General features: G+C 37.3%; 1 protein-coding gene across 4 annotated transcripts; it reads right to left on the bottom strand.

The window, feature by feature from the left end:
* Positions 1 to 40,197: 40,197 nt before the first annotated feature.
* On the bottom strand, positions 40,198 to 110,414 carry GKAP1 (G kinase anchoring protein 1). 4 transcript variants are annotated; one of them, XM_087444394.1, is made up of 13 exons: positions 110,239 to 110,414; positions 109,699 to 109,800; positions 102,189 to 102,441; positions 99,389 to 99,532; positions 88,395 to 88,472; positions 85,380 to 85,503; positions 81,993 to 82,015; positions 62,358 to 62,514; positions 50,999 to 51,096; positions 47,393 to 47,456; positions 43,804 to 43,874; positions 42,937 to 43,014; positions 40,199 to 40,541 (listed from the first exon to the last, which is right to left on the bottom strand). In XM_087444394.1, exons 3-13 carry the CDS (start codon positions 102,396 to 102,398, stop codon positions 40,494 to 40,496), a joined length of 1,095 nt encoding a protein of 364 aa, XP_087300520.1. In that variant the 5' UTR covers positions 102,399 to 102,441; positions 109,699 to 109,800; positions 110,239 to 110,414; the 3' UTR covers positions 40,199 to 40,493. The 4 variants fall into 4 exon arrangements, with proteins under 4 accessions (XP_087300521.1, XP_087300520.1, XP_087300519.1 ...); XM_087444393.1 differs by having other exon boundaries at positions 109,666 to 109,800; positions 110,239 to 110,413; XM_087444395.1 differs by lacking the exon at positions 42,937 to 43,014 and having other exon boundaries at positions 40,198 to 40,541; positions 109,666 to 109,800.
* Positions 110,415 to 129,381: the final 18,967 nt, after the last annotated feature.

Below are 129,381 nucleotides of genomic sequence, written 5' to 3'. Positions count from 1 at the left end.
ATCTATAGAAGAACTTGTACATTATACTTTTCTCACCTCTGATCATTCCTTCAAGTCATTACACTCCCCACGTTGTGCCTGTTACTGCTACCTCCTCTCTAAAACCTTTCTTGAGCACCCAAGCCTACAGAATCATTTTTTTTCTCTGACCTTTGGCATAATTATTTGTATGCTTCACTTGACTATTTGTCACTTGTAATATTGCTTCCATTACCTAAAACTATTTCTCCTGCTACCAGTCTAGTTCATACCCTCATTAACTCTGGCCTTCATTCCAGCAATAACCTGCAGATTCCTCTGTCTCAGTCTAACGTCTCATCCTCAAAACTATTTTCTGTTGATGCCATATGTTATCCTAGAACTAAGCTTTGATCATGACACCTAGAAAATTTTCAGTAGCTCTCACCAAAGTTTTAGAATAATGTCTAAACATTTTGGCATGGCATCCAGGGCCCTCTGTGACAACAAAACCTTGCTCATCACTCATATCTTACCCTCAAGCAAACAAGTCCACTAAGTTCTCCAGGCTTGTGTTGTGCTTTCCCGCCTCAAGCCTTCAACACAACATTCTCACTGCAAGTAGAAATTCTTCCCCCTCATTCTGACTCCATTGTTGTTTTTCCCCATCCTTCAAACATCACCTGAAATGTGACTTTCCCTAAAAATTTTTCCCTGATAAGCTTTTTTTTGATCAGAAATATTCTCTAAATACTCTACATTCCCATATAGCTTTATTACCTTTTTGGTGTCACTTATCACATTCTGCCTTGTATTACACTTAATTGTATGCATATTTTAGACATTTTTTAGACAAGGTGCTTGAAAACAAGTCTTAAGCATCATATATACCACACAGTGCCCAAACTAATTTCTTGGCATGAGAGCATTTACTGTTGAACTGAATCGTTGAACTGTCATGTTTTCCACTAGAGAGGAAATTCATTTAGAGCAGTAGATCATACTTTACACCCCTGTCTCACCCAAGGTTTATAGTATAGTGACATATAGATAGATTATAGACAGATACAAACACACATACTTTGAAACTTACTTGCTTTGCAATAGGTTCAGAGGAAGGAAACATTATTCGCTCCCTGCTTGGGGTGGGGGAAAGCAGGAGAGTCAGAAAAGGATTTCGAGGGAAATGATTTGAGCCAGGCCTTGAGGAATGGATATGATTTGTTAAGTGTGTTGAGAGGGGCAGCGTCGTGAGAAAGATGCAGTAGTGGGAAACAGAAACTCTGCTAGGGCACTGGTCTTAGTGTGGTCCACAGCCTAGGAACAGTCCACAAATATCTCTAGGACTACAAAACAAAGGGAATAGGGTAAGATGTTCAAGTTTCTAAGCCTTAGGGCTAGGGAAGAGATGGTGGTGAGGAGGGGTGTTTACTTTATTAATTTGCCAACTAAAATTTCAGACCACTGGGTAGAGTGTGCAAATACATCTCCAGTCACCACAACCTTTGAATAAAAGCTCCTGAGAAGGAACCTGCAGCTGTGCCAGGAACTGCATAACATACAGAAGCAACAAGAGGGCCAGCAGTGGCACAAGTGAAGGAGATATCGCAAGCTTCTCTGAAGAATACACCTGTGGTTCTTATTTTGCTCCAGTCTCACTCTTTGTTTTTTAAATTTTCATTCTGAAATAATTATAGATTCATAGGAAATTGCTAAAATAGTACAAAGAGACCCATGTACCCTTCACCCAGCTTCCCCCGATGGTGACACCTTAAGTTGTTGTATAATATCAAACTAGGAAACTGACATGATAACTAAACTACTGACTTTATTCAGTTTTCACCATATTTTTTAACCTGCATTCATTTGTATACGTGCTTGTGTGTGGTTCTTGCAATTTTATGCCATGTATAGGTTTGTGTGACCATACCACAGTCAAGATACAGAACTATTCCATCTCTAGTCTCGCTATTTTTTATCCTTATACAGCAGACTTTCTCGACTTGGACACTACTGACATTTGGGGCCAGAATTCTTTGTTGGGGGGTGCTTTTCTGTGCATTGTAGGATGTTTAGCAGCATCCCTGACCTCTGTCGCTAGATGCCAATAGCATCCCCCCAACCCCTATTATGACAATCAAATGTCTCTAGACATTAGCAGATGTCCCCTGGGAGGCAAAATTGCCCCTGGTTGAGAATCATTACTGTACAAAGTGCTGGGGAGATCATCCCTACCACCTACATTTTTCTTCTTATTTCCTCTCACAAAGTGGAGTAGCAAATGTTATCAAATATCAAAGAATCATATTTCACTATGAAGTCTCTTTAATTCTGAGTCGATTTAATACTCATAATAAACCTTACAGTGGATTTTTCCCATTATTGGTAAGTATTGCCAGGATTCTATTATCAACTTGCATTTAACCTCAGTTACTGCATTTCACCTACTCAGCTCTTATCAGGAGTCTGGAATTTACTCAGGCCTTCTGAAAATGCCTAAAAATATTCTAAGACTATTCTCTTTTGATCTCTCTTATAAACAAGGTACTACTGATAACCTGAGACACAGTCCCTAGGGCAAGCATTGAATATCTTACAGAAGTGGTAAGACTGGTTCTCCTGGAAACATATGAATACAAAGATCAATATTTTTATAATTAGACTCAAGCTTGATTTTATTTTGTGTAAAACTCCATGCCTAATGATTTCAGAGGACAAATTTACTCAATACACCTGTATTTAAAGTGTGCAAAATCTATTGTATGAAGCAAATTATCTAGGAATTCCAGAGGCTAATAATGCTTTTGGGGAAAAACATGTTTCTGGATGTTGGGGAATTTTATGGCACTCAAGAAGGCAACCTGTTGAGCTGTTTTACATAGGAAGTTGAGAGGTGTTAAAAAAAAAAAATGTATAGTCTTTCCATCATTCCATTTCATCCAAATAATTTGTACCACCTTAGTTCCCAAATGAGTTGAAAAGTGAAGAAAGAACAACACTGTGGCTTATCTGAGTTGTTGTATAATCTATCAAGAATTGTGAAGGGTCTGAGATTTTTCCCTACTTACAAGCTAACGGTTTCGTGAATACTGGCAGAAGACACACCTGGGTCAGAAACAAAGTACTTTGTTACTCACTGCTGTAGCAGTAGCCAGTGTATCAACATTTTCTTGCACCAGTTCCCCAACCCCTAACTTCTGCAGAATGATGCAAACATGGTCAGGTGACACCTGCATATGCAAGGGGTTGCATTATAAGAGAGGAACCCCAAGCATGGGAAACCGGGATCTTTTAAATGGGCAGTAAGCCTGCAGCCCTTTGCTCTGGAGGGAGATACTATATCTTGGGACTGTTCACCATACAAACATGCTTGAAAAACTAGTCCAGAACAAAGCAGTGGATTAGTTGCCTATTGCTGCTGTAACAAATAACCACAAATTTAGTAACTTAAAACAACACAGATTTATTACCTTACAATTCTGGAGCTCAGAAGTCCAAAATGCATCATAAAGGGCTAAAATCAAAGGCTGTGTTCCTTCTGGAGGCTCTAGAGGAGAATCTGTTCCTTGCCTTTTCCAGATTTTAGAGACTGCCCACATTCCTTGCCTTGTGGACAAATCAACCTCTGCTTCCATTGTCAATCTTCTCTGACTCTCCTGCCTCCCTCTTTCCCTTATAAGGATCCTTGTGATACATTGTGATGAGCCTTGTGGACATCTTTGGGGAGCCATTATTCTGCCCACCACAGGCAGTCAGTGCCTGTGTTCACAAGATGTGCAAAATTATGAAAGACCTATGAAGAATTTTCTCCCACTAATATCCACCCCTTGTTTCTACACTGTCTTGGCTTCTGCCAAACTTTCCCATGAGTATGCCTCTCTGTTGGTCATTCTGATTAATCTGACCACCAGAGGCTGGGACCAAGTCCATTCAATCTGTTTCGTATAGCATTTAATAAGGCTACTATCAACAGGATTTCGAGTAGCAGGAGAGGCCAACCTACAGTATTAATAATTGTGCTCCTCAGGGGTCCAGACCTAATCAGCTGAACAAATCTCAGAAACCATCAGGGTCTACTTTGGCTGCTTCATAGGTATTGTTTCTGTATTGACTTTTCTCCTTGGCCCAAGGCATTAATCTAGGTACAGCAGCATGTCTTAGCAATTGCACATACTTTGCCATGGCCTGCAAGGAAGAAAACTAGGACAATTATATCAATCATAACAACCCTGAGCAGTGAGTTGAGGCTGACTTGAATGCCTTCCAGGGCCAGTGTGATGTCATTGATCTCTTCAGCTAAAGTCAGGACAAATTTTGTTCTACCTCTTCTAATTGGATGGTTCTCATTGTAGGAATAATGCCCACAGGTTGCATACAAATAGCAAGTAGGTTATCCCTCTGAGAAACTCCTCTAAGTAATCAAGGGCAGCCTCATTTTGGATAAGTCTCCCTGTTATCTGAGGGCTCTGTGATCTAGTGATGGTGTTTCCTTAAACACTTGAAGGTCTCTTATGACCACCCCTAAGGTGCAAGCCACTGTGTTTTCAAGAGAAGGCAAGTTAATAATGCCTGACTTCCACATAAGAAGTACAGTCCTAGGGGTGTACATGGTGCATCTGGAAAGAAATTGTTGTTTATAATATTGGAGCCCCCAAATTTGATCCACATCAGTTGGGCGGCATAGGTTGACACTGTGTCTTTCACAGAACACAGTGTCGCCATTGTGGCCTCCCAGCTATTTGGTAGGCCTTAGGGTTCCTAGTTCAGTTTGAATTGAGTCTAGTCCTTATTTATGGAGGGAGAGCCTGTGGGCAGTCAGTCCAAACTGTCCTGTTTGTCCATGCCACCAGCCAGTGGCATTCATCCACTCCACAGAATGACTAGTGAAAGCTACAGGAATGGGAGTGGGAAAGATATCCAGAGGTGTTGACAGATGTTTTGCACGGGAGGTACAGGAGCTGGACAATTCCCTGCTGTTTCAGTTGACTTCTTATTAAACTTAAGGAGAATGGCAATCAATTGTAGTCAGAGCTATCTGGTGGGGTATGGCAGACCCTGCAGTCAGTTAAATTTAGTGTTTCCTAGTTCAGGAGAACCTCACCTGAATATTTTCCTTCATGAGGAAAGATCCAGGGATAGCTCTGAAAGACAGAAGATCATTAATGTCTCTCCCTCTCCCATGCCTCCCGAGGTCCAGGATGTTCCTTGCCCTAGTGCCAGAATTGTTTACCTCCACCACCAAAAAATCAGTGTGTCCCGTTCCAGTAGCTATAAGTTCACCTTTTTTCCCAATCATCCCCTACTTACACCCAGACCTTTTGTCCAGAGGGGTAAGGCACAAAAGGGATAAGGACATTTTTCTAAAACTTATAGAAACCCATTAGGTCCCCCATTTGGGCCCTCATGGGCCACTATAGAGGGACTTGGGGAGCAATGTACTCAATCATGTAGCCATTATCCTTATGTGCTAGGATCATGTTAGTCCAACAAGAGAATCTAAGTAGCTGACCCAGAATTAGATTTAAATCCTTTAGGCCCCCTTTTGGCAGGGCTGCCACCAAGAGGGTATACCAACCAGGCCAGTCTCTGATGGTCATTAGGAGAAAGAAAGAAGCATCATGTCCAGGAATGCCCCTGGTAGGATTCTGGATTTTCAAAGTAGGCTTATAAACTCCCCACACCACCCATCTGTCCTTATAATTACTTAGGAAGTGGCCAAGAGGAGATGATCCCTTCCTGGGGACAGCCACATCCAGTAACCAAAATACCTAGTACTAAGGTGTATGAATTAGGAGGAGGTGAGGGATACAGAGTAAGAGATCTCTTTGAGTTGATTTTTGAGGTAACTGTTCCAATGCTCAACACTACCAGATGCCTGTGGATAGTAGTGAGCATAGAAAATCCATTAAGTACCTTGGCCATTAGCCCATTGTTGAATGGCTTTTGCAATAGAAGGTTTAACATTGTCAGACTGCAAATGGTCCAGAAAGCCAAACACATAACACAGATTAGTTTCAAGGGCCAAATGGTATAGTTAGAGTCAGTTGATGGGACTAGACCAGTAACACCAAAGCTGAAAAAATGTCAATAGCAGTGAGGCACCACGAATAGCCCTGAGAGAGGGTCAAAAGTCCAATGTAGTCAATATGCCAGGAGTGGAGAAGGGTCACACTCACGCAGTGTGGCCTCATTCGCTGTGAGACAAATGCGTCATCTTTTGTCAGGAGTCCAAGTCTGGCATGCAGTGGTAGCCTTTGCATCAGAAGCATAGATTCCTCTACTCTGTGCCCAGTCTATGAGGATGGGTGTGGGCTATGTCCAGTACAATGATGGACACAGGCAGCAACGATTGCAATCGGGGCAGCACAAAGTTCCATCAGCAGCTTGACTCTAGTCAGTCTCCTCAGAATGGCCCCTACCATGGACATCTACATGAGAGACCCAAGTGGTTGGGTCAGCAGCTGCGATTTGTTTCCAGTTCACATCCCCAAAGAAAAGGAATGTTTTCAATCTGCCAGTCTGTAGTTTTCCAAGTGCAGACCAAAGAGCTAGGCCGCTGGCAACAGCCCAAGAGTCAGTACAAATATAACAAGGTTCATCAAGGGGACTGTTGGTCAGAGATAAGAGAGTGGCCTTGAATTCTGCCCACCGAATGTAGACCATGTCCACTTTTGGTTCTACATGTTAACACTGAGATAGAACAGCTGCAACAGCTCCAAGAACCCCTTTCACGTTTCAGTGTAGCCAAACCATCAGTGAATCAGTCCCAGGAATTTAGGGGAAACTGAACTGAGGGCCCCATTGAGCCAGTGGCTTAGCTTCAGGCGGAAAAGCAAGAAGAAGGAGAAGGCAAAGGATAAAGTTTCTCCCAGGGGGAAAGCTGCCACTTTTTCATATAATGCCACGATGCCACTGGGGCCAGAACAGGGGCATTCTTGAATATGCCATTTCCATTGGACAAGCAAGGCTTATTGAACCCTTCTCACTTCGGTATTTATTCAGTCCTAGTTGACCCACCCCAAAATGGGAGTATTAGGCAGAGAGTTGCAAGGCCTTTATCAGCCAGGCATTCAGTTTCAACAAGAGCTCTGTAGCAAGCTAATAGCTGCTTTCCAAAGAGGTGTATGTGGTAGCTATGTTAGAGAGGCTATGAGTCCAAAACCCTAACGGCCACCTTTGACAAGGGGAAGCTCCAGTCGGCAAAATCATCAGTCCTATAGAGTTGTAGCTCAAATTGTGGAGGCTCAAAGGTACTAGAACTTCTCAACATGCAGCTCTTCCCAATCAGGAGAAGCTCCTCTGGCACTTATGGGATGAGGAAACACAAGTATATAACACATCAATTCCTACTATACATTCAGATGTAAAAGTAACAACAATACATTGAATTGGCCTGCAGGGCCCCAACCACAAGGTCATATCAGCTCTCCTTCCCCAGGTGAACTCTGCCTGAACCACAGTAGCTGATTCCAGGTGCTAGTTCCCCCATGGGACGTGTAGAATGGTGACTTGGGTGCCTGTGTCCAGCAGAGCCATACAAGTTTGAGTTCCTCTCCTCCTCAAAGTTACCCAGCATACTTGTGACGTGCATAAACCTTTGGTCCCCCTTGGTGATGGAAACCTCAGCCCCTCCCCTAATCATTTTTCCCTTAAAGGAGTGAGGTTGGCATATAGGAAGAGAGAGAGATCAAGAGGCAAAGAAGGAGAGAGTGACTACATGCTGGAAGCAAGCTGCATTGACTTTGTTTTAGGTAGTGCAGTGGCTGACCACAGCCTAACCCAACAAACTTCCAATGTTTTCAGTCCACCCAAAGCCCTATATTAGTTTAGCATAGTTATCATTTGCTCACACTCTTTTAGCCTTAGGAACTGTGGCAGCCACAGCCATGTTTTCCAGCTGTGGCTGGGGTTTGTGCCCTTTGGCTGACAACCTTCTTTGAGGAGTCCACCTTAATCTGGGATATCTGCTGCCCCATTATCAAAATAACATCTCTTAAATTCTAGGGAGTTTTCCATGATGGCAGGGCTGATTGCAAGTTATCTAGATCTTTGGGTCTGTTTCTCAATCAGCAGTGGGTTACCTCATCAGCATTGAAAACCTAATGTGGGGCAGTAAGAGCCTTAATACTAATGTAAACACCTGTTTATGGTTTCCCACAGGAATTAGTCTGCCTCAGGAAAATTTCTCAACAGGACCAAAGCTCCTTTTGGCAGCTTAGACACACTGTAAAAAAAAAAACTTTGAGACCTTTTACTGTCATCTCTGGATGGATCTAAGATTAGCATGACAGATTTAAGGGAAGGGATGAGCCGAAGGATAGTTTAGCTGTTGCCATTCTTAACAGGCATTATACTTCCACTCCCTCATCTCCCAAGCCAACTAGCCAAAGTTCTAAAAATTTGCCTGGTTTCTGTTTATAGCAGTTGCAAATTTCCCTTTCATGTTCAACATAGTGCATGTCTCTGTCACTGTTGTCTGAAAGAGGGCAAAACTTGGTACTAGTTGTTACAATGGGGTGAACCTGAGGCTGATCTCATATCAGCCTCTACTGGCCCTACTTGCAAGCTAACAAGTAAGTCTGCCACAGTTTCATGGATACAGAAGACACAAGACTCCCTAAGTCAGAGACAAAGGATTTTATTTTATTTTTTGTTGTTGTTGTTTTTGTTTTTTTGTTTGTTTGTTTTTTTGTGTGTGAGGAAGATTGGCCCTGAGCTAACACCTGCCAATCCTCCTCTTTTTTTGCTGAGGAAGACTGGCCCTGGGCTAACATCCATGCCCATCTTCCTCCGCTTTATATGGGACGCCGCCCCAGCATGGCTCGACAAGCAGTGTGTCAGTTCGCGCCTGGGATCTGAACCAGCAAACCCCGGGCCGCCACAGCAGAGCATGTGCACTTAACTGCTTGCACCACCAGGCGGGTCCCAGAGACAAAGGATTTTATTATAGCAATATCAGTAGGCGGGATATCAGCATTGTCATGCACTATTTCCCCAAGGCCCAGTTCCCACAGGGCAATGCAAAGAGGACTATTGTTACCTGTACTTGCAGTGGGTTACAAGAGAGGAACTCTGAGCTTAAGCCTTTTATAATAGGCAGTAAACCTAATGCAAGGCCTTTATCAGTCAGGCATTCAGTTTTGGCCTGCCCTTTGCTCTGGAGAACACTATCGTCCAAGGCTGTAAGCACACCTGCCCTTTGCTCCAGAAGGAGACAGACACTATCTCTATCTTCCAAGGCTGTTCACTGTACAAACGTCATTGAAAAGATAGTCCTGAACAAAAGCAGTCAGTGCGTCTTCTCTCAAGATGTGCAGAAATGCAACAGACCGATGGAGAATTGTCTTCCAACATAGTCTCATAACAATTTATATTAGTCTGAAATTCCAGGCAATAGAAAGTTCTTGAGAATATATTTATTCTATCCCTCCCCATCCTTTTTTTTTTTTAATTTTATTTATTTATTTTTTTCCCCCAAAGCCCCAGTAGATGGTTGTATGTCATAGCTGCACATCCTTCTAGTTGCTGTATGTGGGACGCCGCATCAGCATGGCCGGAGAAGCGGTGCATCGGTACGCGCCCGGGATCTGAACCCGGGCTGCCAGTAGTGGAGCGTGCGCACTTAACTGCTATGCCACAGGGCCAGCCCCGATCCCTCTCCCTCCTTAAGGACATATCTCAGAAGAGACTATAAGACAGAGGTCAAAAAACTTTTTCTATAAAGGGCCAGGTAGTAAAGATTTTAAGCTTTGCATGCCATGAAATCTCTATTGCAACTACTCTGCTCTTGCAGCACTAAGAAGCCAAAGACAATATGTAAATGAGTCAGTGTGAAAATAAATAGGTGTTACAATAAAACTTCATTTATGGACATTGAAATTTGAACTTTATATAATTTTAATGTCATGAAATATCCCTCTTTTGATTTTTTTTAACCATTAAAAAATGTAAAAACCATTATTAACTGGCAGGCTGTAGAAAAACAAGCAGCAGGCCAGATTTGGCCCATGCAGTTCTAAAAAATAAGATTCTCATAAATTGGCATGGATTCAAGATGGCAACTTTTTTTTTTTTTTTTTTTTTTTTGAGATCAGCCCTGTGCTAACATCTGCCAATCCTCCTCTTTTTGCTGAGGAAGACTGGCCCTGGGCTAACATCCGTGCCCATCTTCCTCCACTTTATGTGGGACGCCGCCACAGCCTGGCTTGCCAAGCGGTGCGTCGGTGCACGCCAGGGCCGCCACAGCGGAGCACGCACACTTAACCGCTTGGCCACGGGGCCGGCCTCCTAAGATGGCAACATTTTTTATCTATTTCTTAGCAAGTCCCTGTCCCCTCAAGTTGTGAGAATTTACAGTTACAGAAAAATAAAATCACTTAAGTACTAAGGCTTACAAAAATGCCAGTTATAGGATGTGATGGTTAAATTTATGCATCACCTTGACTGGGACCCATGGTGCCCAGATTAAACATTATTTCTGGATGTGTCTGTGAGGATGTTTCCGGATGAGATTAGCATTTGAATCAGTGGACTCAGTAAAGCAGATGGTCCTCCCCAATGTGGGTGGGCATCATCCAACCCTTTGAGAGAGTGGAGTTGAATTCTCTCTCTGCCTGACTGTTTGAGCCGAGACGTCAATCTTCTCCTGCCCTCAACTGGGACTTATACCATGAGCCTTCCAGTTCTCAGAACTGCACCACCGGGTGTCATGGGTTTCTGGTTGGCAGACAGCAGATCCTGGGGCTTCTCAGCCTCCATAACTGCATGGGCCAATTCCTTATTTTATATATATATATATATATCTCCTATTGATTCTGTTTATCTGGAGAACAGACTTGACTATGTATTAGTACAATTATCTTGACTATGTATTAGTCAATACATAGGACCTTCCTAATATTCTTCAACTAAATTTAGGAGGAAATGCTCAATTGTTTATAAGATAAAATCCTAGCTTTTTTTGAAGATTAAACATCCAATTTCAATTGTGGATAACCAAGGCATAATCCCTAAAGAGTAAGACTGTATTAATATACATATCAGCAAATGGTGTCATAGTCTGAGTGGGGTAAGGAGAGAGTTCATGTGTGGAATTGGTAACCTAAATGTGAAAAGCAAAATTTAATAGCTTTTAGAAGCTAGGAAAGGACTTTTTAAAGATTTTATTTATTTATTTATTTATTTTCCCCCCAAAGCCCCAGTAGATAGTTGTATGTCACAGCTGCACATCCTTCTAGTTGCTATATGTGGGACGCAGCCCCAGCATGGCCAGAGAAGCAGTGCGTCGGTGCGCGCCCGGGATCCGAACCCGGGCCGCCAGCAGCGGAGCGCGTGCACTTAACCGCTAAGCCACGGGGCCGGCGCTGGAAAGGACTTTTTAAATAAAACACAAAAAGCACAAATCATAAAAAAATATTGACATAGTAAATTAAGATAAAAAAATTCTGTACATCAAAAACAAAATGAAAAGACAAGCTATATGCTGAAAAATAAATGTAGGAACCTTATAAACAACAAAGAGTTAGTATCCAAAATATATAAAAATGCCTGTATGTAAATAAGAAAAAGATAAAATACCTAAAAGACAAATGGGCATTTCACTCAAATGAAAACCCCTAAGAAATGCTCAACCTCATTAGTTTATATGGAAAATACAAATTTAAACAAGGTGTCAATTCATACACATTATACTGGCAAAAATAAATCTGACAATAGCAAGTGTTGTTGAGGATATAAAGAAAAGGCAACTTTCATATTACTGCCATTGGGAGTATAAATTGGTACAGCCACTTTGGAAAATTGGCAGTATCTAGTAAAGTTGATGATGTACATATCCTACAATCCAGCAATTCCACTGGATAGTATAAGTATAGACCTTAGAAAACTCCCCTATAAATTCACAGAGAGATATGTACAAGAATATTGATTCCAATACTGCTTGTAATAGTTAAAATGGGAAATAACCTAAATATTCACCTATAACATTGATACAGTAGAATACTATAGAGCAGGTAAAATGAGTAAATGAGAGATATATGTATCAATTTAATAAAATCTCAAAAACACTGAGCAATAAATGCAAGTTGCATATCACTACAGTATATCATTTATATCGTTTTAAAACATGCAAATCAATATTATGTTAAAGTGTAAAAACATGCAGGGGAATGACAAAAACATCAAGATAGTAATTATCTCTGGGAGAGAGGGAAGGGAATGAGATTGGGGAAGGATACACAGGGGATGTGCTTCCATTTTACCTGTATTGTTTTATTCCTTAAGCACATTGATTGATACACAAATGTTTGTTGTATCTTTTTCTAATCTTTTGTACCTCTGAAATATCTCATTAATTTAGAGAGATTCTTTTCAAACCCTTCAAAATGAAGTAGTCCCTTCCCTTCCTCTTTCTCTCCCTGAAAGAGTCCTCGAGTCATTAGGTGGGTTCAAGAGTGGGGAGAAGATAGAGGGGTGTGGTGGTAGGCATGATATATAGCCCAGAGCTGGGTCTCAGAGCCTGAGCAGGGTGAGGAGGGCATTCCCAGGTGGAGGAGGTGGCAGCACCAGTATGAGAGATTGGTTAAAAACAGGGAAATTGATCAAATAAGTACAGTCGATCCTCATTATTTGTGGATTCCATATTTGTGAACTTGCCTACTTGTTACAATTCATTTGTAACCTCAAAATCAATACTTGTGACGCTTTCACAATCATTGTAGACATGAGCAGAGTGGCAAAATCATTCCCAACTGAGGTCAGACAAGGTGATACCCTGCCTTCTTGTTTCAGCTTTCAGACTGGAATGAAATTAGTTCTTCTGGAGTATCAGGTTGGCAACTTATTCTCAAGTAATGCAGAGGAAAAGAAAGTTTGTTGTATTGTTATGTATAGATTTTCTCTAAGTTTATGATGGTGTCAAAAAAATTTTTTAATCATTAAAACTAAACAAAATGAAGTAGTGGCCACTAGAATATAGAATGGGTTTGGTGAGAATATTGTGCCAGAGTAACTTTATTTATACGTTTTGCCAGAATTACTGGACTGATAATCAGGCATGTAGAGTAAGCACACTAACACTGATTTCAGCAAGATATTTGTCAAAAACCTCATACAATATCATTGTAAACAGAAGGGAAATGTGTGTGCTGGAAAATAGAAAAGTTAGGCAGATTCAAAACTGGTTGAATAGTTGTACCAAAATAATGCCTTTTTTTTTTAAGTGTCAGCCTGAAAGTTTTCAGCTACATGCCACAGGACCTTGTACTTGGTCCTAGTCTGTTCAATATTTTTGTCAACATGGAAGATAGGAATTATCATTCTCAAATACACAGAAGATAATACTTAGGAGACTAGCTAATACTGTGGATGACTGAATCATTAAAAATTTCTGCAATGACAGGCAAAAGTGAATTAAGGAATATTCAATAGCTATCTGTGTAAAAACCCTTTGCTTAGGGATATAAAACTAACTAAACAAATACAATCTAAGGAAGACCTGGCTTAATAGTAGTTCAAATGAAAAAAGACCTATAAGTTTCAGTCAACCACAAACTTAAGTGGCCCCACTGCCAAAAAATAATTTAAGTTTAGGTTGCATTAAAAGAAGTTTATTGTCTATAACAAAAGAGTTTTTTGTAACTATTCAGACCACATTAAAAGGACTATGTTAAGTTCTGAGAGCTACTTATTAAGATGGACAATGACACACCAGAGTGTACCCAGAGGACAGTGATTTCAGTGAAAGATCTATAAATCACATGAAAGATAGCTGAGTATAAATAGCTATTTTTCAGTGCTTACTATGTACTAAGCCCTATGCTAAATGCTTTGCATTCATTATCTGATTTTATCTCCCTCACAAGGGCTTTGTTATGCCTATTTTACAGACAAGAAAATTGAGGCTTAGAGAAGTTAGGCATCTTTTGTAAAATCACATGGCTAGTAAATGGTGGACCTAGGATATGAGCCAGATCTGTTCTGATTTTAAAGCCCATGTTCTTTTATTATTATTATTTTAATTTAATTGTGGTAACATTGGTTTATAATATTATATAAATTTCAGGTGTACTTCATTATATTTCAATTTCTGTGTGGATTACATCATATTTACCACCCAAAGACTAATTACAATCCATCACCATACACATGTGTCTAATTACTCCTTCCACCCTCCTCCCTCCCCCATTCCCTTCTGGTAACCACCAATCCAGTCTCTGTCTCTATGTGATTCTTTGTTGTTGTTTTTATCTTCTATTTATGAGTGAGATCATACGGTAATTGACTTTCTCCCTCTGACTTATTTCCTTTAGCATAATACCCTCAAGGTCCATCCACATTGTCACAAATGTCTAGATTTCATCATTTTTTATGGCAGAGTAGTATTCCATTATATATATATAACACATCTTTATCCATTCATCCCTTGATGGGCACCTAGGTTGCTTCCAAGTCTTGGCCATTGTGAATAATGCTGCAATGAACATAGGGGTGCATGTATCTTTATGCATTGATGTTTTCATGATCTTTGGATAAAAACCCAACAGTGGAATAGCTGGATCGTATGGTAGTTTGATTTTGTGTGGGTGTGAGTGTGAGGAAGATTAGCCCTGAGCTAACATCCAAAGCCAATCCTCCTCTTTTTGCTGAGGAAGATTGCCCATGGGCTAACATCCGTGCCCATCTTCCTCTACTTTATATGGCATGCGACCACAGCATGGCTTGACAAGCAGTGCATTGGTCCGTGCCCAGGATCCGAACCTGCAAACTCTGGGCCACCAAAGTGGAGCATGCAAACTTAACCACTATGCCACCAGGCCAGCCCCAGTAGTTCTATTCTTAATTTTTTGAGGAATCTCCATATTGTGTTCCGTAGTGGCTGCATGAGTTTGCACTCCCACCAGCAGTGTATGAGAGTTCCCTTTGCTCCACATCCTCTCCAACACTTGTTATTTCTTGTCTTGTTAATTATAGGCATTCTGAAAGGTGTGAGGTGATATCTCATTGTAGTTTTGATTTGCATTTCCCTGATAGTTAGTGATGTTGAACATCTTTTCATGGGCCTGTTGGCCATCTGTATACCTTCTTTGGAAAAGTTTCTGTTCTTATCCTCTGCCCCTTTTTAAATTGGGTTCTTTGTTGTTTTGTTGCTGAGATGTATGAGTTCTTTATATATTTTGGATATTAACCTCTTCTCAGATATATGGTTTGCAGATATCTTCTCCCAAATGTTAGGTTGTTGATGGTTTCCTTTGCTGTGCAGAAGCTTTTTAGTTTGATGTAGTCCCATTTGTTTATTTTTTCTATTATTTCCCTTCCCCAGTCAGACATGGTAGTTGAAAATATGCTGCTAAGACCAATGTTGAAGAGCGTACTGCCTATGTTTTCTTCTAGAAGTTTCATGGTTTCAGGTCTTAACATGCAAGTCTTTAATCCATCTTGAGTTAATTTTTGTGTATGGTGTAAGGTAATGGTCTACTTTCATTCTTTTGCATGTGGCTGCCCAGTTTTCCCAGCACCATTTATTTTTGTGTGTGTGAGGAAGTTCAGCCCTGAGCTAACATCCATGCCAATCCTCCTCTTTTTGCTGAGCAAGACCGGCCCTGAGCTAACATCTATTGCCAATCCTCCTCTTTTTTTTTCCTCTTTTTCTCCCCAAAGCCCCAGTAGATACTTGTATGTCATAGGTGCACATCCTTCTAGTTGCTGTATGTGGGACGCCACCTCAGCATGGCAGGACAAGCAGTGCATCAGTGCATGCCTGGAATCCGAACCCAGGCCGCCAGTAGCGGAGCACGCGCACTTAACTGCTAAGCCTTGGGACTGGCCCCACAGCACCATTTATTGAAGAGACTTTTTCTTTCTCCCTTGTATGTTCTTGGCTCCCTTGTCAAAAATTAGCTGTCCATAGATGTGTGGGTTTATTTCTGGGCTCTAGATTCTGTTCCATTGATCTGTGTGTCCGTTTTTGTGCCAGTACCATGCTGTTCTGATTACTATAGCTTTGTAGTATATTTTGAAATCAGGGATTGTGATACCTCCAGCTTTGTTCTTTTTTCTCAGGTTTCCTTTGGATATTCAGGGTCTTTTGTTGTTCCATATAAATTTTAGGATTCTTTGTTCTATTTCTGTGAAAAATATTGTTGGAACTTTGATAGGGATTGCATTGAATCTGTAGATTGCTTTAGGAAGTATGGACATTTTAACTATGTTAATTCTTCCAATCCAAGAGCATGGAATATCTTTCTATTTCTTTGTATCTTCTTAAATTCCTTTCAACAATGTTTTATAGTTTTCAGTGTACAGATCTTTCAGCTCTTTGATTAAGTTTATTCCTAGGTATTTTATTCTTTTTGTTGCAATCGTAAATGGGAGTGTATTCTTAATTTCTCTCTCTGCTACTTCATTATTAGTGTATAGAAACGCAACTATTTTTGTATGTTGATTTTGTATCCTGCAACTTCACTGTATTCACTTACTATTTCTAAAAGTTTTTGGTGGATTCTTTAGGGTTTTCTATATAGAAAATCATGTCATCTGCAAATAGTGACAGTTTCACTTCTTCCTTTCCAATTTGGACCCCTTTTATTTCTTTTTCTTGCCTTATTTCTCTGGGTAGGACTTCCAATACTATGTTAAATAAGAGTGGTGAAAGTGACCATCCTTGTTTGGTTCCTTGTCAGTTTTTCTCCATGGAGAATGATATTAGCTGTGGGTTTGTCACATATGGCCTTTATTATGATGAGGTACTTTCTTTCTACACCCATTTTATTCACAGTTTTTATCATAAATGGATGCTATATCTTGTCAAATGCTTTCTCTGCATCTATTGAGATTATAATGTGATTTTTATTCTTCACTTTGTTAATGTGGTGTATCACATTGATTGATTTGTGGATGTTGAACCATCCCTAAATCCCTAGAATAAACCCCATTTGATCATGGTCTATGATCTTTTTAATGTATTGTCATATTCGATTTGCTAGTATTTTGTTGAGGATTTTTGCATTGATGTTCATCATTGATATTGACCTGTAATTCTCTTTTTTTGTGTTGTCCTTGTCTGGTTTTGGTATCAGGGTAATATTGGCTTCGTAGAATGAATTAGGAAGCTTCCGCGTCTCTTCAATTTTTTGGAAGAGTTTGAGAAACGTAGGCATTAAGTTTTCTTTGAATGTCTGGTAGAATTCACCAGGGAAGCTGTCTGGTCCTGGACTTTCATTTTTGGGGAGATTTTTGATTCCCGTTTTGATCTCTTCACTGGTGATTGGTCTATTCAAATTCTCTATTTATTCTTGATTCAGTTTTGGAAGGTTGTATGATTCTAAGAATTTATCCATTTCTTCTACATTACGCAATTTGTTGTCATATAGCTTTTCATAGTATTCTCGTGTAATCTTTTGTATTTCTGAGGTGTCTGTTGTAATGTTTCCTCTTTCACTTCTGATTTTATTTATTTGAGCCTTCTCTCTTTTCTTCTCGGTGAGTCTAGCTAATGGTTTGTCAATTTTGTTTATCTTTTCAAAGAACCAGCTCTTAGTTTCATTGATTTTTTCTATTATTTTTTTAGTCTTTATTTCATTTATTTTTGCTCTGATTTTTATTATTTCCTTCCTTCTACTGATTTTGGGCTTTCTTTGTTCTTCTTTTTCCAGTTCCTTTAGGTGCACTGTTAGATTGTTTATTTGAGATTTTTCTTGTTTGTTGAGATAGGCCTGCATTGCTATAAACTTCCCTCTTAGAACCACTTTTGCTGTATCCCATAAATTTTGGCGTGTCGTGTTTTCATTTTCATTTGTCTCCAGGTATTTTTTGATTTCTCCTTTCATTTCTTCATTGACCCAATCGTTGTTCAGTAGCATTTTGTTTAATCTCCACATATTTTTGGCTTTTCTGATTTTCTTCCTGTAGCTGATTTCTAGTTTCATACTGTTGTGGTCAGAAAAGATCCTTGGTATTATTTCAGTCTTCTTAAATTTATTGAGACTTGTTTTGTGGCCTAATATGTGATCTATCCTGGAGAATGTTCCATGTGCATTTGAAAAGAATGCATATTATGCAGTTTTTGGATGGAATGTTCTGTATATATCTACCAAGTCCATCTAGTCTAATGTGTCATTTAAGGCCAATATTTCCTTATTGATCTTCTGTTTGGATGATCTATCTGTTGGTGTAAGTGGAGTGTTAAAGTCTCCTAATATTATTGTGTTACTGTCTATTTCTCCTTTTATGTCTGCTAATAATTGCTTTATATATTTAGGCACTTCTATGTTGGGTGCATAGATATTTACAAGTGTTATATCCTCTTGTTGGATGGCTTATCATTATGTATATATGTATATATATCACACATCCCTTTATCATTATGTAGTGCCCTTCTTTGTCTCTTGTTACAGTTTTTGTTTTAAAGTCTATTTTGTCTGACATAAGTATTGCTAACCCAGCTTTAATTTCATTGCCATTTGCATGGAGTATCTTTTTCCATCCCTTCACTTTCAGCTTATGAGTGTCTTTAGGTCTGAAGTCTGTCTCTTGTATGCAGCATATATATGGGTCTTGTTTTTTTATCCAATCAACCACCCTATGCCTTTTGATTGGAGCATTTAGTCCATTGACATTTAAAGTAGCTATTGATAAGTATATATTTATCACTATTTTGTTACTTATTTTCTGGGTGTTTTAGTAGTTCTTCTCTGTGCCTTTCTTCTCTTGCTCTCTTCCCTTGTGGTTTGATGGTTTTCTTTAATCTTATGTTTGGGTTCCTTTCTTTCAGTTTTTTTGTGTATTTATTATAGGCTTCTGGTTTGTGATTACCATGTTCATATATATGGATGTATATAGCAATCTATATTAAGTTGATGATCTCTTTAGTTTGACCTCTTGCTAAAAGCTCTACTCTTTTACTCCCCTCCTCCCACATTTTTTGTGTTTGATATCATATCTAACCTCTTTGTGTGTGTGTGTATCCATTACCCTCTTACCATGGAAATAGATGATTTTATTACTTCTGTGTTTTGACCTTCATATTATCCTCATAGGTGGTTGATCTGCTATCTTTACTGTATTTTTGCCTTTACCAGTGATTTTAATTTTTTTTTTGAAAATTTTCTCATTCCTATTTGTAGTTTTCTCTTTTCCCCTTAAATAAGTCCCTTTAGCATTTCTTGTAAGACTAGTTTCTTGGTGATAAACTCCTTACTTTTTGCTTGTCTGGGAAACTTGTTATCTCTCCTTCCATTCTGAATGATAACCTTGTGTGGTAGCGTATTCTTGGCTGTAGGAGTTTTCCTTTCAGCACTTTAAATATATCATGCCACTCCCTTCTAATCCGTAAGGTTTCTGCTGAGAAGTCAGCTGATAGACTTATGGGGTTTCCTTCGTATGTAACTTATTGCCTTTCTCTTGTGACTTTTAAGATTCTCTCTTTATCTTTAATTCTTGACATTTTAATTATAATGTGTCGTGGTGTGGGTCTCTCTGGGTTTATCTTTTTTAATGCTCTCTGTGCTTCCTGTACCTGGATGTCTGTTTCCTTCCTTAGGTTAGGAAAGTTTTCAGCTATTATTTCTTCAGATAAGTTCTCTGCCCCTTTGTCTCTCTTTTCTCCTGATACACCTATAATATGGATGTTAGCATGCTTGATGTTGTCCCAGAGGTCCCTTAGACTGTCCTCATTCTTTTAAATTCTTTTTTCTTTTATCTGTTCAGCTTGCGTGATTTCTTCTAGTCTTTCATCCAGCTCACTGATGCATTCTTCTGTATCATCTACTCTGTTATTGAGTCCCTCTAGTGAATTTTTCATTTCCAGTACTGTATTCTTCATTTCTGATTTGTGCTTTTTTATATTTTCCAATTCTTTGTTGAAGCTCTGAGATTATCCATTCTTCTCCTAAGATCAGTGAGCATCCTTATGACCTTTTGTTTGAACTCTTTGTCAGGTAGATTGTTTATTTCTGTTTTGTTTAGTTCTTTTTCTAGGGTTTTGCCCTGTTCCCTTACTTGGAATGTATTCCTTTGTCTCCTCATTTTACCTCTTTCTCTGTGCTTATATCTATGTTATTAGGTGTGTCAGCTATGTCTCCCAATCTTGAAGGGTGGCCTTATGAAAGAGATGCTTTATGAGGCCCAGCAGTGTGCTTCCCTCTTTTCACAAGCTCCAAATGTTATAGGAGTGTCCCGTGTGTGAGCTACGTGTGTCCTTCTGTTGTGGCAGGGTTGCTCTTGCTGCAGGTACCCAGGGAGGCTAGACTGTCCCCCTAGTTGGCTGGTTGTAATGCTCAGCTGCGTGTGGAGCTGCATGTGGCTGCTATGGACCCTTAAGTCACTTTATCGGGTGTGTGGATCCCCAGTACAGTTGGCTGCAAGGTTTAATAGCACATTCCTTTTGCAGTTCTTCTGTTAAGTGAGTAGGCCCCCAGCATGGCTGGTTGCTAGACTCAGGGGCTTAAAATTGCTGTAGGCCTCCAGCCTGCAAGGCTCTTCTTAGCTGTCTCAGGATTGCAGCTGAGTGGGGCTGGCCCCAGGCATAGGGGCACCCATTTGTTTCAGGCTTTGGAAGGTGGGGCTGATCCCCTATGTGGCTGTTTGAAAAGCACAAGTCTGCTGCAGCTGACAAGCCCCACTGCCTACAGGGTGACACACACACTGTCAACACAGTCCTGCCCCATGTGTGCACCCCAACCCACTGAAGCAGACCCAGTCACCCCACTGCAGAGGCCCCACACACTCCACTAATGCCCCACACACTCCACCCACTCCTCGTGCACACCCAGCCCCAAAGAGGCAGACCCACTTGCCTAGGTGTAGAGGTTCCAGGAACCCCACCTATGGGGGCCCACAAGTTGCCCGAGGGCTTGCTGTTGGGTGGGGCCCGTCCCTAGGGCAAGCTGTCTGCTCTGGCTGAGCTGGATTAAATAGGTGCTCTAGTGGGTGGGGCAGACCCTGTGCTAACAGGCCAGGGAAGAACTCCAATGGGATCTGCCAGTGTCTGTGTTAGCATGCCTGTACTAGGTCACAATAATGGTTGCTGCCAATGTCTCAGTCCCTGGAGAGGTCTCACTTCTCAGTGAGATGCATCAGGTGAATCTCTTCACCACAGGACTGTGCACTTTTTTTTTCTGGTGATTTTAGGTTGCTTTCTTAAATGAGTGAATTTGTGCATGGGCCCTTTAAGAGCTGGCTTTTTTCCCCTTATGTCCAATAGCTTTTCTGGAGGTATTCCCCATTGTTGTTAGTAGCCCGCAAAGCCAGATATTATGACAACTGTCTCAGTTGTGCTGAGTCCAAAAGCTGCTTATATCGATAACACTCCCTTGCTCAGATCCCCCACTCCTCCAGGGAAAGCTTTGTACCTTAAAGTTGCTCCTGGCTGGCCTTGAAGCCCTGCAGCTCACACAGGTGGCTTTTTTTTCTCTCCAGCAAGGAATTTCTGCCTCTTCCACCTCTGTCAGCACTGTCCCTTGTTGTGGGGGTTCTTTTTATCCAGTTTTCAGTTCTCTCTCAGGGGTAATTGTTCTAAGAGTAGTTGCAAATTTCTTGTGTCCATGGGAGGAGGTGTGTTCAGATTCTGCCTACACCGCCATCTTGACACCGTCTCCAAGCCTGTGTTCTTAACTACTCTACTACACTACCTTGAGAAAGCTGGGGAAGTTCAACTTGGATGAGAAAAATGTCTCAGTGTGAATATGGTAGTTGTTTTCAAATACGTGATGAGCGGTCATGTGGTTCCTCAGCACAGAATTAAGATCAATGAGTGGAAACAAAAAGGAGGCGGATTCAGTATATCCTAAAAGGAAGAGTCTTTAATAATTAGAGGTGTTTGGGGCTGGCCCGGTGGCGCAAGCAGTTAAGTGCGCATGCTCCGCTGCAGGGGCCCGGGGATTGCCGGTTTGGATCCTGGGCGCACACTAACATACGACTTGTCAAGCCATGCTGTGGCGGCGTCCCATATAAAGTGGAGGAAGATGGGCATGGATGTTAGCCCAGGGCTAGTCTTCCTCAGCAAAAAGAGAAGGATTGGCAGTTGTTAGCTCAGGGCTGATCTTCCTCACACACACACACAAAAAAATTACAGGTGCTTAGTTGACCAAATTGATTTGCGAATGTTCATGTAAAAGCCAAATGAAAACCTTATTACAGATGTTACAAAAGGATTCTTGCATTGGCTGGGCCAGGTAACCGCCAATATACTTCTCACTTTAAAATTCAGTGGAGGAAAAAACAGCTGAAAATTTTCAGCACAAATATTGTTTTTTTTCAACTTCCAAAGAGTCTGATTTGTGCCCTAGTACCTGTGTAGTATCTATTCCTAGTATCTGGAAGTATCTCTGAATTAAAAAAAAAAATCAGTATAAAAAATGCATCTGAGGGAACAGATTACAGTAATTAGATCTCTATTGTAAATACAGGCTGAGTTTGATAATTAAATGAAAACTTTAATATAGGTATATTGGGTCTAGACCTTTTTTGTGTGTGTGAGGAAGATTGGCCCTGAGCTAACATCTGTGCCCGTCTTCCTCTACTTTGCATGTGGGGCGCCACCACAGCATGGCTCGATGTGTGGTGTTTGTCCATGCCTGGGATCAATGAGTGGTGTAGGTCCGTGCCTGGGATCCGAACCTGCGAACCCTGGGCCACTGAAGCAGAGCGCGCCAAACTTAACCACGGTGCCACCAGGCTGGTCCAGGTCTAGACCTATTTTTGTAGGAGTTTAGATTCTATAAAATATCTTACATAACAACTAGCTGGGTTTCTTTTAGAATGCTGTACCTTTAAATTCACTGCTATACAAGCTAGTACAAGAAGGGGGAGGCAGGAAAAGGGGAAGAGAGAGAGAGGAAGAAGAAGAAGGGGAGGGGGAGTATGCTTTGGGGGCTGCTGGTCATTGAGGGGACAAACAAGTGTTTCAAAAGGAGTAGCTTCTCTTCAAAGTAGAAACTAGATCTATTGGGTTCAGTGCACTAACCACACATAAGAAAATAAACAGGTCACCTCACAGTAAAAGTAAAAGGGAAGAGAACATGGGCTTCACTGAGATGCAAAAGGTATTTTTGTTGTTTGGAGTTGGACTATTAAATCTATTTTACCACTTTATTCTTCAATATTGTCTTTATTCCAAAGTGCTCCAACGGATAAATGCAAACCCTTATGAATCATATAATCAAGATTGAAAACCTAAAACTTAGAGAGACTAAGGCAATGAACATCTAAATGACTAGCATCAGGTAAATGGTCAACACAGCTGTAAAGCACAGTCTGGGTTTTCTGAATTATCATCAAATGTGCCTTCTTATTAGACACTCACTCACTAAAGGATGCTGCATCTCACAACTGTCTAGATCTCACTTCGGGAAAATTATATAGAGTTTTCCATCTAGTGGAAAGACTGTATAAATAATACTTCTCAATCTCTCATTAATACAAGAGCAATAAAACTGTAGAGGCCTTTATCAAATAGCCAAGACAAAGAGAAAAGACTTTACATTAAATACTGAAGAAATTAGCCCCAAATATCATGATATTCCAAATAGGGAAACTGCCTCCATGTTTTTACGTCCAAGGATCAGAGGATGGTTTTTTTTTTTTATTGATGTCATAATAGTTTATAACATTGTGAGATTCCAGTTGTACATTATTGTTTGTCAGTCACCACATAAACGCACCCCTTCACCCCTTGTGCCCACCCCCCAACTCTCTTCCCCCTGGTAACCACCAAACTGTTCTCTCTGTCCGTGTGTTAGTTTCTATTCCACATATGAGTGAAGTCATACAGTGTTTGTCTTTCTCTGTCTGGCTTATCTCACTTAACATAATACTCTCCAGGTCCATCCATGTTGTTGCAAATGGGACAATTTGGTCTTTTTTATGGCTGAGTAGTATTCCATGGTGTATATATATACTACATCTTCTTTATCCAATCATCTGTCGATGGACACTTGGGTTGCTTCCACTTCTTGGCTATAGCAAATAATGCTGCAGTGAACACAGGGGTGCATAAGCCTCTTTGGATTGTTAATTTCAAGTTCTTTGGATAAATACCCAGAAGTGGGATAGCTGGATCATCAGGTATTTCTATTTTTAATATTTTGAGGAATCTCCATACTGTTTTCCATAGAGGCTGCACCTGTTTGCATTCCCACAAGCAGTGAATGAGAGTTCCCTTTTCTCCACATCCTTTCCAACATTTGTTATTTTTTGTCTTAGTGATTATAGCCATTCTCACGGGTGTAAGGTGATATCTTAGTGTAGTTTTGATGTGCATTTCCCTGATGACTAGTGATGTTGAACATCTTTTCATACGCCTATTTGCCATCTGTATATCTTCCTTGGAAAAATGTCTGTTCATATCCTCTGACCATTTTTTGATCAGGTTATTTGTTTTTTTGTTGTTCAGTTGTGTGAGTTCTTTATATATTAGGGAGATTAACCCCTTGTCAGATATATGATTTGCAAATATCTTCTCCCAGCTGGTGGGTTGTCTTTTCATTTTGATTCTGGTTTCCTTTGCCTTGCAGAAGCAGAGGACAGTTTTATTCTCTCCTGAATGGAGCAGTTGGGAGTAGAAATCAACTGCTGAGCAAATACCTAAAGAGGAGGGAACTATTTCAATGATTTTTCTTTTTCCTATTAACAACACTATCAGAAAATGGCAGGGGCCTGGTCTAACGCATGCCACATTTTGCTTATTCTTCCTTTTTTATTTTCTACTCTTCAATTTCTTATTTTCTAAGTTTTACTTCAGTTAAGTTCTCTTGTTTGAGCAGCTTTCTTTTCTGAGGCTTAGGAAGTACCTGACTGTCTTGATAGAGTTGTTTGTCAAATATATTAAGGTTCTCTAAAGATAAGAAAGTTAATGAAGAAAAGTTTAAATTTATATTCAGAACTCTTAGTCTTTAAGCAGTGGTGTGCTGATAAACTGGCTGGGATGGAGGTGGGGATGCTGATTTGTAGCATTTATCCATTGCCAATTTCCATGGTGTAAATATTCTCACCACGGCCAAATTCAAGCTATCAACATGATGTGATGTCATTGATTGTGGGGTTGGTAACAGATGCACACAATCAACTCTCAGGAGCCAATAAAAGTCATGACCCACATATCACTGTGATCTTAAATCACAGGTTACTACCCAATATATAGTATTCCCATTTTTAGTCATTTATCTTTTTTAAACTGCAATTTCAAAACTTATATGGTGTTCAAAAATTCCCTGATAATATTTTTTAAATCACAAAAATGCATAATGGACATTTAGAATCTTCCAGGGTCCCAGACATAGCCATAAGTCATTAAGAAGGGGAAAAAAATCCTAGTTTCTTCCTAGATTTAAGGGGCTAGGATCTAGGATCCTTTTCAGTCTCTAACACAGCATGGAACTGCCTTGTGGAAAGTATAAAATGAGAGATACTTGCAAACAGCTCCCCTTTTTTACTAATTAATTTTGTGATATATAATACACAGTACATACAGAAAATGCATTATACATATATAAATTAAACATTTTTATATAGAGATATAATTATATCCAATGTCAAGAAATAGAACATTCCCAGCACCCCATAAGACTCCCTAAATGTGTCTTTTCCTATCATAATCCTCTCTCATCTGCTAGAGATAAACAATAAAATGACTTTCATGATAATCATTTAGTTGATTTTGCATGTTTTTATCACCTATATCAACATGCAATTAAGTGAATTTTGTCTATTTTCAAATTTCATATGTATAAAATCATACTATTTGTATTCTTTTCTGTCTCCTTTCTTTCAGTTAGTATTACATTTGTGGGATCCATTTATCATGTTGTTCTGTAAAGGTGGGGCTTGTTAATCTATTTCAGATGGACTTCCCCCCCCCCACTTTTTCCCTATTACAAACAACACTTCTATGAATATCCTTATACACATAAAACATAAAGTTCTTCAGGGTATATATACTTATGAGTGGGATTGCTGGGTTATGAGGTCTGTGGGTCTTCATCTTTGCAAGATGCCAAAATATTTTCCAAAACGGTTGTAACAGTTTACACTCCTATCAGCTCTGTATGAGAAATTTTAATTGACCCAAAATTTCATCAACCCTTGGTATTATCAGATCTTTAAATTTTTGCAATTCATGTGGTTTGAATTTAAATGAGGCTGGACATGTTTTCCTATTTTTATTGGCCATTTAGATTTCTCTTTATGTGAAGAGCCTGATATTGTTTTGTCTGTTTTTTTCTATTTGGTTTTAACAATCTGCTGGGTGTGTAATGGTATTTTATTTTGATTTCAATTTTTATTTCCCTTATTAATAAAGCTGCTCACCTTTTTATATGTTCACTGGCCATTTGGATTTCCTCTTTTGTGAAGTGCCTGTTCAAGTCTTTTGCCCATTTTGCAATTCTGGTCTTTTGTCACTTACCAAAACAGTATTGCAAATAGCTTTCCCCACTCTGTTACTTGCCTTTTTATTCTTCATAGCATCTGTTCATGAAGAGAGACTCTCTTGATTTTAATTTAAGGTAGTTAATCTTTTCCTTTATGGTTAGTGATTTTTTTGTACCTCATCATGCCCTGAGCTGATGAAGATATTCTCCTATGTTATTATACTAGTTCCTAGAGCAGCCATAACAAATTACCACAAACCAGGTGGCTTAAAACAAGAAAAGTTTTTTCTCTCACAGTTCTGGGGGCCAGAAGTCTGAAATCAAGGTGTCAGTAGTGTTGGTTCCTCCTGGAGGCTCTGAAAGGAGAATCTATTGCATGCCTCTCTCCTGGTGGGAGTTCTGGTGGCTGTCAGCAACTCTTGGCCTTCTTTGGCTTGTAGCTGCATAACTCCAATCTATGTCTCCAATCTATTCACATGGCCGTCTCCCTTGTGTTTCTTGTGTGTGTCTTTTTTTCTTTCTCTTATAAAGATACTCATCATTGGATTTAGGGCTCAGTCTAATTCAGGAAAACCACATCTTGAGATCCATATCTTTAATTACATCTTCAGAGATTCTAATTCCAAATATGGTCACATCGTGAGGTTCCAACTGAACATATCTTTTGGAGGGCTACTATTCAATCCACTACAGTTATTGCCTAAAAGCTTTAGGGTTTTGCCATTCACATATAGCTCTTCAATATATCTGTAGTTAATGTTTTTTGGGTTTTTTTGGTGAGGAAGATTATCCCTGAGCTAACATCCATTGCCAATCTTCCTCTTTTCGCTGAGGAAGATTAGCCCTGAGCTAACATCTGTCCCCATCTTCCTCTATTTTGTATATGGGATGCCGCCACAGCATGGCTTGTTGAGCGGTGTGTAGGTCTGCGCCTGGGATCCAAACCTGCAGACCCTGGGCCCCCAAAGCAGAGCACGCAAACTCAACCACTATGCCATTGGGCCAGCCCCCCAGATATGAGTTTTTGTGGTGCCTGGACACTACTTTCCACTGTCTGATCACTTTGGGGCTATGAGGTAGCTATAACTTTGGTAGGGATTTCCTATAGCTTCATGAGATCTGAGGGCAGTAGACCCTTGAAATCCCATTCTCTAATCATTTCAATGACTTTGTAAGCACCTAATTCCTGCATTATATCTCTTTCTGTATGAAATACTAGAATGGTTTCTATTTTCTCTATTGATCTCTGACAGATAAGTAGAAAATTTCAATAAGAAAGGTTACCTGTACCAAAAGCCACTAAACAGGTGATAAAAGGGGGAGTTAAAATGCCCATGGAATTTGTATTCTTTAATTTCAATTTCCAACTGTTCATTGCCAGTGTATAAAAATATAATTACTTTTTATATCTTTATATTTAAAGTACATTTCTCATAGGAAGCATATAGTTGGATCTTGCTTTTTAAAAGAATTAAATCTGACCATCTCTGCCTTTTCATTGGGGTATTTAGATCATTTGCACTACTGATTACTGATACGGCTAAGTTTAAATCTATCATCTTATTCTATTGTTTTCAATTTGTCCCATCTGTTCTTTATTCTTTTTTTTTCTGCCTTATTTTAGATTAACTGAATATTTTTTATGATTTCATTTTATCTCTTTTGTTGACCGTATTAGCCACAACACTTTGTTTTGTTATTTTATTAGTGGCTTTGGGGTTTATAGTATATATCTTTAACTTATCACAGTCTACTTTCAAATGCTTTTATACCAGTTCATGTATAGTATAATAATCTTATAATAGTATACTTCCATTTCTCCATTGCTGACCTTTGTGCTATTGTTGTCATATACTTTTTTAAAATAACAAATGTTATAAACTCTACAGTACATTACTGTTACTTGACAGTGAATTATATTTTATAGAGCTTTACATAACAAGAAATCAAATACATTTACCCATGTAATTTATTACCCTGTGTTCTTCATTTCTTTGTGTAGATCCATATTTCCATCTGCTTTCATTTTCTTTCTGCCTGAAGGACTTCAACATTTCTTGTAGTATACATCTTCTGGTGATGACTTGTTTCACCTTTTGTCTGTCTGAAAAGTCTTTATTTTGCCTTCATTTTTTTTTTTTTTTTTTTTGGTGAGGAAGATCAGCCCTGAGTTAACATCCATTGCCAATCCTCCTCTTTTTTTTGGGGGGGGGGCGGTGAGGAAGACTAGCCCTGAGCTAATATCCGTTGCCAATTCTCCTCTTTTTGCTGAGGAAGATTGGCCCTGGTCTAACATTTGTGTCCATCTTCCTCTACTTTATATGTGGGATGCCTGCCACAGCATGGCTTGATAAGCAGTGCGTAGGTCCGTGCCTGGGATCCGAACCTGCAAACCCCGGGCCACCGAAGCAGAGAATGCAAACTTAACCACTATGCCACCATGCCGGCTCCTTTCCTTTCATTTTTGAAAAGAATTTTTGCTGGGTATGGAACTCTAGATTGACAAATTTTTTTGTTCTTTCAGGTCTTGAAAATGTAGCTCCAATGGCGTCTTGCTTGTATCGTTTCCAATGAGAAATCTGCTTTCATCCTTATCTTTGTTCCTCTGTAAGCAATGTGTCTTTTTTCCTCTGGCCACTCATAAAATTTTCTCTTTATCACTAGTTTTGAGCAATTTGAGTATGACATGCCTTGGTATAGTTTCCTTCATGTTTCTTGTGCTTGAGGTTTGCTGAGCTCTTACATATGTGTTTAAAGTTTTTGACACATTTTGAAAAATTATGCTTATTGCATAAGCTTTAAAAGAGCTGTGGCTTATAAAGCATAGGAAAAATTGCTTGGGCAGCAGTGAAAGAGCAAGAAAGTCACCTCCAGGCTCTGAGACCCATGGGATGTGTAAGAGGAAATACCTGCCATTTGGGAAGACTTCAAGAGCACCTGTGTTCTTAGGATAACCAGGTTTCAATTAAGGTAAGGAGCTTGTGGTAGACTGCAGATTATATATAATAAGCTTATATCACAGTAAGTATTAAAGAAGGAGAATATGCTTTTATCAACATTTGAAAGATAAAGATGATATATGCCATAATGGACCAATATAATCTTCTTGCCCTATATAGAAAAAGGCCTCTTTTGAATGTATCATTTACAAAACTATCATGAATGCCATGTAGAAATAAAGCAAAAATTCAGCTGGTTCAAAGAATCAACAATTTAAAAAATTCTAAACAACAAAAACCATGATATTAACTCCCTGAACTCATGAACCTTGCAACTTAACACCATTCTAAATTGGGCAATGTGTTTTTCCACACAATACAGGTTAAGAAAGTGGTTTATAAAGTACTATAGCCTTCATGTTGTTGCAATTTCAAGACATTAATGATTCTTTATAAACAAGCAGCTGATGCAAAAAAGGAAAGCAGGGCAAAAGGAGTTTTAAATATTGGACCTCTTTCAGGTGCATAACAAACCAACCCCAAACTTAGTGGATTAAAAAAACTATTTTTTTATTATCTCTCACTGTGCTGTAAATCAACTGAGCTCAGCTAGGCAGTTCTCCCTCTAAGTCTCTCATGTGTTTGCATCAAACGGAGGCTGGAGTCATCTGAAGGCTACATTGGGCTGGATATCCACGATGGTTCATTCACATGGCTGGCAGTTGAAACTGGTTATTGTTGACTTGGGGCTGTCAACCAGAGTGCCCACATGTAGCCTCTGAGCTTCTCACAGTATGGAGATCTTAGGGTATTTGGACTTCTTACATGGCAGCTGATTTCCCCCAGACCATTTCCAAAAAGATAAAAGGGGAAACTGTCAGTATTTTAAGACCTGGGGTCATTCTGCTGTATTTTGTTGATCAAAGACTACTCTGAACCCATCTAGATTCAAGGGATAGGGTCACAAACCCCACTTCTCTATGAGAAAAGTGTCAAAGAATTTGTAGCCATCTTTAATCTACTACAGTTTGCCCTCTGACCATAAATCACTTATATTTCTCCCACATGAAAAATATACTCATTCACTACCATGATCCCCAAGGCTTAATCTCATTATAGCATCAGCTCCAAGTCTAGGAGCTCATCATCTAAATCAGGTTCAGGTGTGGTTCCTCAAGAACATTTCCTCTCAAGTTCAATCAGAAGACCTGAGAATCAAGAGACTTCAAGTGACTATGTGAGGCCATCTTGTTACACTAAATAACCCTTTCCCAGTTGAAACCATTCTAACATGTGATCATTATAAATTGCTGCATGCTTTCATGATTTTCTGGCCCTGATCACGTGCACATATCCCTGCTGAGGTACTCTAATAGCTTTGTTCTTAACAATTTTAGTGAATTTTCTCAAGGAATAAGAAGGCCGCCATGAAGAAAGAACACCTGTAGGATATTTATCATCACTGACAGAAGGAAAGAACAATGAGAGATCCTGGAATCTGTCATGTACATTTATAAACCCCCTCCTTACTGCCCATTTTCTGTATATAACTGCCTTACGACTCTGTAATCCTTGAAGATGGGTTTTTTGAGACATTAGTCACCCGTCTTCCAATTTGCCAGCTAATCTAATCTAATTAAAACTTCCTTTCTCCATCCCTAACTTGTTGTGATTAATTGGCTCAGATCGAGGCGAGCAGAGTGACTCCATTGCTCCGTATCAAGACAAGTTATCTGCCTTCTGCCCACAAACAGGATAACCACAATAGACACTTCTATTCAAAAAGGAGGAAAATGAGACATTTAACAGTCACTGGTCTATTTAGCAAATCCGAACTCTAGCTAAGCACTCTGTTGCCAATTCCTTGATTAGGGCTTAATTCAGCTCTGTTGTTGGCTCCACTGAGTCACCCTTACTTTTCCATAAGAAATAGCTCTTGTTTACATCTGGGTAGCTTTCTCAGACTGCTTCCTACCAGAAGGCTGATGATCCAAAGGCCTCTTTTTATTTTGTATTGTTCCTTTCTCTTTCAGTTCAAGTACATTTCCTTTAAAATTTCTGTGGATTTCTTATAATTTGCTTTACTAGACAAAAGTCATACCCACATCTGTTTCTGAGACAGGCCCTTATCTACCTTGGTCTGCCCATGAGGCTATGGCACAATGCCTTTAAAATTCTTAAAAGCCCTTAAACTAAGAGGAGGGTACAGAGATATGCCCTTAAGATTCTTTGTAGCCCTACCAGGCACTCCCTTAAAGTCTCTGAAGTCTTAACAAAGGGTCTTCTATAGTATGCCCTTGAGATCTTTATCCTGAAACCTTCCTTTATTGTTAACCCTCTGGATTTGATCTTTGCCCTTAAGCCATTTATTGAGAACCTTTGGAGGGAAGGCCTGGGTTTGAGAGTTTTATTTTTGAACCCAGTAATTCCTAGCTCCTTTATATTTGCTTTAAATTCTGCTCAAGAACTGAACAGTTCCTTTAGTTCATCTCTTGCTTCCTGTATTTTAGCATAGACAGTTTTAAAAAGCCAATTGTAACTTTCTACATTGTCTGAAAAACCTTACGCGCCAGATTTACCCTCATTAGATTTACTTCCTATTTTCCATGCTACTATAGGCAACAATGTTGCCAAAGTTTGTCATTTCAAAACAAGAAGCCCCTTTTCTCCTGCATCCAATAACATTTTTCTCCCTATCCTTCAAGCTCTCACCAAAAGTCTCAAGTCCCTTCTGCATTCATTAACAAGCCCCTTGGGGTCTTTTCCCCTTCTGCCTGCCACCTGGTACCAAAATCAATATCACATGCTTTGAGGTTTTTATTACAGTATTACATTTCTTCCAAGTAATAAATTTTGCTTTTGTTATTTACTGTGTAACAAACTACTCCCAAACTTAGTAGCTTAAAACAATAAATTGTTTTTATCTCTCACTGTGCTGTAGGTTGTCTGGGCAGTTCTCACTTGGGATCTCTCATGCAGCTGTAGTCAGAATGCAGCTGAGGTTGGGGTCATATGAAGCCTTGACTGGGACAGATGTCCAAATGGCTCATTTACATGGCCTACAATTGCTGTTGTCTGTTGCTAGGCTGAGGTCATCAACCATAGTAGCTAGAGGTAGCCTTTCCATGTGACTTGAGTTTCTTACAGCATGGAGGTCTCAGAGTAGTTACACATGGTACCTGGCTTTCCCCAGAGGGTGCACTCCAAGAAGGTAGAAGTGGAAGCTCCCAGTCTCTTAAGGCTCAGGCTTAAAAACAGGTACAGTGTCATTTTTGCCATATTCTATTGGCCAAAACAGTCACAGAGCCCACCTAGATTCAAAAGAAGGAATCATAGATGCTACTTCTTTTTTTTTTTCTGAGGAAGATCAGCCCTGAGCTAACATCCATGCTAATCCTCCTCTTTTTGCTGAGGAAGACCGGCTCTGAGCTAACATTTATTGCCAATCCTCCTCCTTTTTTCCCCCAAAGCCCCAGTAGATAGTTGTATGTTACAGTTGCACAGCCTTCTAGTTGCTGTATGTGGGACGCGGCCTCAGCATGGCCGGAGAAGCGGTGCGTCAGTGCGTGCCTGGGATCCGAACCCGGGCTGCCAGGAGCGGAGCGCGCACATTTAACCGCTAAGCCACGAGGCCGGCCCGATGCTACTTCTTGATAGAAGATAGATCAAAGAATTCACGGCCAAATTAGAGGAAGAGGCAGTTAAGAATATTTATGTGTGGTGGATCTCTCTCTCTCTCTCTCACTCACACACACACACACACACACACACACACACACACCTTTTCCCTAAGTCTATTTCACTTTTCTGTTTTCTCTTGTAGCCCATTGGTTTTCAACTTGGCTGGCTGCAGTTTTAAAAATCATCTGGAGAACTGATTCACTATAATATTCCATGATAATTGTTTTCTATCATATAAGCATAAAAGGCTGATATAATAACATTTAGAAATAAGGAAAAGAACCTGTTATTCTGACCAAAAAATATTATCAAAAATATTGCTACTTGCTATTACATAAGTCTAAATGTTACATAGTACAAGTAACACTGTCCTTTATAGGAACCAAAATAGATGCCTTAATATATGTTATTTCTTAATATACAAAGTACTACTGATCAGATAACTGGAGATAAATGTTACATTAAGATTAAAATCACTGGCTCAAAATGAACTATAGTGTTGAGGCAGAGTAAGTAAAACTCTGTCGACTCTCTTCCTCCAACAATAGCTGGTTTATGATAGGCCCTTGAATCAGTTATTTGAAAATGTCAACCCACTCTCTGAAGTCAAACTTTTGTACCATAAATTGGTGGGTATAGCTCCATTAAAGGAAATAGCAAAATAGAACTAATAGAATTTTTAGTTACTCCTTTTCCAGGGATACGATAGACCAGCTTGTTCAGACAAACTCCCCTGTTTGAAACAGTTAAAAAGTTGGAGGACTTCTTAAAAGCATTGAAGGTCTGACAAAGGAGGTCTCCAAGTCTGTCACTCAAAGAAAATGAGAAAAAGAGATAAGCAGAAACACAAAGTATGTCAGACTAGGATAAAAAAAATGTTTACAAGAGATCTATTTAAAATATAAGGACACAGAAAGATTGACAATTAAAAGGATGGTACCAAATATATCCACGGAGACACTAGGTGCAATGAAACTAGTGTAGCTATAATAATATTGGATGAAATAGACTTTTAAAGCAAAAACCACGCTAGTGATAGTCACTTTGTAAAAATAAAATCACCAGGAAGATAGAACAATTTAAAATTTTTATGTACCTCAAAAGCGGAACTGACAAACATAAAGAAAACTAGACAAATCCACAATCACTGTCAGATTTTCACATATCTTTCAGTAACTGAGAGAACAGAGGACAGAGAATCATTAAGGATATATTAGATTTGAAGAAACTTGATCTAATTGGACATATGTATAATACTGCACCTAACAACTCCAGAATACACATTCTTTTTAAGTCCATGCATAACATTTACTAGGTAGATCACATATTGGCGCATAAAGCAAATCTTAACAAACTTCAAAGGATTGAAATGACAAAGCATGTTCACTACTAATCCCCATATATTATGTGCCGTTGTATGTCAATTATATCTCAATAAAGTTGTGTTTTAAAAAGTAATTTATTTCAGATAGTACAATCGGTACCCATGATATATATTGAGATACTGAGAAGAAAATTTTCTCTTCCTTAACAAATTCACAACAGGGAGCATACTATATTTAATGCATAAAATTTAAATTTAATTTAAATTTATAAATTTAAAATTTATAAAATAATTCACATCTTAGTTTGTAATGTGAATCTCAAAAAAGTTAATTTTAAATAGATGTCACCAGAACAATATGACATGGTTAATGGTAGTAAAACTTCTAAAGTTCTAAAATTTTTAAAATGGGAAGTAAAAAAAGGGAAATATCAAGCTGGTTGATTAAAACTTTACAGGTTTTCTTGCAGCTACACAGTCATTTTGACTCACAATGCTACCTTCCGTGGTTCAGTTCTATTATAATGAAGGTTTTGAAATTAAAAAAACAAAATAAAACTTCCATTTCTAGATATCCCATAATAAACACAATTTCAATTGAACGTCAATAAAATGAGTAATACAACCTACTCCCATAATAGCAAATTACTTAACACAAATAGAAGTAGTAGTATTTTTCCTTTTTTTAATTACAAAAAACAGTACATTAGATAAAATTTGGGGGGAACCAATTAACCCATAATTTCCCATAATCCCCCCATCCCAACACAAACAGTTTTATTTTGAAATTACTACTTTCCAGTTTGTCCATATGCATATATTTTTTCACATAGCTATAAATCAGTGTACAGTTTTGTATTTTGTTTTTATATTTAAACTTTGTTCAACACATACCACGTTTTATATAGTCGTCCTAATTACACCATTTTAAAGGCTGCATGGTAACAATCCCTGCTGATGTGTTATATTAATTAGTCATTCAAGTTGGATATTTGAGTTAGACGTTGAAGTTGAACATTTGGGTTATTCCATGGTTCTGTATTATACTTACTGTTATACTCATATAGATCTTTTAAGTTTATTCTTCTCTCATTTTCTTTCTTTTTTTTTGTAATAATTTTATTTATTTTTTTCCCCCCAAAGCCCCAGTAGATAGTTGTATGTCATAGCTGCACATCCTTCTAGTTGCTGTATGTGGGACGCGGCCTCAGCATGGCCTCAGAAGCAGTGCATCGGCATGCACCCGGGATCCGAACCCGGGCCGCCAGCAGCAGAGTGCGCGCACTTAACCGCTAAGCCACCGGGCCGGCCCCTCAAATTATTTTCTTAGGATAAATTAGGGGGTATAAACATTTTTCTGGCTCTTGAAACATATTACCATAGTGCTTTTCCAAAAGGCATAAACCAAAGTACAAGGCCACCAATTAATACATTAGCAGTGGGCATTAACTTTAAGTAACATTTTTAATTCAATTAAAAATTTACCCCAGGACAATTCCTCAATGATTTACAGACTTTGGAGGATCTGAGACTATCTTTCACTTACCATCTTGTCTGTTGTTCAAGAATTTTTCCTTTCCATAGTGTAAGATAGCTAAATCATGGAAGTTTACTAATGTCACAGTCATGAAATCACTTTATATATTTTTTAAATCCTTAAGTTCTGCTTAGACATTCTTAAATTACTATATGGAAAGGATTATAATTCCATTAAACAGAGAGAAGCTTAATTTAGAAGTAAACTACAAATTAGAGAGAGTTGATAAGGCAACCAAATTATATAAATGCCAAGAAAATACCTAATTGGTGGGTTCTGAAGTCAATTCCCTCATCATCCCCAAATTTTTGTTTTCTTAACTGGCTCCTTTCTGCTCATGAACATTGTAAAGGTCTCCTAGGTCCTAAAAAAAAAAACAAACCAACCCTCACTCAATCCTGTAGGCCCTTTAAAGCACCTTGGGACCTCTTTCTTTAACTGCCAAAAGTGTTAGAGTTTAACTTTTTCCTCAGTACCTTCCTCTGTGACATTGAAAAATATATTGTGAAGGTCCTCAATGTGTCCTTTAGCTATTAAATCCAACACTTTCTCCTTGGGCTCATAAACTGAGACCATTCTAAAACATTCATAACCACACCTCCTACCTTTGTGATCACTCTGTTTCCTACCATTCCCAAAGTCTGTCCTCAACAATACTTCTCTTCAAAACCTTTTTCCTCTAGGTATGTCAACTATTCATACATCATAATTGTAGATGGATCCCAAATCAGTTAACTCTAGCCTTTCCTCAAAGGACCAGATCTATATTTCTAACTTGATGGACTCTCTACTTTTAGATGCTCTGTGGGCAAATCCAATTAAATAAGTCAAAAGTCAATTCTGTCCATCTCCCCCACATTAATTCCTCCATCAGTCTACCCTTCTAATGGCACTGTTATTCTCACTCTCATTTAGGCTTGAGATCTTGTTTTTATCTCTGATGCCCTTGTTCTTTTCCTTTCTCTACACAAGTTTGTTAGACTCCACCTTGGGAACATTTTTTTATTCCATTTTTTGAATCCCACTACCACCTCCCTAGTTCAGATCCTTTTTACCTCCTATTTCTAGTAGCATACAAGCTTCCTGGACATTCTCTTCCAAATTAATTTCTTTGATAATTTTCCATTACATCACTGTCATTTCAATTTTCTTAAAGGACAAGTTTAATTACATCACTCCTTTATCCATAAACTTTTAATGGTTACCCCATGCCTACCAAATTATGTAGAGACTTCTTAATCTGAAATTTAAGATGGATGATAGCCATCCCCAAACTACCTTTCTGGCTGTCTCATTACGGTCCTATGCTCCAGGCAAAATGAAGGCACTCTGTTTCCTCAACACATTCTTTGCTTATCTTTCTGTTCCCTGAACACATTCATTGCTTCTCCTTCTTTCCTCTTTTTTTTTTGGTGAGGAAGATTGGTCCTGAGCTAACATCCATTGCCAATCCTCCTCTTTTTGCTTGAGAAAGATTGGCCCTGAGCTAACATCTGTGCCCATCTTCCTCTATTTTGTATGTGGGTCGCCACCACAGCATAGCTTAATGAGTGGTGTAGGTCCACACCTGGGATCCGAGCCTGCGAACCCCAGGCTGCCAAAGCAGAGTGCTCTGAACTTAACCAATATGCCACTGGGGTGACGCCCCTTCTTCCCTCTTTTTTATTTTCCTTTTTCCTTGAATGAATTCTACCCTTTAAAACTTTGTGGAAAAGCTGCCTATCCTTTAGGAACCAATTAAAAAATGTTATTTTTTCTATAAGTGACTTCTGACTTTCCTGAACAAAATACTCTCTTCTTTCTTCCCTAAAATTGTTATGGAATCCACTGTATACTATTTTGAATTTTAGTTACTTATGTGCTATGCTTTTATTCCTATTAGACTGAAAATAATTTGAAAGTAGAGATTTCATCTTACACAGTTTTTTACCCAATACTTTCACTAGCTGTTCTCATTTGATACCCAATTTCACTCTGTTCAATCATTTATTGAATACCTATTATTATCAGCCAAGGTCATACAACTAGTAAACAATAGAACTGGGCCTTGAACATAGCTCTAGTTCTTCTGGCTTTACTAACACTCTATAGAAGATGTCAAAAATATCTGTTGAATTTAACTGACTGGCTATATTACCATAATCACTTTTTAAGTAAGACATTATTAATGGAGTTTTAAATAATTAAAATTAATTGTCTAAGATACCCCTCTATGGGCCTGCCCCGTGGTGTAGCGGTTAAGTGCGCACACTCCACTGCTGGCAGCCCAGGTTTGGATCCCAGGTGCGCACTGATGCACTGCTTGTCAAGCCATGCTGTGGCAGCATCCCATATAAAGTGGAGGAAGATGGGCACAGATGTTAGCCCACGGCCAGTCTTCCTCAGCAAAAAGAGGACTGGCATGGATGTTAGCTCTGGGCTGATCTTCCTCACACACACAAAAAAGAATTAAGATACCCCTCTAAAATAATAAGATTGTCTTCTGTATTCCAATAGCAATTTGAATATATCAGTATTATTATTTATTGGAATATTTTGTGATTATTTCTTTACATCCTGTTTTCTTCCGACTGACTGTGGACATATTTGCATCTTTAGTACTTAGCACAACACCTGGCATATAATAAGTTGTCAATAATTTTACTGAACATCCAGGAAATTGAAAAGAATCTAAGTAATGGCATTTATTACAAGAGAATGCCTGAGAAATCAATTTAATGGAATGGAAGAAATCACCAATTGATCATTGATTGTCTTTTCTCTTTTTTTTTTTTTTTTTTGAGGAGGACTAGCCCTGAGCTAACCGATGCCAATCCTCCCCATTTTTCTTGAGGAAAACTGGCCCTGAGCTAACATCCGTGCCCATCTTCCTCTACTTTATATGGAACGCTGCCACAGCATGGCTTGACAAGCGGTGCGTCAGCGTGCGCCCGGGATCCGAACCGGCGAACCCCGGGCCAAAGTGAAGCACGTGCACTTAACTGCTTGTGCCACTGGGCCAGCCCTGACTTTTCTATCTCTTACTCGATAAAGCTTTCCCTGTTGAAACTGATATATTGGCCTAGAAGTGATAGATTAAGCCATAGGAGTGGACACATCAATCAAAGAAAAAGAATGCAGAGGGAAAAACAGAGCTCTGGATATAGTACTCTAGAGAATATCCAACATAAGAGAACATGAAGTTTTCTACCAGCCCAGGTGATTTTAAACCAATACACACTAGTAGAAAATGGCATATCTGTTGAGTGTCTACCATGTGCCAGACACTGTGCTAGATGCTAAATAACGTAGCAAATGTATAATGTGAAGGTAGATAATCAAAAGCAGATGATAATATAGTGTGCTTTGGTAAATCAGTTCATTAACTACTTGGGTAATTCAACTGTAATTGAAACTATTCTGAGTCAGGTTCTGTCTAGCTTGTTCATATAAGACAGCATTAGAAATTTGATTTCGTTCATCATTGGGTTAAAAAATATGGTATCAGATTATTACCATATATATTTAATGAATTAATTAGGTTCTGATGGTACCTATTCTCAATCAAGGGTAAAATTAGGGAAAAACTAGATAAAACTAGCATTACCACTTTATTAATTAATCAAATAATTCTTTAGCATCTACTCTGTGCCACATAGGGGACTAAGCACTGGGAATACAGGGAATAATAAGTCACAATTCTTTGCAAGGTTCATGTAAACCTGATGGAAGAAGCCAGACATACAAGCAATGATGATATTAAGTATTTTTTTCAAAGACTGTCATGAAGTAGAATCTTGCATATAATTCTGGTTTCGGAGGCCAAGACCAGTATTTGTGTGTTCATCTTTGTTATAAAACCAAAAGCCCTCTGTACTTTAATGAATCATATTTGTATTTCACTGAGTCCACTAAAAGAAATCAATCCCATGAACTAATAACTATTCTAGTAATTGATTATACCAGTGAAAAATCTCTCATTCTTTCCTCCCCCACATCAACATTCTCTATTCTCAATGTGTCACGTTTCTGTCCTCAAGCCAGACTGTTCTTTAAACAAATATTTCAGCCCAGATTTTGTTCCTTCTGCCTGGAATGCCTCTCAACAAATTTACAGAAAAGGTATCTACTCCCCAAAAACCTATTTCATGCAAGTTTTCTCAATTTCTAAACAATGTGATATCACACTCTAATCTGTATGCTAATTATTTTTGCTGTTCTCTTTACCCACCCCCACCTTCTATTTCCCCTGAGCAGAGGCTACTTGAGGATATCAATCATTTTTCACTCATCTTGCTTGTCCCATAGGGTTTAGCACACAGAAAGTGCTGAGTAAATATTCACTGAACTTAAATGATCCAATTAAACTGACTGTGCTAAAAACAAAAATAATACTTTTGCATTGTTTCTGAAACTTAAAAACTCAAACATGTTAATGGAAGAGTAAATTAGTTTTATTGACTGATGAAAAACTAAAGTGATAAGAAACATGGATAGTAAACAATAATCATTAGTTCTGCTGGAATTCTATTTTTCTTCTTTTCACTTTAAGCCAAAAGGACATAAAATTATAGACTGTTAGTGAGCTAATTGTTTTTTAAGTTTCTTCAACAAAAACTGCATAGTTTAGCAGTTGCACAGCATTAAATATATACATTTTTGCAAAACCCTGAAAGTTTTAATTTTTGTGTTGACCTCAAAGGCTAATGGAATCACCTACACTGGTCGGATTCAGAGTTTCTTTTCCCTTTTCTGCCACCCTGTAAAGAAAAATAGGGCAAATTATTTAGGAAATATCAGTGGGGGAATTTCATTTTAAGACTATATGAGACCAAAGGCATTTTGGGTATGAGAAGGAAGCAATTTCTTTCTTGAGTTTGTTGCAAATTTGGATGTGCATACTACTAAATTATTTTCACTAATGTTTAAAACAGGTTGTAGAAAACAGTGATTTCTATTTGAATTAGTCTAGACTTAGAAGGATCACCAATATGTTATTTTTTAGAGCTCATCTGGACTGTCCCAGATTTCTAAAAAAATAAAATTTTTCGTCAATACTAAAATAAACAATTTGCTCTCTATGATCATTACTCTTTTGGGTAATTCAAGTTCTATCTAGTCTTGTTCATATTAGACAGCATTAGAAATCTGATTTTGTTCATCACTGGGTTGAAAAGTAGGTTATACTTTTCATATTGCTCAGTGACATATACACATCTGTATTTAATTTGCTCCAAATGAAACTCCATCTATGGTATTTGACTTGAGCCAAGGAAAGAGAAAGGCAGCTTAAAAGACAAGAAGTATTTTACATTCATTACTTTTAACATAACATTTTCTGCCTTATTCTGATTTAAAAAGCAAATATTCATTGTAGGAATAGGGAAAGTACAAATACAAAGAAGAAAATTAAAATCATCCATAACTACTCTACCCCCCATTTTAACCATAAATAATGGTTTGATGTATTTATCTTACAACAATTTTATAGTTTTTTCTTCATTTTTATAAACTGTGGCAATGGTACTCAAACTTAGTTGATCATTAGAAACCACTAAGTAGTAATATTTTTAAAATTCTGATGTCTAGACTTTGAACAAGACCTATTTATTTGCGATTACCAGGAGTAGGCTGAACAATCTGCAATTCAAAAGTTCTCAAGTAATTCTGATGATCAGCCAAGCTTGGGAACTATTTGTCCGTGGAAGCGCATTTCTTAAAGTGGTGGTTCTATCAGGGGCATGTGGGAGCCAGACCCATTTAATAATGTTGGCAGCTTCTCTTTGTTTCTTTCATCCTTTTCTGCCTGTAACTTCCCTCTTGGTGGTCAAAAACACTTTTTTTTTGGCTGAGGAAGATTTGCCCTGAGCTAACCTTCTAGAGCGATCTTCCTCTGTTGCCAATCTTCCTCTATTTTGTATGTGGGCTGCCGCCACATCGTGACTGCCGACAAGTGGTGTAGGTCTGTGCCCGGGGAACTGAACCCAGGCCGTCAAAGTGGAATGTGCACAACTTAACCACTAGGCCACAGGGCCAGCCCCCCAAAACATTTCTATATCAACTTTCTTTAAAAAAAATCAAGTGTGAGAATGCTGTTATTCACTCCTGACCAAAGAAAAGTTTTGCAAAGATTCATTCCGAGAAAAAAAGCATCAAGAGATTATATGGGACCTGAGATGTATAATGACATGTATTAAAAACAAGATTTATTTCCTGATAGCGGGAAAATTAAAATAAATTTACCAAAAAATTTTCTATGTTAGACAGAAACTATACATAGGTACCAATGTTACACAGCTTAAAACTCTTACCTTGCTTCCCAACAAGATTAAAAAAAAAAAAAAATTCAAAGATCCTTTTCAAAGCCTTCCAGGCAAAGGGAATTCTCCTTCCTGGACTGATGAGATGGGGCTAAACAACTTTTATATTCTCTAGGCCACCAGTAGCTTTCAAATTCTTTTGATTCTGACCCTACATTAATTAATGCATTTTATATCATGACTTAGACACACATGTGTACAAATATATGTGTGTGTGTGTGTATATACATATATCATATATTGAAACAAAGCACTGATATTTTTTCACTGCTTCATCCAGAAAATGCTGAATCCCAGCTTGTAAATGCAGAAGAAATGACAGAATTAGAAAAATCACTATTTTGCAACCACCAAAATAATAACTGACAAATATCATCAAGGGATGCTAAAACCATTGGGTAAAAAGAAAAGGATAATCACACAATCTCAAAGTATCACTCCACATACTATTTATTAATTACAAAGGGGAAAAGATATCTTTAGAATGAAGATATCTAGAAGATACTGCTGTACCCAAGTGATTAAACTTATTATATAGTGGGGCAAATGTCATTGTGTGCCTTCCCTCAATATGATTCAATGGCATGTATGTTATGTCATCTATGTGTACACCAAGAATTTTTCTGAATTACTAAGTTATTGCAGTATACACCAATATCTAGAATAACCTTAACACTTTCTAAAATGTAAATTATATGACCAATAACAACAAAATTATTAATGTTTGGTGAATAAATTTTGGCTTAAGAATAAAATACTGCATTTTTTCTCACATAGTACCTATTCCAGATGTATTATTTGTGATGAAAACACTTTTAAAATTATAAAAGCATACCTGATATTTGGCTAATTCTGCTTGTAATACTTTCACTTTAGATCTTTCTTGTTCTAATGCAGCATGAAGTGAAGTCACCTATAACAAAATATTCAATAAAAGAGGCTTTTTTTTTCTTTTTAGGCAAATACTCTTTATTCTGTGTGTGTGTGTGTGTGTGAGAGGAAGATTGGCCCTGCCCTAACATCTGTTGCCAATCTTCTTCTTTTTGCTTGAGGAAGACTGTCCTTGAGCTAACAGCTGTGCCAATCTTCCTCTATTTCATATGTGGGACGCCGCCACAGCATGGCTTGATGAGCAGTGTGTAGGTCTGCACCCAGGATCTGAACCCGTGAACTCTGGGCCGCCAAAGCAGAGCACACGAACTTAACCACCTGGCCACCAGGCTGGCCCCATACTGTTCATTCTTAACACTTATTCACAATGATGATTTTTGACTACTAGATGAATGAGCATCAGAGAAGGACCCCCCAACCCCTTTCCAATTAGGCATTTTACTCAGCTATATGTTAAAGATAGACAGGACAAGCTCACTGTTCTAAGAGAAGACCACAGAATGAGGGTGGGAAGGGTTGAGAAAATCAAGTACATGAAGAGGACAAATTCTAGCTGCCCTTTCTATCTCTATGTTAATAGCACATTGAGCTAAAATACAACCCCATCTTCCCCTATTCTTCAGGACATCCCTACCTCCTTTAGCATGGTAAATAGAATCTTCATTAATTTACTACTACATAATAATAATGAAGTATAATTTATATCACTTTCTCACAGTGTACTGATGGGCTGTATTTTTGTTTAGTCAAGTTTCATAATTCAGGACTAAAGAACAGCTTAAGACAACCAGTCCTGCACAGTTTTCCTTACCTGGATAGTTAGCTCATTCTTGATACTTTGTGATTCATCAACTTGCAGAAGTATTTCTGCTTTATCTTTCACTGACAAAAAAGGAAAAACAGCAGTATAATCTTTTCAATCACTCGAATACTTTAACAATGTTTTAGTGAACCAAGACAGCAGTGCAGTCAGGCAAAGATTAATTGTCCTCATACTTAATGAATGTATTTCTTGACCCTATGGCTCTTATTTTTCATTGGTAAATTCTAATCATTATTATCACCACAGCAGTTTTTTTTTAAATTTTACATTTTCTGTGGTGTTAAAATATTAATTGTACAAATATAATGCAAGATTAATTTTTTTCCATCTACACTAAAGAGGACAAGGACACAAGACAATTAAAAATTTGACATAGGGCAAAAACTTTAAATACCTTGACTAATCTTAAAGCAAAATTTTTAAAACAATATAGAGTGTTTTTGTTTGTTTTGTTAAATTGTCAGGGCGAACATACTATAAGGCCCACAAAAATTATTTTTATCTGACTTTACATACCAACAAAGCACTATCAAATAAATGTAGCTCATAAGATCATAACCGATCACATAACATCTGTGATCTCTCAGAACTATTCATTTGTCTAGAGGTTTGCCCTCTTTGGGGAAGCAAGAGATCTATATTTTGGCCCCTATGTTTCCTAAGCTTTAAAAATCTCTACAAGGCTGACAACTTCCTTAACCTATGGTAATGGCTAATTCATGAAAAACTAACTCCTCAACTTTGGAAACAAGCTAGGAGATACTGAAGAGGTAAAAATGAAATAAAATTAGTAAAGGAGGAAATGTTCAAATATATGACAGTACTGATACCACCACAGCTCTACCAATATAACATTGAAATTCAAATTTATTTTTCTTAGTTTAATATCATAGGCAATAAGGTGAGAAGAAACAAATCATAGTCTCTCAAGAATCAACTCGGGAACTTCTACAAATTATACTGTCTACTCTCCATCCCCAGAATTAAATACACTCACTGAGAACTGGTGATTTTTATTATTTTTTAAAATTTATTTATTTTTTTTTTTTTATAATTTTATTTATTTATTTTTTTTCCCCCAAAGCCCCAGTAGATAGTTGTATGTCATAGGTGCACATCCTTCTAGTTGTTGTATGTGGGACGCAGCCTCAGCATGGCCGGAGAAGCAGTGTGTCGGAACGCCCGGGATCCGAACCCGGGCCGCCAGCAGCGGAGTGTGCGCACTTAGCCGCTATGCCACGGGGCTGGCCCGAGAACTGGTGATTTTTAAGAATTACGTAATATTTCAATTACAGTCAGTTCTCCTATAATGCTTTTTTTGAAAATATGAATTTATTTCAATGAGTTTGATATATTAGAGAACAACTTAAACATAACACAAATTTTGCATTTGTTTAAGCACAATTTCATGAACACAGAAAACTGCACCCATGCACAAACCTCAAATATCTACCAGCTATCTCAGCTCATTGTGGGTTAAGAACTATACCAACTTTTCACCCTTCCATCACTTAACAGTAAGACACAAGCTGCAACCCTTCTGAAGCCTACTTCTACAAGCAAACTTCAGGTTGTCTTCAAGGTAAAGTGCCATATTTATTATAGTATTTATGTGTTTAACCATTTTAACATGTATAAAACTGTGTTACTGTTTTTACTAGGTTTCCATCTTTTTTTTAACGTGTCACTGACGAAATTTCTGAGTGTCATATGCTCCTAACTCCATTTTCCCCATGAACCTTGTGGTTTTAACTGTGTGATTTTGCAGATTGGTGATTTTTAGGAACACCTGTTACATTATAACAGAACTGACTGTATTTACATTTATATTAAAAATGCTTGAGTATGTGTACTCTAAGGTACTGTATTTTTCATGTTCTATATAGGACCATTAAAAAATGGTCCTATATAAAATTCTACTTGGATTATTTATGGTATGGAGTATGGACACTGATGTTAACTACCGGTAGTCATTTTTAATATATTTTTGAGAGTAAGTTTTGTTTTTTTTTTTGTGAGGAAGATCAGCCCTGAGCTAACATCCATGCTAATCCTCCTTTTTGCTGAGGAAGACCAGCTCTGAGTTAACATCTATTGCCAATCCTCCTCCTTTTTTTCCCCTAAAGCCCCAGTAGATAGTTGTATGTCATAGTTGCACATCCTTCTAGCTGCTGTATGTGGGACATGGCCTCAGCATGGCCAGAGAGGCAGTGCGTCAGTGCGCGCCCAGGATCCAAACCTGGGCCGCCAGTAGCGGAGCATGCGCACTTAACTGCTAAGCCACGGGGCCGGCCCGAGAGTAAGCTTTTATCAGTTAACTTTCTCACTTTTCACAAATGTTTCCTTAAGTAAGGAATATTACTTTATTTCTACATATTTAAAAATCACACATCCAATGTCCAATGGTATCCTTAATTTCTTCAACTGGAAATATATCTTGTAAACAATTATTTTATTTTCATAATTTTATCCATTAAATGATCCACATGGAACTCAGTAACATGCACAGATCTAAATTAATCTCAGGATGTTGATATCTAATTGTCCAAATAATGGCTTTCCCCATTATTCTTTAACTTCTATTTCATCATAGTTAAGCTGTATAATAGTTAAGTTATAGTTATATTATAAAAAAAGTAAAGTTCTAAAGTTTGAATCTACTTCAAAACTATATATTCTGTTCAATTGAACATGATTTCTGGTTTTTACTCATATTGTTTTTATAATTGTTATTTAATAATATACTTTAAATTTTTGCTGGACAATTCCACTCCCAGTATCTTCATATTTGAAACAATTTTTGGTATCTTGTTTACTTATTCTTCAAGGTGAGTTTCATAATTTCTTAAGTGCTATACAGTATTCACATGAGCTACATTTGGTATTTCATTAGCATTTATTAACAAGGAAAATTGTTTATTACACTTAATTTTGTTTATTTAGAAGAAGATTTTCTCATGTCTTTCTCTATATCTCTTATATGGTGTATATTCTTCTTTTGCAAAATTAATACACACTTCCTTTTCTCCACTGAATGAAAAATTTTCATAGAACTTTCAAGGTAAGTGTCACTAGGTATACATATTCAGGAATACAACTGATTTGGCAGGTTTTCATATAACATCAACTTTCCTAACCTTATTATTGCTAATCATTTTTGACTGATTTTCTTGGCTTCCTGCTAGTGACCTACTGCCAAAAGTTTAGAGTGGCAGCAAAAGTATGAAGAGTGGGGGAGGGGAGAAGGAAAATCTAAAATGATGATAGGCTTTCTCCTCTAATAATTAAAAAGCAGAATCTTAAGCAAATGTTATTCTTGTTTTCCCTCTAAATGTAGTCCAATAATTTTTAAGAATTGAAATTTCAAAGGTTTCTCTTACCTGAATAATTGTAAACTTGTGTAATACTAAGGTGCTGTAAGAGTGACTTGTAATAATAAAATTATCAGGAACAGTCCAGTTTGTTTCACTTTGGGAAACTTTTATTTTGTTGAGTTGATAAATCATATACCTTGAAAAATTATCTTCAAATTTTTTTAAGATTAACTTTTAATTCTAAAAACACACGAATCACTTACTTTCACCTTCCTGAAGCATTTTCAATAACTGTGCATTTCTTGCCTTTACTTCTTTATACTTTGCCTAATAGTCAAAGAAAAAAGATTTAATTTTTAAAAGGTAAATGATATAATTAATGATTTAATATCAATTTATGGAGCTATGAATTCTAGGCTTGCTCAAAGACATAAACTACTTCTGAAAGAAAGTGATTGAGGAAAAAGTATTCAGAACTGTCTACTGCTTAAATTAAATCCCTGGTACAATTAACAGAAATTAATATTATAGGTGATTGAAAAATAAAGAAGAGAGGGATAAAAGTGGAGAAAACTCAGGATAATACTAAGTTTTCCTGAAAAGTCTTTCTCTTTTCTTCCTCAAACAAAATCCTTATACAATTAAAAATTAGAAGAAAACAAAAAGAAAAATGATTCATAGTTCTGTACGAGGATTATCGAGTACTACACTAGAACTTTCTGTATCTGTTCTACATCTGCCACTGTCCAATATGTGGCTGCTAACTACTGGAAATGTGGCTAGTGTGACTGAGAAAATGAATTTTAAATTTGATTTAGTTTTATTTAATAAAAATTTTAATTTTATTTCATTTTTATTTATAAAAATTAAAAATGTTAATTTTATTTATTTAAAATCCATGTGGTGTATTAATTTTACACCACAGTTCTATATTTTCTCAGTTAAGACTTTACTAATCTCTTGTTATTTCATTAACTAAATATTGTTAAATTAATTTTTGGCTGACATGAATTAGTAATTTATTGAAATATCTTTCAATTCTTTTTCAATTTATTTTTCCAAGTGGCTTAGCTTCTTCTCAAACTACATAAATGACACAATTATACATTTATAAACAACAGGAATTGTGTTCCCACATTAACATCCATACATGGGGGAATTTTCCTCTTAAGCTACCCTTATTCAACATATCTTATAACACACTCTGAATTATTTATAAATATTTAATACATTAATACCTTAGAGAAAATACATTTAATAACTATAAAAAATAAAAGTTCAGAGAAAGAAAACAGATCAGTATAAGAAATTTGTCATTTCTTCTCTCAACATGTACATAGATAGGTACAGAAATTACCAGATTCAAAAATCTTTCTTGCAAAACTAATTTAATATATTTTAAATTAAGTCCAACAAAAATGCCTTTTACTAAATACTCTGTCCAGTAAATTGCTGAGGATAAATCAATAATGTTAGTGTGTAATAGTGCAGTAAATACACTGAACAGAAGTAGTAAAGCACCATAGTAAACATAAAGGGAGTAGGACTTTTGAGAAGCTTAGAAATGAACAAGGGAGATAAGTCAGAGGGAAACATAAAAATATTATGGGGAAAAATACATACAGTGAACTACAACCATATTTACTATGAATATAGAAATATATCTACTGTGAACATGAAACTGTATCCACTATGAAATTCTCACTCTCAGGGCTTCAATCAATATTAATATCTCACCAAACTCTATCCCTAGCTCAAGCCTTTTCTCCAAGGTCCATATCAGTGTACATGGAGGCACCCCTAATGCTAGCGTTTGGGGTCTAAAGTTAGTTCATAAAGCAAAAATTGCAATGAGCAAAATTAACTGTGAAAATTCTTTATATTGCCCATAAAAACAGCATAGTTTTGTATACACAATCCTGAATAGTAAATGTATCTACAAAAACTTAAATGTATAAAATGCTAGTACCATGCAATTTACAACAAAGAGTACAAATGAAATATACAGTGCACTTACTAGTATTTTTAATTTCATGAAAAAGAGAGCACTTAAAGTTAAATGCACATATGTTGTAACTCCACTGTGTCCAACTGCATCCTGAACATCTATGCCTGCATCCACAGCCATTTCAAACTCAACATGTCCAAAATGGGATCTCTTAGTTCCCATTCACCAATCCAGTTCAAAATGTGCTCTTCTTCTCACTCAATACCTGTTAATTGTGTTCTCACACTCAATACCTGTTAATTGTGTTATCAGACTATCTTCACTCCAGGCCTTAGCTACGTGCATTACCATCTCACAAAGTAATTCTCATGTCACTTCCCTTTTAAAAACCTTTACTGCCCTTTCTTTGTCTAAAATCCAAATGTCTTCAAATTCTGACCCCAACTAACATCTCCAAGCTCACCTTCTACAACTTCCTATTTCTCTAAATGTCAGCAACAACGTATATCTTACCATTTCCATGCCTTTGTATGCACTATTCTATTTAGTAAAACTATCTTTTTTGTGAAATCCTTACCAATTTTCAAAAGCAGCAACTGATTCATTCTGGTTTCTGTGCTTCTGGAGCACTCTGTCAAAACTCAATTATAAATTCTACATTGTACTGCAATTATTTACATGTTTATCTTCCTCATTAGACTATGAGCTTCTTGCTAACTCATCTTCATAGTCCCTGTGCCTAGCATAGGGTAAGTAAGTGCTCAACAAAAGCAAAGGAAAATATAAATGACAAAGAAAAAGCTAATGGGGATGGGTAAGTGCAGTCCAAAAAGGTTTTAGTAGGGATCATTCTTAAAGGCATGAGTAGAAGAGGAGGGAAATGTAAGAACCACCAGGGGCTGAAACTTATTTTTTTCACTATTACATACACAGGGCCCAGAAAAGTACCTGGCATATTACAAGCACTCAATAAACAATTGCTGAGTGAACAAATATTAGCCAAAAAAGAATGATACTTGAGATGATTAAGAGATTTTTTTAAAAGCTGAAGGAAGGAAGGAAGAGAGTAATAGGTAGGTTTGTGGTTAAAATAAATTGTATAAATAACAAGTGTTAGCAAGGATGTGGAGAAATTGGAAGCCTTGTGCATTGCTGGTGGAAATGTAAAATGGCATAACTGCTTTGGAAAACAGTTTGGTGGTTACTCAAAAAATTAAACATAGAATTACCTTATGATCCAGCAATTCCACTCTTAGGTATAATACCAAAAGAATTGAAAGCAGGGACTCAGATACTTGTACCCTAATGTTTATAGCAGCATTATACACAACAGCCAAAAGGTGAAAACAACACAAGTGTCCATCAACAGAAGAACAGATAAACAAAATGTGGTATAAACATACAATGGAATATTATTCAGCCATAAAAAGGAATGCAATTCTGATACATGCTAAAACACGGATGAACCTTGAAAACATTATGCTAAGTGAAATATGCCAGACACAGAAGGACAAATATCATATGATTCCACTTACATTAAGTACCTAGAATAGGCAAATTCATAGGGATTAGAGGTTACGAGGGGCTACAGGGGAAGGGGAAATAGGAAGTTTAATGGGTACAGAGTTTCTGTTCAGGATGAGGAAAATGTTATGGAAATAGTAATGATGGTTACACAACCTTGTGAAGGTACTTAATGCCACTGAATTGTACACTTCAAAATGGCAAATTTAATGTTATATGTTATATATATACACCAATGTTATACATATTTTACCAGATTATATATAATTAACGAAAGAGTTTAAAACCTAAATAGAAGAAATATTATTTCTATCAAATATTAAACATTTACACATAATAAAAACAGAAAATGTGCAAATTATAGAATTATTTTAGTTTACAGTAAATAAATACAAACCTCCCATTGAGTGATCACATTTTTTAGTTTCTGGATTTCAGCATCTTTCCTTTCAAGTTCCAACTTTAGTCTTTCAATTCTTCCATCTTTTAGAACTACTTCCTGAAGAAGGAAAACACTATTTTAGAACTAAGATAGTTCTGCCAATTCTGGTTTACAATATCCTTTGTGAAAAGTTTAAGAGGAAAAATCCTGATTTTAATTCATCTTCTAATTTTTATTTATTTATTTTTCCCCAAAAGCCCCAGTAGATAGTTGTATGTCATAGGTGCACATCCTTCTAGTTGCTGTATGTGGAACGCGGCCTCAGCATGGCCGGAGAAGCAGTGCATCGGTGCACGCCCGAGGGCCTGGGCCGCCAGTAGCAGAGCGCGCACACTTAACCACTAAGCCACGAGGCCAGCCCCTTAATTCATTTTCTAAAGCAACCTTCAACTGCTGACTACATTTCCACTTCTACTCAGTTATATAATTGTAATTATGTACAGTGCAAGCAAATAAGATATTTATGATTAATCTCAAACTACAAACGTAACCTAGAACAATATCAGGGCTTTGAAATGATATTTCTATCCTAGAATAAACTTATTAAAAGTGCTCTGTGACAAGTTGCTGTTATTAGTCTATCTTAAACACCCAAAAGAATTCAAAACTTAGGAGAAAAAACAAAAAATAAATAATAAATAGAAAAAGCAAAAATAAATATCTTTTCTCTTTATCAGCAATTAGCAGGTAGAAGATATAAGTAGAAAACCATTTCCTCCCAAGAGCAATAAAAAGTATCCCTAAGAATAAAATTCAGAAATTTTCAGGATCAACAAATTACAAAATATTGAAAAGGACACAGAACAAAGTATGTTTGTAGATGGGAAGACTAAATATTACTTTGTAAATTCAATAAAATTTCTTTTTTTTTTTTTTATAATTTTTATTTATTTATTTATTTTTTTCCCCCCAAAGCCCCAGTAGATAGTTGCATGTCATAGCTGCACATCCTTCTAGTTGCTGTATGTGGGACGCGCCCTCAGCATGGCCGGAGAAGCGGTGCGTCGGTGCAGGCCCGGGATCCGAACCCGGGCCGCCAGCAGTGGAGCGCATGCACTTAACCGCTAAACCATGGGGCCGGCCCTCAATAAAATTTCAATTGAAATTCCAATAGGATTTTGTTCTTTGGAACTTAGCAAGATAGATAAAACTTCATCTGGGAGAATATAGGATAGAAGCAAATAAAGAGTTAATGCAGAAGAATTTGCCTACCAAATCATTGTACTGTATATACTATATATATACACACACATATATAGTATATATACAGACTACACAGCAAAAATAATTAAAATAGCATGGTCACGGTACCAAGGGTAACAGAACAATGTACTAGAAAAGAAAGTCCAGAAAGAGATTTAAGATATAAGAATCATAATATAAATACGATATTTTAAAGAAGTGAGAAAGGCTAAGTTACAGAATAATGGTAGATTACAGGACAAATGGCTAACTGGGAAAAATCAAATTAAATCCCTACCATCTTGCACCATATACAAAATAAATAAATTTAAATGCAAAAAATCAACCCAAAGTCATACTTTTGATAAAGAGTATAAATTGGTTCTATTTATCTAATGAGTAATGTGACAATATTAACTTATTCCAAAATACTCACTGAGCACCTAACTGCTAGGTGCTGGGTGTACAATGGTGAACAGAACTGAAGAGATTCTTGCTTTCATGGGACTTATCTAGGGAAGGAGGCAGGCGTTACATAAAGAAATGCTGCAATTAGAAACCAAGGTTTAAGCAATGAAGAAAAGAAACATAGTGCTCTAAAGGGAATAAGGTGGACTATTCTCTTACAGATAAAGGAAGCTCTCTCTGAGGTAGTGACACTTCAGATGAATCCTTAGTGAGGGGTGGGAATTGGCTAAGTAAAAAGTGGAGGTATGAGCTTTTCAGGTAGAAAGAACAGGATGTTTAAAGGCCTGAGGCAGGAAAGAGCCTAGAGAATTTGAAGGAAAAAGAGGCAACTGTGGTTGGAGCTTAGTGAAGGAGAAGGCAGTATAAGATGATTTTGGAAAAATGGGCAGAGGCCTGATCTTAGAGGGCCTTGTAGGCCCAATAATGGTCTGCATATTATTCTGAGTAAAATCTGAAGTAGTGAAGGATTTTGAGCAGGACTATTACATTTATATTTATGTTAGATTTATGTTTTTAAAGGGTCACTTTGGCTGCTGCATGGAAAATGACAGGTGGAAAGACCCCTTAATTGCTACTGCAAGCCCAGGTGAGAGGAGATTAAGCCTTGGATTAGGGTGGAAGCAGTTTGAATGGAGAGAAGCGTATCACATAAGAAATTATTTGAAGGCAGAATCAATAGCATTTGATGAGAAGTTGAATGTGCCAGGTGAGGAAGATGGACATTTCAATCTAAGTTTCTAGTTTAAGGAATAAAGTTGGTGGATCAAAATTAGAAATACATAGGAGAGTCTGGAAGATGACAGCATAGGAGGATCCTGAACTCAGCTCCCCATGGACACAACAAACCTACAACTACCTGTGGAACAATTTCCTCTCAGAGAGATCCGGAAACTGGATAAAAAGAACCCCCACAACAAGAGACAACACTGGCAGGGGTAGAAGAGGCAGAAATACAGCCCCACTGAGGGAAGAAAAACCACACCCTAGCCACAGCACTTCAAAGCCAGGAGCAATCTCAAAGGTATGGAGCTTTTCCCAGAGGAGCGGGGAATCTGAGCTCCAAGTTAGGCAGGCCTGCCCTCAGATTAAGCACAACTGAGATGAGATCCCACAACACCTGGCTTTGAAAACCAATGAGGAATATGCTCAGGAAAACGACAGATCTTCAGAGAAAGAAAAACCTGCTCTCAAAGGCCCCATGCACAGACTCACCCAATTCAGAAACCACCACAAAAATACCACATAGAAAAGTGCATATAAAAGAGACTCACTTTCTAAGCTCAAAGCATATTTCGGAGATGCAGGAAGCAGCTGGGCCCATCCCCCCAGGGACTAAGACACCGGCAGCAGCCATTATTGTGACCTAATTCAGTCTCTGGCAGCCGCCATTGGATTCCTTCTTCTAGTCTGTTAGCACAGAAGTCTGCCCTGCACACTAGAGCACCCAAGGCAACTGAGCGCAGCCAGGGCAGGCATCTCCCCCCGGGGACTGGCCCTACCCACCAGTAAGGCCACAAACTTGTGGGCCCATGTAGGCAGGGCATGTGGACCCACAGCCAATTTGTGCCACTGGCCATCACAAACAGCCACATGGGATCTGCCCTGCCTTCCAATGCCTGAACCCGGCTCCACCCATCTGCACTCGTGAGGCAGCTGTGTACCACAGGGCAGCATAGCCAGATATGGCCAGAGGCCTTCCCTGCCCAAAAGAGAGCTGACAACAGCTGCAGGGAGCCACACCAGAGGCCTGCAGCAATTGTGAGCCCCTGAGACTAGCAACCAGCCACACTGGGGGCCTGACTCACTTAACAGGAAAACAGCAGCAGTTATGTGCTATTAAACCTCGCAGCCAGCCGTGCCAGGGCTTGCCCCACCCAATAAAGTGACCATAGCAGCCGCACATGGCTGAGACTTACAACCAGCTGGCCTGGGGGCCAGCTGGGACTACCCATGCACCCATAGCAACCCTGCTACAACAGAAGGGCCACACAGTCTACACAAGGGATACTCCTGGAGCATGTGGCACAGGGAGGGGAGCAGGTTGCTGGGCCCCATTAAGACATCTCTTACATAAGGCCACATTTCCAAGATTAGGAGATATAGCTGACTTACCTAATACATAGAAATAAGCACAGACAAGTAGGCAAAATGAGGAGAAAAAGGAATATGTTCCAAATAAGCAATAGGACAAATCCTCAGAAAAAGAACTAAATGCGACAGAGATAAATAATCTACCTGATAAAGAGCACAAACTAATAGTCATAAGGATGCTCACTGATCTTTGGAGAAAAATAGATGAATACAGTGAGAACTTCAACAAAGACTTAGAAAATATAAAAAAGAACCAAACAGAGCTGAAGAATACAATAATGGAAATGAAAAATTCACTAGAGGTAATCAACAGCAGAGCAGACAACACAGAAGAAGGGATCAGCAATCTGGACGAAAGACTAGAGGAAATCACCCAAGCTGAACAGAAAAAAGAAAAAAAAATGAGAATAGTCTAAGGGAGCTCTGGGACAACATCAAGCCTACTAACATCCACAGTATAGGTGTGCCAAAAGGAAAAGAGAGAGACAGAGGGACAGAGAACTTACCTGATGAAATAATAGCTGAAAAATTCCCTAACCTGAGGAAGAAAACAGACATCCAAGGAAGCACAAAGAACACCAAATAAGATGAACCCAAAGAGGCCCACACCAAGAAACGTTATAATTAAAATGTCAAGAATTAAAGATAAAGGGAGAATTCTAAAAGCTGCAAGAGAAAGGCAACATGTTACATACAAAGGAAACCCTTCTCGGCAGAAACTTTACAGGCTAGAAAAGAGTGGCACGATATATTCAAAGTACTGAAAAGAAAAAACCTACAGCCAAGAATACTCTACCTGGCAAGGTTATCACTCAGAATGGAAGGTGAGTTAAAGAGTCTTCCAGAAAAACAATAACTAAAGGAGTTCATCACCACTAAACCAGCTTTAAAAGAAATGCTAAAGGGACTTATTTAAGGGGGGAAGAGAACGCCACAAATAGCAATAAGAAAATTATCAAAAAAAATATCAACGGTAAAGGCAAATATGCAGTAAGGTAGTGGATCAACCACCTATAAAGCTAGTATGAAGGTTAAAAGACAAAAGTACTAAAATTATCTATTTACATGATAAGAGGTTAAGGGATACACAAAAATAAAAGAGGTAAAATACGATACCAAAAACAAAACATAAGGGGGAAGTAAAAGTGTAGGGCTTTTAGTAAGAGTTCAAACTAGAGAGACCATCAACTTAATATAGATTACTATTTACATAAGTTATTATATATGAACCTCATTGTAATCACCAACCAAAAACTTATAGTAAATACACAAAAAATAAAGAGAAAGGAACTCAAACATAACACTATAGAAAGCCATCAAATCACAAGGGAAGAAAGCAAGAGAAGAAGAAAGAAACAAGAAGAACTACAAAAACATCCAGAAAAAAAGTAACAAAATGGCGATAGTACATACTTATCGGTAGTTACCTTAAAAGTAAATGAACCAAATGCTCCAATCAAAAGACAAAGGGTAGCTGAATGGATTAAAAAAAACAAGACCCATATATATGCTGCATACAAGAGACACACCTCAGACGTAAGGACACTCACAAACTGAAAATGAAGGGGTGGAAAAAGATAATCCATGCAAATTGAAATGAAAAGAAAGCTGGGGAAGCAATTCTTATATCAGACAAATAGACTTTCAAACAAAAACTGTAACAAGAGACAAGGACATTACATAATGATAAAGGGAATAATTCAACAAGAGAACATAATACTTGTAAATATCTATGTGCCCAACATAGGAGCACCTAAATACATAAAGCAATTACTAACATACATAAAAGGAGAAACTGACAGTAACACAATACTAGTAGAGGATTTTAACACTCCACTTACATGATCATTCAAACAGAAGATCAACAAGGAAACCTTGGCCTTAAATGACCCATTAGACCAGATGGACTTAGCAGATATATACAGAATATTCCACCCAAAAATTGCAGAATACAGATTCTTTTCAAATGCACATGGAACATTGACCAGGATAGGTCACATATTATGCCAAAAAACAAGTCTCAATAAATTCAAGAAGACTGAAATAATACCAAATATCTTTTCTGACTATGACAATATGGAACTAGAAATCAACTACAATAAGAATACTGGAAAAGCCACAAATACATGGAAATTAAACAACATGCTACTGAACAACTACTGGGTCAATGAAGAAATCAAAGGAGAAATCAAAAAATACCTGGAGACAAATGAAAATGAAAATATAACATACCAAAACTTATGGGATACAGCAAAAGTGGTACTAACAAGGAGGTTTTTAGTAATACAAGCCTGTCTGAGGAAACAAGAAAAATCTCAAACAATCTAACAATACACCTGAAGGAATTAGAAAAAGAACAAATGAAGCCCCAAATCAGTAGAAGGAAGGAAATAATAAAAATCAGAGTGGAAATAAATGAAAGAGACTAAAAAAAAAAGAAAAAGAAAAATCAATGAAACTAAGAGCTAGTTCTTTGAAAAGATAAAATTGACAAACCTTCACCTAGACTTACCAAGAGAAAAAGAGAGAAGGCTCAAATAAATAAAATCAGAAACAAAAGAGAAGAAATTACAATGGACACCACAGAAATACAAAGGATTATAAGAGAATATTACGAAAAGCTATGCACCAAAAAACTGGATAATCTAGAAGAAATGGATAAATTCTTAGAATCATATACCTTCCAAAACTCAATCAAGAAGGAATAGAGAATCTGACCAATCACCAGTAAGGAGATCGAAACAGTAATCAAAAACCTCCCACAAAACAGAAGTCCAGGACCAGCGGGCTTCCCCAGAGAATTCTACCAAACATTCAAAGATTTAATACTTATCTTTCTCAAATTCTTCCAAAAAATTGAAGAGGATGGGATGCTTCCTAACTCATTCTACAAGGCCATCATTACCCTGATACCAAAACTAGACAAGGACAACACAAAAAAAGAAAATTACAGATCAATATCACTGATGAATACAGATGCAAAAAACTTCAACAAAATACTAGCAAATAGAATACAATACTAATGTATCCTTTCAATAAAAGATCATACACCATGATCAGGTCGGATTTATTTCAGGGATGCAAGGATGGTTCAACATCAGGAAATCAATCAATGTGACACACTACATTAACAAAATGAAGAGTAAAAATCACATGATCATCTCAATAGATGCAGAGAAAACATTCAACAAGATACAGTATCCATTTATGGTAAAAACACTGAATAAAATGGGTACAGAAGGAAAGTTCCTCAACGTTATAAAGGAATTCTGCGGAAAAAAGAACAAAACTGGGGGTATCACAGTCCCTGATTTCAAAATATACTACAAAGCTATAGTAATCAAAACAGCATGGTACTGGCACAAAGACAGATACACAGATCAGTGGAACAGAATCTAGAGCCCAGAAATAAACCCACACATCTATGGATAGCTAATTTTCGATAAGAGAGCCAAGAACATACAATGGAGAAAGGAAAGCCTCTTCAATAAATGGTTCTGGGAAAACTGGACAGCCACAAGCAAAAGAATGAAAGTAGGGCCGGCTCCGTGGCTTAGCGGTTAAGTGCGCGCGCTCTGATGCTGGCGGCCCGGGTTCGGATCCTGGGCGCGCCCCAAGGCACCACTTCTCCGTCCAGCGCGAGGCCGAGTCCCACGTACAGCAACTAGAAGGATGTGAACCTATGACATACAACTATCTGCTGGGGCTTTGGAGGGAAAAAATGAATAAATAAAATCTAAAAAAAAAAAAAAAAAAAAAAGAATGAAAGTAGACCATTATCTTATACCAAACACAAAAATTAACTCAAAATGGATTAAAGACTTGAATGTAAGACTTGAAACCATAAAACTCCTAGAAGAAAATATAGGCAGTACACTCTATGACATCGGTCTTAGCAGTATCTTTTTGAATATCATGTCTCCTCAGGCAAGGGAAACAAAAGAAAAAATAAACAAATGGGGCTACATCAAACTAAAAAGCTTCTGCAAAGCAAAGGCAACCATCAACAAAATGAAAAGACAACCTACCAACTGGGAGAAGATATTTGCAAGTCATATCCGATAAGGGGTTAATATCCAAAATATATAAAGAACTCATACAAGTTAACAAAAAAACAAACGACCTGATTAAAAAATGGGCAGAGGATCTGAACAGACACTTTTCCAAGGAAGATATACAGATGGCCAACAGGCACATGAAAAGACGTTCAACATCACTAACTATTAGGGAAAGGCAAATCAAAACCACAATGAGATATTACCTCACGCCCATCAAAAAGGCTATTTTTTACAAGACAAGAAATAACCAGTGTTGGAGAGGATGTGGAAAAAAGGGAACCCTCGTACACTGCTGATTTATTTTTCACCTTTAAAAATTCCTGATATATTAATGTACAGTTAAAAAGGATTTTATTTTACCCTTGGCAAAAAGAAGAGGTTTCTTTATCTGAGAAAGGAGTGCAAAGGGAAGAGGAAGGATGAAGATAAAGAGAGAGAAGTAGAGTACTTTTAAATGGCCTCAATCTTCTTTTATCCCCACTACACTCAATGACACAACAAAATCCTAATTTTTTTAATTATGAAAAATTTTGCATATGCAAAAGTATATATGAATGATGCATGTCAAGTAAAAAAAAAAAATAACATAATATGCAGATTAAGAATGTGAACATTACCAATACTCTAGCATCTCCCAAGTGCCTCTCTGCAATCATATCCCTTTCCCTTCTCTCCTGAGGATATCCACTATTAAGAATTTTGTGTTTGTCATTCTCTTCCTTTGTTAGTCTTTCACAACATATATATATATCCCTGAATAATATATTAAATTTTCTATTCTTTAAAATTTACATAAGTGGCATCAAACTATTATTATCTGGCAACTTGCTTTTTTCATTAAACGTTATGTTTTTGATATTCATCTGTGTTGCTATGTATAGCTGTAGTTCATTCATTTCTCCTATTGATTTTGTTATTACAAACAGTTGAGTGTTGAACATTCTTCCTGAACATGTCTCCAGAGTTTAGGATAGAATTTCTAAAACAGTCTATCCATGATCTTCAACTTTAAAAGTTAATGCCAAATTGTTTTCCAAAATGGTTATACCTATTTACACTACCACTAGTAGTATGTTACTGTTGTTCTATATCCTTACCAATACTGAGTATTGTCTGTCTGATTCCTATCAGTAGTCTTCACCTTCCTTCAGTTTTTCCTAGGCACTGCAGTGAAATTAACATTACAATACACAACTTTGTCCTCTCCTCAAAAACCTTAAAAAATTCTTTACTATTTCCTGACTAAATCAGGAATAGGGCCTTTAAATCCTCCACAATCCTTTCCAACCTACCTTATCAAACTTATACTATGCTCCTCTATGAACCTTCTGCCTTAAACTGGTTTATACTTCACTGCCTCCATTCTTTTACTCATGGCATTCCAGTTTCTTCTCTCTCCACTCTGCATGTTCAAATTCTACTGTCCTTTAAATTCTAATTTGAAAGCTATTTTCTCCTAAGAACACCACCTCCAATCTCCATTCCTGTGAATTACTATGGCACTTTATCAGTATATCCTTTTTTGGACTTACCACTTTCTACCTCGTACAAAAATAATTATCTATTAAATGTGTACCATGTACAACACGCTCTGTTAAACATTTTAAATCATAATTGCTAATTTTCCTAATAACAGTGCATGAAAGGCAGGTAATTTCATCCCAATGTAACACAGCTGATAAGCTGCAGAGCTGTATGTTGTGTTATTAGGTTTGTTTGATTTCAAAGACTGTTCTCTTTCTACTATACTGCACTGCCACTTTGGTTTTATTATATCATTAATATTACTTAATCATTTAACTAAACTTACATACATATACCCAACTTTGTTCTACAAAGGATTTGAGACCCCTAATTATTTGATGAAGTATATTAATATCATTCTTCCTATCCAAAAATGATCTGAAATGGCTTAAAAAATAATAATAAGATATGGGGGGACCACAAAGGGAAAAATCATAATGGATGATAAAGGGGAAGCAAATATGCTAATCATAAATGTTAACATGGCTGCTTGGACTGTACATAAAATTTGACAGTCAAGGCAAGACAGGAAAACATTAAATTTAATTCAATGTCAAAAAGGAAGAAACTCACAAGTACCTCAAGGCAGGCAAGGATTTCCTGCTAATATGTTGAAAAGAGATTTTCACGTGGAATAGTGTTATTTATAAACCAATCTTATTGGTGCATTGGAGTAAAAAATTCCTAAGTCTGACTTCTCTCATGTCCTATGTAACAAACACAGTTGATGTTTAATTTGTTGAATGATTGAATTTATCAGTCTTAGGAAACAAGGAAATAACATCCATTGAAGAGAGTAAAAAGATGGAAAACAGGCTTTTAGAATTTGGAATAGCCATTTTAGGAATTTGTCAAAGTTGGGAAGAGATGAATCAAAGGACTGTTGAGTAGAAATGGATATAGCAAAAGTTACATAACACTGATTTTCAGATGAGAACATTAGCACTGTCTAAAAAAAAATATTTTCCAGCAATACCTGGAAGCCCAGGAATTAAATTAGAATAGAGAAGGTAACCAATACTGTGAGAGTCAATGCTGCGTATTGGCAAGAAGGGAATAACAGAAAATCAAGGAAGTAAAAGGAAAGAGTTCATGGGGACATTATGGAAATTACTAGAAGTTTCAGGCTGGGAGAACAGGTTCACAGTTTAAGAGGAAATAAGGTAGAAGACTAGTGGTTGTGGTAAGAAAAATACATGCAGACTTACGCGTACCCACATGATGAGATCTTTTTCTTTTAACAATATTTTTTAAATGTGAATACCATTCCAGATTTGACTTGTGTGGGCTATAGTTTGGAACCCTGGTCTATAGGATAAAATTCTAACTTCTTAGTTTCACAGAAAAAGATCTTTATAATCTAAACCCAATCTATTTCCCTAGTCACGTTATCCCATACTCACTTAACTCTATACTTCTTAGATGCAGAATTTTTCAGTTTCCTGGAAACTCAGTCTAAGGCCTTTCATAGTTCTGGACCTTTGTTCTTGCAGTTCCCTTAGCCTGCAAAGTCTTTCATCATTTCTCAGCTTACAGTTATTCATTATTCAAAATCCATCCCAAACGTCACTTCTTTATATACCCTTCACAATGCACTCAAGGAGTGATTACTTTTTCTATTCATAACCTCTTTTTTATTGTTCATATCTCTTTTAAAGCCTTCATCGTGCTGAATTATATTCTCTATCTCCTCCAATCCCCAGTACTCTGACTGTCTAAGGGTAGGATGGTCTTATCCATCTTGGCAGTCCTACTCCCCCACACTGGTGCCTGACGATATCTAGCATATAAGCACATGCTCAATAAATATTCATCAGTGAATGAAGTACCTCATACTTTTCAATATAAACATCTATGTGTGATAATGACTAAGATAATACCCTAAAACTGTAACTTTATACCATCATAATTGAATCCCACTGCTTACGTTTTTTAAAACAGAAAAACTGCATTTTAATTCACTGTGATTTTAAGAGAATTTTCTATCTTACATGCCTGGTTGTGTTCATGAGTTGTGCAATTATCTGTTCCATTATATTCTGTAAGCTGTTCTCTTCTCTTTTCTCTAACAAGAATTTTGTGAACATCATCTTCCAGTCTATTGAAGAATCCTCCATCATGTGATAAAGTCTGAGGAGAACTCAATTCCTGTCAAAAATGAATTATGATTTACTATCAGTCAACACAAACACATATGCATTTAATAAACCTAGTCAGCCACTAGAAGGATAGAGAATGAAATAAAAATGATAACTAAGAGACAATCAACCATTTGATTCTCCTCTATCTCCAGAAAATAAACAGAAGAGACACAGTTATAAATGTTCTTTTCTTACTTCTTCTTATTTTTGGGGTTGGGTATTGCTTGACTTAAAAAGTTTTTTTATCCATATACCATACAATTCACCCATTTACTGTGCACCATTCATATATTCACCAACTTGAGCAACCATAACCACAATCAATTTTATAAGTTTCATCACCCTAAAAAGGAACCCTGAACCTATTAGCCGTCATTCCCCATTTCCTCCTAACACCTCCTCTCAGTTGTCCTCTGGTCAACATTAGTCTACTTTCTGTCTGTATAGATTTGCCTATTCTGGACAATATGTGCAAGCAATAAACCTTTTTCTTCACCCACTTTAGCCTTGGCTGTTTTTTGGCTCTGCACTCACCAAGAGACGGACCCACTGAGTTCAGTTACACTGTGTCATACGTGAAGGAGATTCATTGACTAACTTTAGGGCATGTGCTGGAGGAGCAGGGATCTGTTGGAACTTTCTCCAGGGATGGAGGCACTGATGGGTGCCATTTTTTTTTGTTGTTCACCTTGTACCTCACTGGCCCTGTGCTGGCAAGCACCATTTCTCACTCTCTTCATCTACATTACTAGCACCACTCGCCCCACCCTGGTGTTCCTCTGCAGACCTGTCCAGCGAATGCTCCTCCAAAGTGGTCCCCTGCCCCACCACATCTGGCAGGCAGCCTCAGCCAGCAACAGAGCCCCTACAAAGTGGCCCCCTGCCCCAGGGGCTGGCCCCACACACCACAACACCTGCAACAGTCACAGCTGGGTCTCACAGCCAGCCACACTTGATGCCTGCCCTGCCCACCAGCATGCCCACAGCTGTTGCAGCCAGGCCTTGTAGCCAGCTGCACCAGGGGCCAGCTCTGCACACAAGCATGCCCGCGGAAACCACAGCCCAGCCACAATAGGAGGGTGCATGCAGCCCACGCAGGGGATACCCCTAAAGCACCTGAGTCTGGTGACCAGGAAGACCACACTACTGGGCCCCACAGGACATCTTCTATACGATGCCACTCCTGCAAGATTAGAGATGTAGCTGATCTACTTAACACATAGAAACAAATGCAGAAAGTTAGGCAAAATGAGGAGACAAAGGAATATGTTCCAAACAAAAGATCAAGACAAAACCTCAGAAAAAGAACTAAATGAAACAGAGATAAGCACTCTAACAGATAAAGAGTTCAAAGCAATGATCACAAAGATTCTCATCAAACTCAGGAGAAGAATGGGGGAACACAGTGAGAACTTCAACACAGAGAGCGAAAATATAAAAAAGAACCAATCAGAGCTGAAGAATACAACTAAAATGAAAAATACACTAGAAGGAATCAACAGCAGATTAGATGATGCAGAAGAACTGATCAGCTATCTGGAAAAAAGGGTGGTGAAAATAACCTAACAGGAACAGCAAAAAAAAAAAAAGAATAAAAAAAATATGCAGATAGTTTAAGGCACCTCTGGGACAACATCAAGTGTACTAACATTTGCATTATAGAGGTCCCAGAAAAAGAAGAAAGAGAGAGGGACAGAAAACCTATTTCAAGCAATAATGGCTGAAAACTTCCTTAACCTGGCAAAGGAAACAGACATCCAATTTCAGGAAGCACAGAGGGTCCCAAACAAGACGAATCCAAGAGGCCCACACCAAGACACACTATAATTAAAATGTCAAAAGTTATAAAGAGAGAATCTTAAAAGCAGCAAGAGAAAAACAACTAGCTACATACAAGGGAGCCCTCATAAGACTATCTACTGGCTTTTCAGCAGAAACTTTACAGACCAAAAGGGAGTGGCACAACACATTCAAAGTGCTGAAAGGGAAAAACACCAAGAATACTCTATCCAGCAAGGTTATCACTCAAAACTGAAGGAGAGATAAAGAGTTTCCCAGACAAGCACAAGCTAAAGGTGTTCATCACCACTAAACCAACCTTTCAAGAAACGTTAAAGACTTCTTTAAACAGAATAAAAAAGGCCATAACTAGAAACATGAAAAATTATGAAAGAAAAAAATCTCACTGGTTAAGGCAAACATATAGTAAATGTAGTGGATCAAATACCTATACAGCTAGTACGAAGGTTAAAAGACAAAAGTAGCAAAATCATTTATATCTACAATAAGTAGTTAAGAAATACACAAAATAAAAAGATGTAAAATAAGACGGCAAAAGATGGCAGGAGGTAGTAAAATGTAGTGCTTTTAGAATGAGCTCAAACTCAAGTGAACATCAACTTAAAATAGACTGCTATATACATAGGTTGTTATATAAGAACCTCATGGTAATCACAAACCCAAAACCAATGATACACAAAAAGTAAAGAGAAAGGAATACAAACGTAGCACTAAAGAAAATTATCAAACCACCAGGGAAAAAAGCAAAGGAAGAAGAACTACAGAGAAGAACTACAAAAACAATTAACAAAATGGCAATAAGTGCATATCTATCAATGATTACTTCAAATATAAATGAACTAAATGCTCCAATCAAAAGACCTAGGGTGGCTGAATGAATAAAAAATCAGGACTCATACATTATGCTGCCTACAACAGACTCACACCAGATGTAAAGACACACAAAGACTGAAAGTGAGAGGATGGAGAAAGATATTCCATGCAAATGAAAACAAAAAGAAAGCTGGGGCATCAATACTTATATTAGACAAAATAACTTTAAAACAAAATTGTAACAAGAGACATAGAAGGGCAGGCATTACATAACCATAAAGTGATCAATCCAACAAGAGGATATAAAACTTGTTAATATTTATGCACCCAAAATAGAGCACCTAAATACATAAAACAAATATTAACAGACATAAAGGGAGAAATTGACAGTAATACAGTAATAGTAGGGGACTTTAACAACCTACTTACATGAATGGATAGATCATCCAGACAGAAAATTAATAAGGAAACATTGGTCTTAAACAACACATTAGACCAGATGGACTTAATAGATATATACAGAACGTTGCATCCAAAAAAAGCAGAATACACATTCTTTTTAAGTGTACACAGAACATTCTCCAGGATAGATCACGTTAGACCACAAAACAAGTCTCACTAAATTTAAGAAGACTGAAATTGTATCAATCATCTTTTCCAACCACAACAGTATGAGACTAGAAATCAACTACAAGAAGAAAACTGGAAAAAATACAAACACATGGAGTCTAAACAACATGCTACTAAAGGACCAATGGGTCACTGAGGAAATCAAAAAATAAATTAAGACAAATGAAAATGGAAACACAATGTTCTAAAATCTATGGGATGCAGCAAAAGCAGTTCTAAAAGGGAAGTTTATAGTGATATAGCCCTACCTCAGGAAACAAAACAAAAAAGCCAAATAAACAATCTAACCTTACGACTAAAGGAATAAGAAAAAGAAGAACAAACAAAACCCAAAGTTAGTACAAGGAAAGAAATAATAAAGATCAGTGTAGAAATAAACGAAACAGAGACTAAAAAAAATAGAAAAGATCAGTGAAATAACAGCTGCTTCTTTGACAGACAAACAAAATTGACAAACTATTAGCCAGACTCATCAAGCAAAAAAGAGCGAGAACCCAAACAAACAAAATCAGAAATGAAAGAGGAGAAGTTACAACCAACGCCACCAAAATACAAAGGATCATAAGATATTACTATGAACAATTATACACCAACAAATTGGACAACCTAGGAGAAATGGATAAATTCTTAAAAATGTACAATCTTCCAAGATTGATTCAGGAAAAAACAGAAAATCTGAAGAGAACAATTACTAGTAATGAAATTGAATCAGTAATGAAAAAACTCCCAACAAACAAAAGTCCAGGACCAGATGGCTTCACAGGTGAATTCTACCAAACATTTAAAGAAAACTTAATAACTGTCCTTCTCAAACTATTCCAAAAACTAAAGAGAAAGGAATGCTTCAAAACTCATTCTATGAGGCCAGTATTACCCTGATACCAAAACCAGACAACAATGCCACAAGAAAAGAAAATTACAGGCCAATATCCTTGATGAACATAGATGCAAAAATCCTCAACAAAATATTAGCAAACCGAATTCAACAATATTTTAAAAGGATCATACAGGGCTGGCCCCGTGGCTTAGCGGTTAAGTGCGCGTACTCCGCTGCTGGCGGCCCGAGTTTGGTTCCCAGGTGTGCCCCGACGCACCGCTTCTCTGGCCATGCTGAGGCCGCGCCCCACATACAGCAACTAGAAGGCTGTGCAACTATGACATACAACTACCTACTGGGGCTTTGGGGGAAAAAATTAATTAATTAATTAATTAAAAAAAAATTTTTAAAGGATCATACACCATGATCAACTGGAATTTATCCCAGGGATGCAAGGATGGTTCCATATCCACAAATCAATCAACGTGATACCCTACATTAACAAAACAAAGGATAAAATTATATGATTATCTCAATAGAAGCAGAAAAGGCTTCTGACAAAATTCAACATCCAATTATGATAAAAACTCTCAACCAAGTGGGTACAGAGGGGACATACCTCAATATAATAAAGGCCATAAGAAAAACCCATAGCTAACATCATACTCAATAGTGAAAAGCTGAAAGCATTTTCTCTAAATGAAAGCATTTCCTCTAAGATCAGGAACAAGACAAGAATGCTCACTCGCACCACTTTTATTCAACATAGTGTCAGAAGTTCTAGGCATAGTAATCAGACAAGAAAAGAAAGAAAAAGTATCCAAATTGAAAAGGAAGAAGTAAAACTGTCACTGTTTGCAGATGACATGATACTATATATATAAAATCCTGAAGACTCCACCAAAAACCTATTAGAATAAATGAATTCAATAAAGTTACAGGATACAAAACTAATATAGAGAAATCTGTTGCATTTCTATACACTAAAAACAATCTATCAGAAAAAGAAATTAAGAAAACAATCACATTTACAATTGCATCAAAAAGAATAAAATATCTAGGAAAGGAATACTACTGAGCCATAAAAAGACAAAATTGTGCCATTTGCAACAACATAGATGGACCTTGAGGGTACTGTGCTAAGCAAAATAAGTCAGACAGAGAAAAACAAATACCATATGATTTCACTCATATGTGGAAGATAAACAAACACAGATGAGGAGAACAGATTAATGGTTACTAAAGGAAAAGGGGGCGGGGGGAGGGCAAAAGGGGTAAGGGGGCACATGTGTATCATGACGAATACAAACTAGACAATTGGCAGTGAACATGATGCAATCTATATAGAAACTGAAATATAATAATGTACATTTGAAATTCACACAATGTTAAAAGCCAATATGACCTGAATAAAACTTTAAAAAGTAAATTAAGTCCTCATTCCGTGCTCTTGGATTGGAAGAATTAACATAGTTAAGATGTCCATACTTCCTAAAGCAATCTATAGATTCAATGCAATCCCTATCAAAGTTCCAACAACATTTTTCACAGAAATAGAACAAAGAATCCTAAAATTTATATGGAACAACAAAAGACCCCGAATAGCTAAAGGAATCCTGAGAAAAAAGAACAAAGCTGGAGGTATCACACTCCCTGACTTCAAAATATACTACAAAGCTATAGTAACCAAAACAGCATGGTACTGGCACAAAAACAGACACACAGATCAATGGAATAGAATCGAAAGCCCAGAAATAAACCCACACATCTATGGACAGCTAATCTTTGACAAAGGAGTCAAGAACATACAATGGAGAAAAGAAAGTCTCTTCAACAAATGGTGGTGGGAAAACTGGATAGCCACATGCAAAAAAATGAAAGTAGACCCTTACCTTACACCATACACAAAAATTAACTCAAAATGGATTAACGACTTGAATGTAAGACCTGAAACTATGAAACTGCTAGAAGAAAACAAAGGCAGTACGCTCTTCGACATCGGTCTTAGCAACATATTTTCAAGCACCATGTCTGACCGGGCAAGAGAAACAATAGAAAAAATAAACAAATGGGACTACATCAAACTAAAAAGCTTCTGCACAGCAAAGGAAACCATCAACAAAACGAAAAGACAACCTAATAACTGGGAGAAGATATTTGCAAACCATACATCTGATAAGGGCTTAATCTCCAAAATATATAAAGAACTCATGCATCTCAACAACAAAAAAACTACCAACCCAATTAAAAAATGGGCAAAAGACCTGAACAGACATTTCTCCAAAGAAGATATACAGATGGCCAACAGACACATGAAAAGATGTTCAAAATCATTAACTATCATGGAAATGCAAATCAAAACTACAATGAGATATCACCTCATGCCCGTCAGAATGGCTATAATTAACAAGACAGGAAACAACAAGTGTTGGAGAGGATGTGGAGAGAAGGGAACTCTCACACACTGCTGGTGGGAGTGCAAACCCATGCAGCCACTATGGAAAACAGTATGGAGATTCCTCAAAGAATCAAGGATCTATAGAACTACCATATGATCCAGCTATTCCACTGCTGGGTATTTACCCAAGAACTTGAAAACACCAATGCGTAAAGATACATGAACCCCTGTGTTCACTGCAGCGTTATTCACAATAGCCAAGACTTGGAAGCAACCTAAGTGCCCATCGAGGGACGAATGGATGAAGATGATGTGGTATATATATACAGGGGACTACTACTCAGCCATAAGAAACAATGAAATCCAGCCATTTGTAACAACATGGATGGACATTTCGGGTATTATGCAAAGCGAAATAAGTCAGAGGGAGAAGGTCAAATACCGTATGATTTCCTTCATTAAGTAGTAGATAATAACAACAATAAACAAACACATAGAGACAGAGATTGGATTGGTGGTTACCAGAGGGGAAGGGGGGAGGGGGGAGGGCTAAAGGGATAATTCGGCACATGTGTGTGGTGATGGGTTGTAATTAGTATTTGGGTGGTGAACATGATGTAATCTGTGCAGAAATAGAAGTATAATGATGTACACCTGAAATTTATACAATGTTATAAACCAATGTTACTGCAATAAAAAAAAAGTAAATAAAAAAAATGGATCATAGACTTTAAAGGAAGAACTAAAAGTATAAATCTTCTAGAATAAATCATTGTGGCCTTGGGTCAGGCAAAGAGTTATTAAATGAACACCAAAAGTATGATCCATAAAAGAAAAAATTGATATACTGGACTTTATCAAAATTAAAAACCTTTGTGTTTCAAAAGACATCATTAAGAAAATAAAAAGGCAAGTCAAAGCCCACGAGAGAATATTTGCAAATTATATATGTGATAAACGACCTGTATCCAGAATGTGTAAAGAAATCTTACAAATCACACTTTAAAATGGGCAAAACATATGAATAGATGTTGCACCAAAGAAGATATAAGAATGGCTGATGAGCACATGAAAAGATGCTCAAAATCATCAGTCACTAGAGAAATGCAAATTACAACAATGAGATACACTATATACCCACTAGTATGGCTATAATCAAAACAAGAGACAATATCAAGTGCTGACAAGGATGTGGAGAACCGAACCCTCATACACTGTTGGTGGGAATAAATAAATGGTACAGCCACTTGTGAAAACAGATTGACAGACTCTTAAAAAGTTGAACATATTAATTACCATACAACCCAGCAATTTCACTCCTAAGTATCCACTTAAGAAAAATGAAAATATATATCCACAGAAAGACATGTATCAAATGTTCACAGCAAATGTCTATCAGCTGCTGAATAAACATTTATACAATGGAACGCTATTCAGCAATAAAGTGGAATGAACTACTGACACATGCTACACCATGGATAAACCTCAAAAACACTATGCTAAGTGAAAGAAGCCAGACATGGAAGACTACATACTACACGAGTCCCTTCAGAGTAAACTACAAGAAAAGGCAAAGCTCTAGGGACACAAAGCAGATCAGTGGTTGCCAGGGGCTGAAGAAACATTTTTGGCAAAAATATTTAGTTTTGCTTGATTTTAAGTTTTATAAAATAGGCATCACTCTGATGTAGTCTTCTGAGACTTGTTTTTCACTCAACATTCTCTTTTGGATTCATCCATGTTGTTGCCTAGAGATATAAATTCATTTTCACTACTGCATAAACCATTGTGTGCTTATACTAAAATGTATCCATTTTACTAAAGATTAACGTTTGGATTTTTTCCAAGTTTTTTGGGGGGCAGGGGGGCTGGGCTATTACGCACTAATAAAAATTTCTGTATATGGTTCTGAGGAGACATTGGCAAGTGCCTCTAGGGCATGTATACCTACAAGTGGACTGCTGAGTCTAAGTTATATCAGAGGTCAGCAAACTACAGCCCAAAAGGAGCCTGTTGCCCTTTTTGTCAATACAGTTTTACTGGAACACAGCAATGCTCATTTGTTCATGTATTGCCTGTGGCTGCCTTTGATACTTTGGTTGCAGAGTTCAGTATAAACTGGATGTGCCCCAAAGCCTAAAAATATTTGCTACCTGGTCCTTTACAGAAAAAGTTTACATAGAAAAAATTTACTGATTCTTAGATTACCAAATTTATGCAACATTCCCACCAATGTAAACTGATCCACAACTCCATTGATCTATAATCTCTGACTGATAGATCTATAAACTTCATAATTTTTGCCTACATGGTGACTGGAAAAAACTGGTATCTCAATTTTGTCTTAATTTGCATTTCTCCGAATAGTAGCAAAATTGGACATTTTTTCATATGTGTTTTTTCCTATTCATATTTCCCTGTTTTTTAAAATGCCCTGTGTCTCTCACCTGATTTTTTTTTCTATCCTATGAGACAGCAAGAAAACAACACAGCTATCTCTTTTTTAAGCATTTGATAGTTCTTTCTGTATCCAGACACTAATCCTTTATCAGTTCTATGTTTTAAAAACACCACTTCCCAATTTGTGCCATGTCTTTTTACATTCTTCTTGGTATTTTTGTGGAAAATAAGTTATTCATTTTGAACAGCATCCAATTTATCAACCTTTCATTTTATAGTGGGTGTTTTTGCTAAGTTTTTCCTACCCCTAGGTCAGAAATATATTCTCCTGTATTTTCTAGTTAGTCTAAGGGTTGTACAATTTGTCTTCCAGAGATAAGTATTTAATCTATGTGGAACTGATTTTAATGTGTGATGGAACAAAGAGACCCAATCTGATTTTTTCCTAATCTAACAACTGTCTCTTGCTTTTCTATATATAAGACATTATGATGTTAGAGCAATGAACACATTGTGTATATTAGCACAGGAATAAATTGACCAGTGGAATAGAACAGAGAGCTCAAAAACAGACCCGTGCATATATTGAATCTTGACGAAGGACAAGTAATGCATTATATATTGTTCTTCTTTAGGAGTTCTTGGCTATTTTTTAGCCTTTGCTGTTAGTAATTTGTTGAGTTCTAAAAACAAACAAACAAACTTTAGGATTTTCATTGGAAATGTAAAGACTATGGATCAATTTGGGAAAAACTATTACTTTTAATATAATAACGCTTCTTCTCTGCTAAGATGGCATATCTTTTCATTTATGTAGGTCATCTTTGTCGTTCAGTGAAATTCTGTAATTTGCTCCATATAGGTTTCGCATAACTTTTTTTGTGTGTGTGAGGAGATCAGCCCTGTGCTAACATCTGCCAATCCTCCTCTTTTTTTTGCTGAGGAAGACTGGCCCTGGGCTAACATCCGTGCCCATCTTCCTCCACTTTATATGGGACGCCGCCACAGCATGGCCTGCCAAGCGGTGCGTCTGTGTGCACCCGGGATCCAAACCAGCGAACCCTGGGCTGCCACAGCGGAGCACGCGCACCCAACCGCTTGCGCCACCGGGCCGGCCCCAGGTTTTGCATAACTTTTGCTAGTTTCTTAGGTACCTTATCATTTTTTTTTGTTGCTACTGTAAGTATCTTTTTAAAAAAATTTCTCTTTGCTTTTGGCAAAGCTTTTAAAACACATATAAAGCATATACACAGTTTGAAGAATAATTATAAAGTGACATGCTTGTAGGTTACTACCAAGGTAATTACAGAACATCGCTAGCACCCCAGAAGACTCCATGCTTCTTTCTTTTCCATTAGAGGAGTGACTATTCGAACTTTTTGTGATAATCTCTCTTTAATTTTCTTTATTGCCTGTCAACCTATGCATGCATCCCCAAACAACACAGTTTAATTTTGCTTATTTCTGAACTTGATGTGGAATCATATTGTTCCTTATAGCTGTAACTCACTCACTTTTAATGCTGATTAGTATTCCACTGACTAAATTTGCAACAATTTGTTACTCACTTCACTGTTGATGGACATTTAGATTCTTTACAGGTTTTGATCTTAATAAACAATGATGCTGTCAAGTCTTATATATGTATAGTGGTCCACACAAGCACACATTACTACAGAGTACGTACTTAGAAGTCAAACTGCTGGGTTGTGGGTTATGGGCATCTTCAACTTTACAGTTTGGAAAATAGTTTTCCATACTGTTCATAACAGGTTACCTCTTCACAAGCAGTGTACCATTATTCCATATCCTCACCAACACTTCAAATCATCAAATTCTTTGATTTTTGCCAACCTGGAAGGCATATAACATTTTCATTATGGTTTTAATTTGTATTTCCCTGACTACTAATGAGGTTGGACATCTTTTTGTATGTTTTTATGCCTTATAAATATCTTCTTTTGTGAGTACTTGTTTTTTCACCCATTATTTAATTGAGTTCTTTTTTGGAAAAAAAACTCTTCCTATTCTAAATCTCATCCTTTCACTTTTCTAATATATTTTGATGAAAAGAAGTCCTTAATTTAATGTATAGTTTTAAAGTAGTGGTTTTGTGTCTTTCCTACCCTAAAGTCATAAAAATATTCTTCCTGTATTAGCACCTAAAAGCTTTATAACATTGACTTTTAGGTCTTTGATCCACTGTGGATGAATTTTTGTGTATAGTGTAAAGTAATAATCTAATCCTTTTTTCCATAAAAATACTCAATTGACCCAAAACCATTTATTAAAAAAAAATCATCCTTTACCCAGTAATACTCCACATCACTCTTTTATATGTAAAGGGTACACATATGGTTGGTCTGTTTCTGGGCTATTTTGTTCTATTGGTCTATTTGTCTATCTCTGAGCCAATACCCTACTGTATTAATTGTTAGTTTTACAAGAAATCTTAATATCTGGTTGGGCAAATCGTTCTATTTTTTTCTTCCTCAAGAGTGTTTTGGCTATTTTTGGTTGTTCACACTTCCATATTAATTTAGAAACAGTTTAGTTTTTATTTTAAAAACCGAATTATGATTTTCCTTGGGATTGTACTGATTCTACAGATTAACTTGAGGAAAAGTGACCTCTTTATGACAATAAGTCTTCCAATCCATGAACAAGGTAAATTTCTCCATTTAAGTCTTTACTATCTTTCAATAAAGTTTTGTAATTCTCCCAATATATGTCTTACACATCATTTATTAGATTTAATCCTAGGTATTATTATAATTTATTATTGTAAAAAGCATTTTGCTTTTAATTATACTTTCTGCTGTTACTGGCATATAGAAATACAAATAATTATTGAAATTGTTTCTTCCTTTGAAGTTTAAGGTTAGGAACTAAGACTAGCATCATTAAAAAAACCTTTCGTCAGCCTCCCTACCAGGAATACAAAAATAACTTTCTTTATTTCACAAACCTCCACAAGCGTAAAACATACAGCCATTTCGGAAAACTCGTCAGTAGTTTCTTATGGTTAACTATACATCTACCCTATGACACAGCAATTTCATTCTTAGGTTTTTTTACCCAAGAGAAACTAAACATATGTTTCATAAAAGGACTTGTACATGAATGTTCATAGTGGCATTATTCATAATAGCCAAAACGTGGAAACAACCCAAATATCCAATTGATAAACATGCAAATAAAATTGAATACTATTAGCAATAAAAAGGAATGAAGTACTGATACATGCTACATGGATGAACTTAAAAAACACTAACGTTTACTATGTTACATATACTATGCTAAGTATAAGAAATCACGAAAGACCACATATTGTATGATTCCATTTATACAAAATGTCCAAAATAGGTAAATCTATAGGGACAAAATGTAGATTAGTGGTTGCCTAGGCTTGAGGGAGGGCAGGGCAGAAGAGGTAGGGGGAGCGTCTGGTAATGGGCACAGGTTTCTTTTGGGGATGGTTCTAAAATTAGATTATGGTAATAGCTGCGCGACTCTGTAAATATACTAAAATCCACTGAATTGTATACTTAAAATGGATAAGTTTTATAGTATGTAAATTATACCTCAATAAAGCTGTTTTTAAAAATGTTACAGCAGCATTATTCATAATGGTCAAAAAACAGAAGCAATCCAAATGTCCAAAACAGGATAATGAATACACAAACACATTGTGGTATGTGGAATACAATTTAGCAATGAAAAGGAAAAAACTACTGATAAGACACAACAACATGGACAAGCCTTCAAACAGTTTGCTGAGGGAAGGAGCCAGACCAAACAATCACACATTTATGTGTGTATAAAGCACATATAAATCACTATATGCCTTATTTTAAATAAAGAAGCAAAACTGTTCTATGATGATATAAATCACAGTAGTGGTTGCCTGTAGGCGGCAGGGGGGAGGGCGTGAGGGAATGACTGGGATGAGGCAGAAGTGAACTTTCTGGTATGATGGAAATGTTCTTTATCTTGATAGGGACGTAGGTCCTTTAAGTATATACATGTGTCAAACCTCATCAAACTTCATGCACACTTAAGATCTGTGCATTCTATTGTGTGTAAATTATACTTCAATTAAAAAAAAAAAACCTGGCTTTCCACTGAGTACCTATTTCCTAACTGAAGAACATATCATTTACAAAGTAAACTGACAAATATAAATATGAATGCTTTGATCAACAATTCCTTTCATATGTCTAAGGGTTCCAAGTCACCTCCTAGACGAACAGCCTCCCAACTTTACAGTTTTAAGATACCTTAACATACAGTAACACACAAACCTGAAAATCCTCCGTCTATGTGTGTTATTTCTCTTGCCACATGAGTGCTTTGAATTACTCCAAGAGTAAATCTAAATAACAGTATTCTTTAAATGAGCTATCATATTAAGGACGACATTATATTTGGGGTAAGTCTACTTTCTTCACTCCTCTAGGATAGACCCTGATGGACTCAAGTCTTGAACTTGACTTGAAATATTTATTAAGCTCTTACTATGCAGTTAGTACTATGTTACACATGGGCTACTCTCATGGAACTCACAATCTACTGAGAAAGACAAAAACTAACATATGACATAGTAAACATAATAATTAAATACTCTTCTATACACATCAGGGATGGCAATACCTGTAAAGCATGCAGCCACTTCCTCTTTTATAAATGGCAAACATAATTAATTGATAGTGGCACTTTTTCTTGCTGAAGAAGATTGCAGTCTCAGAATTCTTCTTAATGCAGAGCTCCATGAAGGCCCTAACAATGTGCTTGAACTGGCAGAGGAAATAAAACCTACATGCCTCTGTTTTAAGTGTTGTAAAAATACAGAGAAGCAGCAGACCAAAAAAGGCTACAGAAGGTTTTAGTGAGAAGGCAGAACATTCATTTATTCATCAACCAACACTCATTTACATTACTTACTAAGTGACAGGAATTAGGACTACCAAGGAAACTAAACCAACAAGATATGGTCCCAGACTTCCAAGGACCTCAATTCTAGTGAAGAAGCAAAACCATGATAAAATAGGGTGTTGAGTGCTATGCAGTACACACAGGGGTTCTGGGCATCTAAATAAGACCACGATCAGGGAAAGCTTCCAAGAAAAAATGACTCTTTGGCCAAATTCTGAAGCATAGTTAGCCAAATAAAGATGGAAGGGGAGTGACGTCACCAAGGTGGCAACATAGGTCATTCCTTTGTTCCCCCTTGCAACAACTAACAAGCATCCATGGACAAGACACCATGAGAAAGGTGGAAGAGACAAACACATGGGTAGGCAAGGTTGTACAAAAAAGTACAATGTGTTCAGAAAAACTCTAAACACTTTTGCATGGCTTGTGGCAGAGTCCATCTTGAAATATGAGAAGGATTTTAAAAAGTAGTGAGGGAAGGGCAATGGCTGGGAGACTACTAGTTTCATAAATTCTCCTCTGCCATTCAATTATTACTATATGCAGGCATTCCTGAAGCAAAAATTCAAATTTAATGAAGAACAAGCTCTAAAGAAATAATGGATCAAGGAAATAATTATTAATAGCTACTAAAAGCATTGAGGGAAAGTCTGATGGGAAACTTTTTATAATGGCTCATAACACCTGAACCCACTAATTTTTTAAATAAACTTTTTGTGTGTGTGTGTGTGTGTGTGTGTGTGTGAGGAAGATCAGCTCTGAGCTAACATCCATGTCAATCCTCCTCTTTTTGCTGAGGAAGACTGGCCCTGGGCTAACATCCGTGCCAATCTTCCTCTTTAAATAAACTTTTAATTTCAGAATAGTTTTAGACTTACATAAAAGTTGAAAATAGTACAGTTTCCACATATCCCTCACCCAGTTTCCCCCGTTGATAACATTTTACATTATTATGGTACATTTTACAACTAAGGAACCAACATCGATACATTATTATAACTAGACTCCACACTTACTCGGATTTCACTAGCTTTTCCCTAACGTCCTTTTTCAGTTCCAAGATCCCATCCAGGATATATTACATTTAGTTGTCACGTCTCCTTAGCCTTCTCTAGTCCATGACAGTTTCTCAAGCTTTGTTTTTGATGACCTTGATAGTTTTGAGGAATATTGGTCATACTGGTCAGGTATTTTATAGACTGTCTCTTGATTTGGGTTTGTCTGATGTTTTTCTCATGGTTAGACTGGGGTTATGTTTTTTTTGACAGGGGAACACAGAGGTATATGCCACTCTCATCACATCATATCAAAGGTGCATGCTATCAACATGATTATTATCACTAATAATATTAATACTGATCACCTGGTCAAGGTTGTGTTTGCTTTTTCAGTGTAAAGTTACTTTCCTTCTCTTTCTGTACTCTACTCTTTGGAAGCAAGTTACTAAGCGCAGCCCACACTTGAGGCCCCAGGGTGCAGACAGTTAAGTTCCCTCTCCTAGAGGAGGAATATCTACATAAATTATTCGGAATTTCCTGTATGGGAGATTTGTTTCTTCTTTCCCATTTATTTATTTATTCAATCACTTATTTATATTAGCATCAACTCATGGATATGTACTTTATACTTTGGGTACCAATACTATGTTCTGTGCTTTGTTTCTCAGATTGTCCCAGTTCTGACAACTGGGAGGTATTTTAGGTTTCTTTCTATGTCCATTTGACACGCCCCTATCTTTTTGTTTTTTTTTTTTGAGCACTTCCTTACTTTAAGGCACTACAAGATGCTCCAGGCTCATTTTGTATATCTCCTGTTGTAACACTAGAAGCAGCCTTTTCTTCAAGGGGTCCTGGTTCCTTTTGGAGAAGGATAGAACCACTGATCAATTACAACATCATAAAAATAACCAGACATTCTATGCCCCCTGATGTGATATGATAGAAAGCATACCACACCATCTAGGAGATATTCTTGCCTCCCTCATCACCTCAAAAAAAACCTTAACTTTTTCTACCAAGCCTCAAGAGCTAATTCACAGTTTATAAGAAAACCTGTAAATATGAAGCCTGAGAGCCCTCAGTAATCAAATGATCTGCCATGGGGTGAAGCCATAGAGAGCAACTCAGACTTGGGAGAGAAATGAAGAGTCCTAAAGATACATAAATCCCTGGATCCAGTCAACCATGAGGCCAGCTCTCTCCCTACGCTTCCATGGTTTGGTTATACGAACCAAATAAGCATCTCTTTTTTGCTTATGCTGAATTGAGTTGGACTTCTGTTACTTACAACCAAACAGAGCTAACAAATACAATAAATACGGATAAAGAAAAAGCATGGGAACAAAAATGAGTTCAACACATTGAGAGGAGTAGGAAATAGCTGAATTGCTTAGGTAAAGTCCGATTTTAGGTGATATTTTTAAAAACCAGGTATAATTTATTTGCTTTTAAAATTTAATGATCTAACCTATTATTGCTATTTTCCTATGTTTTGGTAGGATTAACTATAAGGTTAATTTTTTAGCATATAATATTTATTTCAATCACATACTGATCTTTTAACATAATTTTATTTATTTATTTTTTTTTATTTTTTATTTTATTTTTTTTTTTTTAAAGATTTTATTTATTTTATTTTTCCCCCCAAAGCCCCAGTGGATAGTTGTATGTCGTAGCTGCACATCCTTCTAGTTGCTGTATGCGGGACTCGGCCTCCGGATGAACGGAGAAGTGGTGCCTCGATGCACACCCGGGATCCGAACCCGGGCCACCAGCATCGCAGCGCGCGCACTTAACCACCAAGCCACAGGGCCGGCCCTAACATAATTTTAGAAATCAACAGATCCATCCTTTCTTTTCAGCTAATACAACTAGGGCCTAAAATAAATAAGTTATTTATCCAAGCTCATATAGCTAAGGTAAACACGCTGGAAGAATAGTGCAGTAAAAAGGAAATAAGCTGTGAAAACAGATAGGACCAGGTTTGTTCCCTGGCTCCCTCTCTCACCTAGTCCTTTTTATTTTTAATATAATTTTTTAATAGGCAGTACACAGACATGATAGAAAATTCAACAGTTTATATTGTGAAAAGTAAGCCTTTCTCCTATCCCTGTCCCAGCAACCCCTCCTTCCCCACCATTTGGCAACTACTGTTACAACTTCTTGGCTACTCTTCTAGTCTACTCATGCATATTGAAGACTTGACCTTTTAGACTTCAAGACACGTGATGATCACTAAAATTTTCAAAGCTACTGAATGGTACTAGAAGGACTGGAGTTGAGAAAGCCAGGTAAAAAAGAGAAAGGAGTAGCTATGAGATAATCCACCCTGTGGCACTGTCATTTAAAGAGGTAACACATTAAAATTAAAAACAAAGAAAACAACGTTAAGGATCAAATAATGCTCCTTAAAAGGCATGATTAGTTGAGGTTTTTAAGAGGTATGTACAAGCACCTACTACCTACTCTATTATTCATTCTGCTTGTCTAGAATTCTCTCGGGATGTTCTCGCCTATACTGTAGTGAAGGATGGGTAGGGGACTGGTGTAGCAGTGGCAGCCAACATCTCCATTAAATAATGCAGAAAAATTAATTGTTCCCATCCTCTACTACTGCAAGTGTCATTTTTATTCTAATTGTTTCAGGGTGAGAGAATTGGGACTAGAAAGAAAGCACTGAGATTAATAACACATAATCAAGATGGATGGCGAAAGAAAGAGGGGAATGATGAAATTAACCTGAGAACAAGTTTAGCTAGCAGTTAGGGGAATATACAAGCAGTTCAAGTACTACTTATCATCCAGCAATAAAGTAAAAAATCTTTTCTCTTTTGAATTTTATCCAGCCAGTAAACACCTGATTTAAGAGAAGATGTATGAAATGCATATTGTTCTTAACACGTTAGGAATTTTAGAGTACCCATGAAAAAAAAATCTCTTGGCATAAGTAACACATTAAAGATGGAAAAAAATAAGTCAATTATTGAGTATACAATATATCAAAGACTAGTACATTTTTAGGAGTAGAAAACATATCTCATTTTAGAGTTGAAATCAGAATTTTTTTCAGACTTCTTTTTTGAACTCTCTGAAAAAATATTTTTCCAAATTCCTAGAGCAATGGCATAACCACCGCAACATTTAAATATTCAAGTCCCAGAAAGTGAGTAATACCTCTAAGGGAATGGAACTATGGTATATTTTTAACAAGTGTCAAAGGATAATGTGATTACATAAGCTTTTAACCAATTTCTTACAGTAGTTATGTAGGAAATAAATTAGACTGCATTTACTAATGTAGAAAATGTCTTAATCATTAGGATTAGGATTATTCAAAGTGAATTTTATTACATATCACATTATTTAATAATAGAAGACAATTAGAACACAGCTCTAAAATTACAATGCAAGACAAAATATATGCTACGTCACATACATAAGGCTTGTTTAAATACAACCCAGACTGAATACATTAAATAGATGAGATCTTGTCAGTCTGCATTGTTTTTCAAATGAGGAAAGAAGAAAAAGTAAGCATGGAACAGTTTATAAAAATTATTTTTTCCTCCACTATCAGTTGCTGATAGTCTCCTTAGGAACAGGGCGTACCATTTGTATCTGCTTTCTCATTTGCATAAAGCTATCCCCCAAATAAATCAACGAGTAAAAGAAAAAATTGGAATCAGTTCAAAAGCATGTTTTCTATTTTCAAACATAAAATTAATACTCAATCTACACTGTGGTCATTTAAATTTTAATATAAGAAATGGTTACAGTGGTTTGTAAATAACTTAAGAACTTCTACCATCTGTTTTAACAATAAATCAATTTTGTATTTGTGTGCACAGTTAAGGACTATAGTATTAATATAGTCACAGAGTTATTAGATGTGGTTTTCTCAGAGATGGATTTCATTTCTCCGACCTGTCAAGCAAATGCCTGAAACAACGACAACATGTATTCTAAAGTGAAATCAAGGAACATCTGACCATAAAAAATCAATCAATGGATTACTAACAAGAATATATAATAGTAGAATAATGAAACTTTCAAATTATTACCTAAAGAAGTCAAAAGAACTCTAACATTTTATTAGTATCTTCTCCAATGTTAGAAGATATTTTATAGTAGTATCATCTTCCAATTTTAAAAGGTTTGTAGAGGCTGTACTGCAGTCTTAAAAAAAAAAAAAAAGTAACTAATAACACTAGGAAGCAACATGTAGGCTGCACCACCCTCTAATGGTGAATGGTAAGAGAAGTATGTGATCAGGGTAGTCTTACCATGGGTGTAAACTATAGAATCACAGCTTACCTCACAGTTTCCTTAATTTCAAAATATCTTGAGACATGGTTTCAGGATCTTTTAAAGACTAAAATATAGACTTTGAGTGTTATACCACTTTTCCCTAAAATTTTACGCTTACATGTGGTAACTTTTTCGCTCACAAACACACACACAAATTAGGATGCCAAAGCCAAATGATATTATACTTCATGCAAATAACTATATTTTTATTCTACTGTAATATATTTTATATCCTTATAATTGCCAGAAACATGACTGAGTTCACTCATGACAAACCTATGGCTTTAAATGGCTATGTCTCAAAAAGAATTTACTGCTAAACATTAAAGTATTATTCTTAAAATCACCATGTTTTCTAGAATAAAGATAGCTACAATAACACTCACCTCAGTCTTTTTACTAATGTGATCTGTAAATGGAAAAAAAAATGATAAGACATCATTGAAGAAATTAACATTAAAGTATTTTATTTATTTTTTTTAAATTTTATTTACCTATTTTTCCCCCCAAAGCCCCAGTAGACAGTTGTATGTCATAGCTGCACATCCTTCCAGTTGCTGTATGTGGGACGTGGCCTCAGCACGGCCGGAGAAGCGGTGTGTGGGTGCGCGCTCGGGATCTGAACCCAGGCCGCCAGCAGCAGAGTGCGCACACTTAACCACTAAGCCACAGGGCCAGCCCAACATTAAAGTATTTTAATATGTATAAAAATATTTAAACAAAGTAACTGCAAAGAATTTCAAAATTATAATAAGAGTCATAGAAGTCATTTGGGGGTTGTCTACGACTCATCAGATGTACTTTTCTAGGGATAAGACGTTAAAATTCAGTATGTAATTACCAATTTGCTAGACTTAGGGACTAGGTCTTATATCCCAGTAAATGCCACACGTACCAAGGAGTATTATTAAATTTTAGACATTTGAATTCTATATAATTTAGGGTTTTGGTTTCACATAATTTTTGGCGGGGGGACCTTGAGAGGGACAAATGTGTCTAAAATCAAACGACAGGGTATGATAACTGCAAAAACTGTATAGGGGCCGGCCCCGTGGCGTAGTGGTTAAGTTTGGCATGCTCTGCTTCGGCAGTCCAGGTTCACAGGTTCAGATCTCGGGCATGGGCCTACACAACAGCACTCACTGAGCCATGCTGTGGCAGCAACCCATGTACAAAATAGAGGAGGACTGGCACAGATGTTAGCTCGGGGCTAATCTTCCTCAAGCAAAAAAAGAGGAAGATTGGCAACAGATGTTAGCTCAGAGAGACTCTTCTTCACCAAAAACAAAACAAAACTGTACAGATCACTGCCTTTGTGGAATAAAATAAAAAGTAGAGTAGTAATTTGTGTCCTTTAAAACTATTAGCTAGTTTTATTGTATTTTATTTTGTTTGGTGAGGAAGATTGGCCCTGAGCTAAAATCCGTTGCCAATCTTCCTCTTTTTTTTGCTGAGGAAGGTTAGCCCTTAAGCTAACATCTGTGCCCATCTTCTTCTATTTTGTATGTGGGATGCCACTGCAGCATGGCTTGATGAGTGGTGTGTAGGTCCATCCGTGCCTGGGATTCAAACCTGCGAACCCTGAGCCGCCAAAGCAGAGTGTGTGAACTTAACCACTATGCCATCAGGACAGCCCCTAGTTTTTTTATTTTAAAAATATACCTTTATAGTGATTTGATACTACCATGAAAAAAATCCTAAAAATTGATTTCTAGAATGAATACAAAAAAGACGGTGTAACATATTTATCTAAATTAAACAAATCATGTACTTAGTAACAACATTTCTGAAAAGGGATTACAGAATGAGGAAAAAGAAGATATAAGGGAATCCACACAGATATAAGGTTGAAACTAAAGTACAAATAGGGAGCAAGCATTCTTCTTTAAATTGGAGATGATGAGGATATCTAACATTTAACAATGCTGTTTGTGCACAGCGTAAATTTTCCATTCCCAAAGACTCAAAATAACTTAATAGAACAGCTTTCTTACGATTGAGGATCTAAAAGCTAGTCCAGTTCTGTAAAGTATCCGTTGATCAGTATAGAGTCCATAAACACAATAAATGTGAAAATCACAAGTTTCAGATCAAACTACCAAATCCTGGCAGGTTACATAGTCATTCTTCTAGCATGTTCTACTTAGCATACAATGTGATGCCAGAACCCGAGGAAGAATCATGACTGTGTTAATCATGTCTTTTAACACTTGTGTAGCTTCCCTTTAACAGTATCACACATTGATGTCTTTCTCAATCCATCTAATAAATTTACATAGTACTTAGTAAATCAAACATATGGAAAATAAATTAAGGAGTTTTAAAAAGCATTCTTTTCATGTTTCTGCCTAGTTTTTTTTGTGTGTGTGTGAGGAGATCAGCCCTGTGCTAACATCTGCCAATCCTCCTCTTTTAGAGGAAGACTGACCCTGGGCTAACATCCGTGCCCATCTTCCTCTACTTTATATGGGACACCACCACAGCATGGCTTGCCAAACAGTGCGTCGGTGCATGCCCAGGATCCGAACCGGCGAACCCCGGGCCACCGCAGCGGAGCGCGCACACTTAACCACTTGCGCCACCAGGCTGGCCCCTCTGCCTAGTTTTTAATGAAATATATTTCTTATATAAAATCTTTCTTACTAAAACTGGAAATTTTATTTTAACATACATCTATTTTTTTAACCCCAAAACAAAGCAACTTAATCAGAAAGGCAGACTACAGGAAAAACCTTCCTGATCCTTAAAGGAAAGCAATATAATCCTCTAAATTTATTCCTAATTTCACAAATAGGCTTGTTTCTGAAAACTGTAAAGTATTTAGGCTTTTTTTTTTTTTTTGAGATTACTGCTATGGTATTATTAATCCTTAAAGAACAAATGCCCACTGTGTTGTCGAGGCTAAATTCATATTAATCAAATAGACTGCTCTGTAAATGAACAAACAGCTGTTCACCTGGTCAGCAACTATTCTGACTGGTATAAGAACAGTGCTGTTCAATACAATTTTCTGTGATGACGGTAATAATGTTCTAGACCTGTGCTAATACGGAAGCTATCAGTCACAAGTGGCTACTGAGCACTTGAAATGTGGCTAATGCAACTAAGAAATTTTTTTTATTTTAGTTTAAGTTTAATTAATTTACATTTAAGCTGCCACACATGAATAGTGGCTAATATATTACACAGTACAGATTTAGGGTTTTCACCACTTCCCTTATCAAAAATAATATGCTTTGTGGTCTGTCTTCAAAAATTTGGTGGATGGTATAATTTTCTTCTGTCTTTTCTGTTTGATGACAAAAACACAAATGATATTATAAAGAGTTTTCTGGTAATAAGTCTCATTCTAAAAATCTGTAGGTTAATTTGCTGAGATATAGTTCCAGATAACTTGAAGAGGTTGACCAGATGAACTCTGAAGATGCTATTCCTGGTCTAGTATAAGCCAAATCATTTTATGTATAAGGACAATAATATGTTTCAAGATGACTCAAAAACTACAAATGTCAATTTTTATTTTCAGTGAGTTTTAAAAAAGGGACAAATTCAGAAATACAAAAAGATAAATCTAGTTTTAATGACTAATTTTAAATTACTTTAACCTCCAAATGGTTTATTTCCCAATAGGTTTACATTTTATATTCTAAATAACACATTAATAACACCATTTTTACTTATTTAAAAAATTAGATTAGAAAGGTACTTACAACTTAAGTATACAAAGACTTAGGATAGTTTTCCTAGCATAACAGATTTCGTACATGTATTACCTTCAGATTGAAAATCTTTTAGCGATACTGTGAGTGGTCTGTCTTTTCCCTGAAGATTCTTTCTTTTATCTTTTTTATTCATCACCTTTGACTGAGTTGAAGCATTTTCAGCATTTTCATACTCCTAAAAAGAATTACCAACAATAATTAAGCTTGGTTTACACTAATAAAATCAACTCACCAATATGTTTCTTAAAGTGTTTTTTTAAGGTAAAAGGCAAAAAATAAAAACTTACGCTAGCCAAATTGTATAAAAGGATACATTTTAATTTATATACTCAATCTCTTGCCTCTTAAACATTAAAATAAAAACAAAAAGCTATACCTTGATCTATAACCCCTCCTAGCTGCCACTTTCTTCTTCTTCTTCTCCATTTTAGACCAAACTTAAGAGAATAATCTACAGTCAATTTCCTTTCTCACTCCCCTGAAATCTGGCTTCTGCTGTTCTCCAACACTAAAATTAAGGTCAACTTCCTCTTCAATGCCAAATCCAAAAAAGGTATTAGTTTTTCCAGCATCTCTTGGTTTTTCCAATATACTTCTGATTACTCGTAAGTCTCCTTCACTGGCTTCTCTTTTCCCAACCCTGTTCTTAAAAATGTAGCTGCTGTTCACCATTATTCCATTCTTAACCCGTTCTTCTTATGCTTTATGCCCACTGTTCCTCAAACTCTAAGTTTAAAGTTCCACCTATGCACTGACGATTTCTGTATGTAGACTACTCAACTGGAATGTTAATAAACATCTCCAGACTAAATATGTTCACCCTGTTTTCCCTACTTGATCCTCCACTAGGTACCTTGTTTAATGCCACTATCATCTACACAACTGTCTAGGGTAGAAATGTCATTCCAGAGGCATTCTTCCCTACTCTTCCTACACACTTTATATCCAAATTAGTCACTAGGTCCTGCTGAGTTTATCTCCTAAACATCTCTTAAATCTATTCTCTTTTCTTCACACCTTCTGTCATTTTTCCTATCTTCTTTTGCTTGACACTGCAACACCCTCTAATTTTAGCCCTCAATCTATCTTCCACAGTGCTACAGCATGAGTTTCCAAAATGAAAACCCGAAATCAATCTAAAAGGTAAAAATATTCAATAGCTCTCTGCTAACACACAGATGTATAACACCCAATCTCCTTAGCCTGGTACATGAGGTTCTTTATATCCTATCCTTCTGGCAATATCTCCAGCAACTCTAAGTCCCTAAATTATAGTTTTTAAATATGCTATACTCTTTCACATATACATTATCTTGTATACTTGCCACTTCTTCCCTGAGAATGCCTACTTTCTCTTGCCTACCCTGTGAACTTCTAATACTTCTAGTAAAACTCCTCTTTAAGAATCTTTTCCTAAGACCCATCCCGATCAAAGGCACAGAAAATTCTTCTAACTTTCTGAATTCCCACTGCACTGACAATGTACATCTTTCAATACTATATGCTATAATTATATGTATGTCTCCCTCCACTAAACTCAAGGGCTGAGACCATATCTTTACCTTTGTATTGTATGCCTAGCACATTTTGGCTATTAAAAAAAATATTTGGTGAATGAGTGATAGAACAGAATAGAAAATGCTATCCCAAACTTTAGTTATTATAAAAATCCTTAGGCTAGAATAATTATAGTTATTTTGTTGGAATATTGACTTATAACTCAATGGCTACATCAATGTAATCACATCAAACTAGCCATTGCATAAAAAAGGAGTTCCTCCATTCTCTGAGAGTCATTTCATCTGATAAAACCAATGCTTTTGAGTACTAGGCCTATGACTGTGCCAAGAAAACTGGCTGGAAACATGATATTTTATCAACATCATCTACTCTACTCCTCCTCTGTAGATACAGCCAATCCTTTTAGCTTTAGAATCTAGACATATATCTGACAACAACAAATCATTATTGTATGATATTCTATTTGATAAATTTTATCTCCAAATTGAGCAAGTCAGGAGGACTTTTCCACTGTAAACTGAAATTCCATTTAAATGATTAAATGACAGTAAAGCTAGCTGTATCCATTTTTGTAATTGCCAACTTTGTGTCTAAATAGACAAGTAACAATAAGGATTATAGTTATTCTTGATTAATCAAGATAACAGGAATAGGGATATGAAAAATGAAACTAACACATATAGTGTACAAAGTCCATTTTACTGACAACTTTCATCCTCTTCCCTTGAACTATAAATAAATAGCAAAATCATCTGTTGTGAAGTTTAATTCCTCTCTTCTCTTCATCTTGAGTGAAGGAGCTAGTGACATAGTCTAAAGGCCCTTAAGCATGACCAGAGGCCATTTATGATCAACCACTGAGTAATTACAAGTTGAATAACTTTTATGGACCAAAAAAAACTCCCAATACATGTAAAGGACTAAGATGTTAAATAATATGAATATAAATGCTCAATTTAAATATAGAAACTGGAAACCAACACCACTTTTTACTTAATGTTCCTACAGTTAACAAGCTGTAGAAAGCATTTCAGGACACAGCCCAATATCAGAGCTTAGTGACAAATGCTGAGTTCACAGCTTAGTGACAAATACTGAGCTCACAAGGCCAAATGATCAGAACTGTCCTCTCATTTATTTTAGTTAATTATAGTGTATCTCCAGCAGAGGGTCTCTTAATGGATGCCTCTGTACTAATACTTACTTAAATTTTTAAATCTACTTACATAAAAAATATGTTCATTTAAAATAAGTTAAAGTAAATCATCTGCTATTGATTTCATTTTCTCTCTGCCCTTCATCTCGGGTGGAGAAATTTATTAACTAAACATTCCAAATCACCAGACAAAGCTTAATCCACATGTTTCTGTTGTCTCTCAAAGCTTGAGGAGGAATCTTCTTATAAAAAGCTTGTAATAATATTTTTTTACAACGATGAATTTTTAGAACAAACTTTAAAGAACTTTTATACAAAATTCATATAGGTTGGTCTTAACCTGTGACCACTTAAACCTAAAATATCTAAATTAATAAATGTGTAAATACCTTTTTATGTTCTTCATATTCTAATTTACTTAGCAACAATGCCTTCTCAAGATCTGCTTCAAACATTTCAGATGTCAGCTAAAAAAAGAAAAAAGTTTCACAATAAACAGATGATAGCATCATACCACACTAGCAAAACAGCCATGACAATATATACAAGAGAAGGAAACAAACACAGTCATGCGTTGCTTAAAGATGGGGCTACATTCTGAGAAATGCATCATTAGGCTATTTTGTGTTGTGCAAACATCATAGAGTGTACTGAAAGGGAACAAAATCTGCCACCCCAAAATGTGCCTCTTTAACATGAGGATTATTTTAGGCTGATTATTTTTAAGAAACAAAAGACTCAGAAGGTTTTTCTTGTTACCTCCCCCTTAACTGCTTAAAAGAATTCAGATTAAAAAAACCTGTCGCAGGAAGTGAACTATCACCTTAGCATAACGTGAACTAGGTGGTAGACAGGGAGGAACCTAGAAAAGCGGGTTTGCAAGGCTCTCCTCTGTGTTCTTCTGTTACTATGTGGCCAAACAGTCGTTTTCCAAATGTTTGCTCCTTTTCACCTACCTATGAATTGTCTTCCTTCCCTTTGAAGTCTCTAACTCTCCCCACTCCCAATATCTTCTTTTGTTTTTAGCTGAGGATGGTACTTAAAGTGAGGGCTTAGGTCATTTTGGCAGGCTACTCAGTTTTCCTGGGTTTCTCCTGTATATACATGTTATTAAACTTTTGTTTTTCTCTTGTTAATCTGTCTCATGTCAATTTAATTCCTAGACCAGCCAGAGGAAGACAGAAGGGTAGAGGAAAATTTCTTCCTCCCGTACAGTACTTACACAAACCTAAACAGTAGAGTCTACTAGACACCTAGACCACATGGTACTAATCTTATGGGACCACTGTTGTATACGCAGTCCATCATTAACTGAAACGTTATGCGGCGCATGTTTGAACAATCTGGGTTCTCCAAAGTTATCTATCCATGCCAAAGCAGGGTATTCTGTATTTTATAGATAATACTAAAGCAAAAACTTCCAAGTTTGAGATTTCTAGTTTCCCTTTCATTGACCATTATCTGTTGTATATTATATAGTCTTTTTACTTTAATAAAAAAATCTTACAAAGAAATTGACACTGTAATAGATGTCAAAGATGGTATCCAATTTAGGACACAGAAAATTTAATAGTGATTATTACTCAAAAATATAAGAATACTGAAAAATAACTCAACAAGCATTATAAAACATACCATTTCCTTAATATAGACTAATCCACAGTTATAGAACCATTAAATAAGGTGACCAAATGTCCTGGTATATGCTTGACGTTAGAGAATAATTATAGTGCATCATTTTACTCTTATCATTTTATTCCTTTTATATGGTTGTCCTACCTTTAAAGTTATCTAATACCATAATAAAATGATTCTTTGTGATCTATATCTTTTGGTTCCTCTTTCTCACCACTAAATCTCACCTTAACTTCTTACAATCTAGCTTCCACCACCCTCCAATCGAATTACTCTCCAAGAATTACTTTCAAATGCTAAACAGAATTGCTACAGTAGTTAGAAGGGACTTTAGGCTGTCCACCATTAGGGATAAGATATGTCTGCAGCTGAATACAGGATAGTTGCAACACGATAGGAGTAAACATCCTGGATTTGTGTACCAGTATGTGTTGACCTACGCATACTGGATAATGAAATCATAAATTTAGTGGACATCTCTTGTTTTTGTCTGTCCAGAATCCCTTCCTTTATTCCTTTGAATAACTACTCTTCATTCCAATGTCCTATGATTCTGGCAGGACAGCCAATCACATAATCATGTATACCAACCACCATTGTACCCACACAAACATCCAGGCTACAATCACTAACAACAGGGTGGGGGCAAGAGATCCAACTCTTTTTTGCTCTCCTCAGAATTAAATTTTGAGAACAAACACAAAGCAAGTGGGGTTCAATCATCTGATGATAGCCCTCTAAAAGTGAGTGTACTAGTTCCACTAGTTCATGCCTTTGAGCACTCCAGAATTCCTTAGTTTCCATCTTTCCCAAGGCCTAGTTGCTTAGTTCTTAATTCAAATCTGTGAATCACTCAGTATCCTTTGAACAAATTGTTTTTTGCCAAAGTTCATCAGAATTGTTTCTGTTGCTGGGCCGGCGATATGGCTTAGCGGTTAAGTGCGCGTGCTCCGCTGCAGGCGGCCCGGGTTCGGATTCCGGGCGCGCCCCGACGCACCACTTCTCCGGCCATGCTGAGGCCGCGTCCCACGTACAGCAACTAGAAGGATGTGCATCTATGACATACAGCTCTCTACTGGGGCTTTGGGGGAAATAAATAAATAAATAAATAAAATTATTAAAAAAAAAAAAAAAAAGAATTGTTTCTGTTGCTTAACAATAATAAAAAAAAAAACTAAACTAAACCAGAAACCAACTCCAAAAAGGAGTAATCTGTTTCAAAGGGATACCTTGGAAATTAGAAAAATGTAATTGGATTTGTCTAAGTGTTACACAAAAAAGGAAGTTTACTTCGACTTTTCCACCTAAACTCGCAAACTGAGCACAAAATATTTCACGATAATTAAAGCATAGTAGTCATCCCAACATAGAAAAAGTAACAAAACTACTTAAGTTTACTCTGAACAAAGCTGGTTCAATTTACCACTAAGCTTTTAATTCACATTAATGATATTTAACATTTATGGAGAGAGCATTTAAGATTATTTCCAATATGTCACATATTCTGACTGATATTCCAAAAATAAGTTAGTGGGCAGGAGAACAGGTTAGGAAGTTGGGAGCCTTGCAAGATGTCATTATTCTTTCTCACATTAACTCATAGAACTTAAATATTAAAGTAGCTGATTCTAATAGCATGATAAAAACTGAATGAAATGGAACTTTTAAAGTGAAAAATATAGCTCTCCCCAGATTTGATTCTAAATTTAGCAGTTTAGAGCTTAAATTTACCTTTTAATTATTAACACAAACTAGTATACAAGGAAATATAAGTAGGTAAAAATAATTTAAATTTAAATTTAAATCTCTGAAAACTAGAACAAATCTTCCAAAAATGTCACTGTATGATCAATCAGCCAATAAGAATTTATAGAGAACCTTCTATGTGCTTTGCCTGTAGAGCTTTAAAGAAGCAGCATAAATACGACTTTTGTCCTCAAAGAATTACTACTCCTTTTGGGACAGAGACTAAGACATATAAAGTAAGGGAAATAGAATAAGACATTAAAAGTGCTACAAAAGTTGAGGGGAAAAAAGATAAACAACAAATAGAATTCAGAGAAGCATACAGAAAAGAAACTAATTTAAGTTGGTCCTTAAAGGATCGATATAATTTGGATAGGTAGAAAAAGGAATAGAAGAATTTCAGGAGGAAAGAGTCACGTGAACAAAGGTATAATAGTACGAATAGGTATATTATGGGATACCAAGGAAAGGGATACCTAGTAAAGGATGAATTCTATACAATACAAGAAAGATGTGGAAAAAATACAGGCTTTGGGAAATCACACAGGTCGATAATTTAAATTCTTATTCCACCCCTGCTGGCTGTGACCCCGGGCAAGTTATGTAACATCTGTGAATCTCAGTTTCTTCATATATAAAAAGGAATAGAAATATCAACCTTGCAGGGTAGTTTTGAGGATTTAAAGCTATACTATACATAAAATACCTAAGACAGTGCTTGCCTGGCATAAGAGTTACACACAGTAAATTAGAATCCCCCTCCTCTATGTTGGAGAATAATAGAAAATAAGATTGCTCAGGTAGGGTAGAATTAGGTTCCAGACACTCCCTAAAAATTAGGGATTCAGGGCAGATGAAAGAGGAACGCTAATAAAAGTAATATTAAAGAAATAAACTGGACTATTACAAGAACGAGAACTTAGAATCAATGTGTCTGGCTAACCCACTGTAATCTCAGCATATAGGAACCTGGACGAGAACATAGCGGTGCAGAACATAAAAAAGGCTAGATCTTAGAAAAGACTGACCAAGTTTTGGAACACTGAATATGAGGTATGAAAGAAGAATTAATCAAAGATAAGATTTTTGACCCTAGATAACAAGGAGAAGGGTAGCACAAAACTAAAACATCAGGAAAGAGAAAGAAAACGTGGAAAGATTTCCAAATTCTTTAAACATACCTTAATTAGAGAATTAATTAATCCTAAGACTGCTGTAATTACAGCTGTCAATCTAATTATTCAGTATATGTATAGGTAGAACGGGGAAAAAAAAAAAAGGCTGGGCCTAAAAGACAGGCACCAGGCAAGAAAATGCAAATAAAAACTATGATTTTTAAAAAGTACCTTATATTTAAGTTTGCAAACTGAGATTTCCTCATCATTGTCTTTGTACTTATGGGAGAAGGAGGAAAAGAAGAAAAAGAGGAAACAGTAGGCACTAAAATGCCTAGACGATTGAAGAAGATACTTACATGTGCCCAAGATGGAGTACTTCAGATCCCCTTCCTCTTGGCTTCCTTCATTGCCTCCTACTCCCCATCTAGTAGTAAAACATTTTTTTTCTATTTAAACAAACCTATAGCTCAAGCGTTTATGATCAGTTAAAGAGTATGAAGAACCAATGAAAAATAGGAAAGACAGTAAAAATTTTGGAACTAGATTTAAAATTTACTCATTTTAAATCCAAGCAAAACAAATTCCAAATGAAGAGTTAACCTTCATTTCTCAAAGGCATCATGAGAACAGCGTTATTGTAAAACAACACAGAACACCATTCTGAAGACATCTAACACTTGCAGCCAACCATTTAGCCACGATAGCAGTAGTGCCTTGTGGTCCTCTAACTTAGTGATTTTCAAAGTGTGGACCACATATCTTTCACTAATTTGGAAAGCAGAATTATTTTCCCAGAAATCTTCTAATAGTCTTATTGAACATTATGATTTTAAACGTTGTCAGTGTTCTACAAAAACTGTATGTAGGGGCTGGGCCGGTGGGGTAGTGGTTAAGTTTGCGCACTCCACTTGGGCAGCCCAGGGTTCGCCGGTTCGGATCCCGGGCATGCACTTACACATCACTCATCAAGCCATGCTGTGGCAGTGTCCCACATACAAAAGACAGGAAGACTGGCACAGATGTTAGCTCAAGAACAATCTTTCTCAAGCAAAAAGAGGAAGATTGGCACAGATGTTAGCTCAGGAACAACCTTTCTCAAGCAAAAAGAGGAAGACTGGCAACAGATGTCAGCTCAGGGCCAATCTTCCTCACTAAAAACAAACAAACAAACAAACAAAAAACTGTATACGTGTGTTCATGCTAATTATCAAGTTTGGTTCATCTCAGCTAATGCATCTTCTTGTTTTTTGAGTGTTGTTTACATTTATTAAGTCTGCATTTTTGTTGTATACTTTATTATACCTCCAAGTAATAAAAATGGTTCAATGATTCACTGACGGATTAAAAGTAGTAATGAAAACAGAATTGTAAATAATGCAACTTATAAAAACAGCATAAATTTAAAAATGAACAGGACTCTAATACAGTGAATACAGAATATAAATTTGTATGTGTCAGAACAAGAGTGACATCACATAAGCAGCTGAAAAGGAAAATTATAAATAGAAAATTAAGATAGTGAATATTTGAAATTTTGATTTATTGAGTCATCAATCTATTTGTTCCTAGCTTCCTACTACAAAACATGTCAGACCAGTGGCCTGAAGACACTATAGTTTTTCACTCTCAAAGCACAATGGCCTGTATGAGTCTTTCCAGACAAGTACCAAGTAATGCTTTCCAGAACAATGTGATGAACTTTATTGTTAAAGAAGAGCCAAAAAATGCAGAGGATTTATTTGAATTTGCGCTCCTTATAGGGAAACCAGGTACAAGTCAAACTATTGCCAAGGGACTTATTATTACACCAGCCACAAGGTTAATGACAAATATCACGCTCACAAACAAACAAAAAACAGAACAAGCTATGGCAAAACACCTTTATCCAATGGACTGAAGGATAGAATGTGAAAGAACAATTACTATAGTGCACATGCTAGCAGATATTTCACTTTAGAGTTGCACAAAACCAGTGACGTGTGGAGTGTGAATCAATAAGAAGAAGAAACACACAATAGAATTTGATCTGTTTATCACTGAAAACACATGAGAAGAGATTTTTCTATTCACTTAATTATTTTTGAGCCATGATATAGACTTAAAAAAAGCACACCAGAATCAGTAATATCAATGTATCATGAGTAAAAGACGTTCACGAACAACATCTACAGAGATTTATTCCCAGGCAACAGGTGTTGGTAAACAATCTTGATTCAATATTAAAAAAAAAAATAGTAAAAATTATGAATACAATTAAATCAAAGCCATGGCCTATTCATCTTTTTTAAACTGCTTTACTGAGATATAATTCACATATTTTATATATTAAATATCACAATAAAATTCACCCATTTCAAGTGTGAAACATATACCTCCCTTTGAGGCATACATCTCTGCAAAGAAGCAGGGAATATAAGATTATCGTTCCACACTGAAGTATGCTGGCATGCATACAAGTTTATGAAATAGAAAAGGAGACAAAAACTTTTCTTTTAAAATAGGAAATATTTCAAAAATACAAGAAAGAGATGCCATATATTTACCACTCATGTTTAACAGATTCAACATTTCCCTATATTTCTTCATATGTGTAGAAAGAAACAAGACATTAAACATAACAATGAAGTCCCATTCCCCTATCTTTTTTTCCTTTCTCTCTCCCTACAGTAACCACCATTCTGAAGTTGGAAGTTGGAGTGTGTCATCTTATGCTTGCTTTGTACTTTTACCACATGTTATGTATCTAATTGTTTGAATTTGCATTTCCCTATTACTAGAGAGTTTGAACATCTTTTCAGATATTTATCGACTATTAAAGTTCCTCTTCTGTTTTCCTTTGCCCATTTTTTTTCATTTGAGTTATTTGTCTTTTGCTAGTCTTTAATATATTCTGGATATAAATCTGTTGTTCATTATATGTGTGGCAAATATCTCTTCCCTATCCATGGCTTGTCTTTGCCTTGGTTTACGGTGTCTTCAATCATTCAGAACTCCCAAAGACATCTGAAAGAGCTCAGACATGAAAGCCAAGCCTTGCTTATATTGGGTCTTATCCTATATTATAGAAATTTGCTCCAAGGTCACAAAGCTCTATCCAATGAATGGACAACTGACTCTAAAATAACTAAAGAAAGCTCTTTGTTACAGGACCAATCATCTGTAGGGTGCTCAAAACTGTCTGCGAATCTGAGAATTAGCATATAGTTGTCAACACAGTCTTATTTATGCCAGTATTTTAAAACATTTAAGACACTAACATGCAATAAAGATCATTTCTATAGTCCCCAGCAGCTTTGGCAAAATACCTTAGCAAAACATACAGTATCTTGAATAGGCTCAATCTATCCATTAAGGGTTAATATATCATAATTTTTAATTTTAAGGAAAAGATTAGAATTAAGATCAAAATGTAGTTTAGTTTGTCCCACTTGGTCTTTGTCTTTTAATGGGTAATTCCACCTATTTATATTTACTTATAAAACAAAGTATTTGTCTATTATCCTTTTTTATACCTCATTTCAAAGGATTCCTTAAAATTTCCTTTGCTTATAACTTGCCATGTGGACTATGTTTTCATTTTTTTTCTTCAAGTGATTTAAAACTTATAGAATGAAAAGAATTATAAGTAGTTCTCTTTAAATTTAAAAAAACACACATTTAGAACTATACATTTTTCATATTGAAAGATTTTAATATTTCATATTTAATACTTCAAAATACCTGTGACGCCTCTGACCCATTTCCTTCCTAATTTTTATATTCATAAATAGGGATTTCATTTGAGATGAATTCTTCAAGTGAGTTATGTTCTCTTTAATAACCTCATTTACAATCACTACTTAGAGTTAATTCTGTATTGAACTAGCTTCAGTTCTTACCACCAGTGCTTTCCAATTATTGTGTTCTTTATTTAGATTTGTCTTTTAACTGGCAGTAGTACATCTCAGAAAAATTTTCAGAAAAGATAATGGTGGTATTCTTTCTCAGCACTTCATGTCTGAAAATGTATTTCTTTAGCATTCACACAAATGACATCTTGGCTAGATATGGAATTCTTGGTCCTAACATTTTAATTCCCGCTTTTAAAGTAGCCAGCCTGATTTTTCATCCTTAGGTAACCTGTTTTCTCTCATGCATCTACTTATACTATTATTTCCTTGCTTCTCATTCTTAAAATTAAAAACTTTTAAAAAGACTTTTTTCGGGTTGGCCCCGTGGCTTGGCAGTTAAGTGCGTGTACTCCGCTGCTGGCGGCCCGGGGTTCAGATCCCGGGCGCGCACCGACGCACCGCTTCTCCGGCCATGCTGAGGCCGCGTCCCACATACAGCAACTAGAAGGATGTGCAGCTATGACATACAACTATCTACTGGGGCTTTGGGGGAAAAATTAAATAAATAAATAAAATTATTAAAAAAAAAAAAGACTTTTTAAAAGTTTTCAAAAAAAGTCTTTAAAAAGTCTTCAGTTCTTTCAAGCTCAGATTCAAGTTTCTAGCTTAGGAAAATTGCTAGCTTAGGAAAATTTCTATCAACATTATCTTTGATGACCGCCTCTCTTCTACCTGTTTCAGGGACACTAATTATGCCTCTGTCGGATTTCAGTCCTGTGCTCCAATCTAGCACACCAATTTTATTGGCAAAATTTATCTCAAATTTTTCTTCACACAACTGACTCAATTTTCTTCAGTGTATACTCTGTTCTCTAGTCCTAATGAAGCTCTTAATTCTGCTAAGATTTTACTTCCCCAATTTTTTATTTCGCCCATCTCCTTTCGATTTCTCTTAACCACTTTTTCATCTCAGACTATTATCTAGATTACATTACTATCCTCTTGACTTTTACAAAATGTTCTAGCCCCTTGGTTTTTACTAAAGCATATAATAGGTGCTATCTAAAATCAACTTTTGTTCCCTGTAGCAAATCTTTTTCAGGTATGCTTTCACTTTGGACACTAAGTACAATGTTCTTTTCCTTTTATGTAGCAGAAACTTTTCTTCGGTTGACATGAGATCAACTAAGATCCAGTGTTTGCTCATAAGTAAGCGGATTGAATGCTTCTATACTGTCCAGCTGTCTGCTGTTTAATGTCAGCTCTCAGATTTTATGCTGAAACCTAGCTGATGTAAATTTACATTATCACTTTGGTGATTCAGGAGTAGGAAACTTTATCTTAGCACAATTTCTCTTTTGTGTTTAAAATAAGCAGCAACATAACAGGCAAGATTTCTATATTGAGCTTTTTGACTGGCTCAGCCTTCAATACCTGGAGTTTCTCATAGTGCTGTTTCCCTACTGTGTGAGGAAGAACACCCACCACACTATATGCTTTCTGCCTAGTACGGTCACAACCTGGTCCCTACTTTTAAAATCTATTATTCCACACAATAAAACATAATCCAGGTGGTATACTCTCCATCTGTTCCAAGGTTTGCCCTTATCTCTTCTTCACTTGTCAGTGTAATTATCCCAGGATCTACTCTACTACCCATGACCTTGATTATTTTCCTACAAATGAGACTTCCAAATAAGGTACACCACGGTTTCCTACGTGACCCATCAATAGAATATCCAGCAGAAAGTTCCTGACCCTTGGATGACATTCTTCCTTAGGGTCAGGGCCAAGCTGACTATTTCCTTTTCATAATTACCTGGTCATTTTGGTAGCAATCATGGGGGCAAAAAGAAGGGCAATAAAATATCCATCCTCAAGTTCCCATTCTCAAAATGATCTACACAGAATTCATTTTGGTGCAAATTTGAGTATTTTTCTTTCATTAATTTTCCAGTGCCCTTTGGGCCACTGGGAGAAATTCTCTCCAGTAAAGACACTGGTAAATTCTATTACTGTTTAAACAAGCAGATCATTACATTTATATTAGTAAACCAGCATAATCTGTCATAATGAATGCTATAGAAGGAAAAAAAAAATCAACCCCCTCCCCGCGAGAATACTACAAGATGATTTATCCAGTATACCAATGCCTGGAACTATCTGTTGAACAGCATTTTTGCACAGCTCTAGTGTAATGATTGACAATCGTAATGATGAGCCTGAGGGACAACAAAATCCTAAAGAAAACGTTATAATTAACATAGTCTATGTTAAGAGCATAGTTTAGCATAATCTAATTCTTTTAAAACCGGTTACCCAAGCATGATAGGTATAGCCACTTTATTAAGGCAAACATCTGCTAGAACAATACCTATTCCCAATAGATCAAATGACAGTTTAATAGATAAGCAAATACATACCTATTTATTTCCCATACATTCAGCATCTACTAGAGTACATTCCAGACATCATATGTTATTTTCCTGCACACCACACACACACAAAAACTGACTGGTCTTAATAAATTATCTATTTAATCTGGTTATTTAGTATTTATTTAACAGGGGCATAGAAGAACAAAATATCACGTAAATAGGTTAAAGAAACAAACAAACGCCATAAACTATTTTACATCAAGTTGAAAAGGAAGTTTCCCCTCAAAGTCTTTCCTTTTTTAAACAAAACTGTCACTGGATATTTTTAACAAGAGATCTCTGGCCCTAAAAATGTGATTGTTTTACTTGAAATAATTTAATCCTGTTGTTCTACCTTCCCTATCTCTCCTTCATTTGTAAAAAGGCAGATGAATTAAAAACTCACAAAATAACTGCTTTGAATTGCCAAAACTAACAAAAATAATAAATGTATCAATCTGCTTTTCTAGTAGATAAAAAACAGACCTCTTATTAAAAGCAGCAAACACATGTGAATTAATCCAATACAAAATGCTCCAAAGAACAGTGGTGTCACGGACTCAGATACACTGCCATCTTAAAAAAGCATAAATTCATTGAAAAACAAAGCAAAATAATTTGATTTAATTAGCTGTACCTGCTCATCTCTTTGTCTCCACTCTTGCCAATTTTCTTCTCGTGAATCCTTCCGTACTGGGTTTGGTAATGAAAGCTCATGTTGAGCGTTACAAATGGCATGGGATGATTTCTGGGGAATTTTCTTAAAAGCAAGATTTCTGAGCTATGAAACAAACAAAAAATATATTAAATTCAGTTTACCAATCCTGGGATACCAATGATTTTTTGGAAGTTAAGAAATCAATAATATTTTTATACTTCTAAATACTATTCCAAATATTCATTATGCTAACGCACGAAGTCACTATTTGTGTTTTTTGTAATCTTTGTAGAATATTAATTCCACCAGCATTTGAGATAATGCTGGTGGATTTCTAGATGAAATAATTTAAAAAGTGAAAATGGACTGTACTCTATTATCCACCATTTTAATGATTCTGCTTTGCTCAAGGGAAGAAGTTCATAGGAGTAAAAAAAAAAAAAGGATAACAAGTGTGCTTTTAAAATGCAAAACAATAGGGTTCAAAAAGACTTTAACAGCTTACAAATTTAAAAGTTAAAATAGCAAGAGAAGCCAGCTTACACAACTCCAGCAACTGCTTTGCTAGTCCTGAAAAATACAGAGCCTAGTCTCCAAAGCAACATAATGAACTAAAACTGTACTGGCCAAGCCACTCCCAACAATAAGAATAACCTGAGACTCGACAGTTGAAACAACGGAGAAAAATATTGAGAGGCTGTAATGGATTGAATTGTATTCCCCCAAAAGCTATGTTGTAGGCCTAACCCTTGATGTCTGTGAATACGACCTTATTTGGAAACAGGGTTTTTGCAGATGTAATCAAGTTAAGGTCATACTGAATTAGGGTGGGCCCTAATCCAATATGTCTGGTGTCCTTATAAGAAGAGGTGAAGAGAAAGATACACAAAGAGAACGCCATGTAACAACAGAGGCAAAGACTGGAGTGATGCAGCCACAAGCCAAGGAATGCCAAGGACGTATGGCCACACAAGTATGAAGAGGCAAGGAAGGATTCTACTCAGAGTTTCAGAGAGACCATGGCCCTTGTTGACACTTGGTCTGGACTTCTAGCCTCTAGAACTGTTAGAGACAATAAATCTCTGTTGTATTAAGCTACTTAGTTAGTGGCACTTTGTTACGGTAGCCCTAGGAAACTAATAAAGAGGCTGTAAGTCAAGGATGAACAATTTTAATTGATAATCAATAGATTGTTCTGCAAAAGGGAGTGATGAGATACAAACACTTTAAGTAGCTGGTTTCTGCTGTGGAAAGAACATAGAGGAGGAGATGCTGCTGAAGAGAAAACACTGGCAGGGAGACTGTTGCTTTACTTCACAGCAAGTAAAGACCGACAGAACCATAGCCATGGAAGTAGAAAGCAAGGATCCTCAGGCTCATTCTCAGTTACATGTTTTCCTATTCTCTAATATAAACTCCACTATTACCTTATTTTCTGTTCCTACACACCATCTTCAATTCCAAAAATAAAATGGTGGACAATCAAAAGTTCTGAAAGACTGGACGTCTGAAAGTTTATATGGTAGGGAAAATGTCTTTTCTTTTAAAATTACTCTCTGTGTGGCAGCATTTTAAAGAGATATTTTGAAAGCAATGGTAATAGAAATAAACAAATTAAAAAGGCTTTTTCTAAGTCTTGAGACATCATAAAATGAATATAAGCAGAAAAAAGCACTTTTACCACTTCTCTCAATAAATGATATTGAGAAAGGTCCTTATATACCTGACCACTCCTTCTATTAAAAAACAAACACAGGCTAGAGTTGTTTTTCATCATTTCCTTTAAAAACAAATGGACACATTAAATAGTGGTCATGTAACTCATGCTAAGAATGTCTAGGGGAGAAGGGCCTGCCATGCACCTATTACCCTTAAGAAAGACATGACCATGAAATGCATAAAAATGTATGTTCAAGGCTAATCATAGGATCACTGTCTATAATAGTAAAAAAATAAGACACAACCTAAATGTTTATCACAAGGGTTCAATTAAGTAAAGTATGCTATAGTCATACAATTAAATAATGTGGAGTCATTTAAAATAATGTAGATCTTTATTTATTCATACAGAAAACTGCTCATGGCTAATTTTTTAAAAAGCCAGTTATAAAAGTCTATTATCTAATCCCATTTTTGTTGAAGTAAAATATGAATATATAGATATATCTATATATTCATATAAACTTATATACATGTACAGAAAACACATACCAAAATATGAATTGGTTATATCTCCAGTTATATTTACAAATGACCTTTGTTTCCTTTTCAGACTTCCTTGTTTTCAGAAACTTTTTGGAATGAGCATGTAAGCTTCCATAGACAGAAAAAAATAAAGGCATTTAAAAAATGTTCATCTGGGCCGGCCCAGTGGTGTAGTGGTTAAGTTTGCATGCTCCGCTTCAGCGGCCATGGGGTTCACAGGTTCAGATCCCAGGCGTGGACCTATGCACCGCTTATCAAGCCATGCTGTGGTAGGTGTCCCACATATAAAGTAGAGGAAGATGGGCATGGATGTTAGCCCAGGGTTGATCTTCCTCAGCAAAAAGAGGATGCTTGGCAACAGATGTTAGCTCAGAGCTAATCTTCCTCACCAAAAAAAAAATGTTCATTACATTTGACTCTAAATACACACAAATTTATATCCATTCATTCAAGTCATATTCACCAAGTACCTACAGACCAGGTACTATAGATACAAGGATCAACAAGATAGTACCTGTCCTCATGATGCTTATAGTCTACTGGGAAAGCAGACACAAATATTTATAACTGTTACCTCATTTGCTTCACTCTGTTGCTGTTCCTTCTTTTTTCTTCTTTTCTCTCTCTTTTTCTCATTTGTAGTTGATTTGCTTGTTTGAGACTTTCCAGTATTCCGACCTTTGCCTTTTCCAGGCTCAGAATCAGAACCACTGCCACTATCCACTTGTAACAGGGCAAAACGAGAAGCAGTAGTGGGGACAGAACTAAGTACTGCTGAGGCCATTGTAAAAATTTCTTTTTTAAAATATTTCTGTCAAGAATAATTCCTGTGGGAAGGGATAAGAGGAGGCAGATGAGTAAACATGCTCAGAATTTGTTCTAGATTCTTGAACAACAATTATGTGTTTGTGTGTATACACATACATATACATTTCTCCTCATGCTGGATTTAGTAATATTTGGATTCATACCCACAGTCCTATTGGCAATAACATACTTTTTAAAGTAAACAACATAAAATTGTATAATATAAAATAGAAAAATGATATATTGAGATCTCATGGACAATTATTGCAAGACTAACACTAGTACATTATATTCATTTTTCCATATACGGTTTTCAAAAATGCGTGATTTTCCTCTCTCTTTTAAATATACTGCTGTAATATATACATATTTATGGAAAACATCCTAAATAAGTATGGTTTACAATGGAAAAGTAGGAATATCATTTTTCACTGCACACAGAGACCCTTAGTCCAACTACATGTTTATCCCCAACTTACAAGACAGGAAAAAAAAGGAGTAGAAAAGGAAGACCTCTCTTATCATATACAAAATGATGACTTAACTTTGATTGTAGAGACTGCTACTAAGTCACAAAACTGATAGCAAAATATAGAACTTAAATTCCCTCAACCAAAGGAAACTTTTCAAAATCACCTTCCACATTATCTTTAGTTCACTAGTCTCAATGCACCCTACCTCTCTCAGCTTTTTAAGAACCTTTTAGGCTTAGACAAGATATTAAAGGTCCTCTAGTAATATCTAACCCAAATCTTTTAGTTTTAAAGATGAGGCAACTGGTGCTTAGAATGATTAAGTGACTTGCCTAAAGTCATTCTCCAAGTTAGTGGCAAAATGAGGATCTAAATAAACCTAAATTTGCTGAGCCTTACTCTGCAAGTTCAAATTAAGAAGCCTTGTAACTACTAGAAGCACTCTTTCAATTCAAAAAGAAACAGATTTTAATAGATTGTGAAACAGAAATTTGTTTTTTATTTTGAAATGTATCAGGCACACAACTGGATAAAATATTAAGTTTAAAAAAATAAATGAACATTCCAAGTATCCAGCATTAAGATTAACAGAACATTAACCCACTCCTTGCCTCTCCCCAGCAGCATCCCCCCAACTCCCCTGCCAAGAAACAACCTGATTTTTGCGTTACTTATTTCTTTGTTTTTCTTTATAGTTTTATCATGTCTGTCTCGAGTCACAGTGCTCATATCTGAAATAGCTACTGTCATTTCCACAATATCCAATTGTTTACACAGGTCCCCCCTATTCAGCGTGAGAGGGGACTACACAAAAGAGTGAATACTAGAAGGTAAGGATCATTAAGGTCCAATTTGAAAGCTAACCACACACTACAGTATATTTTCAGGAGAGAACAAAAATGAGAAGCATGTGTTCAATCTTCCATCTTAACCTAAGAATCCAGAAAATTGGGGGCCAGCCCCGTGACGTAGCAGTTAAGTTCAGCACGCTTCACTTCAGCGGCCAGGGTTCTTGGGTTCGGATCCCGGATGTGGACCTACACCACTTGTCAGCCATGCTGTGGTGGCGACCCATATACAAAATAGAGGACTTCCACAGATGTTAGCTCAGGGCTAATCTTCCTCAGCAAAAAAAAAAGAAAGAAAGAAAAAAAGAAAAAAAAGAATCCAGAAAATTATCTGGAAATCTTTCAGTTTTTTGTTAAACAATGAAGAAAAGCCAAAATAAGAGTTGATATGTGATGATGTCATCTAGTAGTTATTAAATCAAAGTATTTTTATTATAATACCATGTTAAGACCTATTGCTCCTATGCTCAGATATATGCAAATCAAGATAAAATACCATGACATATAGAGATGACATCACCCTGATAAATGCTGACATATTTTTAGACTTAAATCTTTCCTGCAAGCATGAGCTTTGTAAGTTATTACAAGGGAGAAAATATTACAAAATGAAAAAGAAATTCCAGACTCAAAAATATTATGGAAAACACTAATTCTGCTTCAACTTCAACATGCCATGTTAAAATCCTATAAGCTTTAGTTGCTTTGGGCACTTTAGGTACAATAATCCTACACAGTTGTTCAGCAACTATTATCATATTTAATTTTAACTGCTGGGACTATAAATTGCATGTGGTGGCTGTTCACAAATATCCACTGCCCAGCCCTGAAGGAGAATTATGTATCACTCTCCTGCTGAATGCAGGCATGACCATGTGACTTACTTTGGCCAGTGAAACACAAGCTTTAAAAAGCTTTAAAAGCCAGAACATGGCTCACCATGTTCTCTTTCCCCTGCTTCTGTGACTGCAGAAGCATATGTTGAGATGGAGTCTCCATCAGTCAGGTCTGATGGAATCTGAAACTAACATGAACAAAGTCTCCTTACTAACCTGTAATGGATATGTAGCTTGAGCAAGAAAGCAACTTTGCTGCTTTAAGGTGCTGCGACTTTCAGATTGTTATTGCAGTATAACCTAATCTTATCATGACTGGTATCTTACATAGACAAATTTCTTTTTCATTCTAGGACTGATATCAAAACTGTGAATTTCATACTTGGATTGTTCTGCATGAGTGAAATGTTCACAAATGTCTGTTCTAAAACATATCTCCAAAGCTCATAGAAATTTCCTTTCTTTGTATAGGGCAAAGCTTCCTTACCAGTGTATCCTCAGATAAAGTTTCCCTTAGTTCTTGGGGCAACCAAGAAAACTCAGAAGAATTCAGAGACTCTGGGTCAGTCACCACTAGATGCAAACAGCCTCATCTGGTGCTCCCCAGAGGACAGCTCCTGCACATGGTGCTGGGCAGCTATTTGTCAGTTGTGACAAGGGAAGTGCTCAAGCCCCTGGAAATATACTTCATCAGACAACTGCACAATGCACTGCTGCCCATCATGGTAGACAGGCCAGTGAACTGCTGGAAGAGTTTGTGTTCTCGGTGCCCAAAACGCAAGGCACGCAGTTCAGTGAGCAGCAGCTGCTCCTGAAATCTCTATATTCACAAACAGCAGACACTGCCCCCCATTTGTCAGTGACATGGCTTTTTAATCGCATAAAAATCTAGCTGCAAGGTGACTGCTCAAACAACGCATATGCTTTCTGCAAATCAGAGCTGCATCATTATTTTAAACACTTGAAGTTACAAAGTCCAATTGAATTTGAACTCTTTTCATTTTATCACAAGAAATTTTGCATTACATTTTCCACGAGAAAAGCTTTTAGATCCTTTAAAAATAATTTCAACTGTTATAAATTATTGAATAGGTTATACAACAAAAACGGTTTGTTTTTACTACCTACTCATCCAAACAAAATTTCAGTGGAGATTCAATACGAAGAAAGCATCATTTAAAAGCCTGGATCAGGGGACCAGCCTGGTGGCATAGCAGTTAAATGCGCGCGCTCTGCTGCAGCAGCCCAGGGTTCAGATCCAGGCGTGCACTGATGCACTGCTTGTCAAGCCATGCTGTGGTGGCATCCCATATAAAAAGGAGGAAGATGGGCATGGATGTTAGCCCAGGGCCAGTCTTCCTCAGCAAAAAGAGGAGGATTGGCATGGATGTTAGTGCAGGGCTAATCTTTCTCACAAAAAAAAAGTTTGGATCAGGAATTGTATATTCTTATTTCATGGATAAACCTGTTATTTAAAAATTTATGTTCATGGAAGCAAGCACAGTTTTCTAATTAGAAACCTGGAAAAAATTTTCAAGTTTTATATAAATTCAAAATCTAGTATCTTTCCTAATACTTTATATTTTATTTTACCTATCCTAATCATGTACTATTAAAAAAATGTAACACATTTTTTTCCACCCAGCTTTACATAGACACTGTAGATCTCCTCCCAGTTTTGGGACAATTAGATGTCTCTGGTCCTTTATGTTAGCCATGCAGAAGACAAACGACAGAGAGCAACTGTCAAAGACTATGTTGCATGTTTTTAAGAAAACATTACCTTCCTTAACAAATTTTTCAGAATTTGCATAAAGATAGTCACTTTATACAATCCAGGAATTCATCTGTAATTTTTTTTTAAACCTTGAGGAGAAAAGGGGATACACAGCCAGACCATGAAAATATCAGGCTTGGGGCCGGCCCCGTGGCTTAACGGTTGAGTGCGGGTGCTCCGCTGCTGGCAGCCCGGGTTCGGATCCCGGGTGCGCACTGACGCACTGCTTCTCCGGCCATGCTGGGGCCGCGTCCCACATGCAGCAACTAGAAGGATGTGCAACTATGACATACAACTATCTACTGGGGCTTTGGGGGAAAAAAGAAAAAAAAAAAAGAAAAATCAGGCTTTTTACAGATACTATTTCAGGGCATAGCTAGGGTTAGTATTCTTTCAGTCTTGTGTCCTAAACTTCTGCATCTCCATCTACAATCATATCTAAGAGATATTAGAATAAATAGATTCAAACAGAGCTCTTCTCCCTCCCCCTTATATTTTCCCTTTCCACAGTCTTTTAAAATCTCAGACATGTATATACACTTAAATGATATGAACATAATTAAAGTATACAACGCAAAAAATAAAGTTTACCAGACATCCACACTAAGCTACCTACATTAGTCAGTCTAGGAATGTGGTGGCTAGTGCTGTACATGAAACAGACATTTACATATTACTAAAATATACTACACAAATTAGGTTTTTATTCCAGAAATCTAATGATTATTTCATATGTTTCCTCTCTTTCCTTTGAGTTTTTTTAAAAAATAATTTAAAAGCTAACTTAAGTAGTTGAAGGAAGACAAAAGAAAACTCACAAGATAATTTAAAAACAAATCACTCAGGTCAAAATGCACAAGAAACACAAATAAGATCACAAATACAAATATGCAGGCAGCTCATCACATACAAATGTAATAATTTTTAATATTACATAAATGTATTATTACAATACATAAATGTATTGTATTATTACAATAAATGTAATAATTTCTTAATGACTACCATTAGTAAAAACTATTAATTCCTCTATATTTGAGATCACAGCAATGTTAAATTACAGTGAAGTCTCCATTTTAGACATACTCAATATGCCACTTATCTGACTTATTAAATACTACAGTATATGTTAGTGCTTTCTGTAACAACTGTCCTTCCTCAGATTCTGTGCTCCAACAAAACAAACTACTCAAAATTTCCTGAACACACGTTTAGTTTTACGTGTTCATACATATATGCTGTTCCCTTTGCCTAAACTGCCCTCTATCTCTTCCACTTAAAACTTGTATTCATTCCTCAAAATCCTGCTCAAGTGCTAGCATCTCTATGAAGCTTTCTCTGATCTGCCCCTCAAATTAATCCTTCCTTCCTCTGTTATATTTCTGCACTTCATATGTACTTTTATTACTGAATGGGTTCCATTAAAATTATCTGTTTACTGTCACGCCTACCCCCCTACAACCTTGATTTCAACATCCTGAAAGGCAAGGGCCTCTTCTTTCTATCCCTAACAAATACCACAGGACCTGGCATGCAAAAGATAAATTTACTGAATTTGGGTTGTTTTTTTAATATTTACATTCCCCAAGTACACAGTTATTTATGCACTGAAAGATGTGCTCTAAAGTAGAATGGACAGCAAAAGAAAATGCAAAGCGCGCTGTAGCTAATCCCCAATTCCCATAATGCAACTGTGAATTAACAAGGATTATTACCCATTCAAAGTTGTTTCATTATAAGTGCCATTCTACCAACTGATTATCACCACAACTAATTTTGTTTAGGAAACATATTTGTTTAGAAAACAACATTGGTTTTAAAGTGTTGATTAAAAAGAATTAGGCTACATCAGGCGCTTCAGTAAACTACTGAATAGCCTAAACTGCAAGAGCAGGATTTCTAAATGGCTGGTACTCTTGGTGTCCTCTACCAAGCTTCTGAGGACCAGGGCCACTATTACATCACCCCTCTAGGCTAAAACCTCTCTAGGGTCAAGAAAGATGGTAGCCGTAGCCATACCTCAGTCCACGGAACCACAATTAGGGCACTTCAAAACTGATATATGTATAAAATTCTCAGTCAAGAACAACCAAATATATCCCTTTTTATAAAATGAATGACAGCCATCTTCCATTAACACTATCAACCAGTTAGTCTGATCAAAAAAGAAAGTAAAACAATGGAGATGCCAATTAGTGTGGCCTCGCTGAAATGTAACTTAGACTTTAAAAAAACAGTGTAAGATGAAACGGCACTGAGTATCAGTGATTTAATACCTGGTGAAATTTTTTTAAACTGTATTATTTCATGTTCTGTTCCTCAAATAACACAACTAAACAGTATCTTTCACTTTGGCTTCTTATAAACTAAGGTGCATAACCAATAAGTGCCAAGTGCATACCAAAACTTTGCTCCCAACACACTTATTGAAAACAAACCACACAAACTTAATGGATATGCCCTAAATTCCATTTTGTCTTCATAGTTAAATACTGCCCCTCCTCTCCAACCTGCAGTCTCTAAAGGGCCTTCAGCCCTTTCCATGGGCTGAAAAAATCTAACCAAAACCTACAAGCAGGTGCTGAGTGAGAACCTAAGGGACTCTCCCATGAATAAAGCACGTGTATTTTCATTTGCCCCAACGTTCTTTGAGTCAACTTCTAGGTTCTTGCTTTTAGTCCATAGACCGAAGCCACTATACTGGTATCTTATAGATAAGTTTGTTAAACCATTTATGACAATTAAGAAAATCTCCCATTGATCAGAATTTGACTAATATCAACTACAGTGTTATAAACCTGTTGAGGGAAAAAATCTGTATTTCCACAGATTAAAGATTTTTAATATTTTAATTCGCCGTCAAGTTCCTCCAATATTCTGATAGCTGCAAGTCAAATTTATTAAACTGAGGATTCCGGTTACAATCACGAGCACATTTACTACATAAAGAAATAGACAATACTGAATGGTGTAGAAAAAATTTCACTGGCTTTTCAGCAAAAAAAAAAGACGATCTTTCACTAGTGCTTCTAATGACAGCCGTAGCACCTACTCAGTTGTAAAATCCGGCTAAGAATTAAAAATGTAAAAGCAGCTGGAGAGAAAACATAATCAATTTAATAAACCATTTTTGTCATTACTATCCAATATCCACTAAGCACCCTAAATGCTAGAGATCTGACAAAAAGTCTGCGAGTCTCCTTGTTCCAAACAATAACAGCAAAAAACAAAATCCAAAACTCGTCTCCACACTTTTGCATAGCCAGCGGGGAAGAGGAAGAGCACTTTCTTCAAAAGTAGTTCACTATACCTCATTCATGAAGGAAAGGCAAATTTCACCTACAGGCTGTTAACCGATGCGCCAAAACTTCGTCGCACAAAGTACACAGAGAAAGAAATAGGGCTGTGCGAGACCTAACTCGGGCAGAGAAGCGGCTTCGAAAACCTGAAAGGGGGAAAACAGCGAGTCAGGTTGTCGCTCCAGAAATTTCCGAGCGCCCGACACCCCGCGAGGGAGTGCGATGCCCGCGGCGGGGAGGGGGCGGCGGCACCTGTCAGCCGGCGGCCCCGCGACCACCGTGGCCCCGGGCCCCGGCGCCCGCGGGGTCTGGGAGGCGCAGCCACGGCCGGGGCCTGGGGTCCGCGCGGGTCTCTCTCCGCCGCCCCCGAGCCCTGCGCGGCGCGTCGGGGCCGCGGCCCTTTCTGAGAAGCGGCCCTCCCGCACCCTCTGCCCAGAGCCTCCGGCCAGCGAGGCCCGTCGCCTCAGGCCGAGTCCCCAGCCGCCGAGCACGAGGCGCACGGAGCAGCGCGGCCGAGCCGTCACGACCGCCTCAGGGACGCCGGAGCGGACCCCCGCCAAACGGCCCGCCCTCCGCGTACTCACCGGGCCTCCCCGGCCGCCGGCTCGGCCCTTCTCTCCCGCCTCCCCCCGCCGCCGCCGCTCCCGGGGCGACCGCACTGGGCGTTGGGACGGGGCTGGGTCAAGTGTCGAGGGGCGGGGACAGGCTCGCACCGGGCGGGGGTCGCGAGCGGGCGCCGGGCACTAGCGGGCCCCGGGGCGCCGGGGCCGGCCGGGCTGGGCGGAGCGCGGCTGCAGGCTGCGGTGAGGGGCGGGGAAAGCGCGGCTGCGAGCCGAGGGCGGGAGGGAAGTCCCGGCGGAGGGGGCGGTGTGAGAGCCGCGGGGCGGGGCGGGGGCGGGGCCGGCGCGCCAGCCGCCGCGCGGGGGGTTTGTTTATTTTCTCGGTTGGTTGCGGCGCTGGCGCGTGGGTAGAGGTTCGCCGGTGACGTGAGCGCCCTGAGTTGGGGGAGAGGACCAGAACCACCTGCTGGAGAAGGGGAGCTACGGGGGCCGGGCAGGGTCCAAACGTCTCACGTAGGCTGCGGCGGCGCGGTCTTTGGGGTTAGCGGGAAGAGAAGGGCTTTCCCAGAATGGGTGGAAGGAGGGAAGCCTCCCGAGAGAATAGGACTCCCAGCCACTCACCAGCAGTCGGCAGCTTCACCTGCATGGTGGAGAGCAGATAGACGGCCCTGGAGTGGAAAAGGGCCGTGACCTGGTGGCCCGGGTTCCCAGCCTGTCGGGGCTCGACCTCCTGTTAGTGAAGTAGGGATGGTCCTGCAAATCAAGATTTGAATAGCGAGACTACATCAGGCCACAGTATGGAAAATAACGAACGTTGCTCAGTTCTCTGTAGAGTTACACAACACTTGGACGTTACCTCCTTTGGCGCTCCATCAGGTAGTGGGATTCTCATTTTACAAGCCGAGTTAAGTAACTTACCCAAAGCCTCACGGCTAATAAGTGGCAGAGCTGGAACCCAGCTGTCCTGATTTTCGAATTCTGTGCTGCTTACCACAGCATCGTATTATCTCCCTAAATCACTTTGATTCAACTAATACTAGACACACACACCCCCATAGGTAAGATGCTACAGGGTTACAAAGGGGAGTTGAAGATGTTATCCTTGTCTTCAGAGAGTAAGGAATAAAACAAAAATAAAACAGTTGTAATAAAAGACAAACCATGATAGGTGCTGTGTGAAAAATACAAAAGAGTACTGCAGAAGATCCAAGAACTGCTCATATCTGGGGGGTCAAGAAAGAAGCAGCATGGAGGAAGGAGGCATTTGGTATTGACCTTGAAGGAGATGGGGATGGTTTTCCAGCAAGAAGGTATAGCATGAGAATATGAATCAGTGAACGTCATGTTCAGGAAAAAGCAAATGGTAAGATTCTGGGGCATGTTGAGAAATGGCAGAGACAAAGGAGAATGGGGCCTGGGATGTAAAGTGGAAAAATTTGTATTTATTTCAGTACTTTTAGTTTTCACGGTTTAAAAGTTTTGGGGAAGAAAAGCGAGACTTTTTGATCTCTTTGTGAAGGGATATAGAAATTGGAGATGGGAAACTTGCCAGATAGACGTGCAATAGGCCAGTTGAAAGGTAATGATGGGTCTGAACTAAAGGTAGTGCAGGAGGAATTTGAATGAGCTTCGTTGAAAGATGATGTGGAAGCAGAATCAACAGAATTTGGCAATTGATTAATTGGTTTACAGCAAGAGAGGATAGCATGAGGCTGTGTATGAAGGTTAATATAAGAAGGAAGAGAAAAAAATCAAAGATAGTGGAAGTTTTGAGTTTGGAGATATTATAAAAGATAGAAAAGAAACAATAAGAGATAGCAGGAACTGCTTTTTGAGAGATCAGTTTAGATTTGGACATTTTAAGAGTTTGAAAAGTTGTCAAGACAACCAGATAGAAGTGGACGCTAAGAAGTTAGACATAAAAGTTTTGAAGTATGGGAAAGAGGATTGAAATAGAAAATAGATTGGGAAGTTATCAGCCTTGCAGTGATACCACTGTGAGAGAAAAGAAGAAAACAAAGGGCAGAATCTTGGAGAACATCTTCCTTAGAACCTTGCTACTCAAAGTGTGGTCAATGGCCCAGCAGCACAGCATCTCCAGGGAGTTTGTTAGCAAGGTTGAATCTCAGCCCTCCCCCACCCCTCCAGACCTGCTGAATCAGCATCTTCAATTTAACAAGAACCCCAGGTGATTTGTGTGACATTAAAGTTTGAGAATCTCTGACCTTCATGAGAGAAGCCAACAAATCAAGAAGGGATCTAATCTAGATGAGAGAAGCCAGCGAAGAAAGGGGGAGGAGAAGAACCGGGGTAATGCAGAATCACCGAAGCAAGGTAAAGTGGAGTTTCACAAAGGCAGAGGCAGGAAGGAATGATGATCAGCAATATCCAAAACCACAGACGGTGAAAAGCACAAGGAAAGAAGGTATGTTTGAATTTTGTGATTAGGCGGTGTGGTCATTATGACCGTGTTGTTCTAATTGAAAGCTTGGAAACTGCCCTTTTGTGATCAGGGACAGCCTAGAAATATAATCCCTCCAGTCCTCACATAAATGGGACATACCAAAGTAGGCTTGTGAATTTGATAGTGGGACAAAGTAGAAGTTCTTTTCTAGTTGCTTTTATTTTCTCAGTGAAATAAGAAACAAGATCATTTTGGCAGACTGTTAATTGTCCATCACAATTTATTCTCCCCTTCTTCCTGGGCACACAGACTATTTTTCTCAGCCTCTCTTTCAGTGAGCTATGATCATGTATTAAGTTATTGCTAATGGAATATGAGCAGAAATGGTGTCTGGCACTGCCAGGCCAGTGTGCCTCCTTCATGTGTTTTTCCCTTCTGCCAGCTGGATTATGCAGATGACCACAGCCCCTGGGGTTGACAGATTCACCAGAAAGAAGGTGCCTGGATGAAGGAGAGCTGTCCATGACCTGGAACACCCACTCTGGATTATTATGTGAGCAAGTTATAAATTTTTAGTGAGTTGGAGCCATAACATTTGGGGTTCTATTTGTTATTGCAGTTTAGCCTACTCTAGCTAATGTAGTCATTAACGGAATAATGAGGGGGGAGTTTGAGAGGGAGGAGGAGAGAGGAAGAGAGGTAAAATAGTAGCCTATGAGTGTGGGAGAGGGATTTGACTAGGGAAACACAGTAAAGTTCCCAGGCACTACTAAGGGCCCACCTGAGTGAGTGAGTGGTCATGAATTTATAGTGAGACCAGTCAATATGGTTGTGCATTTTTCTCCAGCCTTATTCAGTTGCTCACATGCAGTTTGGGATTAACCAGGACAGAGATTTGGCCAAGCAAGAATGGTGGGGAGAGATAGGCAAAGTAGGTGAGGGTAGAAACAAAGAAGGCATATAATTTCAGACAGGGTAAGAAGTAAGGCTGTGAGATGGGTGGAGAGTGGTGAAAAGATGGTAGGGTGAATAGGCTGGTGTTTCTGATCAGGTTGAAGAATTGTTGGAGTTTAGGTACTATAGAGAATGACCTGAAACGATAGGAGATGGGTTGGAGAGTGGGAGGCTTGAAATTAAAATTAGCAGAGAGGCTCTAATGTCAGGGTGCAGGGAATGATCATGAGAGGGGGGAGCTGAGACAGCAGAGGACACAAGATCGTGTGAAGACAGGTGGTCAAGGAATCGAGAGGCAGTAAAGATTTGAAAGGAATATATATATATATATACACACTATATATATATAATATAATAAAATATGTATATATTTATCTCACAAAGAATTATCCACAGGAGTGATGGTAGCATTGTAGTGATAATGAGCCTGGTACTAAAATCTCTGAATTAGGGAGTTCAAGGCCATCAGTGATTTAATATGTTAAACTCTTGCAGATATCATGTTTCATTTAAACAGGCGCTTTAAAGTTTTATGTTACTAATGTGGGATTTCAAATTCCTTCTTTTTGACCTCTCATTACAGATGATAACTGCTTTCTTTAAGAGGAAATGCCCATCTGTCTGTATTATAAAATAAACACCTGCCAGGCTTCCCAGTTTAAGTGACTATGCTTTAAAATTTGTCATAGACTACTCTGTTCTACCTCCAAAATGTATCCTCAAAGAGATACATCAAAAGTGATGCTAGCTTTGCCACATCAGATAATGCACTGTAAATGTTCAAAATCTACGTGAAAAACCTCCTGTATAACTTAACAATAAATAGGGATTGACAAGAGACCTGACAAATTGAAAAGAAGATGAATTTGTAGCTTAGAAAATGATATGGGGGGCCGGCCCCGTGGCTTAGCGGTTAAGTGTGCATGCTCCGCTACTGGCGGCCTGGGTTCGGATCCCGTGTGTGCACCGACGCACCACTTCTCCGGCCATGCTGAGGCCGCGTCCCACATACAGCAACTAGCAGGATGTGCAACTGTGACATACAACTATCCACTGGGGCTTTGGGGAAAAAAAAAAAAAAAAAGGAGGATTGGCAATAGATGTTAGCTCAGAGCCGGTCTTCCTCAGCAAAAAGAGGAGGATTAGCATGGATGTTAGCTCAGGGCTGATCTTCCTCACAAAAAAAAAAAAGAAAGAAAAGAAAATGATATAGGGGGGCCAGCCCCGTGGCTTAGCGGTTAAGTGCAGGCACTCCGCTGCTGGCGGCCCGGCTTCGGATCCTGGGCGCACACCGATGCACCGCTTCTCCAGCCACGCTGAGGCCGAGTCCCACATACAGCAACTAGGAAAATGTGCAGCTATGACATACAACTATCTACTGGGGCTTTGGGGGAAAAATAAATAAATAATTAAATAATTTTTTAAAAAATTAGAAAATGATATAGGGATCTGGAGGCAGACTGCTAGGGGTTGAATCACAGCACTCATCCCATGGGGTTGTTGTGAGGATAAATATGTAATATACGCAATACACATAAGCATTTGAAAGACTGCTTAGCACATATAAGCACTCAATGAAAGTTAGGTACAGTTGTCCTATTATTGTACTTGTATCTAAGTCTTATGGAATTGCCCATAACTATACTTGGACTTTTCCTACTTAGAATATATGTTCATTACATCTGTACATGTTAAGAACTAATGGTAAGGAGACTTCTGATTAAACATGGTGCATTGAACACATGTTTTTCTCCACTCACTCCAGATACCTCATTAAAATGACAGTGAAGGAATAAAAAAGGTATAAACCCATAAAGACAAAGCAAACAGGAAAAGAGATCCCTGCTGAAGGAGGATGTCAACAAAACTTCAGAAAGTGGAAAGCCGATGGATGAGTGATAACTGACTTACCACAACTGAGAAGATTAATACCTAAATTTTTTGGAGGGGGTAGAGCCAGCCAGAGTGAACCTGTTCACCTCATAGTCCCTGGAAAGGCTCTGGAACTAAGGCTGCCATACATCTGAAAGCAGAGGTAGAGTGGGGCTAGAACCGGAATTCGTTGTGCAAGTTTTATAAAGAACAGTGGGATCCTTCCTCCCCGCTAATCCCTACCCCATTCCATGGTGCCTTAACTCAACAGAAGATAGGAGGTTTACTTTCTTGAGAGGTTGACTCAGAGTTCCTCTGGACACCAGGCTGTGCTGAGGACAGGGATGACTCACTCCACAAAAAAGCAGAATTAAATGAAGTTTTACCCTGAAAGTGAAGGGATGGAAAAAGATACTCCACGCAAATGGCAATGAAAAGAAAGCTGGGGTAGCAGTACTCATATCAGACAAAATAGACTTTAAAACAAAAACTGTAAAAAGAGACAAGGGCATTACATAATGATCAAGGGAACAATCCAACAAGAGGATATAACACTTGTAAATATCTACACACCCAATGTAGGTGCACCTAAATATATAAAGCAATTATTAACAGACATAAAAAGAGAAATAGACAGTAACACAATAATAGTAGGTGACTTTAACACTCCACTTACACCAACAGATAGATCATCCAAACAGAAGATCAATAGGGAAACGTTGGCCTTAAACGACACACTAGAACAGATGGACCTAGTAGATATATACAGAGCATTCCATCCAAAAACCGAAGAATACATGTTCTTTTCAAATGCACATGGAACATTCTCCAGGATTGATCACATATTAGGCCACAAAACAAGTCTCCATAAATTTAAGAAGATTGAAATAATACCAAGCATCTTTTCTGACCACAACAGTATGAAACTAGAAATCAACTATAGGAAGAAAATCAGAAAAGCCACAAATACGTGGAGATTAAACAAAATGCTACTGAACAATGACTGGGTTAATGAAGAAATCAAAGAAGAAATCAAACAATACCTGGAGACAAATGAAAATGAAAATACGACATGCCAGAATTTATGGGATACAGCAAAAGCAGTTCTAAGAGGGAAGTTTATAGCGATATAGGCCTAACTCAACAAACAAGAAAAATCTCAAATAAACAATCTAACAATGCACCTAAAGGAACTGGAAAAAGAAGAACAGACAAAGCCCAAAATCCATAGAAGAAGGGAAATAATAAAAATCAGAGCAGAAATAAATGAAATAGAGACTAAAAAAACAATAGAAAAAATTAATAAAACCAAGAGCTGGTTCTTTGAAAAGATCAACAAAATTGACAAATCTTTAGCTAGACTCACCAAGAAAAAAAGAGAGAAGGCACAAATAAGTGAAATCAGAAATGAAAGAGGAGAGGTTACAACAGACACCTTAGAAATACAAAAGATTATAAGAGAATACTATGAAAAGCTATATGCCAACCAATTCGACAATCTGGAAGAAATGGATAAATTCTTAGAATCATACAACCTTCCAAAACTGGATCAAGAAGAAGTAGAGAATTTAAATAGACCAATCACCAGTAAGGAGATCGAAACAGTAATCACAAACCTCCCCAAAAATAAAAGTCCAGGACCAGACGGCTTTCCTGGTGAATTCTACCAAACATTCAAAGAAGACTTAATACCTATCCTTCTCAAACTCTTCCAAAAAATTGAGGAGGGGGAGAAGCTCCCTAACTCATTCTACGAAGCCGACATTACCCTGATACCAAAACCAGACAAGGACAACACAAAAAAAGAAAATTACAGGCCAATATCACTGATGAACATCGATGCAAAAATCCTCAACAAAATACTAGCAAATCGCATACAACAATACGTTAAAAAGATTATACACCATGATCAAGTGGGATTTATTCCAGGGATGCGGGGATGGTTTAACATTCGCAAATCAATCAACGTAATACACCACATTAATAAAATGAAGAATAAAAATCACATGATCATCTCAATAGATGCAGAGAAAGCACTTGACAAGATACAGCATCCATTTATGATAAAAACTCTGAATAAAATGGGTATAGAAGGAAAGTACCTCAACATAATAAAGACCATATATGACAAACCCACAGCTAATATCATCCTCAATGGTGAAAAGCTGAAAGCCATCCCTCTAAGAACAGGAACCAGACAAGGATGCCCACTCTCACCACTCCTATTTAACATAGTACTGGAAGTCCTAGCCAGAGCAATCAGGCAGGAAAAAGAAAGAAAAGGGATCCAAATTGGAAAGGAAGAACTGAAACTGTCACTATTTGCAGATGACATGATTATATATATAGAAAACCCTAAAGAATCCACCAGAAAACTTTTAGAAGTAATAAATGAATATGGTAAAGTTGCAGGATACAAAATCAACATACAAAAATCAGTTGCATTTCTGTACACTAACAACGAAGTAGCAGAAAGAGAAATTAAGAATACCATCCCATTTACAATTGCAACAAAAAGAATAAAATATCTAGGAATAAACTTAACCAAAGAGGTGAAAGATCTGTACACCGAAAACTATAAAACATTGCTGAAAGAAATTGAAGAAGACACAAAGAAATGGAAAGATATTCCGTGCTCTTGGATTGGAAGAATTCACATAGTTAAGATGTCCATACTTCCTAAAGCCATCTATAGATTCAATGCAATCCCTATCAAAGTTCCAACAACATTTTTCACAGAAATAGAACAAAGAATCCTAAAATTTATATGGAACAACAAAAGACCCCGAATAGCTAAAGGAATCCTGAGAAAGAAGAAAAAAGCTGGACGGATCACACTCCCTGATTTCAAAATATACTACAAAGCTATAGTAACCAAAACAGCATGGTACTGGCACAAAAACAGACACACAGATCAATGGAATAGAATCGAAAGCCCAGAAATAAACCCATACATCTATGGACAGCTAATCTTTGACAAAGGAGCCAAGAACATACAATGGGGAAAAGAAAGTCTCTTCAACAAATGGTGTTGGAAAAACTGGATAGCCATATGCAAAAAAATGAAAGTAGACCCTTACCTTACACCATACACAAAAATTAACTCCAAATGGATTAAAGACTTGAATGTAAGACCTGAAACTGTGAAACTTCTCGAAGAAAACATAGGCAGCACGCTCTTTGACATCGGTCTTAGCAACATCTTTTCAAACACCACGTCTGACCGGGCAAGAGAAACAATAGAAAAAATAAACAAATGGGACTACATCAAACTAAAAAGCTTCTGCACAGCAAAGGAAACCATCAACAAAATGAAAAGACAACTTAACAATTGGGAGAAGATATTTGCAAACCATACATCTGATAAGGGCTTAATCTCCAAAATATATAAAAAACTCATGCATCTCAACAACAAAAAAACTACCAACCCAATTAAAAAATGGGCAAAGGACCTGAACAGACATTTCTCCAAAGAAGATATACAGATGGCCAACAGACACATGAAAAGATGTTCAAAATCATTAACTATCAGGGAAATGCAAATCAAAACTACAATGAGATATCACCTGACGCCCGTCAGAATGGCTATAATTAACAAGACAGGAAACAACATGTGTTGGAGAGGATGTGGAGAGAAAGGAACTCTCATACACTGCTGGTGGGAGTGCAAACTGGTGCAGCCACTATGGAAAACAGTATGGAGAGTCCTCAAAAAATCAAAGATAGAACTACCATATGATCCAGCTATTCCACTGTTGGGTATTTATCCAAAGAACTTGAAAACACCAATTTGTAAAGGTGCATGCACCCCTGTGTTCATTGCAGCGTTATTCACAATAGCCAAGACTTGGAAGCAACCTAAGTGCCCATCAAGGGACGAATGGCTAAAGAAGCTGTGGTATATATACACAATGGAATACTACTCAGCCATAAGAAACGATGAAATCCAGCCATTTGTGACAACATGGATGGACATTGAGGGTATAATGCAAAGTGAAATAAGTCAGAGGGAGAAGGTCAAATACCATATGATTTCCTTCATTAAGTAGTAGATAATAACAACAGTAAACAAACACATAGGGACAGAGATTGGATTGGTGGTTAGCAGAGGGGAAGGGGGGAGGGAGGAGGGTGAAAGGGATAATTGGGTACATGTGTGTGGTGATGGGTTGTAATTAGTATTTTGGCGGTGAACATGATGTAATCTATGCAGAAATAGAAGTAAAATGATGTACACCTGAAATTTTTACAATGTTATAAACCAATGTTACTGCAATAAACAAAAAAATTAAAAAAAATAAAAATAAAAATAAATAAAAATAAAAAATAAAAAAATGAACTTTTACGTATTGAATCATGAAACATATCCCCCCCAGCTTCATTCCCAAATTCAGATTCTAGAATGCTGGGATCCTGTCAGGAAATTGGAAGCTTCCTCTTAGAGGAAAACCAGCTGGTCCAAGAGAAAATGCCTACAAATACTGACATTTGGGGGTCCTATAATGGAGAATGTGGCTTGTCACCTATCTCTTTACAGTGAAGCCCAATAGTCGACAAGCTCTGCCCATACCAACAGAGGCTCTAATCAACTTTTTACCATCTCATTCTTAAATGTGGGTGAATAGTCAAGAATCTCCAGATATTTGAAGAAACTGTCTTACATGAAAGAGCCTCAAATGAACAAACAAAAGAAAGAAAGAAAGTGAAGGAGAAGGAAGGGAGGGAGGGAGGAAGGAAGGAAGGAGGAAAGGGAGGGAGGGAGGGAAAAGAAACAGGAAATAGAGCCAATTCAGGGAGCAGGAAAAGATGTCAAAATGACAACAACTCTCAAAAATTGTAACTTGCGTATGCTCAGGAAGCTACTGGAGGGAGGTACCCCACCAAAAAAAGGGTGTAAACCAAGAAATAGAAACACATGGGACCTGGTAAACAGGAGCTCCAACAAAGGAGAAAACAGAGAATTCCCAACGTGAAGGTGAAAGGAAGTTCCAGGATGACAGCTGTGTAGCAAGCGTTGAGAGCAACCAGTCCATTCTGACACAAGAGGATGGAGGGCTCCAGAAGGAATGTCTCCAAGAAAAAAAAAATGGAACTGATCGATTACCCAATGTGTTTGAACCTTATGAACAAAATTCCACAGCTCTGGTGAAACATACAGAGATGAAATGGTGATGGGCATAGACAAAACTGAGCAATCCAAGAAAGGGGGGATTATAAACTCCAGGGAAAACAAAATATTTGTGGTGGACTGTATGATTGTATAAGAATATTTGGTGTTACCTCCCTGGAGGAGATTATACTTCCCTGCCCCATTGACGTTGGACCTGGCAGTGTGAATTACGGTGTCCAATGAAATAGAAGCACAAATGACTAGATCACTTCCAGGCAGAAGCTTTAAGAGCCATGTCTCTGCTCCTGCCACAGATTGGCGCTGTTCAGATGGATGCTGCCGCTGGTCGTCTGAGTCCTGAGTGAAGACACCACAGAGCAGAACTGCAGCTGTCCTGCCACTGGACATGCAGTGTAAATGAGACGTAACCCTTAATTGTTGTAGGCCACTGAGGTCTTTGTGGTCATTTGTTAATGTGACATAATTAACCCCTCCTGACTGATACATCATGGGATGCTGTGGGCAATATTTATATAATAGGCATTAAAATAAATGCTGAACAATGTGATATAAAAATACTGGGAAATTGGTAGATGGTGTAAAATGGCTGAAAAGGACAAACTAAGACAAAGCAGTAGAAATGTGTTATTTAGAAATGTGGAATTAAATAGCAGAAAAACAACTTTCCTTTGGGAAGCGGGTATCAGAGTGACGATAGGTGGAGCAGGGCCTTCTGTTTGTTGTTATGTGCCTTGTAATTATTTGACTCTTATACCATATACGTTGTCACTTTGAAAAAAACAAAAATTATATTTCTTTTAAAAAGAGAAACTAATGGTAAGTAAGAGGAGGGGAAGATTGTAGTATCGTTTTTTTTAATTCAGGCAATTTAATAGACTGAACATTAATAATCCCACAGTAATATTAAGATTGTAAGTAGAATGAATTCTTGATTAGTACCTTAAAAATACCTTTTTAAAAAATATTGAATAAATTGAAGCACTAAAAGGTAAACTTTTTCATTCTACCTTCACACTGTCTACTGCAAAATAGAAATGTTAATGTTGCTTTTCTAGTATTTTGACTCAGCTACCTCCTTCCCTTGTCCTTACTGTGGTGTTATTTATAGTGTACTATTTTTATGAAGTCAAATGTCACTAACTTGAATTTGAAAAATGATCTACATGAACATAGGATTATTTTATGAAAGGCTATTTTATACTTTCAAAAATAATTATTTTTAAAAATACCCTCTCACACTAGACCAAAAGAAGTATTTTCCTCAGGAGGCTTGCAGTGATTAAAATTAATGTTATGTATAGATATAGATACATGTATAGATATAGATATCACCTATAAATTATTTGCAGATAATTAGTTCTACTTAATGGGTTTTTAACTCTCCTCTGGTATTTTTTACATTGTTTGTACTATGTCTAAAGAAAAAGGATTTGGGCAGTAAAAGTAAACCAGTCCAGTTGCTGTATAAATTGTACAGAATAAATGCATCAGGCTCTCCATAGCCTCCCATGGTACCCTCTATATTTTTACCAGAGCCATTATATCTCCTTGACATTGTGAGCCCCATTAAAGCAGAATCTTGGCCTGTTTTACTCACTGGTATGGTCACTACAGTGCCAGGCTCACTGTGTGCATTCAAATGGTCAAAATGTTATGGTTTGCCTTTCCTCAACAGACTGTATGCTGTTTGGTGGATGGGTCTGTGATTTATTAAACTTTGTTTCTTTTAGCATTAGCACTTAGCATAAGACGTAGCACATAGAAATTTTTTGAAAAAATTAGCTTTCTCTGCATTACCATTAATCTTTAAAATATATAGCATTGAGGCATATACAGAAAGTGTCCTCATGATACAGAGAGACAGGGTGCTGAGAATTGTTCCCTTGGTGTTTTACTTAAATAGGAAAAATACATGTGAAAGACCTGAGGCTACAGACTACAAATGCCAAATTATCTAGCTGTGCTCTATGCTCTTACCACCCTTAACCTTAAATAAGAAAGGTTAATCCTTAAATAAGAAAAATAAAAATAATTCTTGAAGGAATAATCTTAAAATAAGAAGCTAAAAATTTATCAACAACAGCAACAAAAAAGCTGGGATTTTTGCTCATGAAGTCAGTTTGTATGGGTTCATTGATTCATGGTATGGTGTGTTTCTAACCCAAATTTACTATCCACTAAAAACAAATTGTTATCAATATACCAAAATTGGTTGTGTTTCTATATACTAGCAGTGAACAATCTGAAAAATGAAATTAAGAAAACAAGTCTACTCACAATAGCTCAAAAGGAATAAAGTATTTAGGGATAAGTTTAATCAAAGAAGCCTAAGACTTGTACACTGAAAACTACAAAACATTGTTAAAAGAAATTAAAGAAGATCTAAATAAATGGAAAGACAGCCCATGTTTATGGATTGGAAGACTTAATATTGTTAAGTTAGCAATACCCCCCAAATGGAGCTACAGATTCAATGCAATTCCTGTCAAAATTCCAGCAGGCTTTTTTGTAGAAATGAATAAGCTGTTCCTAAAATTCATATAGAAACTTAAGGGACCCCCAATAGCCAAAACAATATTGAAAAAGAAGAACAAAGCTGTAGACTGACACTTCCCAACTTCAAAATTTACTGTAAAGCTATAGTAATCAAGACATGTGGTACTGGCATACGGATAGACATAAGCCAATGGAATAGAATCAAGAGTCCAGAAACAAACCCAAACATCTGTTGTCAATTAGTGTTCAAGAAGGGTGCCAAGACAACTCAATAAGGAAAAGATAGTTTTTTTCAACAAATGGTGCTGGCACAACTGGATATCCACATGCAAAAGAATAAAGTTGGACCCCTACCTCACACTACATACAAAAATTAAATAATTCAAAATGGACTCAAGACATAAATGTAAGAGCTGAAATTATAAAACTCTTAGAAGAAAACATAGGTGTATTCTGCATGATCCTCGATTAGGCAATGGTTTCTTAGATATGACAACTAAAGCACAAACAACCAAAAGAAAAAAATAGATAAATTGGATTAAATCAAAAGTAAAAACTTTTGCAATGCAAAGGACACCATCAAGAAAGTGAAAAGACAACTCACAGAATGGGAGAAAATATTTGCAAATCATATATCTGATAAGAGACTTGTATCTAGAATATATAAAGAACTGTTAAAATTCAACATTGAAAAGACAATTCAAAATAGGCAAGCAATTTGAATGGATGTTTCTCCAAAGAAGATATACAAATGGCCAATAAACACATGAAAAAATACTCAGTATCATTAGTTGTTAGGGAAATGTAACTCAAAACCACAGTGAGATACCACTTCACATCAATAGGATGGCTATAATCAAAAGGCAGACAATAACAAGTTTTGACAAGGATGTGGAGTTATTGGAACCTTCATACATCACTGGTAGAAAACAGTTTGGCAGTCTCTTCAAAAGTTAAACATAGAATTACCTTATGACCTGAAAATTCCATTCTTAGGCATATACTCAAGAGAATTGAAAACATATTCATACAAAAACTTATACACAAATGTTTGTAGCATTCCATAGCATGGTTGTTTATAATAGCCAAAAAGTGGGAAATAATCCAAATGTCCATCAACTCTAAATGGATAAACAAAATGTGGTATATCCATACAATGGATTATTATTCATCCATAAAAAGGGATGAAATACTGTTACATGGTACATGAAAGAATCTTGAAGACATTATCCTAAGAAAAAGAAGCCAGACACTGAAGGATACATACTGTATGATATCATTGATATGAAATATTAAGAATAGGCAATTCTATAGAAACAGAGAGTAGATTAGTGGTTGTCAGGGGAGAGGGGAAAGGGTAAATTGGGACTGATTGCTAATAGAGACAGAGTTTCTTTTTGAGGTGATGAAATGTTCTGGAATTAGTATGATTGCACAACATAGGAAATATACCAAAAACTACCGAATTGTGTGCTTTAAGATGGTAAATTTCTTTTTTTTTTGGTGAGGAAGATTGTCCCTGAGCTAACATCTGTGCCCATCTTCCTCTATTTTGTATGTGGGATGCCTCCACAGCATGGCTTGATGAGTGGTGTGTAGGTCCATGCCCAGGATCTGAACCTGTGAACCCCAGGCCACCAAAGCAGAGCGTGTGAACCCAACCACTACGCCATCAGGCCAGCCCACTGTAAGATGGTAAATTTTTTTTATGTGAATTATCTCAATTTAAAAATTTTTTAAATGAAATGTGATTCTAAACTTGGAATAAATCCTAAGCAATTGCATAGATGAAAGCAATAGATCTAAAGCACTTTCCTGTTTATGGAAGGACAGAGTGGCTCAGCAAGTTAATAAGTGCTCTTCCTCTCCCATAAAAATTGGATATGATTCCTGTGTTCATATATGATGTCTGATAGTTGTCCCCCCCTTTTGTTTTTGTGAGGAAGATCGGCCCTGAGCTAACATCTGCCAATCCTCCTCTTTTTGCTGAGGAAGACTGGCCCTGGGCTAACATCCATGCCCATCTTCCTCCACTTTATATGGGACGCCGCCACAGCATGGCTTGACAAGCAGTGCGTCGGTGCACGCCTGGGATCCAAACCGGCAAACCCTGGGCTGCCACAGCGGAGTGCACTTAACCACTTGCGCCACTGGGCTGGCCCCATATACTTGCCCCTTTTGAGCATGCATAAATTGAAAAGCAATTTTTAAGTCAGTGAGTTTACGTCTAGTTTTTACAGCTTTATGTGTGTGTGTGTGTGTGTGTCTAGCTCAGAAACATATTTCCATCTGAAAAAGCATCCTTGGCCAGCCCTGGAGGCCTAGTGGTTAAGTTCAGCGTGCTGTGATTTGGTGGCCCGGGTTTGGTTCCCTGATGCGGACCTACACCACTCATCAGTGGCCATGATGTGGTGGTGGGTCACATACAAAATAGAGGAAGATTGGCAACAGATGTTAGCTCAGGGCGACTCTTCCTTACCAAAAAAAAAAAAGCATCCTTGATTTTATACCCCCTACCTTGCTTTATTTTCTCTGTAGTACTTATCACTGAGATTTAAGTTCCTTGAGGGACAGGGCTTTTAGTTCTCAGCTCTATCTTCAATAATAAAAGGTTAATAGAAAACATTAAGCAGGAAAAAATGCCTATAAATTTTTACAGAAATTTCCCATCTGTTGTCTATAGATGCCATTTTTGTGACGTTTTCAGAATACAGGTGACTTTAATTACCAGCTCACCCTTTGGATGAGGCACAGATTCTTCCCCATGTAAGAACTAAACCCCAGGGTACTGGCCCCGGTTCTGAAGGGTGTTTTGGTTTGCAGTGGCCTGGCCAATTAAACTCATGTAATCGGGTCCTTACATCTAGTTTCCCTCTCATGGGAGATAGTGAACTTTGTAATAAACCTAATAGAGAGGACCTCAGTGTCACCGAGGTAACTCTTCCAGGAAAAGTGTTTGTTAGTATTCTTCCTCTCTGATTTATTTGTTCACAATCCACTAGAATACTTCTGATTCTAGGTTCCGTTGCTCTTCAAGTCTTGGCCTTCTCTTTGATTACTCAGCTGTGCAGGTCTGGGTGGATCTAAATAGAGATAGAATATTCCTTAACATTGGCAGATACTTGCAAACTAAGAGGAATGAGCTTCCCTCAGAATGTTTATAAAGGAGACACCACCATGGTAATGTCAGATTTAAGTCTAATATGCTTCTTGTATATAGTAGCTAAGAGTATCACATGCCAAACGAACACTGACTTTGGTCACTTGCTGTGAATTTAGTCACATACCTATACATGTACCAAAAAATTAATTTAACTGTTTTACAGTTTCCTTGAGGGAAAAATAGAGTTTGTAAAATAATCTTTGTGATTACCAAATGGAAACCATTCTTCTGTTTTAAGAAAAGTTATTTTCTAGCCAGAGTTCATCAATAACTCACAAATGTAATCGTTACTAAAGAAATAAGTAACAAATAGCCAAAAACTGGTAGTTAAAAACTCAGTAAAAATATATTCTTTCATTCATAAATCAAAGAAAGTCATGAAGCATTTCTTTGCCTATAAAAGTAGACACAGCCAAGTCTTTAAAATATTTTCTATGAGAATAAAATTCACATGAAACTTCTCAGAGAATACTGTTATTTCTGTTGTTGTTAACATATATAACTAAAACTCCAAGAATTTTTTAAAAAGTGTTTTATGATATATATATAAAATAAGCAACCTAAAAAGTCATTCCATTTTTGACAGCAATTCTATGGAAAAACTACTTATAGTTCTAAAATAAATATATATGATGCTTTAGTTTTCAAAGTGCTTTCATGTTATTTATTTGATAAAGTTATAGACTATTTACCATATAGCAAAAATAGAATTTTCCCTCCCAATTAATTTATTAAATAATTACTTTGAGTTCCATTTGAAAAATAAGATTTTGACTTTAAATGCAAGGGAGTGATTCATAAATTGCTTTTTTTTTTTTTTTTTTTGAAAAGGCTGTTTGGTGTTTGGTGTTTTAGAAAATATCATTATTTAATGTACTCCATTAATACAATTATAACCTGGGTTTTTCTGGTCCTGTCTTACAACTGGTGCCACCTGGTGCTAGCTGGGAAAATGTCCAGTGAAACAGATAGGCTTAGTTCCAGGCTTTGAATGGAACAATTCAGATCCTACCCAACCCCCAGGTGATGGGAATTTCAAAAGGAGATTGGCCCCTCAGTATAAAAACACCTTGCCTGTTCCCACTCTAACTGTCTAGGAAAAAAAAAAGTCATGCTAGAAAGTAACAACAAAGATTTGACAATTTTAATTTAAGCGCACAGACACACCGCTTCTCCAGCCATGCTGAGGCCATGTCCCACATACAGCAACTAGAAGGTTGCAACTATGACATACAGCTATCTACTGGGGCTTTGGGGGAAAAAAGGAGGATTGGCAATAGATGTTAGCTCAGAGCCGGTCTTCCTCAGCAAAAAGAGGAGGATTAGCATGGATCTTAGCTCAGGGCTGATCTTCCTCACACACACAAAAAAACAAACAAAAAAACAAATTCAGCCTCTCACAGCAGGCCAGTAGCTGCTGGTTTGTAATCGTGAATGGAAGTGTTTTATCCAGAGGTTTTTCAGTAGAAAAATTCAGGGATATTTTAGTAGAGAGAAAAATTAAGCAAAATGGTTAAGTATTGTTTTATAAAGATAAATCCTGTCAATTTTGCCTACAATGTTTGTTTTGTCATACTATTCATGGTTCAACGGTAAAATCACTTGTCTTATTTTCTTCGATTTATGTTACGGCTGTTGGAATTTATCCAAAACTACTGTTTCTTATAATTCCCTATTGAATGGCTCCACAATTGCCATTCAAATTCTGTCTGGGGTGGCTTCTTTTCATTTAATCCTGAATTAATAGTAATCATAGGAAGAGGAACCAGTATAAAAACGGGGACGTATATTTTCAAATGGTAAATTCAGTACTAACTAGGAGTATTCTTTAGGGTTTAGAGATAGCCAAAGATTGAAGTTAAGTTTCAGTGTCGTTGCCAGAAAAATAAAACATATTCTCTCAAAATATTTTTGAAAATTCTTTGCTGGTCTATGGAATGCTTTAAAATAAACTTCATCTCTTGTTCTTATCAGAGCTATTTGAGTCCTGGAAAATTGAGGAAAGTGAGGGGTAAGTAAGCTATAATTTGCCTGTAATTTGTTGTTGGCAATTGGTGGTGGGGGCGGGGGCAGGGTCCAAGAAGTGGTCCTTTTAAAAATAAGACCCCTTAGATCAAATAAAGTAAATTCTAATAATATTTAGCATTTTCGACTTGAGAAATTACACCTTGCTTTGTATATATTGTAATAAGCTTGAAAACACAGTAATACAGTGTATGAATATAGTTTCAAAATACATTTTGTTCTACTTTAATTACACAAGTATTAACTTGTGGAATTTTAAAATTAAAAATTTAATATGTGGAGTTTTAAATTTCCAACAATCATAAGTACAGTCATGCACTGCATAATGATATTTTGGTCAATGATGGACCACATGTATTGACAGTGGTCCCATAAGATTAGTACCATAGAGCTGGGGTGTGTAGTAGGCTATACCATCTAGGTTTGTGTAAGTACACTCTATGATATCTGCACAATGAAATTGTCTAACGATGAATCCTAATGTATCCCCATCGTGAAGTGATGCATGACTGTATACACTTTAAAAAATGTTTAAATGATTTTCTACTCTTCTATTGTGAGTGAGTTTGTTCCCTGGGCATATAAGGATCTTGCTCATAACAAGTCTGTGAGATTGTTGTATTTTTCTTCTTAAAGTACTGAAGAGAAAACTCAGGAGGGCTGTGTGTAATAATTTACCAGTAGAACCTAACGCCTAAGTGAATATACTTGAGTTCAATTAAATTACACTGCTAGCATTTTATTATTTTGTTTTTTGTGAGGAAGATCAGCCGTGAGTTAACATCTGCCAATCCTCCTCTTTTTTTTTTTTCATGCTGAGGAAAACTGGCCCTGGGCTAACATCCGTGCCCATCTTCCTCCACTTTATATGGGATGCCACCACAGCACGGCTTGACAAGCGGTGCGTTGGTGCGCGCCTGGGATCCGAACCGGCGAACCCTGGCCCGCCACAGCAGAACGCGCGCACTTAACCGCTTGCGCCACCGGGCTGGCCCCTGCTAGCATTTTAAGTAGTGGCAATTCTGTTGATTCACCGCAAAAATTCACAGAAAAAAATATACAAAAAGGGACAAATAAGAACTATCCTCCAAAGCCCATATTATAATACCAAGTTTTTCTGAG

This window comes from Ceratotherium simum, chromosome 20, assembly GCF_057802395.1.
Source record: "Ceratotherium simum simum isolate JZ-2026a chromosome 20, ASM5780239v1, whole genome shotgun sequence".
NCBI classification, from domain to species: Eukaryota; Metazoa; Chordata; class Mammalia; order Perissodactyla; family Rhinocerotidae; genus Ceratotherium; species Ceratotherium simum.
The sequence above is the reverse complement of the archived record's forward strand: the minus strand, read 5'-3'. Positions and strand labels throughout refer to the sequence as shown.

What these genes read in the sequence shown, in the direction of transcription:
- GKAP1 (XM_087444394.1), bottom strand. Translation starts at nt 102,398, where the DNA reads ATGGCCTCAGCAGTACTTAGTTCTGTCCCCACTACTGCTTCTCGTTTT. An exon ending in AACAGAGTGAAGCAAATGAG is followed by an intron (nt 99,533 to 102,188) that starts GTAACAGTTATA and finishes TTTGTTTCATAG; the next exon opens with CTCAGAAATCTTGCTTTTAA. An exon ending in AATGCTTCAGGAAGGTGAAA is followed by an intron (nt 43,875 to 47,392) that starts GTAAGTGATTCG and finishes CTTTTTTGTCAG; the next exon opens with TGAAAGATAAAGCAGAAATA.